Source organism: Haemaphysalis longicornis, unplaced genomic scaffold, assembly GCF_048455015.1.
Source record: "Haemaphysalis longicornis isolate Haplotype H1 unplaced genomic scaffold, Haemaphysalis longicornis Haplotype H1 scaffold_9, whole genome shotgun sequence".
NCBI classification, from domain to species: domain Eukaryota; kingdom Metazoa; phylum Arthropoda; class Arachnida; order Ixodida; family Ixodidae; genus Haemaphysalis; species Haemaphysalis longicornis.
Window position 1 is genome coordinate 77,632,669 of NW_027526460.1, and position 126,984 is coordinate 77,759,652.

A 126,984-nucleotide genomic window follows, 5' to 3' on the forward strand; every position below is an offset into this window, starting at 1 on the left:
GTGGAGGTGGGCGTCTGCCACGAGAGCGGGCGCGGAGAACGAGTAGAGACGATTTTTCCGGGGCGCAAGTAAGTCCGCAGGTTGTCATATAGGTGAGAGTGGCATTGATAGCTTGCTGGAGTGAGTCTTCCTGGTCGCCTACTGATCCACCAATAGTCCAGATGGTGAGGTCGTCTGCGTAGAGTGCGTAGTGAATGTGAGAAAGAGAGTGAAGAGCTGGTGGTAACCCGAGAAGTGCGACGTTGAATAGGAGTGGGGATATTACTGAGCCTTGTGGCGTGCCCTTGGGTGGTGGGTGGAAAGCAGAGCTACGGAGGTCACCGATTCCGATCGTAGCTGTCCGGCCAGTTAAAAATTGACGTACGTAGTTGTAGGTGTGGAGGCCGCAATTGGTGCTTTGTAGGTTCTTTAAGATGGCAGCATGGGAGACATTGTCAAAGGCTCCTTTGACGTCTAGAGCCAGGATGGCTCGTGGGGTGGATGTGCTGAGATGGTCCAGAACCTCTTCTTTGATTTGGAGCAGGACGTCTTGCGTTGAAAGGTGAGCTCGAAAACCAATCATCGTATGCGGGACTAGATTGTTGTCTTCAAGATAGGCTGTAAGGCGAGTATGAATGAGGTGTTCGTAAAGCTTGCCTAGACATGATGTCAGGGAGATCGGGCGGAGATTATTAATGGAGAGCGGTTTGTGAGGTTTCGGGACAAGTGTTATATCCGCATGTCGCCACTGGGCTGGAGCAGTGCCTTGGGTCCATTGCGAGTTGAAAAAGTCGAGTAGTGCTCGGAGAGAGTCGTTGTCGAGGTTACGCAGGGTTTTGTTATTGATGCGGTCGTGGCCGGGAGTGGTGTTGCGGGTGAGCTTGGCCAGGACGTCTTGAAGTTCTTGAATTGTAAAAGGGGCATCTAGGGTGGGATTTGGGGCCCCTGAGTAGTCTGGATGACCTATTGTAGAAGAAGGGGGAGGCCCAAATAGGGTGGTTTTGATATCGGAGAGTAGCTGGTCTTGGGGTCCGGGGTAGTTGTGAAGCAAACGTTTGAGGTGATGTGCCGTAGCAGATTCGGAGGGTTTGTCCCCGAGAAGCGATCGCAGTATGTGCCATGTCTTTGTAGTTCCAAGCGTTCCTTGCAAGCTGTTACAAAAGGTAGCCCAGTTTTGCTGATGTAGCGTGAGGGTGTATTGGGCTGCCTCTTGGGTGATCTCGTTGATCCGGCGGCGGAGTTTCTTGTTATGTTTTTGTTTTTTCCATCGGCGAAGTAGGCCCTTGCGGGCGTCTAATAAGTGGAGAAGATGAGTATCCATGACTGGGTTTTCGGAGGTAAGAGGGAGAGTTTTGCTGTGCCGGGATACGGTTTCTTGAATTTGAGAGACCCATTGATCAAGGTCCGTGATGGTGGTGGGGAGTGGGTTAGGATCTTCGCGAAAGGCTTTCCAGTCAGTAAGGGTAGCTTGTCCAATGCGCGTTTTTGCTTTATGTTGGGGGAGAGTCACTTGGATGATGTGGTGATCGCTTCCGAGGGTTTCGTCGAGGCGTTCCCAGATGAGGTGGGAGATGTTGCGTGAGAAGGTGAGGTCAGGGTTTGTATCACGGGTGACGCTGTTGCCAATTCGAGTGGGAGTGGTCAAGTCATTCCACAGAGATAGTTGGTGGTGATTCGCGGTTGTGAACAAATCCTGGCCTTTCCGTCTGTCCGAAGAGTAACCCCATGAGGTGTGGGGGGCATTGAAGTCCCCCAATAATAGTAAAGGGTGCCTATGAGAATGACAGAGGGCACGTTGGACGAGGTGGTCGAGCGAAGCGAGTGATTCTCGTGGGGGGCTATACACGTTAAGCAGGAATATACTAGGCGTGGTAGGCGAAGTAGGAAGAATTTCTATAAATGTATGGCCAATTTGGGAGTGAATGTCGATAATCTGCGCGGTGAGATGGCGTGCCACCAGGATTGCCGTGCGAGGGGAGGCTGGTGAGACGTGTGTTTCGTAATCCCGTAGGGTGACAGGGGCAGTATCAACTTCTTGGAGGGCAATGACATCTGGTTTTTTGTCCTGACTGAGATGTAAGAGGGAGATACGCTTGCTTTGAAATGAACGACAATTCCATTGCCATATGGTTAAGGGACGTTGTATGGCTTGCGGATTATTATTCATGTTGGAGTGCATCAAGAGTTGCTGCCATTTCCACGTCTCGTTGAGGGTAGGTCTTCTGTTTCTTTGGATATGGTGTATGTTCTCGACTTGAGAGGTCTGAGACTTGTTTCGTAAGGTTCACGAGCGCTGAGTTCATGGCCGTGATTTGTTGTTCGATTGCCTTTGTTCGTGTGATGAGGGCGTCCTCTACTCGGAGGATGAGGTTGGTCGTTGTGGTTTGGGCCTCTGCGATTTTTCGATCGATGAGGACGGTTGTTTCCTCGGGCGATTGGAAGACTGGGAGTGTGTTGATCTTTTCTATTAGTAGCGCATTCTGAGTCTCTATCTGAATTAGGCGTTCCTGCGTTTGATGTTCAAGCTTGTCAACTCGTTCCATTATTTGCAGTGTGTAGCACCTGCAAAGCTTCTTGCAGATGCTTCCCTTGGCGTAGTTCCGAACTGCCCCTCTTGAGTCGCTGATCCCCGACTGACAGCCTGCTTCGGTAATGGCCAGGGCGATAACCACCTCCTGTGCGCGTTCTGCCTCGATGCACTTGACGCTTGCTGCCGTCACAGTGCTTCCGGTGGTTGCCTCTATGGCAACGGCAGCGAAGGCTACATGTTGATATTCCGCCGCATTTACGTAGCGAGCGTGCTTGCCCTTGGCGTGTAAGTCGAAAAGGGTTTTAGCCCTTGCCGCCCTTCTTCCCTTGTTGAAGTCTGGGTTCATGTTCGTCGGTAGTAGATCTACCCTGGTCAGGCGACGTATCTCGTCCGGGACGTTGAGTTTGTCGTCACCTCTGCTGTGGCGTGCATATCCTAGGTCCTCTAGAATCTTTCTTCCGTCTACGTTGTAGATAGACGTTCGAGCTGCGCCGTACGTTGTACCTCCGCTATCTCTATAGCGTATTATGGACGCCTAACTTAAGGAAGAGCGGTGTGCTTGTAGATACAAACAGGCGTAGCGCGGACTTCCAGGCCTCCCTTATGATTGCGTTGATCGTGTTACGCTCGCGCTGTAACCAGTTGTGGTAGGCCGCGACATACGTGATGTGGCTGATCACAAAGGAGTAAACTAGCCTGATCAAACTGTCCTCTTTCATTCCCAGTAAGAACCTGTTCACCTACTTTCATTTAAATCGGGAAACCAGTTTGTGGTTTTTTTAGTAAATCTTTCCCAATACGCCAACTTCTCCGACGATCAAATGATACATACCCAAATTTGTCAGTGTGATACTAGATTTAGGATTTATTTATATCAACATGTATTTATTTCTATCCTTTTTAAATTCCTTTAAGATGAATAGGTCTCTACTTACTATGAACTTGTTAAAAAGCGTACATCGTGCTTTAATTGTTTTGTAGAAATTCGCGGGTTATCCATGGCTTTCTTGCCTTACTGAACTCCTTTACTGTATTCGTCGGGAATGCGTGATCGTAGATTTCTATTTTCTGTTCAGGAAGGAATCGTTCAGTAAATTGCAATCTTGTATTTTTGAAAACTCTCCCCAATAAACCACGTACACCATTTCCTGAAAAATATCAATGTTGTTCGTAATCATCCGATAACTAACATGTGTGTCATCTGAGTTACAAGCGTACGATTTCAGCTTTGCAATAAGACAAAAAGTGGATAGATGGTCACTAATATCACTTGCTGTATATACACCTGACTTCACAACATCTGTATTCATATTCGTTAGACACAAGCCAATAAGTCTCACTCGTGCCTGTAATGACAGTAGGTTCGACAATTAAATTTGAGAAACCGTTAGAAGTCACAATATCAAGGAATTCCTTTCGGAACTGCGACTGCCGATTACCTTTAGCACTAACGCGAGATACGGCCTCAGTGTGCAAAACTCGTGTAATTGGTTTCAACATGCACGAGTTAGCATGCGGTTTTCAGCAATTTCACGACACCAAACAGATCTATGCCTATACATTTCAATAGTAAGAAGCGCACGGGAACTCCTCAAAGTTCAAACACTTCGGTGTGGGTCAAGCCATACACTAAAAAACTCGGCCCAGTTGTGGAGCAGTTTTAGTAGAAATGCGTGGTTCGATTTGTTTAGGGGTATGATCGTATGTTAATGGAAACAAAAATTCAGCCTTAATTTTTGTATTTAAAAAATTCGTTCGAAATCCGAACCTTTAATTTTATTCTCCATGCCATATCGGCCATTTTTAGGATAATATTTTGTTCACGTCGCCGCCGGACGCTGTTTTTTCTTGTACATTTTTTTTTTCCATAAATCGTTTCTTCTTTCAGAAATCTGTGCTTTTGTTCGGTTTTCAGCCTTCAAATGACAATACGCGGTTTCCGAACCCGGTAAAGATTTCTTCTTCGCAGTAATATCTTTATGCTAGGAGAGAGAGAGAAGAAACTTTAATGAGCAAAAATAAATTGTGGGGTGGCTTCCTAGTCCGGAAGTACATGGGCAGTACTGGCTCTGTCCGCTCGGTCAACCAAGATCGTCTGGTAGTCGAGGCTCGAGGTGGACACCATGCTCTCCCACTGCTCACGGGAAGGGTTGGAAATGGGGGGAAGGTCGGGGTTTCGGTCGCACTCCCAGACGATGCGGTGGTAGATTGTGCCTGAATTGCCGTAAAACGCACACTCCGGGAAGTATTGTGTAGGGAATAGATTATTTAGTCGTACTGGCGTTGGGAACGTGTTTGTTTGAATTCGTCTTCATGTGTTTTCCTGCATTTTAGACAAATTGCGTTGGGCCGGGGGAAAGGTCCTCCTACCTAATCTATAACCTTGGGTTATTTCCTGGAAGGGCTCAATCGGCGTTGGACTGCGCTCCTCCTCTGGGGCCCGGTTGGTGAGAGCGCGGGCCAATGCATGGGCTGTGTCGTTGCCCAATAGATCGGAGTGGGCAGCGGTCTAGACGATTCTGACCGTGCGAGAGGGAGGGGCTTTGCTCATGAGGCTCAGTGCTGTTGAAGAAACTGCTCCAGCCGCGTAGCTTCTGCATGCCGCTTGACAATCGGTGATTATCGTAATCGCGGTGGTTTCTGTTATGGCCAAGGCAATCGCCACTTCTTCCGCTTCCTGGATGGAACTGGTCTTGATTGTGAGACTGGTGAGTGGTTGATCCCTTGAGGTGACTACTGCAACCGCTGCTCCTCGGAAACGCTGGTACGGGGCGGCATCAGTGTAAACTGCTGTGAAGTCTTTAGAATACCGCTTGTCGAGGGCCGCTGCTCTGGCTTTTCTCCTCCCGTCATAATGGTCTGGGTGCATATTTTTTGGGAGGTTGACGACGTAGATATTCTTTCTGATCTCTGGTGGAAGCGTCTGCGGTTGCTGTTTCTCCTGAGCCTGCCATTTATATGTAGCCAACAGTAGTCGCCCCGCAGTGAACAAGCCTAATCGCAGTTTGTCGCTTGCGAGGGGGGCATCGATAAGTTCCCCTTTAAAGATAAGTCAGCGTAGGCCCGGCGTCTCGTAGCCAACAAAAGAGATACAAATGGATGGAGTTGCCGAAGAATGCTTCCATCGAAAGCGCTGCTCGCTCGCGCGGAGTTCGGCGACCTTATTGAGCTCAATGAACAATAAAGAAGCGCAAAGTGTTCCCATGTGTTTCCCTGCCACCTGCACCACGCCGCTGTGGCAAGTGATGCAGGTGCATGTCGCAGGTGCATGTCGCCGACGATAAACACACAAGGGGCTTTTCCGCCTGCACGTCGGTGGTGCAGAACCCTTGTCTACAATGATCCTTTGCCTGTAACGTTTTCATGGTTAACGTTAAAAATATAACTTTTTTGGCGCTTCACAGTCGGAACTTTCTTAGAACCACTGATGTCGCAGCCTGTTAGGCTGCTGTACTTGAAGTCAATTAATGTGTCGACGGCCCAAGAAAATTCGAGGAAATTTCAAATGCTGCCGCACCTGCAATAGGTTCACTGCTCGCTGCGCCATCATTGTGTACTGTCGGGAGCGAAGGTTTGGATTCCGCGCCAGCGGCGGCCGAAACGCATTGCAGCTCCACCCGGCGAAAGTGCACTTTTGCACTATTTTTGCACTCTTGCACAAAAAGCGCACTTTTTGCACTCCCTGCCGACGCCCATGCAACCAATGTCTCGGTAGCAGACGCTTCTTAAAATGATGGCGCTGCAATGCATTTCGCCCACCGCTTGCGTGGAACCCAGACTTGCTCCCAACAGTACATGTGCAAATAATTTGAGTGAGTACAGTGTAGGTTCTCTAAAGAAGTGGCGCTGCTTGCATTAGCGGTGCAAGGCTGGAGAAACAGCAGAGCTGGCGGTCCCTCTCCCGCTGTCGGAGATCCTACTGTGGCAGCTCACATGGACTTCCAATGCTGCCGCTGAAAGTTCTCCATGACTGACAGGCCCGGATCGTGTCGTCCGCAGGCTTTCACATCTCTCCCGAAGTGGACCGCGCTAACCCGCGCTAGAACCCGCGGCCAGGTCTAAAGCCAACACCTGAGCTGCGAACCCAAAGGAAATGCTGTGCGCCCGTATTGCGATGTGTTCTGCTAGGTATTAAAACATTTTTCTTTAAATTGCACACTGGCATGCTCGCTCCTAAAAATTCGATGAAATACCGGGGTCTTTTCATAGCTTGGTCGACATATTGCTGCCTCTATAGACCATTGAGCCCTGTTTTGTAGATTGCAGAGAAGCTGTCTTTTTCTGGGACATTTTGCAGCGAACGCTAAGGAAATATATGGATATGACGTCATTCTCAATCAGATTGTTGCCATTCGGCTATCCTGGTGAGCCCCCCTATGACATGTTTGGTTTTAATTGGCTTCGTCTGTGGCGATGTCGCTTTATCTGATAGGCATGCTGAGCAACCCAGATCTATAGTCATATTTCCGAGAAATTGGGGCGTTTGTCCATACTGTGTAATTCTTTCGATCAACCACCTCAGTGGCTACCTCTTTTGAACGCCTGTGTGTGTTTTCCTGAATTTTGATGTATTTGTGCTTTTTCTAACTTTAGTGGATTCTCGTGTTTGCTTGACTATGCAGTGTCCTCGTGCTAGCATGTCTTAGCGCATTCTTCCATGCAATAAAGAAAAACATGCGTTAAAACATGGCTGCGCGGAAAAGGGTTGTCGATCCCTTGGTCACACAATTGCCGCTGGTGCAATCAACCAGAGACTATTGACCATTGTTTTGGGCTGTGCCGTGACGCGGTGTTTTTCTGGGACGTTTTGCAATGGACACTAAAACAGGACAATGACATTACCCCGTCTACCATTCGCTTCTTGCCATTTGAAGATGTTAATCGGGTGCCATATATGACATTTTTGTTCCTCTAGGATTGTTTAGCTTGTGGAAGTGCCGCATCACTAATCGGCATGCGAAACCCCCAAGGCCGACCAAGTGCATTTTTCGGGAGCAGGCAGCGTTAATGCGGAGCGTGTATGCTGCGCAGAGTGATCCACCGGAGTGGCTGCCTCTTTTGGATGCGTGTGTTTGCACGCCTGAGTTTTAAAATGGTGCCGATCTTTGTTAGACTGACGTCCTTACCCTTTGCTGCCTGTTAGTGTTTGTATTGTGTGTGGATTCTTCCGCTTGTCTTGTCTTGTCTTGTCTCAGTTTTTCTCAGATTTCCATGCATTAGAAAAAAGATGAAAGCGCAGTCGGATAGGCGCCAGTTTCGAAACGCGAGCGACCCAGGTTCGATTCCTACCACAGGAAGCGTTTTCTTTTCTTTTTTTTTTTTTCAAATGGGTGCGCATGTTCTTGTTCCCCGCCGCTGCTAACCCCGCTCCCCTCAAGTCTTTGGAGTGGCCCAGTGCTTAGGTTGCCTGTTTCACGGAGTAAAGGTGCTGGGTTCGATTCCCGGGACCACCCTACTAACCACATTTATTTTCTTGAGGCTTTGAGGTTTTTTGGTGTTTCTGTGGTTTCTGCGAGGGTTCCCCCTGTTAAAAAATTGCTCCGGCAGGGCTGCCGGTGAAGGTTAGGCACCCGTGGTACGCCTGTAATGTTCGGAATCGACCCAAGTGGTTCCGCGCACGCTAAGTATTGAGCCGAAGAGAGAGAGGGTGGTAACCAATTTTATTGCGTAAAGCAATGGGGAAGAGCCCTCATTCCAAGACCCCTTGAGCTTTCCCAGCCTCAACAGCCCTCAACACCAGCAGGCGCTGATCATTGAAGTCGAAGCTGGTCAGAGCTCTCTCCCAAAGCTCGTAAAAGTGCGAGGGATCGCGCGAATGTAGTTGGGCGTGGTCGCAGCACCCTATTATATGAAAGAGCGTCCCGGGGTCTTTGCAGAAGCGGCATAGTGGGGAATATGCGGTGAGATGCAAAATACGGCATTTAGTGTTGTGGGAAAAAGGAATTTAAGTCTTCATCCAAATCTATTCAGCGAATCCCATGCGACGCTGAAGCGAAAACAAGCCCGCTTTCTGATCCGACGGAGAAGAGCGGGTCCAGTGTGCGCGCTACGTCCAATCCGTGGGATTGCAGCAGCAGAATGTTTCGGAAAGTCTGTAGACGAACAGATGATGAGCGCACTTCATCTAGAATTTCAGAATTGTCAACAGGCATGGAAACGCTAAAGGCTTCCTTTAATGCTTTTCTGCTAATTAGTCTCCTCTCGCCGGGTACTCGCACCGACTCTCGATCAAGAGGACCAACGAAATGGCTCCTTGTGCAGCATCTTATAAACTGCAAGTTCCGAATGCAGTTTCAGCATTGGAAGTCGGTTATTTTCCCAAGATTTTCTGCGAAAGCCGTATTAGCCACGTTAGGTCTTGGAACCCAAGATTACACAACGGGGCACACGGCCGTCCTTGAGGTCCCTGTGGTGCCCAGAATGGTGCCGACGATCCTAGCTAGGGAAACTTGCCGTCACGATCGCCATCCAGACTTAATTGCAGCCTTGACCAGAGACGTTCAGGAAAAAGTGCATATTTCTATTTTTCTGAAGTGGCAGGTGTAACACTTCACTTATTGAGAGTGTGTAAGGTGAAGCGCTCAGTCGGCGGGGACGACGACGACGACGACGACGTCGCGGACACATGTCCGTGAAGGGATTGTCCTCGTTTCGGCATGGCCGAAAAAGACGAAGTGGCAGGTCACACGAGCCGATGACGGTGAACGCGAGGGCCCTATGAGAGCCGGCCACGACGGTGGGGTGACGAGGCCAGACGGGAACGAGGAAGGACGGCGATTCCAGTGGAGGAGTTCCGAGAGGGCGGTTCGAGGAGAGCGGCGTCCAGGCGCAGATCGAGAGCTCATCGGGTCTCGGGGACCCAAGCTCAAAGGGATCTACCTGACGCCAAGGCCTCCCCTGACCAGCGCCCTATTCCCCAGTGTCCTGGCCCGTGACAGGCACACGCGCTGCGTCGTGCCCCGGTCCTGAACGACCACGGCCTGGAGATCGTCTACCGGCGGCTACCGGATGCCGGCTGCCCGCGGCCTTCCCTGACGTGGCGCTTGGTGGTGACCAGGTTCCGGCCACAACTGCTCCCGCAAGTACCGTTCCTGGAAGAGCAGCGACGGAGCTGCACCGTCAACAGCCCAGCGCGTGAGACTTCCCGACGCGGCCCTCAGCGCAACGCAACGCGACACCCCGACGCCCCGAGTACTACGCCACGTCACGGTGAACTGTTTATGAACTTTTCTGTTGCTCTTTTCTGGTGTTTAGATTTATAGGCTTTTCTGTACATTAGTTAGCGTTTTGGTTTCTTGATGTCGCGTTAGTAGACTAGTTATTCCTTTTGGGTTATTGTTAGCTCTATGGTAGTCTCTCGTCTACGTATTATTGTCTGCATCGTGCTTTGTTCTAAAATACATGTTTTCTTCGTAACCTCACAAAGCGCCCTCGTCTGATTAACTGGCGACTGTAGCTAGTCCCACTCGCCACCGAACACACCCTACTCAAGAACCTGCAGAGGGGGTTTTTCCTTCCCCCCTGACACAGTGTTCACGTAATGATTACAGAAACTTCTTGGAAAGTTATAGGGAAAGCTTTGCTCCAAGGCAACTTGACAAAATTAAGGCCCAAAAAAGCAGGCGGTTGATGTTGCTTGAGCTAGTGCTGCGTAGCCTATGTAGTCAAACTTGTTCAGTTCTCTCCCATGCCAGCTCAGCTAGCGCTCCACAACGCTTAACCTCATTTGATCTCATCAGAGGTACCATCAGAAAAGAATCTACCCGCAGGCATTTGTGCGTGCCCTATCTGCGATGCTTTTCGCGGTTGAGGAGTCATTGGCCCCGTCGTTCGGTTCATCGCCCTGCACCCTGTGGGGCCGCAGATTGGGGCGTACGGCGCTACGAACCGTATGCTAACTTTCTGCTTTCATACGTTGCACAGACAGCCGAACCTCGCATGGCGTCGGGTGCATACGTGATGCATCTTTCCTCATTTGTCTATTTATTCGTTCGAACAGTTTATTCATGTCGTGCTCTAGATAGCGTTTCGCAAACGAAGGCGCACATTGCGGGCCCGAAGCAACCCATGCGTGGACGCGTCATTTACGAAAATAAACGCTACGGCAACATGTAGCCTGTTTGTTTTTTGTTTTTTGTTTTCTCATGTTGTGTTTTTTTTTTATTTGCGTACTAATTGGTAACATCCGCTCAGTAAACCAATATAATGCGAGGCAGACAACCCGTAATTTTATTCAGCCTGGAGTCCCCACCCGCGAGCCTTCATAACAGAGCTCCAGTCGGAAGTGCACCTCGTAACGGAAAGCAGCAATCACGATGACGCTTTTTATCGCCACCTTCCTGGCCTGCCTCTTCCTGTGGGCAGCGATACCCGCTGAGAGTAGCGGACTCACCAAGCCATGGCTGGCGCCTTTCCAGGACATTTCCAAGGTATGACACCGTGTGCTCTGTCGTCGTAAGCCGGCACTGCCCCCGTCGGTCAAGGACCACATAATGCAAAAAGGAAAAGCGAAAACTAGCCGCAGATGTGCTTAGTCCCAGTTCTCCGTTCTCTCACTGTTGGCACCATTGTGATCCCGTCTACGCTGGGTAGGTGATAATAGCTTGCGTGTTTATGGTCCCCGCAAATTCACCGTTACGCTGGTGACCCGACAAAACACTCCGAGGACACTTGACCACTTCTTGTTATATGTCTAAGTGAACTTCACAGAACGCTCCTCCGAGTTGGTACGCTGACGTCGCTGACAACGGGAATTGGTGAATAGGCCACGAGCCTCTGAGGGTATATACCTCTCATCGTCATTGGCCAATCCCACTGAGTGGACGTGTGAGAGTGTTGGTTGGTTATGTTGAAGTCGCAGCCACACTGGAATTCGTGAATCGGCATCGAGCCTTTGACGTTGTTAATGTTGAAGCTGCGAGATTTTTTATTCAGAATGGTCTTCCTCGATTATCAGTCTCTGATTGTCCACGGACTGCCCTAGACGCGTTCCTGCACCCGGTTTTCTCATGTAGTCCTAGGGGCTTCCCTGTCCGAGGGCAGTCCTCGGCCTGCCCGCGGACTGTCCAGGACTGGTTAATCGAGGATGCCCAACAACGGCGCCTCCAGGCAATGTGTGGAAAACTGGAAAGAGGAGAGGCAGGTTGGGCTAAATTGTTGGGGGCTCAATTATCTTTACTGAGGAGGACTCATTGTAAGCCTTCGACTATCTGTTGATAGACTGCACTCGATTGAAAAGCTTGGTTGGCCTCAGCACGCTACATTGAACTTGCGAGGCCACTTTTTAATGCTGATTTCGCTATAGCGAGTAGAGCGTGGTTGTTGAGAGAGTATCTGTCATCGCCATTGGCCAATCCCGTTGAGTGGGTATGCGAGAATTGGAGATGGGTATGTTGAAGCCACAGCCTAATGGGAATCGGTGCAAATCAACTCCCGTGGAGAGTCTGGGTTCCTGAAAATTCCTCGCGCGATTTGGAGGACAGGTGCCTGTGTTTCCTATATCCCCCCCCCCTTTCCAGACGTGAGAGTTTCCCTTAATGCCGACTCTAATGCCGACCATTAAGGGAAACTTTAGCACTGCATCAAATATCCCCCGGCTATTTGGGTAAGTCCGCCTGAGATAACTGGGACATGTTCTCTAGCGCGAGAAAAAGGCGCGAATTAGGAGAAGAATACGGACGGGACATACGCTAGTTCCTTCTCTAAGTTCAGGTTTTTTTTTGTGTGTGTGTGTGCTAGAAAACATGTCCCGGTTATCCGAGTACCAACTTGCCCAACTTTCCGCACTAATGCTCCTGAGATTTTTCTGCTGAGGTGCTTTGAACGTCCTTAAAGGGGCCATGAAGACAAAATACAAGTTTGTTTTAGTCAAAAGATTTCTTGTTCTATAGTGCCCCCAGTGCTTGCCCGGGAGAAAACGATACTTTATTCACAGCGACATTAATCAATTAAGGCTAAAAATTTGATTTTCGCTCCAAAACGTGTGTTTGAGCGACGTTTGCAATGACATCATAAGAACAGGTCTTTCAGTTAAACTTGGTGTGGAGCGGAGACTTGCTCACTTACTGTTAGTCAACCTAGGTGGCGCCACCACACCGCGGCAAGCAGTTTTCTGCCTTTGGTTTGTTTGTGACCGTATTTAAGCCAGGCCTGTTTTAAATGCAGAGCATTTCAGTAACTCACAATGTCACCCGCGTTGACGTCCGTAGGCGTCCGTAGTCGTAGTCCGCACCCCTCCCCCTACACTATATAAAAGAAAATACTATCCGGCGCCAGGTATCGATCCCTCGACCCTGCGGGCGGAACGCAATGTACATGGTGCTCTACCCACTGCGCCACAAAGCCGACACAGAATGGGACGCTACGAACGCGCCTTATATCGCTGACTCATTCAAATTACTGCTGACGAGCGCTCTCTCGTCAGCAGTTGCCACAAGTGCAACAACATTAAACTACTTAACGTCGTGTGCCCCCGGAAATGCTCTGCATTTTATCGTTCCCCTCGCGAGGGGGATGTTTCACTGCGTCGCCATGCAAACAGTTTGCCATTATAGTTTCCGCCCGCTCAGGTCGGTGTCGCCACGGTTCAAACCACGGCAGGGGAGCTGCGCGGGCGTTCGTTGATCGCTGTGCGTTCCGGCGTGGTGGTTTGATTTTTTGTTCGTGGAGAAAATAATCGTTTCGTGAAACATGCTGCTCGCTCGACAAATATGGTCACGTAAGACACCGTCGCTTACGTCAATCTGCCAGTGTCGTCTGCAAGAACCCCAAAGCTCCGCAGTGCTGTTTATCTAAACGAAGCATAGTGCACGCAGTACCGACAGCAGCATACGCATCGGTACTTCTTTGTTTACGTGTGCTTTCGTAACTTTCACTGTTTGTCCCACCATTCTTACTGCTTTAAGACGAATATGCATTGCATTTAAGCGCAAATAGCTCTTTCGGCAAGCTTATAGGCTCTGCCTAATTTGCGTTTGCTTTTTCCGGCCTCCGCCAATCGCAGAGCTGGCTGGTATATGACCTCATAGGTTTTGTTGCGGGAGATGAACTATTGGGTCGCATGTTCATTCCCTTTTTTCGTAATTATGTAGCTCATTTTAGTGAAGTTTACTTTAGAAGTGGTGTCGGCATGATTCGAACGAGGCAATCTTTCGAATGAACCAAACTTGTGTTTTGCCTGCATGGCCCCTCTAAGTTCCGCGCGACTAAACAGCGCAGAAGGAAGCGTTCTGGTCAACCGCTTTCCTTCGCTATGGCCTCTTGCAGTGCGACTGGCTGGGCAGCACCTGGTACGTACTGTACCGCAGCCGCGAAGACAGCCCGTTCGGCAAGGACGCCCGCTGCATCAACGGCGTCCAGGTGACGCCAGTGGTGAACGACGAGATGCGCATTCGGTTCTCGTACACGCCCAAGGGAGAGAAGTACGCAGCGCTTTTCACTTGCTTCGTTTCATCGAATTTCGCGGCAGTTACTACCTCCCCAGTGCCAGAAATGCAACCTTCGCACGCGCAGGAAATTGGCTCTGTGTAAATAGTGCGATTAGGGTTAGGATAAATTATGCGCTCTCTGACGCATGCTCCGCCCCTGCATATATCAGCCTTAAAAATGCTACGGAGATGAAATACAGGTTGGGTTTATTACAAAGCGTGCTTTGTCCCGATTACAATTATACCAAATTTGTCACAAATTATAAACAGCAAAGATGAAACAGTGGGGACTCCTTAACGACTTTCTGGAGAGGTCTCTATGACGTCACAGAATCTTGTTTGTGCGATGGGCGGCCGCCTCCCAAACCCACCGCAAAGAAACGTGATTGGGCGATTGTAGAGACGTTGGCACTTCATGGCTAAACTGAGGGAACAAGCGCCGGCGAAGCAGACATAAACCTTTGTTTAGTCACGTGTTACCGCAGTGACAACGCTCTAAGCAAGCGCAGCTACGACGCCTTCTCCTCAGCGGACCACGTGGCGTGACGTAACACCTGTCTCAATTGCGCTCCGCTGGCGGCACGCCATTCATGGCGGGACTGAGCGACCAAGTGCCGGGGAAGCAGCTATAAACCATCGCCTGGTCACGTGGTACCGCAGCCACGAGGCTCCGAGAGAGCACAGCCGCAATGCCTCTCTGCAGTGGAACACGTGGCGTGAAGTCACACCTGCCATACTTGTGCTCCTGCGCTCCAGCGGCTTAAGGTTATTGCGATGCGATGGACGACCTTGCGAGACATAGTGTAGTAGCTAGAGCTTTCGCTCTAGTAAATGTAATGACAATAGCTAACGAACATAAAGCATGCCTGTTTCCAGCAGCCGTACAACATATCGCACACGGAGATCATCTTGCATTTAGAGTATTTAGCTTTAATGAGTGCGAGAAACGAGCTGTTCACAGCAAGATAACTTACACGAGCGTAGGTTGAGTAACAAATCATTCAGGTGGCTTGCTCAAAAGTTGCAGGTCGCATGGTTCATGCCGCATAACCACACTTTTCGGCCACGTTATTTCCCTAATATGCGAAATCACACAATTTCTCTCTCTTACGTTTCAGATATGCCACGTTCCGCTTCAAATCAAGCACCCCAGGGGGTCCGAAGAACGTTCTCAGGGTCAAAGTGGATGACGAAGGTATGCGCATTCGTGTGCTTTTTCGGAGCTCTGTACTGCACGAGGGTATTTGTAACTCGAATGAATTATTGGTTGGTTGAGTTATTTATTTAGAAATTGGCACTCATATGTTGGGATTCGTTGGAAGTCACTCGGTCCAAGATGGAAAGTTGGCCACTCTGCACGCTTACCATTGGTTGGAGACTCGTGTCTTCGTCAATGCCATCAGCCAGCGTTACCAGTTCCGCTTATTACAGGGAGACTTGGGCTTCTTTTAGATGCAAAGCATCTCTTAGTCGACCCTCCGTCGTTCGTCGGCGTCCGGCGTCCACACCTCTCATCCTCTCCACACCACCTGTGCGCTAGCGCACGCTGATCTTCCTCTCCACACCATCTGTGCGCTACGCGCGCTGCTACTTCTCTCTCCTCTCCACACCAGCTGTCCAATCACGCGCATGCGCGCTGCTCCTCCTCTCCACTCCCTCTGCTCTGCAAATAAACCCGGTCCGCGCTCCGCTCAGTTGCTTTTTCGGTACTGCGCCGTCCGATGACTGGAAATGGACGCCAACGATTCCGCCAGCGAACTGGCTGGCACACCTTCAACTAGCGCCAGCCAGCACACTGTCAGAACCGCGAGCACCTCCGAAGACAAGGCTGCACAGAGGAGAGCTCGCGACGCCGAACGTAAACGGCAGCGTCGAGCAGCGGATTCCTCGCTTCGAGAACGATTCCGCTTTGAAACGCCAGCGGCGAGTAGCTCATCCAGATGGCGTTCGGCAACGTGACAACGCTTCGAAACGCCAGCGTCGAACAGGGGCTTATTTGCTTCTTTCGTGAGAATGTCGTTATTGTAGTGCTCGCGACGTTCACTACGGCGTTTCGCGTCAAAAACTTGAAAAAAATTCCATTTCGCGGGTGCAATTGCTGAAGGCGGTGTCAAGGAAATAGCAGAGTTTTTCCTGTTTTCGCCGGTCGTGCTCTTCAGTAGCGCCGACGTCGAGCACGAGTTCTTTTAGATTAACGTCGCGATTAAGTACGAATACCACGTTGAGCGGCAACATTCACGTACGTTGTTGTCTCAATTTTCGAGACGTCACAGCCGGGACTTTTAACTGACCACAAAGATGTTGCAGCTTTTCAAATGAAACAGAAAATGCACCGTTCAGCTGAAGTGGCAGCTGAGAATTTTCCCGATTAGTCGCACACACGCTCAAGGACTGTGTTTAGGTTGGGTACGAAACGCACCATATACTTTGGCGGATCAGCAAGTAAGGCAATCACGTACTGGCGTGATTACATCGCTGACAAACGCACCTGGAACAGTGTGGAGACTACCTAGAAGACGACAATATAAGTTGAGTAAGGGCTTTCGTTCCTAGATTTAGATATGTTCGCGATACAAAAAATTTAATGTGAATGATTTCTTTCCAGTCTTCTCTCAGGTAGTTAATTTTTCTCTTTTGCAATGTTGTAAAATTCAACCTTTTTTTCATAAGTGTGAGCAATTGTGAAACTCCCGCGTGTCTTTGGCTTCCTCACAAAAGTCACGCTGTGTCTTTTGGGCTTCTTTTGAAACGATCTTTTCTTGTTTACTCGGCGGCATCTAGCCACCCTGCCATCATCTCCGAGAACGGGTCACACATTGGAACGGTCACTTGCGGTAATAGGCTAGCTGGTGGTTATCTCGGGCTTGTGTACCCGAATATGCTGGTTTGTGATCACTGCCGAATTTTTTTAGATGCGAAGCATCTCATGCTCGGGGCTGTGTCCCTCCCTCCCTCGTTGTCGTTGTCCGCCGTCCGCACTCTACTGCGAATGCACGTCTCTTCAGCCGCAACGGGAGGTACGTGGCGCTCTTCCCACTGCGCTACAAACCGAGACGGGAGCATATGGTACGAACGCGCCTTATGTCCTTCTCTCATTCAAACTACGTTAAGAAGCTACTGATACAACGAAGGCACGCGAGGCTGAACGTCAACGGAAACGACGAACTGAAAACTAATGGGAACTTCAGTCGACTACTACTACTCAGGGTTCCCCTACGGGAAGATGACAATTTTATTTGACTTGATGTAAATCATGCAAAGGGGCTGCTAGCAGTTCTCAGCTTCACGTGAATTTGAAAAAGGAAGAAGTCGCAGTAAAGTTTAAAACATAGTTGGCCCATACTGGCAGCGTACAGTGTGGTGAACGCAAATATACCACTCGAAGCAGCAGTAGTTTTTCATTAAAACAAAAAAAAATGCCAAGTGTGAAAACAGGTATCCCCGCTCCATAGACCTTACTGCAGTACATTTTGTGACATTACGAAGCTTGGGAGTTGAACGGGATTAGCGGAGCTTGCTTTCGCATTTTTTTAAACAAACATTGAAGCAGGAAGTTGAACATGAAACTAAAATACTTTCGGTGGTCACATGCTTCCAGAAAGTCAAACCTCAGCTAGCAAACATAATAAAATAGGCTACCTCAGCACAGGCGGCATACTCTGTTTCAGTTTCAAGCCCCGCCCGTAGAAGGCGGTGCTTGATTATTGAAGTTTTAACGGAAATACTGAGCCATAGAGTTCAGATTGGCTTCCAATCATTGCGACGAATGTGAAAGCCAGCAGGTACTCAGGAAGATTTCGGTGACAGGAAAGACTGAAGACAGGGCCCGGCCTTACTGTACACTTTGTGTTGACCTGCTCCTCCGTGTCACAAAATAAAAAAACTCCCACCTCCCCTTGCGGGAACCCCTGTGTAGATGCGACCCATAGGGGGTTCACGGCACGTTTCCATTGAAGACAGCGTAGGACAGCGTAGGACAGCGGAGGAACGGCGCTGGAACGATGGAGTGGAGCGGCGCAGGCACCGCGTTTTATAGCGCGCATAACGGTGAGGGGACGCGCCGGCGCCAGTGCGTCTGCCGCGGCTATGACGCAACACAATCCACTTTAATCCAATCCAATCCAAGCCAATCCAATCCAACCCAATGCCCCTCGCGAGAGAGTGTTCGCTATCGGAGAGGAGAGGGGGTGAGCGGCGGAGAGCGAAGCTGGCGCGGCGAGGAAAATGGGGGAGGGGTGGACGCCGACAACAACGACGACGCCGACGCCGGATGCACGGACAAGGCGGGTGAATGAGATGCCTTCGCATCTAAAAATAGAAGGGAAACGAGAAAGAAATGTCAGTCGCCTTCTTGGTGTTCTAGGCGCTCACAACACAGGGACGAAGAAAGAAAGACAACACGGCACTAGCTAGCAATTATTGGTTGAATGAACGAGTTGGTTCAATGAACAAGTTCGCAGAACCAATAGTTGCTAGCTAGCGCCATGTCGTCTTGCTTTATCCGTCCCTGTGTTGTGAGCGCTTAGAACACCAAGACGAATAGCTGCCAACTGGCCCGATTGCCCGTTCTGCTACAGGAATGCCAGCTTTAGCTATTTCTCCGCGAACGAGGCTTCGTTAGCTTTCCAACTATAAAGCTGAGAGGTACAAATGTTAGCTAAAATAGAAGTACTCATCGTTTATTCTTTAATGCGAATCTTCCAGCAAGGGTAAGAGACTGCTCGTAAAAAAAATGCACAAAATACAAACACTTTAGAAGAGTAAATGGGTGACACTACACTCGTTTCGTCTTCTACAGTGTTCGTGTTTCGCGCAGTTTTTATACCAACTCGCTCACTTTGCTGTTCTAACGGATTCCGCCTCTTCCGTTCATATAGCTTGCATTTTTGTAGCGTGAGTTACACGGGCCGAGGTTGAGCAGTTTCGCGTGGCTCCTGGAGAGTGGTGCTGAGCATGCGCGAGGCGCAGTGACGTCACACGGCGCACAGAACGTTGCACGCTGGGCCGGCGTCTCTCACACTCCCCACGCGCCCAGCGTCTTCGCTGACCTCCATTCCGCACGCGGCGGCCCGGTCCACTTGATGATCATGCGAGGGGTGGCCGGATGTGGAATTGATGGCTCGTGCGTCGCAGCAACACCGGTGTGCGACTGTGGAACCAGCTAAGCTCTGCGGCGATTGGTGACGCTGCGCCGGAGCCGCTCGATAAATACTTATAGTACATGTGTCACATAATGCGTATACCGCGTGTGTGTCATTGAAGCAGCAGTGAGTATGATAATCAAGCTAGACAACCTGGAAAGCTAAGAATAACCAGCTGAACCTTAGCTCACGCTATGTATACAGCCGAGCTAAGGCCACTGCTAATTTTTTTACTATTCACAGTGCCCGATGGCACGTCGAGTGTAGAATGTACGTACCCAACATGATGCCGTGCAGGTTCCAAGGAGGTGCCATTCAAAGTGCTGTACTCGGACTGCGAAAGCTGCCATGTGCTGAAGCATGTGACTCCTGACAACCGTGAGTGATGCTGTAAAGTGAACCTTGATGTATGAGTGTCTTTGCATTTTTTCACAGCCACGCAGTACTGGAGCGGGGGCTGATTCTAAGACCGCATCTATGCCCTCGTGTAGGCAGTTTGTCGTTCAAGCATACAGACGCAGCGAGCTACAGTGGGAAGCCGAAATCTTTTAACACAGAAGTGCTTTATTTGGGGATACGCACAGATTTCACTGACGTCATACCCGTCACGGAAATGACGCCAGTACAACGAAGCAAGCGGCCTGTAAAGGGTGCACCCCTGCACACAGGGTCTTCTTGCGGGGAAGCCACCTTTAGTACCAAAGAGTACGTTATACTTAATGTTGTTCGCTTTCGGTTTTTACATTTTAACACGAAAGTGATTTATTCCGGGATACATCAAGATTTCATTGACGTCATATCCGTCACGGAAATGACGCCAGTACACCTTTGCCCAAGCGACCCGCCAGCAGGACGTCGCTCGCCAAGCACACCCACAAGACAGCCGCTGACCCGCAAATCATGTTCAGCTGCAGATCTCGCTGCACATTTCACTTTCGTTTTACCGATTCGTATGACAGAGGAATCAACCACAGTTTTTATTTAGTGTTTGCTTTTAACTCGGCTCCCTTTGGCACATTTTGCTAATGTGCAGTATTTTTTATTCGCTATCATAAAATACAATACGACGTGTATTATTAATTTAAAGAATAAATTTCAATTACGCACTTTCATTTTGCTTAGAATATAGCACTTGTGCTGAATAATGTGAGCACGTATGGCCCGCCGTCTTCAAGCGTTCTTTCACTTTGGCCGGGTGGATGAATGGAGTTACAGACAGACAGACCGAAATAATCGTGTTTAGGTAGTCCAAGAAAGACTCGACTACACTAAAAAATATGGCCCCCATCCCGCCCTGCGAAAGTGAATGTCCAGCGACGCTGTTGTAAACCACTACAAATGCTGATGGGGGAGGGTAGGAAGTGTTCATCCCAGTCCAGGTGGGCTCTTCGCTTGCGTTCTGCTCCTCTGGCGGCAAATGCTGGGTCCTGCCTAGCCCAACGCATGCGCTCGCCCTCCAATGACATCAACCCCCCTTTCCGAGAGCAGCTGCTAACCAGGAACACAAGGGTAGGGGGTCCCATTGTTCACAGGAGCCTCATCATCATCATGCGGTTTCGATGCTTGTTTTGTGGTTTTGTTATACGAACACTGAGCTCAATGCTGTATGCCTGATTATCCTGATGCACGTGCTCGGCGTCTTGGGCAAGAACTGCTGGGCCCTGACTGGGTTCTTACAGCTCAGCTGTGTATGACTAGGATCCAGCAAGTTGTCCCCGCGAACATAGCGATGTAGACAAGAATTGCACGCGAGCGTAGAGCCACATTGCGGCGCCCAGTCAAATCCCCGCGATCGTAAAACTGTGCACCACACCTTCAGCGTATGGAAAAACTAAAAAAAATGTGGTTGATTTCTCCATCATAGGAATTGGTAAAACGCGAAAGTTCAATGTGCAGCGAAATCTGCAGGTGAGCGTGATTTGCGGGTAGGCGGCTGTCTTGTGGGTGTGCTTGGCGAGCGACGTCCTGCTGGCGGGTTGCTTCGGCAAAGGTGTACTGGCGTCACTTCCGTGACGGATGTGACGTCAGTGAAATCTTGGTGTGTCCCGGCGTAAAACACTTTCGTGTTAGAATATAAAACCCGAAAACGAACAACCCTAAGTATAACGTACTCTTTAGTTATAAAGGTTGCTTCCCCGCAAGAAGACCCTGTGTGCAGGGGTGCACCCTTTGCAGGCCGCTTGTTTCCTTGTACTGGCGTCACTTCAGTGACGGATATGACGTCACTGAAATGTTTGTGTATCCCGGAATAAAACACCTTCGTGTTAAAATAAAAGAAGTTTTATCGCCTCCATAGTTCAATATATCACGGCTTATATTTCCCCTAAAAAAGTCTTCCCAACAATGAATTTGTGTTTAAAGGTGAAGCCGACATTAAGGGTATCGTAAGCTTGGTTCTCCTAAGGTTGCTTTCTCACATTGAGTGTTGCACAGTGAGCACGCCCATCCACGGAGGCAGCATTATCACAGAAGGTGGCTCTAACTCTTTTTTTATTAAAACTATCCGAAAACAATTTATGACAATTAGCCGCTAAGACGCCTCTACGATTACGCCGCGTTTTATTTACTTTTCAAAATTACAGTCCACAGTGGAGTTGTAAATATTGTGCAATTCTCGTCTGCTGCCAGTACGCGGGCTTCTACGGTAGGGACACAAACAGCCCGTATTTGTCCGCTGGAATAAAACTCTAGCTCGTCAAAGTGTCATCTAGGTAATTAACCAGGAAGTGTGCACTATCGCACATTACAAATAAACATGTTTTGCTACGCGCGCAACTTGTACTATACGAACAAGCAAAGCATTGTGTCACTCACGTCGAGGCTCGGCATCACAGCTCTGCTAGTCATCCTCCTCCACAGAGTGGAAAGGCAACTGTATTTTTTGCCTACAACACGAAATTTTCTGACCAGTGATAGGCAAACAGCTTCGCTGTAAAAGCTGAGGAACTACACTCAAAGCGGCCCCATGGCCGTCAAATCAGCTAATGCCATCCTAAGAGCAGGACTTTGAAGGACACAGAGACACACATTTCTGTGCGGACACGAAACTAACTTGTTCGTGTCTGTAAATTCATCCATCTATTATGCCGCAGGGCAAAGTTTCAAATTAAAAAGAAATTATTTCTACTTGAGCAGGCATACTCTACAGGCCTCAGTCCAAAATACCTCAAAATAATTTCGAACATCTATGGCACTTTTACGTCGACAATGCGTTACGTATTGATGCACTCACTCCGGCGTGGAGCGCCTTATATGCTGATCAGGAACAGTATAGCCAGGTTGGTACTAGCACCTAAACAGACAACTGAAGCGAATCTCTCAAAGGTATATTTGTTGTTGGGTAGTGCTCTAGCTCTTGTAATCTATCTGACACTTTATCGAGAATCTAGATCTTAAGTTTAGCTATGCTGAGTGGCAGAAGAGAAAACACAGAGCACCATCTGCAGCCACTGCTCCAACAACCGTGATGGCATCACACTGGTGTATAATCTGTTTTATGTTCTGATACTCTTCAATATTCTGATTTCCACCCATTTCATGGTTAATGTATTAGAGCGTTGTTTGTTCACGCAGTGTGTGCTATCCCAGTCAACATCCGCAAAGCAGCAGAAAGGCTGAGATGACAGATACAGCCTTATCAAGCGCACCTTTCTAATTGGAAAGTAGTGTGTAAATAAGTCAAAGAAATTCAACATATTGCACACAAATCCTAGACTTGAATCTGGTACAATACTTATACAATGTTTAAAACTCACTTCAGTGTACCTTCGAAGTTGCTCAGCCAAGCTTTGGAACAGTAATACTTCATCACCTCTGGCTCCCTATGAATAAGTATCAGTCGATTGATTGATTGATTGATTGTGGGGTTTAACGTGCCGACACTTCACAAGCGATGAGGCGCACTGTAGTGGAGGGCTCCGGGTTAATTTTGACCACCCTGGGGATCTTTAACAGGCCGCCGAAATCTGGAACACGAGCTTTTTTGCATGCTTTTCGCCTCCATCGGAAAAGCGGTCGCCGTGGCCGGTTATCAAACCCGCGTCCTTGTGCATGCTCAGCAGCACAATGCCACAGCCACTGAGCCACCGCGGCGGGTAATAAGTATCAGTCATTTTACGATACGAACGCTTGTATACATGTACCGTGTAAGGCCTGGAGTGGTAGAAGCAACAAGGGTGTGTTCCTATTGTTTCAGAGACCTTTTGCGTGCAATACGTCCCTGCCAAAGCCCTCGACAAGTCGATTCAGCAGTGCCACTTTGTCTACGACGCTGAGTGCGGACAGCTGCCCAAGTACCACATCTCGGACAAAAGCTGCCTCTCCATGAGTGGCTGAAACACCGGGTCATCGGAGAAGATTGTCTGCAAACAAAGGGCCGTACTCTACAGGCCCTGTGTTTTTGTTTTATAACTGCTTTTAGAGAAAACACAATAACAAAGTAACCGTTCTGTTCTTTTCAAAGACTGCCAGGTAACAAAACCAATCATGCAAATTTTAGCGTTTACTTCCAACGATTACGGCAGACCAGAGGACACAGATTACAGACCAATTATTCACTACCCGCCTTCTCAAACTACCCCTATGACGTGACGGTGAGCTCATTGACGGCCACCAACTGAAGCCATCATCAATAAACACTTTGCGATCGTAATAGTGCCTCTGGTTTCATTTGAGCACAACACTGAAATGCTAGCATGGAGTCAACATTCATTTCATTTCATTTTTTATCCAAGTCTTCTGTACAGGATTAATTTTCTGGTCAATCTAAGCATGCAGTGCTTGTAAAGTGACCAGACAGTTGGTGAAACAAGACATTTAAATTACAGTTCATGAAAAGTAACACAATATTACTTGCGTATATATGCTGAACACTTCCCTGTGCACGAAACAAAGAAAACATAAAACGCACACACAAAAGGAGTCTTTTTGCTCCTACATCAAAAGAAATCAAATGTTACAGTAACGCGTATCAAAGGAATACACCAAAAGCCCACTCACTTACAGGAATACAATTTAATGCGAGTTTGAAATCGTACAGACATAAAGGAACATGAATATTATGAAGTTGAACGCAAGCCGGTGAACAAACCCTCACATGTCAAGTACCATTACCTACACAGTGTTTATTAAACCTGCGCACTATTTTCCAATTGCTTTGTTGAGTTTGTCTCATGTTTATCATATATAGTTTATCAGTTTATAGTTTATTGAATACTTCCAGAGCATAATAGTACTGTACTCTTTTGCCATAGTTGGTTTACACTCGTGGTTTTACATACCTCTCGGTTTTTCGCGGTGCCCCCCTCTTTTTACCGCAAATCTAAATTCATTAGTGAAATAGTGATTCTTCAACACTACACATTTAAAGTTCTTTCATTGGCAGTACATACCCAGGGCTTGGTATTTTTCCTTTGTACCGGCGCTATCTAATGCTGTACCATTAGATCTGACTATTTTTCGAATTACTTGATTAATTTGTTTTTGTTTTCCGAGCAAGTGCCGTATAATGCGATCCCATACGAGAGTATAGAGATTCAGCTAGCGCCTTATGCACTGCAAGCTTAACCTTGAACAGAGCTCTACGTCGGAGGTGATACATCATCGCAGCAATTGAGCTTAGCTTGTTACGTATACGTGTTTAAGAAGGCTTTGCCATGTTAGACATTTATCAAAACACATACATAAATACTTTACGGTTGTTTAAAGTGGCAAAGGTGGGCAATGGCAGGGGTTAGTCAGAAGAATGCAAAAAAATTCTCCTACTTCTGTTAAAACTTTATGTGGATTCCTAAAGCAGATAAGCTTTGTTTTCTGCTTATTTACACAAAATACAATTTTCCTGAAACCAATCAAATAATGCCAGAATATCACTTTGTAGGCGCTCAAACGCTGCATCAACATCGGCAACATCTATAATTGCTGTGTCGTCCCCATACTAGAACATTTTTGAATTTAATGATAGAAGGCCGAGGTCTTCAACATAAATGTTGAAAAGCAATGGTCCTACTGCAATGAGGCACTCCATATTTTAGTGGCTTAAAACTACTACACGTCTCTCCTTGCCTAAAACACTGAAATCTGTCAGTGAAGTAGCTTGAAAAAGACCTAAAAATGCTAATTATTGTTTCTGGAACCTGTACGTGCTGTACATGCTAAATACTGTTTCTAGAACCTCCCCAATAATGGAACTGTTGACGTAGTGCAGCAAGAAATGTCGCAAAGTTGACAATACTAGCGACTTTTAAAGCGAAGCTTCGCTGTCCTCACCGATGCTGTTGCACGCCACCACGCCCTGCAGGAAAGCCAACTTTCTCTGACAATGATGATGAATGATCATGGGTGAAGGGAAACAGAAAAACGCTTCCCGTTGCCGGAATCGAGAGACAGAGAAAAGCAATGGGGAGAAGTCCTCATTCCAATACCTCTTGAGCTTTCCCATCCTCAACGCCAGCAGGCGCTGACCATTGAAGTCAGAGCTGGTCAGAGCTCTCTCCCCTAGCTCATGAGAAGAAAGCGAGGGATTGCGCTAATGTAGTGGGGCGCGGGCGCAGCCCCCTACCACATGAAAGAGTGCCCCAGGGGCTTCCGAGTCCCTCCATTATGAAGCCGGCATCTATCCGATTGCTCCATTTCGGCATGGTCGAAGCAGTTTGGAAAACTCGAATGACAACCACAGAATCCGTCACGAGTAGAATGGCGTTGCTCTGCGTTCTGTAAGGACCCACAAGACGTTACGCCTAATTTCCTATTCCGAGGTTTAGGACGTTAGGCCTAATGTCACACCTTGCGATTGAACACCTCAAACAGGCACCAACTCAAAAAACTGCTCACTGAACACCAAGCAAAAAAAAAAAAAAAAAAAGAAAGCTCCTGCGTTTTTTACGTTTTTGCAGCCGCCCCTTTCCATAGGGGCGATTTCCCGTGCAAGCCGGGTGAACTTCCCAAGCGTTGTAGTCCCACACACGGGCCGAGCGCCGGGCCAGGAAATCCAGGAAACGAGTTTGGGTTTGGGGTGCCGTACACCCCAAACCCAAACGTTACTCCTACGGAGTGCACATCCGAGAGATGCTGTGGGTATTCTAGAAAAGTGCTGCGTATATCCAGGGTAGCGCATGCTCGCAGTGTGGGATTGGCCAACCAAAGGATCCATCACGAGAAAGCTTGGCATTCAGCCATCGTTGTCGTTAGAGGGAGAGGTGCATGATTTTTTTCCTTCGTGAAAATGTCATTCAAGGCCGGAGCAGTGTTCAGCAAGTTATTAAAGGCTAGTTCTTTCAGATAAAACAAGGGTTCTCGTCTTCATGAGCCCTGTGGTGTTGAACCGAAAGTTCAATTCTGCCTTTAAGGGGGCACACTCACCTCAGAAACTTTTTTTTTTTTTTGCTTTCCAACGCATCTTCATGAGACTTAATGGGCTTGTTCAGTTTTCTTAGCCGATTTCAAATATCCAATTAGTTTTGATCTGAGATATTTATTTTCTGCAATAACTAAAAATATTTCTTGATTGTTCTTGAGAACCATAGGATCAACAACAATCAACAAATTACCAGCAAGGTATGAATAGATACCAGAAGTTGTGGAGAATGAAATGTGGAAAACAACAATCAACAACAAATTACTAGCAAGGTATGAATAGATACCAGAAGTTGTGGAGAATGAAATGTGGAAAGCAGTTTGTTTTTGTTTTGCAATCATGTACAAGTTTACACCGATTCTATCTTCTAGGTTAGAAGTACTCCTGCAAACCAATTAAACATGACGGTAATTAAACTACCAAAATGCAAATTTGATTCCTTAATTAGATGGTTTAAACATTCAGCTTTATGCTGAAAAAGAAATGATCTTTCTAGCTGCTCTACATGCTGGTATGTGCCTCTCAAGAATTTCCTATCACTGAAATACTGCTCATGGCGAAAAAGGAAAAAGTTATACAGAAACCGTTATTTTTTTCATCAAGTACCTGGTAATGTTCAAATACCAACTTTTCAGACGAAAAACTGTGCAAACTAAGAAAAAACTGAGACCTAAAAAAAATGCTCTTTTGGGCAATTTTTTTATCCCAAAGACCCATGTGCCCCTTAATAAAAGACTGCCACTCTTTTGGGCAATTTTTTGATCCCAAAGACCCATGTGCCAACTTAATGAAAGACTGACACTCTTTTGGGCAATTTTTTTATCCCAAAGCCCCATGTGCTCCTTAATGAAAGACTGACACTCTTTTGGGCAATTTTTTGATACCAAAGACCCATGTGTCCCCTTAATGAAAGACTGACTGAGCTTCCAGCTACCAGTCTCACGTATAGCCATACAAGTCCTATTCGAGGCCGAGTGCTTTGATTGTGTTGGCAGTGCCATTACCTTCACAAGTCATCAGAGCAAGCTTCAATGGGATACAAATAACCAATGAAAATTGTGCTTGCAAAGCAAAAATAATGTTACCAAAGGTGAGAAAGAGGTCAGCTTTGGAACTGGAAGTGCTGGGATGCCACCAAACTACCCAGGAAATTCACGTGGTGCCGATGTATTAGTTCACAAGCTGGTCAGATAGGCTGCTTGGTTGTTTTCTTTTGCAGTAAATAAGTGAAAAAAAAATTAAAGCCATCCCACTCAATGTGAAAGCTGTCGGAAGTGCAAAGCAGCGATTCACCATAATGGGCTGTAGCACCGTTATCCGCTCACTGCTACCACCTAATGTAATTCAAATTTCCCGCCTTCGCAATGCTCGCGCCTCCCCTGCAGAAACTGCACAAGAGGGAGTTTTGTTGTCAGGGTTCGTACAGGCTTCAAAAGGAAAAATTCAAGGGTTTTCAAGGACTTTCAAGGACCACAAAAGACATTTTCAAGGTCCCCATCTAATGTTTTATCTGGGATTATTTATAGCTTTTCCAACACAATGCAAAAGTTTTTTATTGCACAATATCTAAGCACATTATTGCACATTTAGATAGGTGCTAACGGGTTCGTAAATGCTCCCCCAGCTTCACTTTTTTTATTTCATGGCAGGTATTTAGAGGCTTTTCTTTTTTCTTTGTGTTTTGCCGAGACTGTTTGATTTCAAAACTTAGTTAATACTGCATGCATCTCCTGCTTTGTCAGCAAGAGTATCAGCTGAAATTAAATCAAGCAAGTATTGCTTCAAGGCAGGATGAACTATGTACACGTCCAGCATGTTCACGTAAAAGCAAACGTAGATGGAGCGTATGAGGAACAGCAAACATGCAATGAGCAATCGTCCATAGACTAGATGGAAGATGCAAGATAGAGAACAGAAGCTGGCTTTCACTGGATTGTATCGTGATATAGATTGGATTGACAAGTGCCAGCTCCTAATGTTGCCTCGTAATAATGAAAGTCTACCAAACTTGTAATTTCACGCAATACACTGAAACTTGATTGTTACAATGTTTTTTTACATTTGTTAACACCCAAAATCCACGACAAACACTTTAAATTTTTGTAAAAAGACAGGGCCAATGATTCTCTCCGGAAAAATCAAGTGTTTTCAAGGACCATTTAAAAATTCCAGGACTTTCCAGGCCTTGAAATTAACACTTCTAAATTCAAGGGTTTTCAAGGACCTGTGCGGACCCTGGTTGTTTTAGGGGCGAAGCTCTTCTTGCTTGGGCCCTGTCCCGTCCCTCGCTGCTGTATACGGCACGGCACCACGATGACGATTGTGGCAGGATCCCCCTAGGGGTTGGCCAACCAAAGATTGGCCCAACCCAACAAGGAGAAGAGGAAGAAGAGGTTGTCGCTTGTCGCCTGCGAGGGTACACGACACAAGACGCTTTGCAGAAGGCGACGGCCAAGGTGGCTAAAATGTCACACACCAAATTCGCTAACTTACCCATGGAGATTCTTATCGTCCAATACATAACCACCACAAACATCGACGTCGTCGACAGGCTTGTCAACGGAGCGGTGGAAAGCTTGACGTGTAGAGTCTTTAATGATGTGCGGGCGAATGTTTCACGCTTTTACTGATAAGCATTGGAGCTTCACCCCTCTCATCATCATTCACTTCGTGGAGATGGCGGAATTTTTTTGTGCTTGCTTTTCCTTCTGCACGTGCCGGCATTGCACTGCCATTTTTTTTTTCGCTTACAACCCAACGAGCATTCCTAACTAAATGAACGCGGGTGCTGGCGGTTAATTACATATATTTTGCCTCAAATGTAGATGTATGAATAGCACCAGTGGTTCAAGAGTTTCGAACAGTTATGGCTATTTAACCCGCTTGGTTTTCGAAGCCTCTGTGGGGTGCCGCGACGACAGAACGCCGTGTGGCTCTACTTGGTCCCAGCGAGCCTCTAAAGTGCTCTGCACGTAATACTAATTGAGAGAGTGGACAAGCAAAAATAATAAGTGAAACGCCATAAAACATTAAAATTAAACGAAAATGAAATGTGGCTATGTATCAAGGCACTGTCAGGGTATAATAAGTACAAAGCAGAGAGAGGAATTTGGAAAGCTGCAGTTGTTCTGACACTCACTAGTAAATGCAGCTGGTATTCTCTGCAGCAATTGCTCAGACAGCAGTCCAGCCTCTGTGGCTTAGCGGTGGAGTCACTTGCTCCAATAAGATCTTTGGTCGAAAACCAACAAATCGTAACAATTTTCAGTAAGCGCCCCGTGTTTTGCCGTGAAAACACTCTTAAACCAATTCTATGCGTTCTTTTCATACACAACGTTATTCGTACACATCTCATTACGGAATGTCACGTTATATACATTGATTCAAATATACCATATTTACTCGAATCTAGGCAGATACGTTTTTTAAAAAAAGGCGTTTATGAAAGTCAAGGGTCAGCTTAGATTCGAGGATGCGGCCTTCCTGTTATCGCTAGACATTCAATGCCATCTCGCGGCCACAGGCTTGCAGGCTTTATTTTGCTTGTTTGAACGTTGTGAACCCAGCTCTCAGCGTTCAGTGCTTGCTTGCGTTTGTCGCCACGTGACCTCGAGAAGTGCCCGTGTTCGCGGCACAATGGCACCCACCAAGCAGTGACACTACACCGCTGCTCTTAAGAGGAACGTAGTCTTGAAGGCCGAGAGAATTTCAATCCTCCAACAGCGCGACTTCGGCGTCAATGAGAAGAACGTGCTCCAATGGCGGAAGCAGCAGAACGAACTTTTAAACTGCGCCACCAAGCGAATGGCCTTCACAGGACCCAAGAAAGGTCTGACAAAGAGGACAGCGACGAGTGAGCAATGAACACAATATGACAAGCACCGCAAGCATAATAAAGTGCATGTTCTAGTCTCAGTCCGGTACCTTTTTTCATTTGGCTTACATTAGAGGCAAGCTTTTTTTTATTTTCTGACCTTCTGAATTCCGGCCGTCGGGCAAGAATCGCCTCGATTCTAGCCCGACCTAGATTCGAGTAAATACAGCAGCAACTGCAGTGAACAGACCAATTTGTGGCTTCCAGCTGCCTGGGCAGCGTAACACACAAAGATTAGGGAAAAATGAGTTTATTTACAAAAAAGAAGATAAAAAACCATCATGGGAGCATTGGGCTAAAAATGTACTGTTCTCAAAAATTCATCAAAAGAAATTGGATCTGTACAGTCATTGTTTCTTGTGGGGCACATCTCGCGAGGCACTGAGAAAATGCTCATGTGCCGTTGTCTTCAAATAAAACAGCCCTGGTTGACACCTTCACAGGGTTCAGAACGTCTTCGACTTCACAGTCTTGTCCGCGTTTTTCTCGATCCATGGGTGGGCCAGAACTTCGTCCAGGGAGATTCGTTCTGAAGGCTTCTTTCGGAGTAGCTGGTTGAAAAGGTGGGAGAAAAAGTTAACAGCTGCAAAACAAGGCTCGAAGGTGCCGCTTTCTAAGTGAAGTGCGACCATATTTTGACTCAAGAATAAGTTTTGTTCCAATGTTGTAAGAACTGAACATTAAGGGGGGACACTGCTCTTAAAACAGCTTCTTTTAATTCTTAAGTAAACTGAGAAACTTGTCAATCTTGCTGCCTTTTTTTCCTCTGATTTCAAATATGCCATTACTTTCTGAGTCAGTCAATTAGTTACAGAGATAACGTGAGATAATTGGTTATTTTTGGAGGAACAATAGACAAAACAGTATTTGGTCATAAAAGTGTGGTCTTTACATTTTCCAATACTATGAACCCTGGTGAGTGCCATAAGAGAATCGGGTTTTTTACGCACCGCTTGGAACTAATTTCACAGCTCATTAAACCCTGGTGGTACCAGTGACAAGGAACCATTTCAAATGCCCATTTCAAACAGCAAGGTTTAATGAGCTGTTAAATTAGTTCCAAGCCGTTCATCAAAAAACCGATTCTCCTATTGCATTCACGGGGTTTTTAGCATTAAAAAAATACAAGAATTAGTTTTATGACTAAACACTGTTTTGTCTATTGTTCCTCCAAAAATGACTAATTATCTCACATTATCTCGGTAACTGGCATATTTGAAATCAGTGGAAAAAAGGCAGCAAGATTGACGAGTTTCACAGAATTTAGTTAATTAAAAGAGATTGTTTCAAGAGCCTTAGCGTTGACTAGTCATTTTGATTTGCAGCGCATTGTTACCCTTCGAAGTATTAAAAGTTGACAACCAATAGTTGACAACCTTATGTTTGACTGAAGCTTTGCAGAAAAGCCTAACTCGAGTAAGCCTCGCACAAAACTAATGTACGCCAACTCTGGTGGGTGTAGGTTACCTAAAGTGCAACACTAGTGCAATTTGATAAGCCAAAAAGAAGTTTCCTGCCAATACAGCAGCATGAGTGAAGATTACTAGGGGTGGGCGAACACTCGAACATTCGAATACAAATTGAAAACAGTCAAGCCCGACAAGGTCGAACCCGTTTACATCGAATTATCCTTTATATCAAACTATTTCTGGACAGAGTACATTTACAATGAGATTATATAGCAAAAACTATGCTTACATCGAACAAAAATACCAGCAACAACGGATATATCGAACGAGAAATACCGCAGAAGCGCCCCGCCAAGTTGGCTTTCTCTCGGGCGGGAGATGAAGTCCCGCTGGCACACCCCTCAAAGTGGTCTCGCCCGGCTGCTCGTGGGCAGCTCGCAGCTCTTTCCCTCCCTCACCTCGCTCCGTGCGGGGTAAGCAGTCGACACCCCACCTTGCAAAAAATGAGCCCGGTCCACCCGCCATGCTTTTTTTTCCCGTTAGTTGTGTTCGAGTCGTTCGTGCTTTGTGGGCTTTTTCGGATGTGTTGCTGCAGTGGCTAGTGCTAGTGTCACTAAAGAGGCTAGTTCACTAAAGAAGAACTAGCACAAAGCTGCCCAATTTCCCTTTCGCCCTGAAGCTGGCAATTGTTAATCGGAGTCAAACTTGGTGAGAAGTAGGAGGAGGAGGAGGATAGACATCTTTATTGAGGGAAAAGGTTGCGTAGACTCTCCAGGAGGTGAAGTCCTCAGTCCAGGACCCCATATGCCTTGCCAGCCGCTACAGCCCACTCCACCAGCCGAAGCTGGTCGGACAGGCATGAGCTGGACAGGGTGCGCCTCCACAGCTCGGGAGAGTTGTAAGGATTCGGCTTGGGGAAAGGGTGGGAGGGGCATCCACCAACCATGTGGAAAAGAGTGCAGTCTGCTCCACAGAAGGGGCAGCTGGGGGACGTCATTTCTTCGGAGTAGTGGCAGGCTCTTTTTGGGTGGGTAAAGGTGTTTGTTTGCAAGGCACGGTAGTGGTGTGCCTGCTCGATAGATAGGTGTCAGTGGGGTGGGGGAAGGGTGCGTCGGGCCAGGCGTAGATGTTGCGTCATTTCTGTATATGTCAGAAGGGGAGTAAATCTCTCCGAGGCGGTGTCAGCACTCCTCGTGTGGCGTGTCATTTCTCGCGCGAGGTCGTGCACCATCTCGTTCCCATTTACTCCCAGATGGGCTGGAGTCCATATGATGTGGATCTGTCGCTGCGGTGGGTGGCGGAGCAGCATTGCGCGGGCCGCAGCGTGAACGGTTCGGCCTGGAAGTGCCGCCAGGCCTGTTGGCTGTCCGTCACAACAGTAGTAGCCTGGGTAGAGGAGATGTCAAGTGCGATTGCCGCCTCTTCAGCTTCAGCTGGTGAGAGTGTTTTGACAGAGGCAGTAATAGCCTGTCCTCCTTGGGCGGGGCTTATTGCCAAGGCGAACGCTGAATAGGAGGAGTATGCTGCCGCGTCTGTGAAGACCGCGTCAGCATCTCGACTGTAGTGTCGCGAGATGGTCTACGCGCGAGCCTTACGCCGTCCACTGTGGTGTTCAGGGTAAATATTACACAGCAAGGGTTGTACTTTAACGTCCCCGACAGGCATGAGACTCTTGAGAACACTATCGAAGTAGGTTCTGGGCAGATGTCACTTAAGAAACCGCCCGAAATTGCTTCAAGTCTGCCGGCTTGTGCGTGCCAGTGATGACTGAAAATCACGAGAGCTACGAAGCCACCGCAGCTGTTGCCAAAGTGTGGAGCGGGATGTCAGAATTTCCGGGCGCTGTTGCTGGATCAACAGTCGGCGAGTTTGTGAGTGTGGATGATGGTGTCGAGACCACAGGAAAGTTTGAAAGACCACGTTGCCGAGCACAAGTGAAAGCGGCACAACGAGGAAAGCAATAACGATCCTTTGCCCACAACCTCCGAAGTGATTGGTGCACTTGCACTAGTCCGACGCTTCTTCACAAATGTGAAAGGTTGCGGCCTCAGCTGCTCAGACTCTTCACAGTGTGGAGAAGTGCGTACTGTCTCAGGCAGCAAAGTTGTTCAAGCCGAAGATGTTGGACTATTTCGTGCGAAAGTAAGGCAGTTTAATCAATAAAGTGTTTTATAAATGTTATATGCTTTTATGACATCCAATCCCTTAGCATGCTTATATCAAATTATCCCCTATATCGAACTGATAGCTGTTTTTTTGCGAGTTTGGTATAACTGGGTTTGACTGTAGTACCTCCGCAAATAAATCCATTTGCGAAACGAGTATCTACTATTCGATTTTTTACATAGTCGGGTGGATCTTCCTGGCTCTGCAAATGCAAGAGATGTCGGCGCACGCTAACGTTCTGCTGCTACACCGTCTGCCCGGCAAGTTTAATCCAAATCGCGCTTTCGACGAATGAAGCTTGCAGAGGCCATAAATTTTTTCCCGCAGCATGGAGAGATTTGCGATGGCGTCGATAAGATCTTTCCTCCATGCCGTTGACTCTGGCCGCCATTTTGAATTCTGTGACCGGATGTTTACATGTTAGAGCAGCTTCTGGTGAAGCAATCACTGCCCTCTATATGCAAGATGCACAGCTCTCTGACCCCTGCTAAAGTGCCAAACAAACACCCAACAAAGACGAGAAAGAGCCCGTCCTTGTCTTTTTCCTCCGTCGCTGTGTCTGTTTGGTGGCTTAATCAAAAGGGATAGGTTTTGCAGCTGGCCCAACTTTCTACCCTTAGCGTTAAGAGCAGTTACCTTCATGATGACGTCCCTGGCGTCCTTGCTGACGTGTGGGGGGAAGACGACGTTGCATTCCCGGATGCGCCGGTACGTCTCGTTAGTGCCCGAGGACTCAAAGGGGGGCTTGCCGACGAGGAACTCGTAGATGAGGATGCCCAGGGCCCAGTGGTCCACCCGCTCGTCGTACACCGAGCTCTGGATCATCTCGGGCGGAAGGTAGTCCAGCGTCCCGCACATGGTCTCCCGCCTGCACCCAGTCGCACATCATCTTCGGGCTAAGACGAGTACGCAGAGAACGAACCAAGAAGGCGCACAGAGAAGCGCCAGCGTTGAGTCAACCTCGCTGTTCTCAGAAGGAACTCATTTAGGATCCATCTAACAGGAAGGAAGCGAAGTTGCTGTTCCTCACCCAGGTTGAGGTTGCCAGTGACCACCAGAAAGCGGAACGAGCATCTGATAACATTTCCACCAGGGTTTGTACAGGGCTGGTAAATTGAGCACAGATTTGTCAAGGGGTGAAGGCATGGAGAAACGCTCACATATCAAGCCAAAAACAGCTCGATTCGATCGCTCGGTAGGCACAGGCAAAGCCAGACGAACCAACAAGCACTAACATGACATCTGAATGTCACTTCCAAGTCAGCATTTATTGAGACAGCGGAGGGTGCCGCACAGATTCAGTGTCACGCATGCAAGAGATGTTCCAGCTATTGGTGCATCAACCTCAGTAACACTGCAGCTGCAAACAGTGTTGTACAGGCAATATGTGCTCAGCCACTGGCCGGAACAGCATTGCGAATCAATGCACACTGTGCACGGATCAGCGTTCCTTTTTTGTTCTGTCAGCGTCCCCTCATCTCTCAGTTCTAATTTAAACTTTGGTGCTTTAAAGGGACAGACAACCACTTTTTGTCGAGTATATGTTCTCTATCCCAAATGAAAGGGCATCCCTTAAAACACCTTAACACCAAGAGGTTTTGCTGATAACGCCCTGAACTTTCTAAATCGAAATTTTTAGATCTACGAGCCGTACGTCTCCCCCCAAAAATAATCTTGGCAACCATGACATACAGCAGACCGGCAACATACTTTTGCCTGTATGCGAGACAGAGGGCGGTATTTAAAAACTTGTCCCCAGCTAAAAAATTTGAGAATTGCAGGTTTTCTTATTCCTTTTTGTGTTTTTTTTAATCGCTAGTCTATTCGGCCCGATGGCGGCATCTGTCGAGATGGACGATAGGTAGAATGCTGGCTTCATGTTGTGGAGGTCGGCAGTTCGATTCTCCTCAGGCACGTCCTTTCTTTTTTTTTTTTTAAAGCTGCCGTTACATTTTTGAAAGGTGAAAACAAATATTTCGGCAGAAGAAACGCCCCTGACGCAGGCCGAATCGTCAAAGCTCCTTCACGGGACTGTTTACTGGCAGCTGCCGTTGAATACGGGCATGGAGGTTCAGTTAGCCACACTGAGAGCAACCCAGCGGCGGCGGGCGGCGTGTGCTTAAAATTTTGAAAAGAATGTTTAAAAATACATATACAATTTAAACTTATACAAATACTTATATTAAAAGGTTTTCAATAAGTGATTGAACGTTTCAGCAGTTTCAGTAGCTACAAGGTTTGCAGGTCACGTGACCGAGACACATACCGTATTTTCGCGCGTATAACCCGCCCCTGCACACAACCCACACCCCCACTTTCAGCTCGCCGGAAGAGAAAAAAAAAAAAATCCTCGCGTATTGCTCGCACATTTGATACTGGAAAGTGCGGCTTCACGGCACAACACGCACTGCCGTGAAGCTGCACTAAAGGAGAAACCCCGCGTATTATCCGCACCTCTATTTTGCCACAGAAATTTTCGCATTTTCGGTGCGGGTTATACGCGCGACAATACAGTATTGTAGTGTCAAGTTTCTACACTACAAACCGCCATCCTCATACCTGCCAATCTGGGGACTTCGAAAATCGGGAGGTTCACAGCAAGAGGGGGGGGGGGGGGGGCGGGGGGGCATTTTTTTAATGCAGCACGTGCGATGTCTAGTCTATATACAAGATTCATCTTTCGTTTTTAACTAGGTTTAGCACGACAGCATACTTTCAACCCGCCCACATTTCTCTACATAGTAGGTTGCCACGACAGGGTAAAGCTGCAATGCGGTGTCGTTGCTGCCGTCAACTGCAAGCGCGAAAACACGAGGCTTCAGGCTTTCCACCATCGCACCTTGTGCCTCTGTAGCCATTTCACCGACAATGGCCGTTGTCTTCGTTCTGCTGCACCCGTAGCACTTCGCCTCTTCGCACTCGAGAAACATCTTGCGCAGAAGTGGCCCAACCTCCGCACGCACAACACTGTCTTCATTGCTGTTGCTTTGATGCTTAGTGGTCGCCAAAGGCAGCTTTAAGTCTCCTTTGCCGCCGTGGGCCACGCTCACGTCGCATGCGCAAGTCGCGCAAAATCCGAACTGTTCGCTTTTCCTGAACGGCACGAAACACAAGAATTTTGAAGTATAACACTTCAAGAAACATTGTAAATACTTCTTCTTAGGTTTCGACGACGCCATGATGTCAAGAGAGCTGTGAAAAGAAGAATGTTACTACGTTCAGTCCTCAACACATTGTCCCGACCACATGTGAACAAACTTAGGCTTGTACACTCCATGCACACAAACGGCTTGGATCCCCATCCGACTTCGGCTAGCTACCCAGCTCATGATGGCAATCCCAATGCGGCCGTGCTGCATAACGCAGTTTTTTTTTTTTTTTTCGAGATGGGGGTTGGGGCCGTTTATCGGGAGATTTTTGGCTATGCCCGTACAATCGGGAGAATAGGTAAGAAATCGGGAGCCTCCCGGGTAAATCGGGAGAGTTGGCAGGTATGCATCCTACAGATTTCGGAAAGATTGGTGCTAAATTGAAATAATTTCCGCCAATTTGTTTATAAATTGCCCGTGGTTACTCGACTTTATAAAACGCTGGCTTTGATACGAGCTAGAGAACATGTATGCGACAAAAATTGGTGGTCCGTCCCTTTAACATGCTGATGCTACACCTGGGATACGAGGCACGCCATAGTGGAAGGTTCCCGATTAATTTCGACGACCTGGGGCTGTCCAACGTGTGCCAAATCTTGAGGTACAACCATTTTCCCTTTGCTGTCATCAGAAAAGCAGCCCCCACAGCTGGCACCGAAGCCACATCCTTGGACTCAATGGCACAGCGTCTCAGCCACGGAGGCACCACGGCGGGTCATCCCTCAGTTCTAACCATGCACAACGAACCACCAGCAGGCCGCCTACCTGGACGACGGGGCGTGCACGGACCAGCCAAAGTCGGCAATCTTAATCTCCCCGTGGTATCCCAGGAGCAAGTTCTCGGGCTTGATATCTCGGTGGATGACCTTCTGCGCGTGGCAGAACTTGAGGGCGTGGCACAGTTGGTAGATGTACTGCACAAGGGAAGGACTTCAATGTACATGCGTGTCCAGTTAGGCTTCTCTGCAATGGAAATGGAACACAGCATCTTTGCTGACAGAACGACGCCCATACTCGATATGCGGCCTAAGAAAACATTCCGACCCCTGGCTATAAAACATGGCAGATGTCTGCGCATTCAAAACAATGCTGCTTGTAGAAACTATTTGAACTGACACTCATGAATGTACAGGTTCCACGATCTCACCATGTAAGTGCTTCAATACAGTCATCCCTTTGAAAAAAACATTGTTAGAGTTCACCAGTTTCTTGAGCACATTTCGTCTAAAGGCATGAATATACAATTTATGTAACAAACAAGTGCGCACGCTTTCGAGGGAGCTCGCTACAGACGACTTCGCTCGCATATAAAACCCAGGAAAAAGTAGTTAAGACGTGTCACAACTTATGGCGATGACAGTGCAAATATTTCTCTGTCTTTGCAGTATCTTTGCAGTAACTTCTTCACTATGCTATTTTTTTCCTCGCATAAAACCTCACTAGCTAGACACAAGGGCAGCTATCTTCTACACAGCTACAGCCTCGAATGGCCCAGGAAAGACATCAGAAGGGAACAGGGGTGGAAGCAGGGTCTAGCTTTTTGGAGCAGGCACGGGAGCAGCAAAAATCTTATTTTGGAGCAGCTTTGGAGCAGCAAAAATCCCATTTTGGAGCAGGTTTGGAGCAATTTAGGGGCTACTTCGGAGCACTTTTGGAGCACACTGACGGCCTTAAATAGTGCGGCTGAGCGCACTTTTAAGAACAACTAATCCAAAAACTGCATGAAAAATAGAATTGGCCAGAATTATTTAGAAGGAGCGCAATAAATTAAATAGGAGCTGGCACCTTGATATTACCCTTTACTCAGGACTGAAACCTGCTTTTTGCCAATTCCTTTAAATGTAGCGAATTTTTGGCCTTTATTTGCATAATAATCAACACTATGTTACTAACAGTGGCTGCTTTTTTAATTTTTTGGGAAAGTAGTTTCGAGCTAAAACAATCGCGTGCAGTGCGCCGCCCCGCTGCCGCCGTCACCGCAACCGTGAAATCAGGCGTCATGAATGTGCCCTACCCGAGCGGCGCTCGCCGAGAGAGAGAGAGAAAATGACTTTATTGAGAAATAAATATCCTGCGGAGGTGGGTTCAAGTGCGACGCAGCGCACCCCCACCCCGACTATACTGTCGTCCTCGCGACGATGCCTCGGCCCGGGCTTCTGCGCGGGCGGCGCCACAAAGGTCTCCGTTCCCCTCGCCTGCGCCTCTGCCGGCTGAGAGCCGCCTCGAGCCGCTGGATTGTCTTTCGCTGTGTTTCGTACTCGTGAGAGTTCATATCCCAACACAAAGACGGGCACCGTACAATATGATGCCGTATTCGCAGCAAGCTGCCGCCGCCGCTGCCGCGTCGACCGAGAAGGCAGGCATCATAGGCAGGCAAAGGTAGGCAGCGAACGAAGATGGCGATTTCACGACGCCTCATTCCGTAATAGACGCGAAGGCGAAAGCGGGCACGGCATCCAATCAAGACGCCCGCTTTCGCGGTCGAGTCGGGCCTCGTCGGCGCGCGAACGAGTACGGCGGCTGTGTGGCGCGCTGCACGCAACTGTTTTAAAGGAAAGTGATAGCGGCCGCCGCAACACTCTAAAGGAGCGTGCGCATGCGCTCAGTATCGCAGAAAAGCCCTTCGCGCGGAAGCTCGCGTCGTTGCGGTTCTCGGTTCGTGCAGGTTCCGAAAAATTAGACTTCAATCACCACAGTAACTGCGTATTCGCGCAAAAATAGTAATTATAAAAAAACTACTGATGCGAAGAATGTGCGACGGGGTCGTTCGTCTTACTTCGAGCAGCTGCAAACTCCAGAGGCCATGCCTCAAGTTACATCACTAGATAACTGTTCAAAGTACTTTTACTCATGCTGGTGAAAGCCTTCCGGGAAAGCCGCGGCGATAACAACGTTGCGATACACTCCACGAGGAAACCACGAGTGCACCGAACTGCCGTGGCTATGGATGCGGCGTGGATGCGGCTGCGTCTATTGCGTAGCCAGCGCTGTGTTGCCCGGACGACGACAAGACTTGGCTAAATTTGGCGTTTTATGCTCTCAATGGACAATAATTGTGCAAATTGCCGTTTCTGCGCAGCTTGGCGCAGCAGGGCAAATTGGCGCACAATGGCGCAATTGGCACAGCAGTTCCACCCCTGAGGGAAGGAATGAATAAGAGCCCCCACCGTGGCAGCGCGCTGGTCCGTGAAGTACTTGGCACTGGTGAGCTTCCGGTACAGCTCCCCCTGGGGTGCATACTCCAGGATGAGGTAGACTCGTGTGTCGTCGTGGAACCAGTTGTACAGGCACAGGATGTTCGGGTGCCTGCAGGAACGTTGGCGACAAGGGGCATTACCGTCAAACACTGCCCACCACTCCACAGCAGGGAGCACTCTGTTGTCCACCGACAGACATCAGCACGAAGCAATGCCAACTGCAATAACGGGCAGCTTGTGGGAGTTGAAACTGTGGCTATGCGAGAATTTTTTTTTTGGCCTGCACTGTTTTGCAAAGTGTTAAAGCGAAGATTTTTACGTTTCAGTGATGGCGACTGACCCATCACCAAAACGCACAGCAGGAAAGCCAACTTTACACAATGGGCTTCACAAAACAATGGTGGTGATGATAAGCGAAGGAACATCAAGCACCTCAAGAAAACGCTTCCCGAGGTTGGAACCGAACCTGGATCCCTTGTGCAGGGGTGAGACAGCTGAATCAGATTTGGGAGCAGTTTTTGGAGCAGCGAAATCTCGATTTTGGAGCAGAAGAACCTTGATTTGGAGCAGAAGAACAACATTTATTGTGTCACCCTAGGAGCCTAAAAAGTCAAATTTTTGGCAACTCACATTCACTTTTTCATCTGTTTTGAACGTACATAACACTGAAACAGCCTTTCAATAAAGTTTTTTCTACCAGAGTATCACAAGGTACGAGCTGCACTACATAGATAGCAGGGAGCGCCGTTGAGAATATCAAATTGAAAAACTAAGCAATTGTAAGACATTTTTATTATTATGTGAATGTCGAAATTATTATTTTTGTAATCCCAGACTGGGCTTTACACACAAGTGTAGAGCCACGGCAAAAGGTGTGCAAAGCGAGGTTAGCAACCTCCCTCTTGTCATTAAATTTCATGTCAGATGGAAGCTGTAATGGCAAGACCGCCCAACCTAATCAGCCTCCTCAAGAACAATTCAGATGTACGCGGTGCTCTCCATGAAGAAACTCGGCAGAAAAGGTTGTTTTGCTCACCTGGCTGTTTACATTACAAACTTTAAGGGAGAAGAAAAAAACATCGTGTGAAAAGTATAGATACCCAAGAAAGTTTGAACTAACACGTGACCATCGCACTACTCCCCAGTTTGGACAACTAGGCAGCAATTTGAAAATGCAATTAACACATTCAGGGCAAGTTTTTTTTCCCTCGGCTCTTCAGGTTGACCTAAACTACATTACCAGTGACGACGATCCCGTGGGTAAGAATAGAAAGCATTCCAAATGATGCATACGTTTAGAGTTCCGGGAATGATTGTGAGAGTTGGTTGATTAGTGATTTACAGTCATAGTTGGTAATGTGGGACTATGGTGGATCAAAACAAATTGTTGTAAATAAATTGTAAATTGTTGTAAATATGTAAATGAACGAATGGCAGCCTACCATTGTCCCTGAAGAAGAAAGTGTACGACAGCTGCATCTTACCGATACTCACCTACGGGGCAGAAATTTGCAGGCTCACTAAGAGGGTTCAACTTAAATTGAGGACGGCTCAGCACGCAATGGAACGAAGATGATAGGCGTAACACTAAGGGACAAGAAGAGAGCAGAGTGGGTCAGGGAACAAACGCGTGTTAAGGACGTATTAGTAGAAATTAAGAAATGGGCGTTGGGAGGACATGTAATGCGAATGCAAGATAACCGTTGGCCATTAAGGGTAGCAGAGTGGATCCCTAGAGAAGGCAAGCGTTGCAGGGGGTGGCAGAAAGTTAGATGGGCAGATGAGATCAAGAAGTTTGCAGGGATAAATTGGTCACAGTTAGCGCAGGACCGGGGTAATTGGAGATTAATGGGAGAGGCCTTTGCCCTACAGTGGGCCTAGATAGGCTGGTGGTGGTGATGATGATGATGATGAAAAACTTCTGAGAAAGACCGTACAGGACAGAGTGGTGTCCCACCTGAGATGCGACTGGATCTCCACCTCCCTCCTCAGCTGGTGTTCCACATTGTTCTTCTGGAGCTGAGACTTGAACATCACCTGCGGTGGAAATATCGCCGTCTAGTATGGCCCACCCCGCAGAACTCCTTCCAGACACAAGCCATTCAAGCGAAGTTATACCTAGACAGGATATTCGACACGCTCAGGCAGGACACAATATCTTCAATCTCGTAACTCAGCGATGAGTTGCAAGCTGCAATTAATACAGGCATGCTGCTTCCATGAAAGAAAAAACATGGAAGTTCCCTCACTGGGGTTGGATGAAAGCGAGGGAGAATTTAATTTATGTTAAGTAATCGGCATAATTGAGAAAGGCATGTAAAATATACACAGCTTGCTTTATTTATTTGGTCGGGTCTATTATCCCGGCAACCGTGAGAATTGCCGTCAGAAATTTCTCACGGCAGTCGCCTCTCATTGGCTAAGAACGCCACCCGGAGATTCTACAGGATAAATATTCCCTAAAAAGCCATGTTTCCAGCTGCCCCTGTAGCGCTGTGGTATAGTACTGGGTTTTAATCGAGAAGGTTCAGGTTCGAGTCTGACATTATTGCAGTGCAATGCGATGTTTTTTTATTTCCGGTTATCGTGATTTTGTTAATACTTCTTTTTTACTCTGGTTTTTACAATATCAAAAGGTCGACGTACAGGACGTCTAAGATGGGTTGAATTACGTTTAATATAGGTTGGGTTCGGTGTCGTTGGGCTGGGTGAGATTAGGTCTGCTGCAGGTTGGCTGGATTTGGGTAGCTTATGACGCGTTCGGTAAGGCACGTTTTGTTAGGTTACGTTGGGACGTAATAATATTCAGCAAATTTTAAGCCAGCCAGCTTTTTGGAAACTGCCATGAGATTAGACACAGCCTATTTATTTATCCAAATTCTGAGCACATGAGCCATGTAACTCACACCCTAGCACTTCTTGGGTTACCCCCAACTGAAACAAATTGTTCAACACTGAATGGGTCATAAAGAACTTCTTAGAACCATACCACTTGGTGTAAAGCCACTCGGCACCTTCAGACCTTACCTTGAGGGCAACAAGGTACTGAGTTGTCTTTTCTCGGGCCAGGTAGACATTCCCGAACTTGCCCTTGCCAAGCGGTCGGCCAATCTCGAAGTCATCCAGGCACCAAGTCTTCACATTTGGTATCGCCCTGCAATGAAAGCGGAAGAGTGCGATTGGAAACGTCCTGCCATAACCTCTCCGAATTTAAATCCAAGGGTACTAAACGAAAGGCAATTTGCAGACCTCTGCCTTTTCAGAAAAAAAAAAAAAAAAGCACCCATAATAAGGACCAAGGAGGGGACAAAACGAAGTTTATAAAACGTACTTCACCACTGTTCCAGGGGCAGAAGAAAATATTTGCACCAGACATCCACAAATTGTTGTAAAAAGGCTCTACTCTGCAGGTTGAATCTCGTATCTGTAAATTACAATGTGAGCCACGACAGCTGCCTTTGGTGCTGTCCGCATGGCTGTCTGCAGAGTCATGGTCAGAAGTCGGGAAAGCGGTTAAACCCCCGTGGAATCTATGGCCAGGGGGCAGAGGAGATTTTGTGAACTCTTTAGAATGAATGGGAAAGTTAAATGCCAACCCCCCCCCCCCCTCTTTTAGGCGCATCACTGCTTTCGGCCCGACACCGCGGACCGGCCCGACCGGTTTTTTTAAACAGCGGGCCAGTTGCCGGTCCATACTTGAAACCGGCCGTCATTGGCCGGTTTTTTGGCGTGTGTGCCATGATTATGCCCGTTTTGGCGTTTTATAAGCGTCAATTCAACAGCTAAGACGACAAACATGTGTCGACAAGCTGCGCAAAGACACGCGAGCAGAGAAAATACCCGGGCGAGTGCGCTGTCTGAGATCGGTCGCGGAATAAATGGTCCCAACTTCAAACTAGGAAGAAATGGTCCCACCACCATTGCTCGCATGCATGAGCGCCTGTATGAGTGAAGGAAGGGGGTCAATGTATTTATATTTATATGTTTGTATTTGTGCACAATGTATTTTGCATCTGTTGATATATAATATATTTGCTGAGGCTAAATTTACTTGAGTGAAATGCGGTATACAAATTTTTTGCCGCACATGTACGTCCTCGCGTGCTTCCTTTACTCGCCTTTTTTTGTTGTTGTTATTCCGAATACCAGGCAAACCAGTGGCAGACATTTCAATCAAAATCAGCGTGTACTAGGCAGCCCTCGGCCGGTGTTTGAAGCGAATACAATAACGGGCTGCCATAATTTTCTCATGTAGTGGCTCTAAGTGTACTCGCTTCGGTAACAATTCTTTGCTTGAGATGGAGCTCATTGCCCTCTTTAGAAGAAATTTGTCGTGGTGCTGACTGTCCCGACAGCCTGGCTTGACCAGCAGCTCAGCCGATGCTCGCGATCAGATGTCCGCATGTCTCGAGGCTGTGCCTGTCACCAACCTCGCTTACTAGCGGCGTTTCGCGACAGGTGCGGCTTCCTGGAACACTGCCGTACTCACAAACTATCTTTTTAAACGGGAAGGTTGCGTTAAGCATGGCCGTGCGTGAAATAGTTGCAGTGACTGAGAAAACTTCCGAGGGGGAGCGGGGGGCAGAGAACTCACTACGCACGCACCCGTAAAGTGCTTGCTCACAAGAAACTAATGGCGCTTCTTTCTGAGGAATGTCTGTACGTATTCTGTAAATCATGGATGGAGCCGCATGTTTCCCACATGTCTTCTTTTTTTTTTTCCCTGTGTTTACGAGTAGCACAGTTATTGGTTGTAGAGTGACAAAGCAGACAATTGAAATAACGACATTTCGATAAACCAAAAAGTCGAAAACAGAAAAAATGAAAACATTACAAAAATCCAATAACGGAAGAGAGAGAAGTAATAAATAAGAATATGCGTCTTCAACGTATAAAAACGGTTAGACAAAAATAAAAAAAGGCCGAAAAAAAAAAAAAACGGTGGAAATACGAATAAAAAAATTCCCCAACTGGGCCAATCGTGTAATGCCCTGCACTAGCACAAAAAAGCATGGTTGGCAGAAATACCGCGTTTAATCGTTACAATAGCGTGAATTGAGATAATCGGTTTAACGGAATCTGAAGAACAAAGAAAACAAATTAAAAACTGAAATTATAAACTGCACTCAAGCAAGATGCAACAAATTTGAACAGAGAACCCAGGCGAGTTTTATGGAATCATTTTGCCTGAAGAGGTGCCTGGGACCATTTGTTCCGGGACCACAAGTTCCGGGACCATTTGTTCCTACTTTCGAGTTGGGACCATTTGTTCCGGGACCATAAGTTCCGAAACCATTTGTTCCTACACCCGTCTGAGATGGAGGGAGACCTAAGGGAGGATCAAAACAACGAAATGCTGCCGCCGCGGTCAGCAATTGCGCTTACTTTGCACATACAGAGCAATAACCAAGCTCTCAATTACTTTCAGCACAAACGTTATGTTGATTTCTCTCTAAGGAAACGCTAGAATAAATGACACTGCATGTGAAAAACATGGCGTCTTTTTTTCAACACAAATTAAACACGCCCCACCTCCACCGAAGGGCCGGTTTTTTTTTTCGGGAAAAGGTGGCAACCCTACGGCCAGGGCCCCGTTTTGGGGGCCCACAATCGTGTTTCAGACTCTCAATCAGGAGTAAAAGTCCGAAGAAACGAAGTCGACAGAGCTGCAGGGAGCCTCGTATTCGCGGAGCATACTTACATCACGAAATTGAGTTTTCTTTGTCCTAGCTGGCGAAGTGCCGGTCACCCCACGCCGTCAGTGGAAGCGGGCACCGGAACGAGCAAGGCGTAGCCACCTGCGACAGTTCTTGAGCCCACGGGACAGCGCCAAGGCTTACCGTCGCTAAGCACAACGCAAAAACCGGCGACCACTGTCAGAGAACCGCGAATCACTTGGAAATGCCCGCACCAACGGATTCGAATTTGCTGCGCCGGTTACCGACCGCCACATTTCAGCCGAGCACCAGGGGTCGCCGCGATTGTAACTGCTAAGTTGGCTTTGTTGGCATTTGAAATATTAAAATTCTTTAAATTTAAGAATATTGTTTGTGAACAACCAAAAACTAAAACAAACAATAAATGTTTTGTATACATGTAACAATAGGTTTCGATTTCGATTCAAAATTTTGTAGCAGCGTGTGTTTGTAGCAGCAGTTAGGCCATTGCCTAACAAAGGAGAATTTTTAAAAGATTTGTATTAACAAACCGCTGGCTTTTTGAGTGCGAACAAGCAGCCGTTCCTCGAAAGTACCTTTTCAAAAAGATTGCTGCACCAAGCAGGCCTGTAGGCCCTACATGCATTTCCTCCATGCCTACATGCCACACACACCCTCACACGTCCACGCCTATGCCAACATATGTCCGTAAAATTATACTTTGAAAACTAGATGTGTTTTTATGGCTGGAATAAAGGGTGTAGCAGGATATTGACTAAACGAATGCGTAGAGTGAATGTGTTTAGCGTAGGTGGTGGGCGCAGGTGGAGAAGCGGCTTCATTAGGGCGACTCCCGCCCTACTAAACGGATCTTCATCAACTCTGCAGCCAATCGCACCCAAAGCATGACTTACCAGCGAATGACGCATAATTTGATTGTAAGAATTATTGCGTAACTGCTCGTTTCAGGCCTGCTTCACTGCACCGCACAGTACTGAATATATGTAGTGCGGCGATTTTAGTGGAGGCCAAGAGGTATCTATTTTGATTATGGCATTACGTATGCGGGTAAATATTTGCATCCGCCCCTCGCCCCTGTAACAAAGTGTAAGCCACTATCTCCAGCGTCATTAAGGTAGCGTCTATGTGCGCAACTCCACGACACCAGGAGTCGGACCGCGACAAGTCTGTAACGCACATACAGATAAGCGAGCGAGGCATGTAGGTTATTATTCGCAAGAGGGTGCATAGTGGGCTTTGGTTTAGTTAATGGTTCACTAGAAAAGTCGCTTTGCCACAATTCCGGTACGCAACATGGTCATAAAGACCGATAGGAATCAATACTAAACTATAAAAGCTTCCCCCTAAAACAAGACTTCGCAGACAAGGCAGGCTCTCAACTATGCCAAAATACTTTAGCAACACTCGAAACCTTTTGAAAAATCTGTGGTGACCTGCAGTAACGCGATGTCTAGAAACACTGCCCATGAAAATGTATGGGACGAGAGTCTATATGCACGCCTATGCCCATGCCCAAGTTCAAAAGTTCGAATACCATTTTAACACCACCTTAGCCACGAGACATGTACCGTAGGGGCCTAATTTCGACCACTCTAGTATCATGTTAGCCCGGGCATTTTTGTGTATTGGTTCCTCCAAAAATGAAGCCACCATGACTGAAAATCAAGCCAGCAACTTTATGTTCAGCAGCGCAATGCCTCAACCCTCTGCTACATGTTGCAAGAAATGTCAAACTGGTATTGTTAGATGCCCTATCCAACAAACCAGCTCATGAAAGTAAAGAGTCTTTTTGGCGAAACAGTTAATGCCCCTCTTGTACGTGCCTTTATCTAGTCAGGCAGCCAAGTCCCAGCATTCAAACCCACAGCCCACTCAAGACACAAGGAAAGCCTTAAAGAACCCCCCCCCCCCCCCCCTGCCATGATCTTGCTATTTTGACAACGCAAGCAAGCTTCTACCATCACGAAAAAAAAAAGTCAGACGAGTTTAATCATTGTTTATTGCAAAAACAGATCTTCAACCACAGTCATCCAACTGCAATTCACAAAAAAAGGTGTCGCAGGTTTCATTGGTCACAACACGTCTGTACGGCTCGCATGCACTGCACACTCAAAAAGCAAAAGGAACTTGCAAGCGATCAATAAAAACGCCAAACACTTGTTAAAAAACAAAACAAACTTGAGATGCAGCTAACATGCTTATCGCAAACCAAGTACCATGAAAAGAAAAATAAATGCAGATCTTTAGGTTTAAAGGAGCCATGAAGAGAAAATGCAAGTTGGTTTTATTCGAAAGATTTCGTGTTTTATAATGCCCCCAGCGCTTGTCCGGATACAAACGGTGCTTTATTCACTGAGAAATTAAACAATTTAGGTTAAAATTTTGATTTTCCCGCTCAATCGTGCGTTTTCGTGGTCCCAAGTGACATCACGGGAACCGACCGCTCTGCAGCCTAGAGTACCTTCATTCACGCATCCGCCGTACAGGGTAGAGACACGTAACGCTGGCGCCGCCATGTTCGGTTGCTCGCTCGCCGCCGAAGCAAGTCATTGTGTCAAAACCGCGCTAAAATTATCGCCGCAACGCGGTTTACTGAAGAAGTTTGAATCATATTGTTTGTTTCGCGTTGCTAGGTCTCGTGGGAAACGAAAAGAATAACGCGTTGAGCCCGTTGGCCCAATTGCGGCGGCACGGGACCGTTCAAAGGTTGTCTCCACCCTGTACAGCGGTGCTGGTTTGTTCCCGCGTTTCTTTACGTTCCGTAACCTAGATGGCGCCACCATACCGTGGCAAGCGTTTGGTTTGTTTTTGCCCGCATTTAAACCTGGCTTGTTTTTGTTCTGGGAGAAAATATTCGTTCCCTGAAACAGGGCTCGCTCGACAAATGGGGTCACGTAAGACACCGTTGCTTGCGTCAATCGGCCAGTGTCGTCTGAGACAACCCCAAGCCCCGTAGTGCTGTGCAGCTAAACCAAAGCATGCTGTGCGCAGTACGAACAGCAGAACGCATCAGTACTTCTATGTTTACATGTGCTTTCGTAACTTCCACTGTTTGTCCCATCATTCTTATTGCTTTGTAAAGAATGTGCCCTAAATTTAAGCGCAAATCGCTCGTTCGTCTAGTTTGTAAGCTCTACCTAATTTGCGTCTGCTTCTGCCAGCCTCCGCCAATCGCAGAGCTTAGCCCATGTGACATCACAGGTTCTGTTGCGGGAAATGAGCTGGTGGGTCGCATGACCATTCCCGTTTTTCCTAATTATGTAGCTTATTTGAGCGAAGTTTACGTTAAAAGTGGTGTCAGTATGATTCTAACGAGACAATCTTTTGAATGAACCAAACTTGTGTTTTCTCTTCATGGCTCCTTTAACGGTTAAGTCATAACAAAGAGTTCGCATGGCATACAAGTCAAATGAATGAACAGTTCAACGTCAGTATCCGAGATGTATAGTTGCACTTGGGAGGTGTGGAATGAGGTGGAAAAGCTGAAAGATGAGCGGAGGTTGCAAAAAGAAGAAAAAAGACGTGAAAGGATGCATCATTAGAGAAGAAAACCCCCACTTGCACCTCCAACAGGCCAGATCAGTTGCGTCTGCAGGGCTGAAGACTAATACTATGCAGAGCACCAGATATACAAATGCACTACTTAGGCCTGGAGGTTTTAAAGGAATGCGTTGCTTCATGTACAACATGGTGCCACGATGCGAGATGAGATTTGAGGTATGATTGATTGCTGCACCTGCATTCTTTATTTCCGAAAGAATACGAAGGGCCAGCACTACCAAATTTGGTTCGTGAATCGACAGAAACGTGAAATCATTTTTTTTTAATTTGGTGATATGTAGCACAAAAAAAAAAAAAACGTGGGTACGGAAAGTATGCACATGGACACTCGTTAACTTCCAACTGATTTGTTATTCACACAACGGCAAATATATATGCATTTGCCTTTGCAGGAACAATACAAACAGAAAAAAAAAATACTAACAGATAAAGAGCGAAGACATCCAAAACGTGCCGAATTTTAATTTTTTTTGACAATCACATCGGCCTATAGCGCATGGCCCCACATTGCAAGAAATGCAGTTCCCAGTTAGCACATGTCCGTGTGTATAGTTTTCGTCCTCGTGTGTTTCTTCTGTGCTGAATATCACCACAATGACTAACCAACTAGCCCAGTCAACTTTTAAACTTGTTAATTCTCTGCCTCCTTAACACGCTGGCCTGATTAAAGGCAGATGAGATGAAGGCACTATAACTGCAACCAGATGTACCATCACTGATTCAGACAGCACATCACAAGACACACTCATTTAAAAAAGAGACCAGTGTGATGCCTGTGAAGATCGGGAACAAAAAAAGGCGAATAGAACACTTCAAAGACAGAACACCAACACTGCTGGAATGAAGATGTGAATAAGGGCACCCAAAGGGTGCTAGTACCTTGTACTTCATGATGGCAGCGAAGTGGTAGAGTTGGTTCCTTCGAACGGGTGAACACGAATACAGTAAATGGCGCTTTATTTTTGTGTGTGTGTGGGGTTTGGGCCTCGACAGCAATGAATGGCCATGTGCTTGCCTCATCGCAAGCACTACAATATCGCAATTCCATGCAACGGGAAAAAAAAAAACGGTGACTTAATGCACCTATCCTGAGCACACTTAAGAAATATGACCACGCAAGCCAATTAACACTTATGAGCAATGCATAGGTTACTAACAAGAGAATGTTTAAACTGTTGCAACAATAGTTTAAAACAACAAGACCGCAGCATTTTTTTTTACAAAGCTTTCCGTATTCTGCACACATAAACAGCAGATAAGTCCGTGAAAGATGTATGCAAACATTTCCTCTAACTCGAGTAACAGTTTGAGAAAACACATAGTTTCAACACAACTTCTTCGTGGAACAAGATACAAAATGGAAGCGTTTCCATCCCCCTCCAAATACCAGGTTGAGAATTCGTTGAACCGCTTAAAATAGTGCACCAACAACTCATGCCACAGACAAGGCTGTACAAAAGCCATCTGTTAAACGTTCAGTACGACGTTGCCTGGCTATTCCACGTCTATGGTAAACAAGCCCCGAAAATGGAAAATCCTATGCTGGGCTGTCATCGAACCAATGTGGCTAGAGTTCCGTAATTTAGAAAGTCAGCCACCATACTTGGCGCAGCAAAGTCTAGGGTTAGGATGTCACCCTATATATACTAAAGAAAGCATCTCCCACCAATACTTCGAAAACCAGAGGACACAACAGTGACGCCCCCCAACTTCTTGAGCACATTTTCCTTGTAGAGAAGGTAGCAGATGTACTTTTTAACTAACACATTTCGCAAGCACTACTCAGCCAAATAAACCTCCCCATTGACAGTCCAGCACAGACCTGTTCAGATCTTGTATCTTCAATGCCATCAAAGGTGCTCTAGACAAAGCTGTTCAAATAATGCAGACTCGAACTCGCACCTCCACACCCACTTTTCACCGGGACCACACCAACACAGCTTGGCACTCCATCGAACTGAGGCCCGACCAAAAGTCACCCTCCACACCTGATCTTGCAAACAGACATACACACATCTCTCTCCCGCATAAGTTGTACCTCGGGAAGTTTTTCTTTTGCGTCTTCGCCAGCTCCACAACACCGACGTAAAATATTTGCTACCAGGCCCCTTATAGTATAAACGCACAATTGCACGTGAGGTTGGACACCAAGACCCAGTGCCGAAAGTACCAGGCTCCAAAATATTCAACGGCTCTGTACAAGCATTTCACAACAAGGCACATTTCCAACCGAACCTTCGCGCGACACAACAGACACATCACTTTTGATCAAACGTCCCGGAAACTTGATGGTGTCGTACGCAACAAACGCCACCTGCTGTACACAACATGAAATGCACAACGGAGACTCGAAACGATCAACGGGGCTACATGATGCAATGCAGCCCCCCTTTTCAAGTGCAGACACACACACGCACACACACACACACGCACACATACTTTAAAAACCCTACATTACAGTTGTCACCCTCGACAACTCAAGCAACCTTTGAATGTCAAGTTTAGAGCCAACAGAATCGCCGAGCACTCAAACACGTTTACCACAGTAACAGATTTCACAACTTACACACCTACAGTGTAAAAAAGTGCACCTTGCCAGTGCAATATGAAGACTTCAGTTGGTCAGCTACAACAACGGCCCACCGCGCAGAATCGCACGCATTTAATTAACACAAGCAGTTCACTTAACCTGCCGCCAACCAGAGTGAAGTCAGCCAAAGCTCTGATCCAACAAGCACCCAACAACGAACTTTACACGCGAATGACGACTTTAAAGTGGGACACTGGTCTTGAGTACTGAAAATTTGGCAAAAAAAATTCATTTTCTCTAATAATTTTATTTGAAGTCTACAGGCCCCAAAGAAATCCCCTGCAAAATATTACAGCTGTACCATAAGTATTTACTAAGCTGGCACCCTTTGAAGTTGCCTAAATGACCATTTTTGCCTGTTTCCAAACTTCAAGCCCTGTTTTCTCAGGACCAACAGTTTTTCTGATCGGGTACAATATCTCGGGATGTACTGGCCAGATTTGTATCATTTTGGCTGGGCTCAAACGCTTATTAACTGAACAGTGCGATAAAACCCCAAAAATATCGAATTTTTTTTTGCTAGCACAAGATATTATGCACTTCATTTTACAAAAACGAAAGGCAATTGATGACCTCACGTTTAATAAGTTTACAGCAATTGCACAAACAATGCTAAAATTACTGCTGTGGTATAGTTGCACTGCCTGGTACTTCTAGAGCACAAAGGAGTAAAAAATATTTCAGTATTTCATAGATAGATTATGAATAAAGTGACTGAAAAGGAAGGGCAAAATATGTCGCACAACTCCGAACTTACAATGGATAGACAGAAACTGACTGCATATTTGTACTCACGATGTTAAAATACACTTAATGTGTACATCTCAAGCACATAGGTGAAAAAATAACAAAAATGTCCCCAAGACCAGTGTCCCCCCTTAATTAGATCTCAGACGCTCTCAATACACTTTCCCTCACAACATCTCAAGCCATGGTGTCTCAAAAACTAGCACATTTTTTTCAGTCCTTCACAGCACTTCAAAAAAAAAGTTCCAACTGTCTTCGCCGGCTGGTGACAACAACAAGAGTGGTTGCCCTTCTCGCAACACTCTGCCCGTGGCAAACTAAGCGATACAAAAACTCGCAAAACAAAAATAGAAACACCACAACTTCACCTCGTCGTTAAGTGAGGAATACTTTGCCAAGAAAAGCAGGTAGAACGAGAAACACAACCGTAGAAGAACAACCGAAAGAAGGGACGTCAATACGAAACGTTCCTCGCCTGACTAAATGCAGAAACAATGAGACTCGGTAGTATACTATAAACGTGGCTAAAACAAGGCGGAGGTATACGGAAGAAACTGATAGCTGCACTGTCTATCAGCCTAAAAATAATAAAAATGCTCGTCACGCAGCCAGTGTTCTGTCCAGCCCATAGGAACGCCCAGATGGGACAAAGTAACGTTTCTACATCCCAAAAGATTCTCAATGTACACATAGCAAACACTAGCAACAACAGGCAATGATGCCACACCTTAGGAAAGCCAACACAGTGAGTGCACATAAGGAACTCGCAGACAAGCTTCCACTGAAGTGAAAGAAATCAATAAAACCAAGTCACATTTTGATTAACTGCATAAGCATCCTCTCCATTGAATTCAAAAAGCCCTTCCCTTTCACGAACAATGAAAAGACAACTCCACATGTCTTCAGAAATGGGAGCTGCACTCTTACGTAAAAACACAAATTGTGTAGGCTTCCAGTTATAGAAATAGAGAGAGGGGGAGAGAGAGAGAGAGAGAGAGGCACCTCAGTTCACAGAATGTGCCACAATGCAGAAAGCGATGCTTATAACCTGCGGGATATCTCGTGGGCACGGCATTTGGGCGCAAACCGCACGGCACGAACTTCTTTAGAGGACGCAGACCTGGGATGCCGCAAGCACAGACCGCCCGTATACAAGTCCAGCCTTTGTGTTGTCCGAGTGCTTTCTCAGCAGCTTTTTAGTTTCAGTCCGCGACAGAAGATGCAGAGTAAACGTTATTGCTAACGACCTAATTCAGCTGGAGAAAAAAAAAGCACAATGACTCGGGCTATCCCTTTGGCCTTCGCAACAGCCATGCACAACATTACGCATTACGCAAGGTCCGAAAATCTGCTGACCAGTGTTTTCACAAGGCAAGTGCAGTACCACCTCACACGTCTGTAACGCTGCATTTCAGCAACAGAGGCTCCTCTGCGCATCATTTAAGCTCCCCCTTACCCCTATAGCAATCTTGCCCTGTGCAAAGAACTTGCAAGCTGACGACTGTGCGAAGAGGCCTGGAGAAGCCTCCACCACAAATGGAATTCTAAACAAAGCATTCCGACTAAATGAAGCCAGAAGCACTAGGCTTTCCCTCCACAATGTCCGTCATCACGTTCAACTGCTTACTACATAAGGCACACCTTAAAGGGACCCTGCAACACTCTTTGAGCAGTGCAAGCAAACCTGCGCGACATTTAGATTACACTGCCAGGAATACCCGAGCCAAATATTACACGTGCACGTGAAGCGGTGCGCACGCAAATCGCTGTGAAAGACGCAGAAAAACCAACCCCGCTCTCTTCAATTTGCCTCATTATGCCCCCCTGGCATGGCCTAAACGACGCCATTGCGGTCAGTGCTGGTCCCCCATCTAACATAAAATAAATGCTTTCGCACCAGGTCACACCAGGAGCCCTTCAAAAAGAGAACACAGCGGCAGAGAAAGCCACAGCCAGAGTTTGCACTTTCCTACTGAGCAGAGCCCACCCTGCGAGCAGCACTCACATATAAAAAGAACAGCTACTGCACTCTTATGCGCATTGCAGCCAAGAGGCCCCACAAATGTTCGGAGAGAAACGCACACAAAGGCTGACTTGTTTGGGCGACCGTTGCAGCGCATTTTAGGAAAACGCGAAATCGAATTCCACAAGCCCGAAATTCCCCTCCAATGAGGCCCCGCTCGAGGAAAGGGGTGAGAGCGGGACCGCACACTCTATCTCAAAACATTCCAACACTGTTGCACTGCACTGGTGCAGGTGCGGTGCAGTGGCAGTGCCGCACCCCCGTGCTCAGAGTGAGAGCAGGTCGTCCTCTCGGTCGAGCAGTCCCGCCTCACGGCTGCAAGCTCCCGAGGCCACGAACCGTCGCAGCTCTTCCTCCTCCTGGGGCTTGAAGCCGCTGGAGAAGAGGGGTGGGCTGGCACCGAGCCTCCCAAAGGCAGCCTCCATCTCCTGCCACGGGGAGGAAAGGGTGAGCGGGGGAGAGGGAGGGGGAGAGGGAGCGAGCTCACGACAGGACGGGCAGCACATGCGGCTACAAGTGCCGCGCAATGCACATATATTAGCAAGGAAAGGAAAGCAGAGGGAGCACAAGAGGGCGAAAAAGGAGAAGAGGAAGAAAAGAGGAGGAAGAAGACAAAAATTGAAGCTGTTCCACTCAATGTGAAAGCTGTCAGAAGTGTAGAGCAGTGATTCGCCAAATGGGCTGTGGCACCGTTATCCGCTCACTGCTACCACCCAACACAATTCAAATTTCCCGCCTCTGCAGCGCTCGCGCGCCAACAAGCCTGACAAGGACTCAACCTAGTCCACATGATGCCGCCTAGGAAGCCACGACAGGCAACCTAGAGGTTCCCTGAACAGAGGGGACCTATACCGGCAAAAGATATATAGTACTAAAGCTTTCATTCATTCATTCATTCCCCTGCCTGAAACTGCGCCAGCGGGAGTTCTGCTCTTTTCGTGCTTGCTTCTCCTCCTGCATGCGCGGGCGTTGCACTGCCACTTTTTTTCGCTTACTATCATAAAAAACAATCCAACGAGTGTTCTCAACTAAAGGAAAGCAGGGGGCTGCTGGTTAACTGCGTACATTGTGCCTCAAATGTACCTGCAGTTTTCTTTGTGCTAAACAACGGGCAGATGTACGACAAGCGCCAGTGGTTCACGAGTTTCTAATGCTTATGACTATATAAACCACTTGGCTTTCGAAGCCGCTGGGTTGAGCCGCGACGACAGAATGCAGTGTGGAGATCTACTTGGGTCCAGCGAGCGAGCTACGACGACAAGGCAAGCCCCTAAAGAGCTCTAAACTTAAATTCGGCCACCTTAGCAATTGAGATGTGAAGACTAAGGAAACGGTAGAGCTCGCACTCTCCGCTAGCTTTAACTTGGCTTTTTTTTTTTAAAGAGAAGGACGGCTAAAAAGCGAAGTTTTCTTCATGCAAACTGAGCCTAATCGAAGTCCACAGTCCAACCTCCCAAGGTCCAGAATCCAAACAGCCACAGTCCAAAGACAAGGTCCACTTCAACTCAGCCAAAGTCCACAGGCAACGATAGCGGAATCGAATGGACACCGGTCTCATAACGCAAGGGGCCCAGCTTCGATTCCGACCACGGGAAGTGACTTTTTCTTGAGGCGTGCACTCCCCACACCTGCTCCTCGGCTCCTTTCCTCCTCGCCACTTCCACTCACACTTGCTGCCCTAGATTTTTCCTCCTCTCCACTCTGCTGCACCCAGTTTTGAGCAATTCCACACCCAAATGGAACTCAAGCTTAAAGGGGCACTGACACAAAATTTTGAAGGCGAGATAACTTCGGAGATAGATTGGTGGGAACACATATACATCATCTGCAAAATATCAGCGGCGAATACAGCCTAGAACATATTTAAAATCAAATTTGAAGTGTGCGAAACGCAACCGAGCAGCCAGCAGAGGACCACGCGCAATTGTAAATAAACAACATCCAAACACGTCACGAGTTTGTGTTTGCCGCTTCCCCACTACCGGCGTTTTTTGCCGGCTCGCCCGGCTCGCCGCTCCAATCGGAGGGCCGGAGGGCGGAGCTTCTGCTCTCGAGAACGAACGACCCGATCGTTGGCGGCGGAGGCCCCGTGATTTCGTCAGCTAATCGGGCAGCTGGCCGCAACCAAAGTTCTACAGCGATTCCAGGCACTCTGTTTCTATTACTGTTTATTACCATTGGATGCGAAAACGCGCCGGAGGCACGAAAAGCTCACTGAGCTAGCCGCACGGTCGCTGTGCAGGCGGCGGCCCAGGCCGGCGCAGGTAGCTCGAGTGATAGCTTGTTACCGCTGCACGAAATTGTCCCCAAGTCCCGACCATGGTGGCTTACATGAGAAAGGAGTTAACGATGCGATGGCGGGTTGCATTAAAAATTGTCATCTGCACCGCTTACGAGAGCGGCACTCGAATATCCGCCGCAGTGCTGAGCCGAACACATCTGTAGGCGGACCTGTAGGCAGACCGGCCGGCTGCTCCCAGCGCGCGTCTTGCCACCCACCGTCTCGAGCGTCGCGCGTCGTTCTTTAGCCGCGGTAGCATTTGCACTCGCAGCGCCTGCGTCACATCCACGGTCACTTTTTAATTAAGCGGCTCACGAGATCAGTACGTGGGGGCATTCGCAGAAACTGCCGTCGATGCGGATTCGACAGTGCTACGGCGGCTCTGCTCTGTGATATCCCTCCGACGGTCACGTGGTCAGCTTTGTTCACACAAAATCCACAAAATTCATCGTTTCGCGGCACTCGCTGAAACCGAAACTGCGACTGGCCCCATTGAAAATGCCTCTAATTAAACAACCGTCGCACGCTGAAGCAAATGAGGTTTCTACAGGTTATAAGTAGGTCACTAGCTACTTATCGCAACAAAAAAAACAAGATGCAAAATTTTTGTGTCAGTGCCCCTTTAAACACTTCCGCTGTTAAAGGAACTTGGTATGAATTGCATATCATTGTACACTGGAGCCAGAGCATGACCAACAGTCAAAACAAAAACACAAACAGCGAGGAGGAGGAGGATGAGGGAGAGAAAGAGAAAAGCACTTTGCAGAAGAGAGAAGTACAGGAGACAATGAGAAGCACAGCGCCTCAGGTGCCAGTTTGTTCCTTTCAAATTCCAACATACACAGCAGCAAAGGAATGTCCCATTGTTAATCCTGTCCAGGGGAAAGGGCACTTTGAGTCCCAGGGAGTTTTTCACAGTATGGTTGCATCAATTGGAATTATGTTCACTGGTATCCAATGAGGTCACTTGTACCCCACCAGGCAGCTTCCTAGACCTGGGCACAAAATGAGGAGACCCGCCGCGGTGGCTCAGTGGCTAAGGCGTTGCGCTGCTGAGCACGAGGTCGCGGGTTCGATTCCCGGCCGCGGCGGCCGCTTTTCTGATGGAGGCGAAAAGCAAAAACGCCCGTGTGTACGAGATTTCGGCGCACGTTAAAGATCCCCAGGTGGTCAAAATTAATCCGGAGCCCTCCACTATGGCGCGCCTCATCGCCTGCGTTGCGTCGGCGCGTTAAAAACCTACAATCAAATCAAAACAAAATGAGGAGCGGAAAAGCAACCAACACCCACTGGGACTGAAATGAATGCCTCGGAAAAAAGGCTCTGTTAAAAAGCTGCCTGGTCTTAAAACAACAACTTTTAATTTTCATGTAAACTCTGTGAAACTTGTCAGTCTGGATGTTTTTTCCCACTGATTTCAAATATGCCACTATTTTTTCAGTTAGTCAATTAGTTCCCCAGATAATTAGGGATAATTAGCCATTTTGGGTCAAACAATAGACAAAACAGCGTTGGCTATAAAACTGTAATTTTTCACATTTTCCAATACTATGAACCCTAGTGAATGCAATAATCTAAGCAGTTTTTTTATGCATCGCTTGGAACTAATTTTATATCTAATTAAACTTTGCTGTTTGAAATGAGCATTCGAAGTGGTTCCTTGCCACACCAAACCAAATGCAGCACCAAACCGGATTACCCCCGTCGCCAGTGAAATAAATGCCAAAGGTAAGCTATCAAGGCTCTGTGCAACCATGACTAGACAAGCGGCCGCCTCGATTCCAGCAGAAGATCACAGACAACCCTTGGTAAATGTCGCCATAGCCAACCACTGGCACTCAACGCACCGTTTCCGAGGACAGGTCGATGAGGGGAGTGACCCTCCCCTCCTCCTTCCTATCAGGCTCCTTGTTCCCATTGGCCTCAGCCGGCTTCTGCCCGTGGTCGGCCTCCTGCACAAAGTGAAAATCGCATCACCACCCACGAACGAAACCGCCCCTTGAGCGCTGAAGACCCTACTTGGACGCAAATGCTCGCAAAAGTCACCACAAAGCATTTTTCAGCTCAGTCACCGTGCCTTGCTAGACAGCAAATATAACTCCAAAACAAAAAGACAAAACACAAGAGTTGCCCAACAGTGCGACTTGAGAAGTTAAAAATCTGCTTTGCTCGAGTTTCATGACCACCTTAGTAACTACTACACTAGGCAGTACGTGCTCTAACAAACTCGCTGCCAAAAGTTCCAACCTCGCATTGTGTAGAGAAAAATAGCACAGACCAAAGTTAACGAGAACAAAGTAAAGCACAGTAAAAGAAACTTTTGGAGGTCTTACACACTGAAGCTACCTTCTGGGTTATGAGGAGTGCAATAGTAGAATGCTCTGGAATAACTTCGGCCCCCTGGGGATCTTAAATGCTTGCCGAAATCCCCATATCCAGGCCCTGTTGTTTTTTTCCCCGATCAAAAAAAAAAACAGCTGCCATGGCCAGGATTGAATCCACGTCTTCGGGATACCGTTATTTCCCACACTAAACTAAAGCCTTGTGGCTAGCAAGAAAACGTATAGCAAAATAAAGACAAAGAATAGAACTAAGGAAATAGTCAATTGTGAGCACCACGTTGCGAGAAGTCGCCACCTGCGCTGTGTAAGAAACCTGGTTGGACAATGCAAATGGTTCCACGTAACGACCACACCCAACCTGGCAAAGTCTCAGATGCTTCAACCTAACGTTGATGCGTTGAGCCACACCAAGTGATGACAAATAATCGCACGACCACTGCGATCATCACAGGAATGTGAGCCTTCACTGCAGTGGCCACCGTAGAAAAGAAACAGACCGAGTAACACAAAGCAATGCAGACATGAATGATAGTGTCACGCAATTTGGAGCGAGCATCAGACCGAGATGAATGCACACGCTACCAATCACAGCTGCTTGGAATCGATATGGTGGAATAGTTTTACCTGTGCTCCTGGGCTGCCTGTGACTTGCCGCGAACCTTGCCAGGCCTGGTAGGCAACCTGTGAGCAACACAAAAGACGAAGAGCGTCAGTCTGAGAACAATATAGGAGTCAGAAGCGTAGCAAGAGGGTGTATTTTGGTGTCAAAACACCCCCTGAAATTTTCGGAGTGCTGCATTCCCTCCCTTCTTTGAGGGTTTTTTTTTTCCCTTCCACGCTATATACACACCACACTGATAAACTACAATGTAAAACCAAAAACAAAACGTGTTGCTTTCTTGACAAAAATGGTCCTTCACTCGTATTTTTAGTGGATATTACAATGAACAAAGCAACTAGCCCTTCGGCTTTAACAAAGCAGGAAAATGGCAAGATATTGTCTTAGTGCAGGCTCTCATTCCTTTAAATTTTTTTACCAATGGCATATAGTAACACAAAATAATATTCCTGGCTGTTCAACTGATAGGAGTAGTGAAGTCTGTGGATTTGAGGAGGATGAGGTCGTTGCCCCTGACACAAGTGAAGCGAACCTCTGACAGCGTAGCAGCTGGATCCAATAATCAGTTCAGCAGATGTGCCATGTCGTACACAAATGTGGCTTCTCAGCTGCAATTTTTCTCCCAAAGGATGACGCGCTTTTTTTCCCTCTTACACAACAGTGAAAGTAAAGTTTGATACCCACCGGCCCGTCTCTTATCTGAATAAACACAACGTAACTGTGATGTGCTTTTTTCTTTACGAAGAATGGATAGTGACATTACATAGTCAATGGTGCGGGAAATACAAGGAATATATTTTTCTTTTTATTTTCTCGCGGCACACCATCTGGATGTAGGCAATACGTGCGAATATATGGTACATGGCGACACTTACCAACACAAAGCACCATGCCCTATCCAACAGTTTGCTTGCACTGTGCACACAACCACAAAATTACTAACACAACTCTGTTCAACTGCCGGTCTTTTTTATTAGCCCTGTACAGAGCAGCTCTGGGCAGTTTCTGGGCAGCCCAAAACCGCTCTCACAACAGAAATTCTATGGGGAAACAAAATATGGACCTGCTCTAAAGCAGTCCCGAGCAGTCTAAAATGACACATTAAAGGGGCCCTGTTGCAACTGCAACCCCGTCGCTGAAGGAAAAGAACTGTATTTACATCAGATTACACTCAGAACAAATCCACTGGTCACCACAGTACCTCACCATTGTCTTTCACCCCCATCTGCAGCCTTTTCTCTTCTCTAGGGAATAGCTTCAACACTAGGGAATAGTTCTAGGGATACTTCTAGGGAATAGTTTAAATAATTTCCTTTTCTAGGGAATAAAGTTTCAACACGCCTCCAACAGTTCACCTTTCTGTGCCGATGTGCCATCCAATTTCTTGCTCACAGAGAACAAACTAGCCAACATGGCATGGTTGGTAAGGCACCAGCATTGCAACTAAAATGACCAAGGTTCAACACCGGCCCCAGCAGTTTTTTTCTTTTTTTTTAATCTACACCTGAGCTTCGTGCACAGCTAGCCGGCTCAGACGAGTCCTGCCAATAATCACTGACCCACCTGGAAGGCCTGCGAGATGGTGAGCGCGGCGGCCTGCGCCACCCGTCGCTTGGCGCACAGGAAGGCGTGGCACTCCATCACCTCGTTGCTGTGAGTCCCTATGAAGGCCACCACCCGGTCGAAGCTTGCGTCCGCTGAGCAGAACGAGATCCTGTGCACGGAACAAGCGCAAACATGTTTGCAACCGGCCACCCAGCACTGAGGGCATGCCTAGTTTGCACGTTCCATTGTCTAAGGTGCGAGACAAATGTGCGGCTGTGCCATAACATGCGTTGCACTTAGAGAGAGAGAGAGAGAGCACTGAGGCATGCAAGACATTTCCATGTTAAACAGTAAACAGTACCGAGAAAGTTACAGCCCTTGATTGATTGCTTTTAGCCACGAAAGATTGCATTAAGCCTTAAACATGTGCATCACTTCATCCATCAATGCCCAATTTTCTTTACAAGCACAATGTCTTCACTGTCACAGATGCCTCGCAGTTCGCAATCATCTCTTTGCATCTGCAGTTGTGTCATCAACGAAAGTCCGCTGCATGTAGGTGATTTGGCTGCACTGACGACATAATATCGCGCAAAATGTTTTCTTGCACCAAATTTGCAATCAAGGACAAGGTCTTGAACAATTTCAAATTTCCCGCTCGTGCCTCCGGCGTGCACCGGGAATGCAGTGTCTGTAGCAATGTGCTTTGTGCAGGCGTCACGTCCAACACATCGCACACAGAGAACAATTAGCCGGAATGGCATAGTTAGGAAGGCATCAGCTTCGCAACAGAAAGGAACTTAGATCCTGTTGATTTTTTTTACATTCACTGAGAATACAAACTGCGGCAAAAACCCAGTCAACAAGCTAGTAATGCTTCTACACTAAAGTTTGCGATAAGGTAATGCGAAAAACAATATTGGAACTGAAACTGAAGTGCTTTTAAGGAACGTACTAAATGGCAAGGCACTCGCGGGAGTGTGAAAGCCGTTGAGCCGGTGAATCCAAAAATTTAAAAAGGGTTAAATAAAAACTTAGCCAGTTTTAATTCTTGTACATCATTTTGAGAATGCCGGTTCTTAAATGTAGAGGTGCGATGGTCTCCACTAGGCAACGACTGAAGATGAATCCAACAGGGACTTCAAAAGGCCAGCATGCCATGAGAAACAGGCCACTCAGAAATTGGCAATTAAAACTTGGCACTTCGGCTGGCTGGGAGCCCGATTGGTCTTTCTTTTCTCCTCACACCCTCATGTCGAGCGTTCCCAATCCGACAAGGAGTGGCGGTGCCAACACATGAATTAGCCCTCGGGACGCCGTTTCAAAAGTGGCACTGCCGCTCTCAATGGGCCTGCGCATCAAGATCGTGCACGTGGCGAACAACAGCCCTCCAAATGCCTCTGAATGCTTGTTGCATATTCAGAGACCTTTTCGTTGCTTGCTGCTAGGTTTTGTAGGTTTTGTAGTTGAGCTCTTAAAACAGCTTCCTTTAACTGTTAAGTAAACTCTGTGAAACTTGCCAGTCTTGTTGCTTTTCCCCCCACTGATTTCAAATATGCCATTATTTTTTTTAGTTGGTCAATAGGTTCCCAAGATTATTAGAATTAGCCATTTTTGGGGAAACAATAGACAAGACAGCGTTAGCCATAGGGCTCTAATCTTTACATTTTCCAATACCATGAACCCTGGTGAGTGCAAGAAGAGAATCGGTTTTTTGATGCACCGCTTGGAACTAATTTTACAGCTCATTAAACCTTTGTGGCACCAGTGGCAAGGAACCATTTAGAATGCCTGTTTCAGACACCAAGGTCTAATGATCTTTACTGTAAAGTTAGTGCCAAGCAGTGCATCCAAAAACCACTTCTTTTGCACTCACCAGGGTTTGCAGCACTGGAAAATGTAAAGATTACAGTTCTCTGACTAGCACTGTTTCTTCTATTGCTCCTCCAAAAATGGCTAACTATCTCTCATAATCGTGGGAACTAATGACCAACTGGAAAAATAGAGGCATGTATGAAATCAGTGGGGAAAAAAAAGCAGCAAGACTGACACGTTTCATAGAGTTTACTTAAAAATTAAAAGGTTAGAAGCAGTGTCCCTAGATGAATAACTGCTCAAAGGTGCCACGGGGGCAAGCCCTCTTTAGAGAAGAGAAAAGAAGCCCGCTGCCACACCAGGTACCTGTAGATGGAGACGTCGTGCAGCAGCTCCCCCGTGGCCATTTCCCTGGTAGAGATGCCCTTGGGGGATACCGTGATGGCCACCTTGGGGAGCTTCTTGCCGCTCGCCTTGGCCTGCACAGGGGGCAAGGGGGAGGGGAGGGTCACCCAATCCGACAAAGACCTTCTTCTTCTCGTGAGGTTTGCCGATTTCATCACTTTCCTTTGACTCTTAGAAGCAACTAGAAAAGTTCTGGCTTCTTTTATACCCCTGTCATACGGACACTCAACGGGATTGGGTCGATCCGGATCGAGCTCAATCCGGATTGGGCGCTGCTACACGGCAGTTTCAATCGCGCTCGAGCCCGATCCTGCTGAAACTGAATCCCGGTTCCCCAAGCGCGGATGAGGTTTCCAAGCCACGATCGGACGAGAGCGGTGATACTTTCGTCCCCACTGAGTAATGGCATAGAAGGTGACAATTTCAACTAACACCACAGATTGTATCAAATAACTTGACTTGATTAAATGTGCAACGACATTTATGTAATATCGCACACCTATGACCGCTCAGAGCTACCTTTCGCCGGCCACGAAGCGCATTTTTGGCGGCATCTGGCGTACGCGAGTGCAACTGTTGCAACTTCTCAATCGGGACTGAAACGTGGCGTGTAGTAGCGGCGATGCGTACAGCGCGCTCGAAAAGTCAATTGCTCTTCATTTCGATCCGGAGTGAAAGAACCCGTGTGACAGGGCACGTAAAGAGGGGGACACTGGTCTCAAGGACCGAAAATTTGGCAAAAAAAATCAATTTTCTGTATTATTTTATTTGCAGTCTGCAGGTCCGCAGAAATGTACCTAGAAAGTATTACAGCCGTACCATAAGTATTTACGAAGCTGTAGCCCTCCGAGGTTGCATAAATGGCCATATTCACCTACGTTTCCAAACTTCAAGCCTTGCTTCCTCGGCACCAATTTTTTTTTCCCATTCAGTCAACTGTTGGGCACAATATTTTGAGATTTACGGGTCCGAATTGTATCATTTTGGCTGGATTCAAAAGCTTATGAACTGAACAGCGCAATAAAACTACAAAAATATAGCATTTCTTTTCACTAGCACAAGATATTATGCGCTTCATTTTACAAAAAAAAGGCAATTGATAACCTGACATTTAATAAGTTTACATCAATCGCAGAAACAATGCTAAAATTACTGCCGTGGTTTAGTTGCACTCCCTGGTACTTCTAGAGCACAAAGAAATAAAAAAATATTTAAGCGTTTCTAGGTAGACTACGAATAAAATGACTGAAACGAAAGGGCATAACATGCTGCCCAACTCTGAACTTGCAACAGAGAGACAAAAACTGTCCGCATATTTGTGCTCAGGATGTTAAAATACACTTACTGCGTAAATCTCAAGCACATAGGTTAAAAATTACATAAATAACCTCAAGACGAGTGTCCCCCCTTAATTAAACACCTGGTTATCAGGCACCAAAGTTAAGAAAGGTAGAAAAAGTTTACGCCACCATACATCAAACAAAAAGCTGCCGACTCATCTGAGGTGCTTCATACTTAAAGAGGCCATGAAAACGAAATACAATTTTGGTTGGCACAAAGACTACTTTGGGTCAACAACCATGTAGCCGATTTCAATGTGAACCTTGAACAGTTAATTTAGATACGTATTAAGGAAACTGATGAAACAGCAACAATTGTTTGCACGACTGCCAGCCACCAACCAAACTCATCGCCCACAAAACGTAAGCGTGCGAGTGTGTTCGCTAATTCCATTTGGTTGCATTACTCAGCTAGTTTTTAAGTGTTTCTTTTATTACATCAATGTTGATGTCGTGTAGAGCCAAACGCGAGACTTTTTCACCATTTTTCCTTTTTGTGTGCAAAAACACCTTTTGGGACTGGGATGGAGTTGAGCAAGTTATCAAAGGCTGCTTCTTTCCAATAAAACCAGGTTGTGTTTGTCTTTATGGTCATCTTTAACAGTCAGCTGAGAACAATACGGATATTTTACATCAATGGTGTTCCGTAGATATTAGAAATTGCTGCCAACCAATCTGACGCTTCTCACATTTAGGAAAACAAAAAGAACAGCTTCCCACACCCCCTGCTCATGATGGCATTTAAAAAAAAAAAAAAAAGGCTACGCAGACACAGCAGATTTGCAGAATGGCGGAACGTGCTGGTTGATTGTGGTTGGTCATAGTTTCACAGCGGCAGTAACTTTTTTTCTGCCTAGTGTGTGCATTTCTCCTTTCTCAAGACCGCTGGTAAACAATGTCATCCCTGTAGCAACGGCAATGGGGATGTTCTTTGTTCAAGACTGTCATAGAATTTCACGTGGAAGTTGTCCTTCTGTGGACATCTATGCCTCAAGGAGTGTTTCTACTGGAGAAATTAACATTTTGAAAACCTCTCTTTTTGGGGAAAAAAAAAAAACACCACATTTGGTTCTTCTTCTCACATGCCCGGAATGCCGTCATGAGTGGTGTCTTTCCACACGTTCATGATTATATGCAAGGCACCACGATTCACAAAAGGCAATGTTAGTCGTTAATAATTTCAGCTCGAACATAGTGAATGCAAATAAGCCAGACTTGTGCCTCGTGAGTGCCGAGGCCTTCCTTCAGCTCAAGGTAACATTTATTTGAACACGGCTTCTTTCGCTGCCATCTGGGTGGAAATTAACACCGCTCTAACCTACCCTTGTCCACCAACTCTGATCCCAGTCAAGAAAGAAATACCGTCGAATATTCGTGGGCCATTCTCAGCGCCCACACAAACCAAAGCATATCTTCAACAACTTCCACATCACAAGTTGGAGGGAGATAGAGAGGGAAGGTCTCAAAGCAAATTTACGATGCCCTCCAGCTTAATTAAGAACAATTAACTTTAAACATCCAACCTGGCCGCTCATAGGTCACTGAACAAAAATTTGGTGCACTGATGTTTTTTTTTTGTTTTGTTTATCTAGAAAACCTTCAAACCTGTGAAGCCCGTACTACATGGAGCGATTTCGCCTGCGAATTCGCCGATGCGGCGCCGCTCGTGCGGCAAAACCACTTTTTTTCGTTGCTGCGGCAAAGTGCCAAACATTTGAAGCGGTAGAGCAAACGCCGCTTGTGCGGTGTGTGCGGCGTAGAGGGGCCGGACCTGCGGCCAATAGGAGCATAGCTAGGCGGCACCACTTGCACGCTTGGAAGCCAGATGGCGTTGCTTGTATGAGCGCGACGAGTGCGACAAAAATGCGGGCACACCAAAACGTTTGTCTTCTCTGCTGTGTGTGCGTATATTGATAAAGAATTGGCGATTCTTATATAAAACCGCAAATAAACTTATATTTACCGCAAACCAGGCAGAAACAACTTGCCAAGAAAGTAAAATTAAACCGCCGTTGTTAAAATCACAACAACCTTCGCTGGTGGCAAACTTAATTCAGTCTGCAAACAAGGCGCATCTGAAATGCGAAAATCGCGGCGTTCACAGGCCCCATGTAGACGACAATTCCAGGCATTGCGAACTTCGCAAGTGCGAATGTTCGTTCCAGCCGATTCGCAGGCGAAATTCGCTCCATGTAGAACGGGCTTCAGTCAGTCAGATTTGTATTGGGGGTGGATACTGGTTTCTGAACCTGCATTCACTACTTATAAACCTCTGCTCATGATAGCACACATGGAATTCACTTGGAAATACGGGAGACAATTTAGAATTGAGTGCTGTCTTTGAACACTAACAGCTTTAATTTCCATGGCAAAATAGGAAAACGTCCAGTTTTCGCGGCACTGTTGCATTAGCCGATTTGCACGTTTCAAATCTCGCAAGAGGCACACGGGTAAAGTAACCATGGAAGGAGCAGTCCTTGGGGCAAAAAAGCCTGCTGCAGAAAATGAAGGAGGAAGTTTAGGGAAAGCAGGAACAGCTGTGCAGCGCTCGTGTAGAGTGCAACAGCTCGAGAGAGAGCTGCTCTATCTCGCTATGTACTCACGCGGCAAGAGCATTTTAGAAGGTGAAACTCCTGTCCGCGCTGCTGCTTGCCAGAGTTCTTCGATATATACCAGCGGCGAAACTCCGCCTCAGAATCCAGACACTGCGTGCACCCCTGCTTCGTAGCAAATGGAGAGCAAACGCATTGGCCAGGCATCTAGGGGGGCCAAAACTGAACTTTGCTAAACATTTGCCTTGAAAGGGGCCATGAAGACAAAACACAAGTTTGGCTCATTCGAAAGATTGCCTCGTTAAAATCATACTGACACCACTTCTAACGCTCGCTTTGCTAAAATAAGCTACATAATTAGGAAAAAAGGGAATGGCCATGCGACCCACTCGCTCATTTCCTGCAACAGACCCCGTGATGTCATATATGCCCAGCTCTGCAATTGGCTGAGGCCGGCAAAAGCAAACTCAAACTAGGCAGGGCTTATAAGCTAGCCGAACAAGCTATTTGCACTTAGATGTAACGCATATTCATCTTACCACAGTAAGAATTGTGGGGTAAACAATGAAATTAACGAAAATACACATAAACATAGAAGTGCCGAGGCGCACTGCTGTTGGTACTGGGCGCACTATGCTTGTTTTAGCTGCACAGCAGCCCGCCGCTTTGGAGCTGTCTTACACGACACCAGAGTCCTTCAATGCTTCTCTGGTCATGGAACTCCCGGCCAAGTTTCGTTCGGGGACAAAGGCTACCACAAGTGGCGCCACCGCAGATCGGAGGGCATCGAGCGGCCGCTGCTGCTCTGTAGCCAGACCGGCAGGCAGGAACGCAGTAGCAGCATGCCCGTTCACACCAAATTTTTTCGCCACTCACAAAATGACAAGTCCATGTGAGCGGCCCACGACACGTAAAGCGACAGCGCAGTGCTGATAAGGCGGCAAGCGTCTGTTTTATCTTACTCCCTGGGCCGTTCCTTGCCAAACATGCTCTGACCACGCCCTCGGCTGCCCTCCGATCAACACCAGCGCCGTGGCGTGGCAGCGTACGAAGCTCTCCCATAGCGTGATGGCGAAGTTTCATGACCAGAAAGGCATTGAAGGACTGTGACGACACTGACTGATTGGCGTAAGCGACGTTGTCATACGTGACCCTGTTTGTCGAGCATACTGCATGTTTCACGAAACGATTACTTTCCACAATAACAAGAACAAGCCAGGAATAAATACGGTCAAAACCAAAGCAACGGCGGACAACAGTCCGTGGCTAAGTACAGTAGCGCCAAGTGGGAAAACTTGCGTTAAGCAAGGCTGCAGAGCCTAATGGCACACTGGGAATTCATTTGAATACCCGCCCTTGTGACTTCATGGCAGACATCCCCAAAACACATGATTTCGCGGGAGAAAAAACACGATTTTGCGGGACAAAATTTTAACCTGAATTGATTGAATTCTCAGTTAATAAAACATTGCTGCTTGCGGCCTGAAAAGTGCTTGGGGCACTATACAACACAAAAATTTTCAGGGGAAAAAAAAAAAAAATCTTGTACTTTGTCTGCATGGCCCCTTTAATAACGCAACTTATTCAGTGATACAACGAGTACCAAATGTTCTGTAACATTCCTATGGCATTTCCTCGATCGCTAGCGGCAACAGATCCAAGCAGCTCAGCACTGCTACAGCTTTCCGCTGACAGATGGCAGGCTAGTTCGTTGTTGCTTCTATTTGCCCCTGAAGCTAGCGCCAATTACAGATTAGCTTTTATGTATTTACGGAGAATTCCGTATCTTTATATATTTAATAGCCCTGCGCGCATGCGGGCTATCAGATGACGGCACAAAAAGGCCATTGCCAAGAAAGATGTACGAAGGTCGACACAGTCGTAGGGTATTGATTGAGGTTCCACGCTCGAACTAGTGGGGGGTTCCGACATTCACGTGGTCCCCATTTTGCTAGCTTTCCTGAATGAACAACGTCACATAACACACCCGCGCGACGGTAATGCATCGCATATGCAATGCGTTCGTTCTGTACGACGACAGAAATGTTTTTGCGTGGAGGCTGAACCACTTCTCACATAGCACCACCGCCAATAGTAGCGCAGTCTTAGCGGAAAGTCGGACGAAATGGGCATGGTCTCTCCACCTGTAACCCCACTACCTCCCATGGTGATACAATAGAAATCAATTGTTCTCAGGCCGCACAATGCCATCAGCCTACTTCTGCTCTGAGCACGTGTAATGCTGTGCTGTTTGGTCACTGGGAAAAGCAGAGTTTTTACTACTGAAGCACTCTAGGTCTAGCTCTACATGAGTACTGTAAAATCCCCAATCTAAGGCACACCCAAAACCAGCCGCAAATCTTGTGACAGCAGGAGAAGCGGCTAGCTTTAAGGGATTTATCGAGATGTTACTGCTCATTTTATGCCCAACAGCTGTAGTACCTCACCCCTTAAAGGGACAAGCAAGCAATTATTGTGGAGTGCATGTCGTGTAGCTCGCATGAAAGTCACTGCTTTATTTGCTGGGCTAACCGCAAGGAATTTCTAAATAAGCAGGCGGAAATAATTTTAGTTTTGCGCTAAACTTTCCGAAGTCTGAAAGGTGGCGACCCGTAGCGTCTAAATGTCACCCTATGCTACATTTCCAAACAACTCCATTGAATTGAACGTGCGATTCAAAAATAGCATGAAGGAATAGGAAAGGCTGCACATTATTGCTGTTTTGGCCGGGGACAAGTTTTTGAATACCTCTTTTAGTTATCACGGGCAGTCAAAATTGTGTTGCCGCACGGTTCACCGTCATGGTCGCCAGCACTCCTCCTCTTGGCGGGTAGATCTAAAACTTCCGATTTCACGAGTTCTATGGCGCTATCAACAAAGCCGTTTCGGGTTGAGGTGTTTTAGGTGGCGCCTTTTCATTTTGGAGAAAGAAAATACACTAGACAAAAATCGGTCGTCTGTCCCGTTAAGAATTCCCTTCCCCATCATGAACTCTCCCAGGCACTGTTGGTTCTATGACGGACCCCACAGTGCATTGTGAACACTGCTCCATTTCTGGTTCATGTGAAGGTTTACAAGAGGTAGACCCTGGTCTTTCTGCCTTGTGTCTTTTGCAAGAAACATGCATTTAAGGAGCACTGTTTCCTTTTCATCAGCCTCCTTGCCCTTTCAGTGATGATGGCAGTTTGGCAGTCAGGACAGACTGGAACGTCTGTGCGGAAACACGAAACCAAATACGGGTGAGCTACTTTGCATAAACTGTGCCTGAACAATCCCCAAACTGACATAAACTTCGAAATGGGTTAACGGCGATGTTTAAAGCACTGGGGTAGCACAAAACCACCTCGCAAACCGGTTCAACCATTCCTTGAACACGTGGTGAAACAGCTATGAAGGGCGCTGAGCAAGTTTCCCATTTTCCAAGCATTGTATGTGAACGAACACTTTACGCTCTGATTAAACTCTGAAATATGGGTGGCGAAACGACACCAACAGAGCAGCTAAGTAACAAGTCTAAAGACAGAGGCCCACATTGCTGCCACAATCCAGGCCAAAAAGGTGGCCAGTGAACTCGTCCCACAATACCCAGGGGCAAGCACAGCTTGGCAATTGCTCAGCCAGGCTTTCCGCTGCCTGGATCGAGCTATGCCAAGCCTGGCTCTGGTCCCCCCTCCGCCTGCCCCCCCGTACCATGGCGATGATGGTCTTGATGGCGTCGGCGGTGGCCTTGTCCCCGCTGGGCTCCTCCACCAGGGTGCTGCCCAGGTACTTGGCGTAGAAGGTGATGCCCTCCACCACGGGCTGCTGGATGCCCGTCCACTCCTCCGACAGCTCTGCACCCACCACCACAGTGGTCACTCAACTGGCTTCTCACAAGGTGCACTGTGGCAGAGCAAACCACTCACAGCCTTGCTTTTCAGCACCTTACGAAGGTGTTCAGGCAGCAGAGATGACTGAGGCCGACCAAGGGCAACTGAGGTGTTCCTATCGATGATTGATTGATTATGGGTTAAACGTGCCGACGCCTATTAAGTGATGACGCATGCTGTAGTGGAGGGCTACGGATTAATTTTGACCACCCGGGGATCTTTAACAAGCGCCAAAATCTTGTACACACGGGCGTTTTCGCTTTTCGCCTCCATCAGAAAAGCTTCCCCCGCGTCCCAGAATCGCACCTGCGTTCTTGGGCCCAGCAGCACAACGCATCAGCCACTGAGCCACCGCAGCAGGTGAGGTGTTCCAACGACTCTACAAGGTCGAAGCTCAGACAGTGCGACTGACTGGACAACTTAATTTTTTTTTTTACAAATGGAAAGGTGCTTTGTAAAATGGCTTTTCTCAAAAGCCTCCTTTTGCATAACAAGCAGACATCAGCTGTGACAATTCGAGGGGCAGCATTTTGCAGACCACAGTGCTTAAAACCCGATGTACAAAGTGGCTGGCATCAACAATACCCATGGAACAGATCACCATCGAAACTGAGAAGAGTGAAATAGCATAAAATCACTGCAAACCAGCTTGCACTTGGAAACACACTGCAAAGCAGGCCCAAAGGGACTTCAAGGGACCGGAAAAATTAGTTCCGTTTAACAGGAGTTCCATTTACTGAGAGAGATGTGCAAAGATGAAAATTTATGTGCGTACACACTCTCAATGGCATTTCATGGAACTCTAAGCACTAGAAGGTGAATGTAGCTGATAGTTTTTTTTAGAAAGCAAGAAAACTACAAGAAGCGTAGGCACAGCATTCACAAAGTTGATTTGGCAACAATGAGTCGCTGTGCAGTACAGAATGCATCAATTATTTTTTGTTTGAGTCCTTGCAACTGCATCTTCACAGAGGCTAGAGGCCTCAACTTCGCGAGTGCTTACAAGCCACCGAATTTAGATGACGGCAACGTGGTAATGAAGCGCAAGTAGCACCACGATGGCACGAACGAGGTGGCAGGAGCTGAGCCCTGTAACCTCGGCGTCTTGAATCGAGACCGAACGACTGGAACAAGAACTGCAATGTTGCATTCATTGCGCTAACACGGCTAACCACTTACGAGACGAGGCTTGCGAGGCTAAAAAAACCACGGAGGAGGACGAAAAAAAAGAAAAACGAAACAGCCGGAACCGCAAAAACTGATTTTCATGCCAATGGGTATCACAAGAAGTTCCAATTATGGTTCCGTTTACATGGTGACGCAGAAATTTTAGTTCCAATTACCGAGACTTTTTTTACGTTATCTGAATACGAAACCAACCAACTTACAGGCTACTGCTCCGTTTAAGCGATTTCCATTTATCGAGATTCTGCTGTACCTCTCTTTCAGTAAACTGCTGACTGCTCCCATGCCTCCGGTTTATGCCAATAATCACCGTACCTCTGTGGCCGTCCATTTACACCTGTATTTACTAAAGGAACGCAAGTATTATGATTGCAATAAAAATGTCGCAAAACTGAAAAAGTTGCCGTAAAAAATTTGTTCCTTGAGAAATTTGCTATGTACTGGTCTAATATTACCTGTTTTGCTTTTGTGCCATAGCCGTAACTTTCTTCTGAATAGCCCGGCATGTGTAAAAGTTCTTCTGCGGATTCCTTTTAAGCAGACTAGCAAAAGAGATAGCAAAAATGATTTTTTTTTTTCATGCTTTACAGAAAATTCAGGCTAGAAGATGTTAAGTACCCTTTATCCAAAGTACAAGGGTGAGCTTTTAAAATTATTCCAGATGTCTTTTTGGAGACAGGGGTGCCCTGTTTGCTTAAACTTTACCCTTTTTTTTTGCAAAGGTCAGATTTTGTGAATGCTAAATTCTGCAAGTTCCACAAAAAGAGGAAAGGCTAACCGTGCCGTACGTTTTCTTTGAAGACCGTCCCTCACACCAATATTTTATCGAGTCTACGCCCTAAATGCTTAGCTGCTGATGCGAGGTGTGCGATACAAGCTAGGATACCAATGCATTTGGGGATAAATTTTTTGAGAGGCACATTGCAAACTCCAATCCAGATATTCAGGACAGCTATAGTGGTGCAGTCTTGCTTATAACCCTCCCTTTATTTTGCTGACACACATGAGCCCTAAAGCCAGTTACTAAACAGCTAGGTCACATTTACATGCTTTCCTGCATATAAACCCCACCAGAACAAACAACTGGTGAAAATGTTGTGGGCGCGGTGCACATGGCTTCTCTGGAAACCTAACGTAAGGATGTAACTCGGCACGCCTCTTAGTGACGGCAAAGGCTCCAGTCGCTGTCTCAGACCACCAACCCTAAGCACTTGTGACAGCCTCCCCACTCGTGCTGTCACTGCATCAAATGTGCCCCAGTCAAACTCTAATGATGTGTAGAAAATTTTTGGCACACGCTATCCAGTAAGGCCTCTTTGCTCCAGCTGAGAGACTGCAAATTCTGATATTCTCAACTGCATTAATGGGAGACCGACCAAACAGTCTCCACTTGTTCAACAATTAAGTTTGACAAAAGTGTGGTGTTTTCTCCAGAGTGCCCCGGAACATGGCACTCCAGGAACACAGAGTGCCATGTTCCTGGAGTGCCTGGAATAAATGCCAGAAACCCTTGCTACAATTTCCAATGTAACAATGAGGCAACTGGTCTGTTTTATTTGCCACTCCAAAGTAGTTTGGAGAAGTCCAGGGGTAGTCCAGACCTGCTCTTGTTACAGGAATTCTATAAGAAAAATGCAAAGCTGCTTCGCAGCAGTTGTGGGCAGTCAAAAAATGACAAGTCGAAGGGACCTAACGTGTTGCTGGCAGGTAGCAACAACAAGTGCTCGGCACCACAGCTCGACTACAGAGACATAATTCGCGGAAGATGCCTCTCTGACATTGACAGCGACATGTGAGGCGGTTGGATGAGCCCAAAGGGTTTTGCGCAAGGTAGTAATTCAACGAGGTCAGTCGAACATTGACGCAGACAAGCTAGTTAGCCAATGACCAGCCAACTTTTAGATGGCAGCGCTATTGTGGGGAACGTGGAAAAGTGATATTTCGCGCTGGATACCAATCATCTTCAAAGAACGCCGCATACTCGTGTCATGCTGTCAAAACACGTGATTAATTTGCCAAATTTTTAGGATTCTCTGGAGGCCCTCGTAAGCAGCGAAAGCATCAACAGCAACGCAACAGCTCTGTCAGTTAGAGAGACTTTTTTTTTACTTTTTTTCAGACATTTACACGGTTTCGACACAATTGCGACAAGCCATGCCCGAACTCCGCCGCAGCTGGAGTTAATATTTCCGCGTCCGCATAACTGGGAACTTAGAGCATCCCCAGAGTTGCGCAGTTTCTGCCGCCAGCGCGTGCACTGTCCCAATCGTGGCTGCCAACTTCGTAATGCCCTGGCCCGCCTTTTAACCCTCCCACTCTCTCCTTCGAAGGTGTTCGCGACGGCATTGCGCGAACGTCCTTCGTGGTGCGGCCTCGACGAGTCGAAGCGTCCACCAAAACCCTTTCTCTCGCGCCCGTACATTGAATAACCCGCTTTGAGTCTCAGCGCATTGCCCAAGCTGATTGAATGAAGTTTAGTTTCTTGTCGTTGCTCCTTCGACCTCGGGCTCCCCTGCCGCGTCGCGTCCATCAGCGACCAAGTTGACAACGCGACACTGTGAACGCACAAAGACATGTTACTCTTCACAAACGCCAGCGACAACGTCTGCCACATGCTATTCTTCGCAACCGCGTCTTAGCAGCAAACAAAGTTGAGGAGCGTAAGAGATTCACAAACAGCCAGAAGCCGCATGTGTCGTCGTTGCAGGTGCAGCGGCGTGACGCACTGACGCAACTCCGCGAGCGCCTTCGCCGTGCCTGGCACGGAAATACGAGATGCGAGTACAACTTTTGCACTGTTCTGGGGTAGCGCTTGCGCGGTGACAATAGTGCATGATTCACAACGCATGCGTGACTGCGCAGAGCGCTCCGAGAATGCATCACCAGAAAAAAAAGGGGCGAAATTGCAGCCATGAATAAATAATTGAGGTGCAACGTCGCGCGTTTGGATCGCGGTACAACAAACACCTGCCGAGTGTCTCATGTCGCGGTATAAACACGTCGATCGGGAGTTTATAGCGACGCAACTACTCGCCTCCCGCACTAAACCGCTGGTTCGCCCACGCGTGGTACACGAGTGGCGAAAAACGACGTCTCCGCGCGAGACGACAACCTAATTACAGTCGGCGGACCCGCCCATCAAGTCGCTCGAGCCGCACCACGCGCTGCTTTGAAAGAAGTGAAACACAATGCGACACGCGCACACGCTTTTGTTGAGAAGAGGCGCATTTCTCTTTCCGGCTTGCCAACAGAGGAGGTTGGAAGCACGCGCTTTCTCCGCTTCCAAGTAAATAAACGCCAAAAATAGTAATCCCCGCGCGGACTACCACTTACTTTTATGCCGAAGTCGACCGAGCAGGCCCATCGGCGAAGACCACACGGATTTCCAGATCGAAGTCATGTCGCCGCTGCTGGTCGCTACAAAGTGGTTCTGAGTTCGTGCTAAGCACGTTAGACAGGCGTCAACGACGACTGGCGACGATGCCTGGCCGTAATGATGTCGTGCGCCAAATCTCTTGCTTGTTTTCGCTCGAGGTAGTGCGGGTTTTTCTCTCGTTGCTCCCAGTTGCTTCGGTCCGCGGGCGCCGACTAGTTTTAGCCACCACCGGGAAAGAACACTGATTCGTGGAAGTTTGACGGCGCGACTCTCGTTTCAAGCTGTCTGCTCGTAACTCGCTCCGAGCAAACTTTACGCCAGTCATGTAACAGAAGAAGAGAGCGGGAATCGAAACGAATTAAAAACAAGAAACAGAAAACTTTTTTTTTGTTTTCTTTTTGCTTTATTTGATTGCTCGCCTCAGTTTCGAATTAAGCGAGAATGAATGTTCAAAACTTCGTTTGCATACAATTTTGTGCATTTATAAGTTAAATTCTTACGACAAAGTGTGACAAACTAGCATTCTCATAATTGTTTGTCCTTCAAATAAAAAATGGGTACCTCTGCATCCACGACATGCCCGCATCGCGTCAGTGCGAACTCCATCGACATCAATCGCAGACGCGACGGGAAACAGAAACAAGTTCTGTCGCGGCTGGGAAGAAAGTTAAAAAAGTCGGACAGTTGTCTCGCTTCGCTGAAAGCTCGCCACATATTTGCGACGTGTCTTTCAGGTAAGAGGACATATATAAGAGGTCACTTTGTGGCGCTTATGTTCGACGGGTTTTGACGCAAGCGGGCGTGGCGCCCCTCGGATCGGGTGATTTTGGAGAGCGGGTCTGATTTTGCGTTTGAAAGCCTACAAAAGAAAAATGAGTGCACTGATAAAAAGAGTCACATGTGCGGAGGCTGATTCACGTAAAATTTCGTTATTGGTTTCCTGGTTACGAACCAGTGGGTGGTAGAGCTCTGTGGATATTTGTACAAGCTTTTGTCGCACCTCGATCGTCAAGTGGGGGTATCTCGAAAACAAAGTTGTGATTTAGCAGAACGGCGTAACATTTATTCATATTTGCGAGCAGGATCCGACAGCAAATGGAAATTACTGCATGCAAAACTTGTATGTCAACAGATTTTGTTGGTTACCCGCATGGCATAAATTACTTAACAATTGTTCCATTTTATGTGAGTGGCAAGTGATGGTACGTAATAAACCAAAAAAAAATTTGTAGACGCGGTAATTGTTTCCACAGGGAAGGACGCAACCGTCAACGTACGACCAGGGCGCTGTAACGGCGCGCAAAAAAGAAAAAAATAAATAGAAGTGCACATTTTAAAGTTTGCAGATAAATGAAAATATAACTCTATCTGTGCCGTCACACAGGATGTCACGGAAAAAAACTTTACGGCCAACAATATAACGCCTCGTTCAAAATTCGTTTTGATAAATTGCTTCTCGATGATAAGACGTTCACCTACCATGCCGAAACAGATTCTATAGTCGAAGTGAAATCATAGCAATTGCCACGCACTATCCTACATGCGCCCTCCCCTCCTCCTCAACCCTATCGACAATACTAAGTTCACAAACTTACGACAGTATGGCTGTCCTGTTGGCAAACGTTCGCAGCTATCTGCGAACGTTTGCGAAAAAAAGAAGCCATCGAGTCTCTCCTAGAGGATAACAACACCAGCATTGCCATACTAACTGAGTCATGGCTGACTCCTGACATACAGGACCAAGAGCTGCTCCAAAGTAATTCGGCATACACAATTCACAGGCTCGACAGGGTGGGGCTCAGGGGAGGAGGCGTGGCCATCGTCATCAAAAAGAACATTCCGCCATATCTGTTGCCCTCCACGTGCAATCAGGAAATTTTCTGTGCAGTTGTTCCACTCCCTGCCAGCACAAACATAATCATCGCCTGCTATCGCGCTCCAGATAGCGACAACTCGTTCACTTCCAAACTACAGTCGTTGCTTCTTCACTTGACATCTCACTTCCCACGGGACAATCTGATAGTAACCGGCGATTTCAACTTTCCCAATATCAACTGGAATAACTTAACTGCGCACTCCCGACTTTCTAAAGGTTTTCTCGACGTGATTCTTACATTCAATTTCAACACATCAACCCGAGGCAACAATATTCTAGATCTCGTTCTTGTTTCCAATCCCGAACTAACCAGGCCCCCAACATGCCTACCTGGTCTGAGTGACCACTGTGTAGTATCATTTAATCTCTCCATTCCCATCCCAGCTGCCCAACCGTCCCTCAAATACATACGCGACTACAACAAAGCTGACTATACTGAAATCAACTCCGAGCTCGAATCCTTCCTCCAGCTGGATGCCTCTCTAAGGACAGTAGACGAAAACTGGATGCTCTTCAAGAATAAGCTCCTATTGTTGGTCAACGCACACGTGCCCCTTGTCAAAATTCGTGGTGACGCTAACAACCCGTAGTTTACCAACTCCCTCAAGAAGCGGCTACAGAAAAAAAAAAAAAAAAGCCTCTTTCGAGCAGCCAAACAATCGCAACTACCTTCAAAATGGGAAAAATATCTCGAGTGTCAATGTGAATACATTAATCAGTTAAACCAAGCGATGAAGACGTTTACCACCATGACCTACAAAAAATTCTCGAAACCAACCCCCCAAAATTTTGGAAAATCCTACAACCAAAAAGCAACTCTACCCATAACATTTCCCTCTCCTACCCAGATGGCTCGCATGGTCCACTTAAGCAGTGCGCCGACTTCATGAAGCAGTATTTTTCTTCCGTTTTTACCCGCCAACATGACCTCGATAGTTCCGCCCCTTCCTGCTATAATTTCTCTCAAATGCCTCCCGTCACCGTTACTCTTGAAGGCATAATGAAGTTAATCGATAGTTTAAAGGTGTCAAGTGCTCCAGGATGCGATAACCTAACTAACAAGATAATCAAAGCCACCAAAATAACCTCTAGCAAGATTTTGCACATAATCTTTTCCCAATCCATAGCTACCAGTGCACTTACGAACGACTGGACACTTAACAGGATAGTTCCAGTTTACAAATCAGGCTACCACTCCGATCCTTGCAATTTCCGCCCTATTTCTCTAACATGCATCGCGTGTAAATTACTAGAACACATAATATATTCCCGAATTGCGCGTCACCTCGACAGCAACAAATTCTTCTTTCCCAAACAACACTGATTCCGGCCCGGGCTTTCATGTGAAACCCAACTTTTTGAGTTCACTACTGACCTTCACCTTAACCTTGACTCTTCAGTTCAAACTGACGTCATTTACCTGGACTTTTCTAAAGCTTTCGATCGCGTTCCCCAGCGATGCAGAACTACTACTTCAACATGACCTTAATGAAATAGAAAGGTGGTGCTCAAAAAATTTAATGAAGCTAAACATTTATAAGTGCAAACTCATGCAAATAACACGAAAACGTTCCAGTATAACCAATGCATATACGTTAAGCTCCTTCACCTTCTCTTCAACAGAATCATACCGTTATCTGGGAGTTCTCATCACAAAAACTTATCATGGTCCGAACTTATCGAAAACCTTGCTGCTGATGCATCCAAATCCCTCGGTTTCATCAGAAGATCTCTTGCTTCATGTCCTTCATTGACCAGGCAACTCGCCTACAAAACGTTCATCAGGAGCAAACTAGAATATGCGTCATCCATCTGGAACCCTCACCAAGCGTACTTAATCAACTCCCTCGAAACTGTGCAGAACCGCGCCGCTCGCTTTATCACTTCCAAATGTAGCCCTCACCATAGCATCAGCAACAGCAAAGCATCCCTTGGAATCCCCGCACTGATACTCTGCCGCAAGATCGCTCAACTTTGTCTCTTCCATTTGCTTTTCTTTATTTCCCCAGACCTTCACACCACACTCCTGATCCCCCCAACCCGTTTGTCGCGACGCCTTTTTAACTCCCACAGCCTTAAGCGCTTACATGGCACCACTAATTTCTTTAACAAATCTTTCTTACCAGCTGCAATTGAGGCTTGGAATGCCCTACTTGATGCAATTGTAAATGAGCGCGATTCACAGAAATTCCGGCAGAAATTAACCAATTTTTTCCGCACTTAATCAGACTTATTCTCTTTTCTTCTTTGTGCTATCGCTTATAGAACCAACACTATGTATCTGATTCACTGCAATGCTTTTTTTCAAACTTTCTTTGTATAGCAATTACCGCTTAACAAGTGGAAATATGCCCTTAGTATGTTTTTGTCAATACCACCTAAAATGTAAAAATGTGCCTTTTGTGCTTCCATGTGTCAATCGTGTGTCTTATAACCATGTTTTATGTACTTCCTTGCTGATCTTGTCCCCCCCCTGATGATAAAGTAACTGCAAGGTGCAAGCGCCACTGAGAGAATACCCCTGTCACACGTCAGATCTAATGACATTTAGAGCAAATGTCGTTCGCTCTAAATGTCATTAATCCGGCGCTACACGAGAATGCCAAATGACATTTGAGGCTAACCGAGGTTTAGGAGCTCATTCAGCAGCCAAATGAGGAGCTTCGACAGCAGTGACACGTTACTAGAGAAGAAAGTGCAGTAACAAACCAAAGAAACTGTTCCTAAAACTGTTAGCAAACATATTTTCCCCTTAATGTTGTTTTTCAAATAAAGAAAGCGAACAAGTACCAACAAAAAGAAAATCTCGCCCCAAAAACGCTGGCGACTGTAATACAGATGTTTTTGCGGACTTATCTCGGCTTGTGATGCCTACTGATGTCACCTAAACCGGTGAATTTTTTTTTAGAAAATCATTTGTTATGTTTTAAGAAAAATATTACGTAGTATAAATACATTCTGATGCACTTGAAACAATTTTGTGGTTTTGCGAGCTCGCTAACCACAATCACTACCAAATGGACGCAGCCAATGACATTTGTTTCGCCATGTAGACCTGCACGGCCAAACCGAATGTCATTAACAGCTAATGACATTAAATTTGCTGTGTGACAGGGGTATAAGAGAGTGACAGAAACCATCTGTAGTTATGTGTAGTTATAGCTGCAAAATTAGTTCCAAACGGTGCATCAAAAGACTGATTCTCTTGTTTCTTTCACCAGGGTCCATAGTATTGGAAAATATAAACATTACAGTTCTGTGACCACCACTGTTTTGCCTATTGTTCCTCCAAAAATGACTAATTATTTCTAATTACCTTGAGAGCTGATTGACTGACTCAAAAAATAATGCCATATTTGAAATTAGTGGGGAAAAATCAGCAAGCCTGGCAAGCTTCACAGAGTTTACTTGGAAATTGAAAGGAACAATTTTGCGAGTCCCCCATTAAGTTCTTCCAAAATAAACAAAGTTGTTTTTTGTCTTAATGGCCCCTTTAACCGCAGGGACCTGACGAGAAGCCCGGAAATGTTGTCGTCCTCGCTGTCGTCCATGTCGGCAATGCCGTGGTGGTACTGCATCCCTGTCCTGCCGGTCTTGCTCATCATGGTACTAGTGCTCGCCCGGTCCTGGCGCCGGTACCAGGCACGGCAGCGGTGCCTGCGGCACCGGCACTTCGTCATCACGGGCGGCTCGAGCGGTATCGGCCGTGCCCTGGCCCTTGAGGTGGCGCGGCGGGGCGCCAACGTGACCCTAATCGCCCGCAACGCTGACCGGCTGGAAGAGGTGAAGTTGGAGGTACTGGAGGCGGCCAGCTCACCGGAGCAGGCCGTGCACACGCTGTCGGCGGACTTGGCGGACTGTGGTCACGGAGTGAACGATGGCAATGGAGGGGAGGCCCATCTGGTGCAGGGTGTGGCGGAGGCGGAGCAGGTGTGCGGACCTGTGGACTACCTGGTGAACTGCGCCGGGTCGGCCGTGAGCCAGCACTTCGACGAAACGCCCCTGAGCGACTTTCGTCGGATGATGGAGGCGAGAGATGCTTTAGTTTGGCTACACCCAATTGCGAATGTGCTATGAAAGTTTGCGTAAACTTCTTCATTCCTGAATTCCCGGCGCAACATTCAAGAAAAGACAAGCAGGCGCAAACATTTACGAAGACAGCAGAAACAGCGCAATGGACGAGACAAGGAAGGGCAACAGGACAGCGCCTCGTCCTGTTGTCCTTCCTTGTCCTGTCCGCTTCGCTGTTTCTGCTGTCTTTGAAAGTGTACCAACCAGCTCGAATTTCTGTTTTGTTGGAGCCAACATTTAGTATGACAGATATGATGGCAACAGAACAAGGAAAAGGTTTTCCACGTTTTCTTTTTCCTTCTATACACCTTATGCAAAAGTGCCGCCATCTACCGGAAGAAAAACGAAACGAGCACGCGACGCCATGTTGGGGAATGGTGGTCGCGGGATTGCATGATACGCAGCGTGCGAGGGGCTTTCTCGGCTTGGTGATCCTTTTATATTCAGATTTAAGCACAGCAAAATGAGCGACGAGTGATCTGTGGACCTTTCTCTGTTGCCCACATTTGCGGGCGACTTCGTAAATACGCATTATGCATCGAAAAAACAGTCAGGGAGGCACCGGTGGGGAAGCTGTTAAAGGCTGTCGCATTTCTTCTCCCTTTTTTTTTTTTTTTGGCTTTGAGAACGCAAACATTGAAAGTTCATCCGTGTTGGTTCGGATCCTGGGGGTTTCTCAGGAGGTCATTCCTGAAACGCTTCGAAACTTGCGGGCTGTCCTGAGGTGAAGCGATATAGCTATACGCTAAGGATTCTCTGGGACGCAGAGAAAACCTGCAAAAGAAGAAAAAAAAACACTTAACGAAATAAATCGCATACCTGGCATTTTTTAACAGCGGAGCTGTTGTAGCTGGCCGTAATGTGTAGCGCGTAACGTGTGTGGCATGTAACGCGTTAAACATTGCCAATAAATTACCAATAAATTGCCAATGAATAATTAAATTACCAATAAATTGCCGAGCGCTGATGAGCGCGTGCTTCGCGGCGACCGCCGAGCGTCCCCAGCACATGGAAAGGCTTTAGAAAAAAAAAATGCGAAAACCTTAAATAGCGAGAAAATTCCGAGCGCTCGTGAGCGCGTGCCTCATGGCGACCGCTGAGCGTCCTTTGCTCGCGCCGTGGACAACAAAACTGTGTACACACTACCGCTTAGAAAATTACGTGCAAAAAATTTCATCTTGGAAAAATAGGCTACGGTCGAACAGCAGGCGACGAGGGGTAAATGACCGATACATGGAATTACTACGTACGTTACTTGCGCTACTCATGGCGCTACGTGAAGGTTGCAACTCTCGCGGATCCCTTATTTCCTCTAACGTTTGGCAAACAAAAGAGTGCGTAGTACTTCCATAAAAGCTTACCGAACATCCAGAATAGGAAAACGCGGGCGCGCAAAGCACAAACGGTACACTCAAAACTCTACCCTCACGATGAAGTACGAGCTGACCGATGCAGTGCGCCTTAACTACAAGGAGGCAGAAGTGCTCCGCGGCAAATACGGGGCTAGAAAATAGCTCACTTTGGGACCTTTTTACCCTGCACATATTATTCGTTTCGTGACTATGCAAGCGATCTAGCTATAATATTACTGCACGAAGGGAAGTCGATCACCCGCAAGCGACTTCACGCAGAGCTCGAGTCATGCTTTCGTTGATAAATTAAAAAAAAGATGTGTAGGCTATTTCTGTGGTCGTCCTCGTATCATCTTAGTGCACAGCAAGTAACACGGCTGTATTTGGGGATATTGGACAACGATAAATGCCAACGTGCGCGTCACTAACCCCAGGCTATCATGTACACAGCGGTATCCGTAGATCCGGGAATCCCCCAACATTGCGAAAGCGCATGCGGTTCCCTCAAGAGGGCGCCAGTTTTTGCATAAGGTCTATTGCTGCCACCATATCTGCTGCACCGAATGCCAACACCTGTGTGTCTCGTCATACCCATCGTCCTTGTTTGCTGCGTCGTAAATTCAAGAATACTCAAAACCGACTTGCGTAAGCGCCAACGTTGTAGAAGTTAGGCGTGCTCAAGACAGGATTTCCTTTTTCTTTAAATTTAAAAGAAAATGCTGTTCTGCAGTTTTGAACCCGCAGTGTTGCTTGCCTCATCACAGCAGTGGCTTTTGGGGGTGGGGGAGCGTGGAGTGTCTGACAAAGGCAGTCTCATGCTTGGCAGTCCTTCTTCAGCAGTGTACAAAGAAGAAAAACAAGTTGACACCTGTCATGTGCCATGCTTCCAGACAATGTGCCTGCTGAATTTTTTTGTGCCACCTACCGTATTTATTTGAATATAAGGCGAGGTTTTTTTCCGTAATCCGTAGTCTCAAAGTTATACCCCGCCTTATCTTTGAAGCTCAGTATATGTGTGTGTGCGTGCATGCGTGTGTTTTTTTTTACTCTCCTAGCTGCCCCCTCACCTTCTAATTGTGACTGCCTTATAATCGAATAAATATGGTACAACCGTGTCCTGCGAGGTGTTTTCATTGGAGTGGTTGGTTGGTGAAGGAAAGTTCACTGTCGTTGTCCGTTGTCGAAACCTGAGTAGAACCTGTGTGGGGGATAATCATACTCTGCACTGTAGCAGTTGTAGTCAGGCAGCAAAGCACTGTCTGCAACACTATACCTGCCTGCTGTGGTGATTAAGGCCGGGTTCAGTCTGTTGTCATAACTGTCATAATATCTCTAAATAATGATGTCATTTGACGTCTAAGCCAACCAAATTGCATAAAACGGTGTTTTTTTTTTTTTGAGTCCATAGCACACGATATGGCTGTTACATCGGTAGTCTGAACATGGCATGAGGCATTGGACTACTGGGCGCTTGGGTATGGGTTCCATTGCCGGCCATAAGCAGCAAAGACACAGGAACGCCTATGTGACGATGTTTCAATGCACATTTAAGATTCCCGTGTGGGTCAAAGTTGATCTGTCGCTGTCCATTATGCATGAGACCTTGTAAGCTGGATGGAGGTTGGACATGAGAAATTCCGATTTGAATTTTTTCCTTTCCGTGGTTTTTATTATCCCCCTAACCTGGCACTTCAATTTTAAGCGAGGGGGATTAAAAAATGACTGTTTTTATTCCCCAAGCTGAAAACAATGGTATGTAGCTTGTTCAAACAGTAACCGAGCCTCTTCAAAAGGGTGGTGAAAACAAAATACAACTTTGGTTAAAAAGTAGCAGCTCAACTCCACCTCAACCCCAAGGGGTGTCTTCTTTTTCAAACGATAAAGTGGTGTTGAGCTGTTACTGCGTATTCTGGCTAAGAGTGCTAAAAGGTTCGTTATTACTACCTGTCGCATGTTGTCTCAGCAATTTCTGAGCATATCAGTCTCCAACACACACCCTTTATTAAGGGGGGCGTGGCAAGTAAACTGACTTTTTTATTTATGGGCCAAATTGAATCAAAGTAGGAGCGTTACTGCATTCTAAGTACAAAAAACTGAAATCAGTTCAAGAATACCTTCTGTACTTTTTAAGTTAAAAGATTAATTACTTGAAACTTGCATTTAGTATAATTAACTAATTAGGCAAGAATTCAACAATATTTTTACGTCAGTGTGATCAGAAATGTCTATTCTGTGCAAGGAAGATATTAGATTGTTGCATTATATTTTTTAGGCATAAAAAAACAAGAAAAGTTTCACCTTCTTTTCGAAATCAGAAACACTTTCATGTCACAAAGAAAGTGTCTTTTTGGATACCTAAGGGAGATAAAGCAATAATCTAACAGCTTCCTTGCATAGAATAGACCTTCCTGGTCACAGTGACATAAAAATTTTGTTGAGTTCTTGCCTAACTAGTTAATTAATCTTGGGGAAACTTTGTGAAGGTTAGGAGTGTGGTAACTCAAAAAGTATAGCAGATATTTTTAAACTGCTTTAAATTTTGTTATTAGGTTAGCTAACTACATAAATTATCCTGACTGGACTAAATTTGGCGCATAAATAACAAAAACAGTTTTACTTGCCACGTCCCCCCTTAAACTGCATGCAGGTACGAGATACACACTTCTTTCTTGAGTGCCATCAGTGGTATTCAGTGTTTAATTAATCCGTCTCCAGTCTTGAATACTTTTCTCGCTGCGCTCCGTTTGGTGGCCACCGAGTGCCAAGTGGGTCTTCCCGCTTTCCCACGATGCAGGTGAACTACCTGAGTGCAGTGCACGCCACGCGGGCGGTGCTGCCGGGCATGAAGCAGCGTGGCTCGGGCAGCGTGACATTCGTGTCGTCGATCGCGGGTGTTGCGGGCGTGTACGGCTACTCCGCCTACTGCCCTTCCAAGTTTGCCCTCGTCGGACTGGCCCAGTCGCTCCGGATGGAGGTGAGACGCTTCCGTGTCCTACCCACCGCAGTGGCTGAGCTGTTGTGCTGCTGCGCCCAAGGATGCGGGTTCGATTCCCGGTTAGGTGGCTGCTTTTCTAATACCTCTGCTACACCTGTGTCCGAATGTCATTCGAACTGAATGGCATTTGACTCAGATGAGGGGCTCAGAATGCCATTCAGAATCAGCCATGCTTCACTACAATTTCGATGGCATTTGAAAGCTTTAACTATCGCTTGCTGTGCTGCGTGGCGCTGCTGCTGTCGAGTTCTGTTTTTACACAATAATGCAACAATAAAATTTAGCGGCAGTCTTTGACGTTCGGAAAGCCACATTTCCGGACTTTGTTATTGTAACCAAGCCAGCGTCATTTTGACTTGTGTCGAAGGAAATCGCGCTGTTTGCGTGTTCTGATTCATATTTTCGTGTTCGCAATTCATTTTCCGCGTATTGTACGTATACAACGTACATCCGTTTGACAGAGTGGCTCCCAATAGACCGCAAACGCACTAGGAGTCGACCGCGAAGTCGTTGGCGAGATCAGCTACAAAAATTTTTGGGGAAAACGTGGACTCAGCTGGCACTCGATAGGCATGGCTGGAAATCTTTGGGAGAGGCTTTCGTCCTGCAGTGGACACAAACAGGCTCATGATGATGATGACAATGTAGGTATATAATGTATCATATACCCATTTATATATGTAGGTAAATGTATGCCTACATATAAAGTATGTATATAATGTATTGTATACCCATAAAAGAAGTGTCATATGCCCTTTGAAAGTAGATGTGGGCCCGCCAGGCACGGTTACGATGGACGAACCTGTCTTTCAAACTGTGTTTGAGACTCTATACGGCCATTGATCAAACTATAATTTTTTTTAAAAATGCTTAGGAGGTATCAGAAATTATACAGGGGGCATTTCTTGGCGGTCAAAAGGCCCTGGTGCGAGTAAAAAAAAAACCAAAAGATGGTGATATGATACGTTGGGCATTACAGGGTTAATGGTATCGCACATCAATGCCAGGGTGTTGCGGACAGATGTGGTGCAGAAGTTCACCCTGCACTGCTAATCGACCAGTGTTTAAACTTTATTGTGCGAGCGTTGACTGGACGGCATGTCAGCGTGTTATCGTGGCAGAGAGCAGCAAAAAATGGTCAAGATGGGAACACTGTGCAAGAAGCATGCATGCATGGAGTGGCCGTGTTGCTGTCAGGTTTAAGTGCAGAGCCGTGCCTTGTCGTCGTAGCTGGCTCGCTGGACCCAAGTAGAGCCACACGGCGTTTCGTCATAGCGGCTGTCATCGCGGCGTAACCCAGAGGCTTCAAAATTATATAGTCATAACCGCTCGAACCTCGTGAATCACTGGTACTTGTCATACATCTCTCCGTTGTTTAGCGCAAAGAAAACTGTAGGTACATTTGAGGCAAAAAATACGTAAATAACCGGCAGCGCCAGCGTTTCTTTAGTTAAGGAACTAGCCAGCGTTAGTTTAGTTGGGTTGGTTATTACGATAGTAGGGGAAAAAAAGTGGCCATGCAATGCCGGCACGTGCGGGAGGAAAAGCAAGCACAAAAAGAACAGAACTCCTGCTGGTGCAATTTCAGGCAGGGGGCGCGCGAGCACTGCGGAGGCGGGAAATTTGAAATGCATTCGGTGGTAGCAGTGAGCGGATAATGGCGCCACAGCCCATTATGGGGAATCACTGCTCTGCACTGCTGACAACTTCCACATTGAGTCGAACGGCTTTAATTTCTTGTGCATGGGCTTGCTCTTGGGTATATGAGGTGGTTCATCCTGCACAGCAGTGGTACAACGGAGGCTTGCAAGGCACCACTTCCTACTGTTGTTACTTTTCTCAAGCTAGTTTCCGTGAAATATCACAATGAGTGAAATGCAGATTATCCATGTAGTTTCCGCAGTGGTGCTTCACGCAACCTGTGAAATGAACCGTGCACTGTGAAAGGCCTAAAACACCTGTCTGCGCCTTTGGTTACCATATTTTGCTGCATAATGAAGTGGCTTGTTACTCTACATCGGGGTTTACCCAACTGGTATTTCCAACCAGTAAGCCCAAGCAAGGTTGTAGAAACAGGATCGTCAAGCTGGAATAGTTGTCTCGGAAACAGCGACACACTGTTGTGAAACTAACTTGCATCATCCTGCGTGCCTCAAAACTGGCTGTATTGCAAAATGAACACACTTAGAACAGAGGGTTTGGCCTGATATAGTGTTGCAAATACCATTGGAGCAATTATTTTATCGCTGAGCGGCAATGTTATCCATGTTTCTCCATTTAATTCTGGGATTAATTCACACCACCTTAAGTTTAGCTTCGGTGAGAAATCTCCGGGTTAGGCCAGGACTGATTTGTGTTTTGCTGCACTATTTGATTCAAATTCAAGCGTTTTATGCGCTGAAGGTACACGTGGGGCGGAATTCTCGTGTTTGTCCGTCCGTTTTATTGTGACGTACTTCCAGTTGTAGGCGGGCTTTGGGTTGACTTTTGCGCAGCTGTTCTTGTAAACGCATTTTAAACGACTAAGCCTATTTTAAACTATCCTTTATGTGTTTATTGTTGCACCAGCGAACCACCAACAAGGCGACGAAAAATCGTCTGCTCCAAATCGTCTGCTCCGAGAATCCGCGGCTCATAGCTCCACCGTGCTTGCATGGCGTCACATTCGGGCGTTCGCTTTTAGCCAATCAGGGCTTGCTCGAAACGGACAAAACACGAGAATTCCACCCCCGGGCTGTGAGGCGTGTCGTAGCAAATGCGTGCCCATTTCATTCGCTTGCCCGGCTTTTGAATTTCACTATTTTCGGTGGATGTGAACGCCGCTCCAGATCGGCCAACAGAATTCGCCGGTGTAATCGCCGCAACGGCGTTGCGCAGGTGACGCACCGGGGCATCCATGTGATGGTGGCCTTCCCGCCGGACACGGACACCCCCGGCTTTGCGGTGGAAGAGGTCACCAAGCCTACAGAGACCAAGCTGATTGGGGCCACGGCTGGCCTCTTCTCGGCCGACGTGGTGGCCGCCGCACTGCTGCAAGACCTGCTCGAGGGCAACACGACCTCCACCCTGGGACTGGATGGCCACGTGGTGCTGACCCTGTGCGCAGGCATGATGCCGCCCAGCTCCCTACTGGGGCTGATGGTGCAGGCAGCATCGATGGGCGTGCTTCGGCTTGTGGGGTGCCTCTACCTGTGGCACTTCTACCGCATCGTGGCTCGCTGTGCAGCACAGCGCGAAGGCAGCAAGAAAGAGAGCTAGGACCAACGGAGGAAAGATCACAGCACCACGGGTCGAGTCTCTACATCGAGTATACTAACGGACTGTTAGGTAATCAACGCACACAGTTTCAGAAGAAGAGTTAGGATGGGCATCCCTCTCTCATTATGGGGGGAAGGTAATAGCACATGCGTCACTACTGTTTGAGTCTTCGCCAAGAAGGAGAGCTAGGACCAATGGAGGAAAGATCACAGCGCTACTGATCGAGTCTCTACATCGAGTATACAAACGGACTGTTAGGTAATCAACGCACACTGTCTCACAAGAAAAGCTAGGACGGGCATCCCTCTCTCATTGTGAGGAAATTAATAGCACAAGCGGTACTACTGTTTGAGTCTCAGCCAAGAAGAAGACCTGGGACCAATGGAAGAAAGATCGTAGCACTACGGGTTGAGTCTCCGCATCGGGGACGGACTGCTGGGTAATCGACGCACACTGTCTAGGAGTCCCTCCTTCCCAAAATGGGGTAAGATAATAGCACATGCTGCGCTACTGTCTGAATCGACCAACGGAGGAAAGGTCGTGGCACTGCGGGTTGAGTCGCAGCATCAGATAAGGACAGCATTGGGTACAGAATGCTAGGTGATTGACGCACACTTTTTCAACTGCATATAGGTATGGGGTGGTTTGGGTTGGGATGTACGCTGGTCAAACTCGTGGCGATCCGTGAAGGGGAGTGTTGTTTGGGCGCTGTAACTTAGGCTGTTTTAGATGGGAAGAGTGTGGAAGGCCGAGTTTCGGTGGTGACGTATTTGCCCTGCATTGCGACATTGTGTATGTGGACAGTTCTGAAGATGACAACTTCATTTCTTCGGTTATAAATGCTTAGCTTACTGGTTGGTTTGGGTGGGAAAGCTTTGAGGATAGACGAGTGAATGATGTTGTGCCATTATTCTGTTCATAATTTTGAACCCTCTGGGAGGCGTAATCCTAATCCCGACTGCTTTAGCTGAAGGGAGCAATAATGGGCAAAACGTTCGCATTATCTGTCGAACTAGTTGTCAAGGCGATGTGAGCAAAGTTTGGTATGAGCGTCTTGTTTTGGAGTTCAGATCTCTACAAATTCAGACCAAAGTGGTGACTTCGAGCTATTCTATCTATTTTTCGTTCTTTTTTTTTTCCTTGTAGGTATCTGTTGAATGTTTGCGCAGTGCAGCCAACAATGGCAGCCATTTTGTACCGGACAAAACTTGATCAGCTTGTCTATTCTTTTTTTTACTCTTTATGTACAAATAGTGCAGGCATTGTAGCTTATAAAAAAAGCCTGCCTCCTGTCTTTGTCGTACCTGGGTTCGCACTTTCGTATCTTGCTGTGCGCTCAATTTTGAAGAAAGAGACTAGGATGTTAGGGTGTATTTGCCAATGGTGACCTCAGCAGTGGGAAGACCAAGGCACTAAGACAAATACTAGTCATGTCTGGCTGTTCCACTTGTAATGCGTGTGCATTAAGTCATTACTTCTGACTTAGCGACTATTTGACGACCGATGCGTGGCCATGGCTTCGGCACTTATTCTGTATGAAGCGTTTTATGGGGGACTTGTATTGCTTGCCATAGTGATAATATTTTGAGAGTTGTGATGCGACTCTATTAAAGATACACAAAAGTGTTAAAACAATTGCCTTATGTTGGTAGATCAATTGATTTGATTGACTGTGGAGTTTAAAGGAGCACTGTCACGAAAATTTTATGGCCTGGCGAACCTGAAACAGCACTTCAAATACTCAGCGCGCGATGGTTAATTACATTGAACGGCCTGAAAATGGTTTGTTTCAACTTCCCGCGCTTTCATCCCGAACGGTGCATATGACAGACTCCCTGCCTGACCTCACCGCTTTGTGCGGACGTCACCGGCGCCCGCTTGAGAGGGTGTTGCGCCCACTCGCCGCTCGTGGGGCCGCGCGCATGAAGTGACGTCACGAGATTTTCACGAGCGCTGCCGCGTCACTTCTTTTGGCTCTCCCTGGATGATGTCACGCTGATGTCCATTTGCTGAGTGCCGCTCTGCGCACTGCTCCATCGGCGCGATAAATGAGATCCAATTGAACTATGTTCTTCGCGTCGCAGGCCGCTCATATTTCACCCAGGGTATTCTGTTGAGTGAAGGAAGCGAACTGTGCAATAATATTAACGCCGAAAATTGGTGTCAGTGCTCCTTTCTTCTTTTTAGCGATCAGATTGATTCGGAAAAGCAGCGACAAGCACTTGCTACTGTGGTCTGCGCCGGTTAATGCTCCGACGCTACACAGGCGATGAGGCGCGCCGTAGTGGAGGGCTCCGGATTAATTTTGACCACCTGGGGATCTTTAACGTACGCCAAAATCTTGAATACACGGGCGTTTACGCTTTTCCCCGCTATTATGTTGGTAGATTAGGGTGTTGTATGAATATACCACTCACAGCAGCAGCAGCAGTTGGTCATTAAAGCGGAAAATTCCAGAAGAGTCAAGACAGGCATCGCCGCCCCATACTATTTTTCGCACTACATTTTGTGATATTGCGAAACTCGAAGGTAGAGAGGGGCTTGCCGCAGGCATTTTTCTGAAGCAAAACACCGAGGCAGGACCTGTAATTGTGAAGTAAACGCATGCGGGAGGTTTTGCTATTTGAGTGCTTTTTAACATGTGCAAGCCTCAGCCTGCAAATGCAAAATGGAATGTCACAGCCTGGCCGGTGGGCTTTGTTTCAGTTTTGATTTCGTCAAAATGCTTTGCTCTGCAGACAAGCACAGTCAAAAGGCGCTTGCTCGTATGTGAGTGAATTTGAGTGCCTACCATACCTACTTACCGCTAGCACATGTACATGCAACTGGCTTGAAACGAGATGGTTGTCAATTTCGTGGGTTCAGGGGGGACAGGGCTCTTAAAACAATTTCTTTTGATTTGTGAGTAAACTCTGTGAAACTTGTCAGTCTTGCTGCTTTTTTCCAACTGATTTCAAATATGCCGCTTTTTTTTAGTAAGTCAATTAGTTGCCAAGATAATTAGAGATAGCCATTTTTGGAGGAACAATAGACAAAACAGTGTTGGTCATAAAACTAGTCTTTATATTTCCCAATAGTATGAACCCTGGTGAATGCAATGATTTTTTTTTTTTTTTTTTATGCATCGCTTGGAACTAATTTTACGGCTCATTCAACCTTGGTGGCACCAGTGGCAAGGATTTGTTTCGAATGCCCATTTCAAACACCAAAGTTTAATGAGCTGTAAAATTAGTTCCAAGGAGTTCCTTTTTTCTCCTTTGCGCATTAAATTGCATTAACCTAATTTATGTAATCCTTGAAATGTTTAGTGGGCGCGACAAGCTGCACTCGTCAAGTTTGAGCCAGGTGATTTAATATTTCCCTGTTTCTCAAGTAAGCACAGGCGTAAAGCCCTTGCTTGTTTCCAACTCTAAAAAGAAAAAAACGTGAGGAGGCATCTTTCATTGCAGTATCAATTGCCTTGGTTAAGCACTGGTTTTTCACAGTTTGATGCTATTTGAGGTTTGTTAGCTTTGATGTTGAACGATTGTTTGGTTACCACTGACCTTGTCTTCGTTCAGGCACAATTTTAGTTCAAATAAATAAATAAGTAAATGCAGTCGCAAATTAAATGTCATGCTAGTGTGTTGTCACAGCTGATGCCTCTAATCACGAAATGGGGGTCATTTAAAAAAATAGTTTTTTCAGACTTCAGACAGTTTTGCAAAATGCTTTAAGTTGAAAGAACTTTGGGAACCTGGTAAAAATAGCTCAATGTTTTAACCTGGTAGAAATAACTCAATAAAAATAGACGGTGTTTGCTACTGCTTTTCAGTGTCAATTAAGAGATATTTCGTCTATGCAAACTGCACAAAAGAAAAAATTGGGCAAAATTTGTGGGTAAAATATGGCATTCGAAAATGTGAAGTTGTTGGCTTGCAGCATAAAGTACTTGGTGTGAGAGTCTTCCTTGGCAAATTTGCAGCCACTTTCTCAGTTTTTAATGGAGAGTTATGTGAATATCATTTGCGTCTGCACAAGAAAATCTTTCAAGCTGCAAAGTTAGTATTACGTACAATTTTTCTATGCGTGCTTTATGTGTTTGTGTTGCTTGCAATCGTTTAAGTGTCATTCTAAATCTGCAGCCCTGTTGCGAAGATAAATTTGTAATTTCGAAATATTTGAGAACCTCAAGGCATAAATGATAACAGCGTGCTTTGAATATGATATAACATTATTGATCCCATACTGTTCTAGGTTTCGAATATTCCCTCACCACTAGTTAAAGGCGCCTTTGAGAGCATTGTAACAGAGTCGTGAGAGGGCATTTCGGGCGGTATTTCTTTGCGGAGTCGTCTGTCAGCCGAGTGATGTCTTCGTTGGCGATGTAAAACATGTTAGCACAGTGCTGTGAATTTGCAGAAGGAGATAGTCCAATGCCTGGTAGATAAACAAATACAATCACTGAATCGATCAAATAAAAAAACTTAATTTAAGTTGATCTGTTTTAGTTGACCAATAATTTCAACCTCTAATACTTAGCTCTCTTAAAGTTTGTAGCAGCTTTGTAACCCTCTTTTTCTTTCAGTTCTAATTTTTTTTGTTAGGTTATCTGAAGTATTTGGGGTACAGACTTGTCCTTTTTACGTCTAATTACCCAAGTGGCGTTGCTGTTACTCATGAAGATCCTAAGATACACACAGCTACAGACAACATATAGTTGGTTCACCTGCGAGTGCTCATAAATTTGTTTTTGAAGCTGCGTTCGAGTTGCGTTCTGTGTGTGTGTTCTGGAATGTGGAAACGTGAAGGCCGTCTGTGTCACAAGTAGTTCAGGGAAAATTGTGCATCAGTGTGAGCTGGCATAGTTAGAATTGATTCAACGCGAAGCTCTGCGCTAAGCAAACGGAGATGGAGAAAGAAGCACACGAACAAGCACTTCCATCAACTGGTTTATAATACATAATAAAACAATAAATCCAGTTAAAAGTGCTTGTCCACCTTCCTCTGCCGTCTTTTGTTTAGCACAGAGTTTCACAAGGGGGGGAGGAATACGGTTCTAGGTGCGTCCAAACCCACCTTTTCTGTGTTGCACAAGGCAGCTAGTCCTTGCACTTGCGTGGATGCGTACCATGTGCCAAGTTGTGCGCATTAAAGGACACCCTTACAACAGCCTCGTCAACCTGCTTCCCTCTGTATTCTGCATGCTTGAGCAATTTCTGCAAAAAAGTAATCGCCCCCGAATTTTTTTTCATCAAGGCAGCAAACACAGAACGGCCAGTGTACAACACTGACGACTGACCCACTTGCAGCTCTATGTATTGAGCATCATGTCTAATGGAAGCAACCACTCAGTGAAAATTCGTTGTGGTGTAGATGCAAAGGCCTGAATTCTTCTTATGAGACGCATCATCAAGCAGTGCTATAGGTGCTCTTCAGCTCTTGATTGGTGCACTGTATTGAGTCATATCAGTTATGTTAAAAAAACATTGCTATCAAAACTCGAAACGATCCTTTCAATCAACATTAATGAAAGGAGGAACTCTGAGTACAGTGTTCTAGAAACAGTGTACCCAGAGGTAAGTGTGGACAGCTTAAGGTCATTAAAGCAATTTCCGTTCTCTTTTATTTTCCTTTCTTTTAATTCATAACTCTGACACCGAGGGGGGGATGTGGCCCTGACACAAATGTATGTGATAAGTATCCCCCCTGAAAAAACGCTGCCTCCGCAGGGCATGAAATAGCGAGCTACTCTGATAAGCAGCTCAAGGGAAGGAACAAAACTATGAAAGCAAGGAGCAGGTTATGTGCCATGAACATGCAAGCGTTCCAGTGCCTTTAGAACCTTTTGCGTTGTCGGTGGCTTCCACTGCACGTGTACTTTGAGGGAAAGCCAGAAATATCCTACTAGGCATGCTGCAGAAATGGAGGTTGTCGGGTTACTTTATACTATACTGGGCTGTTAAGAATGCTCAGAACATTATCTCCTAAGAACTCTCCTAAGAACCGCGGTTCAGCGGCTACTCGCTCGATCAGAGAATCGTGCTGAGCATGACTCTGGACGAGTCGTGTCGGCTCGTTCCGGTAGAGTTATTAGATGCGTGCCGACCCAGCTGGGTCTTGTGTGCAACTTTCGCGTCATCTATTATCGTTGCCGAAAAGCGGACCCATCTCACTTCGAAAAAACTGAACAAGGTGTTGTTCACAAACCACAATATTAAAATTAGTTTCTTGAATCGTGTTTTCCAGAATCATTTTTTCTGGCGTCACAGCTCACTAGTAGAAATCATATTTGTGAGGTTATAAAGTTGACAAAAATTGCATTTTTTTTTCTTTATATATCCACTGAGAGTCATCTTGGAATACCACTGACACACAAAAACTAATGTAATTACCACTGACACACAAAAACTTTTGTAATTATGGTGAGGCCAATTCTTTTCAGTACAAATACACCGGATGTTGTTACAAAATAAATGCCTCAATAACAATTAAGTAATAATTTAGATTATGCATGCTTAACACAGGTTACAGACCTAAATGAACCGCTGAACCGTTCAAATGAACCGGTTCGCTTCAGTGAACTGAGCCGTTCTGAGCAGTAACTCTATGGTTCTGAGCCGCTCAGTGAAGTAACTTTATGAGTGAAGTGAGCCCTTTTGCCCATCTCTAAACTTTGAGCCAGTCATGTAACGCAAGAAGAGAGCGGGAATCGAAACGAATAAAAAACAAGGTACAGACAACTTTTCTGTTCTCTCTTTGCTACCTGACGTTCAGGAACGGTGGACGAGCACTACTGCGCATGCGCCAACTAGACATCAAAAAACAAAGAAAGCGACTTTTTTTTTTTGCCGGATGTGACGTCATGGTTTAAGAAAAATGGCAGCTGTTGCGCGGTCATCTGGCTGCGCTCTTCTCGTCGTGATTTTGCCTGGCGTTGCAGCGGTGCATAGGTGTTTGGCTTACGATTGTGATGAAGGCGCTCTCGAAGAACTTCTGAAGAGCACTTACGGTGGTGTGGAGCGTGTGATCGGGACGCTGAGTGTGTGCGACTGCCTAATTTTCGCGTAGAACGTTGCGACGGTGACCACGGGCGCTCTGCATCAGTTCTGCCGCCTCGATTTACGACAGTGATGAGTGTGTTCCCGTCGAACTTCTGCACTGTGTTTTATTAGAGTGCTGTGTTGAGGCCGCTGGGCGTTTCGCCGCCTACGTGCCGTGGCGAGAGGCAGCAACGCCGGTCAGACGAGGGCACTGGGATGGCGCATGACCACTCCCATCGTAACCAAGCTAGCCACTGCAAACGTAGACCACTTCTACGTAGACCACAGGGGTATGTTTTTGTCCCAGTACAACGGAGTTAACCTGTGCAAAGGTATAATTGTGTGTTCGGAGTCGTGAGGCAGGCAGGTAATGTTCGCCTTTGCGAAGGTGTAGTAACTACCATAATCTGTCTGCTAATCATTTTATTGGTCTGAAACCTTAAGCCAGCTGATAATAGGGCATGCAGCCCGGTGGGAGGTGGGGCTGCACACAGGACAAAGGTTTTTTTTTTGTTGTTGTTACCAGCTGTAGGAACCAAGCCTTAATAATACACATCCAGGCTTCAAGTAGTGAATGAGAAAATATTAACTAGTTGCACTTAGCCCTGGTGCCAAGCATTTTTTTTTTCGTGGGCCCTCTCAAGCTACCGTTTTTAAAATTATCCCTTGTATGGCACGTTCAAGCTGGTATAATGCCATGCATTCAACAGATCTGCTGGACAGTTCACTCAATATGTCCTTGATGTGTGCTGTCACATGCCGAAGAACAATATTGTACTTCAGTTGGTACTTTTAGGAACAGATCTTATGATGTGCAATGCTTTCAAGTTCATTTCTTCTGTGTTTAGCGTGACTGAGGACTTGTCTGCAGCAATCTTACCGCAAATAAGTTATTGCTTGTCGAACAGCACAAAAGTACCACTACAACGTAAAACTGAAATTAGTCAGGGATGAGGTTTTGCTTGTCAGTTTTCTCTCTCCAGAAGTGTGGCAATGGCAGCTGAGCAGTGGCGTTGCTCGGTAAACTTGCACCCGGGGCCCAGAAAATTTGTCTCCCCCTCACATATACAAAACAATTATTAATAATAAAACTAGTGTTATTGTTATTATTGATAATATTAATGTCTTCTATTGTTACCATATGAAGGCTGGTTCACACTTGGGACTGGAGTTACCAAAAGCGATTTCTGTCACTCTTGTCACTTGGCATTGCCCTCATCGCGCGACAAGAGCGATTGGTCTCGACAAATTTTGTGTCTTTCATTTGGATACCAATGTAAACAAAACTTTTTACAGCTACTGAATGCATGGGCTTCGAAACGTCAATGCAAGCATGCATAATATGCGACATGCGATGCGAAATGAAGCCACAGGATACTTGATCTGTAGTAATTTATAATGAACTGGCAATATATTAGAAAAGTAAGCAGCAAGATAAGAAGCCGTGTGTTATTTAGGCAATAATAGCTACACGAGCTTGGTTTAGAGAACCCCAGACGACGACTCTGGTGCAGATCTTGATACACAACACCGACCTTTTCAGTGAATTAGGCATCGATAAAAATCCTAACAGTAAGGAGCATCATGGTGTGTCACTCGTGAGCATTGAAAACACCATTAGCAGCCGAGAAAGGAGTGGCCAAGAGCTACTTGCGGCAGCACAGGGTGTAATGCACCAAACCAAAGTAGGGTAGGGTAAAAGTGAAGGCTGATATGCGGCAGTGTGAGAGTACCACATCTACAGTCGATACCAAGCGAATGGATGCCTGCAAGAGCAATGGAGGTGTGACAGAGTCTCGGGCCTTGTCAGAAAACGACACTATAAGGTGGTCGCCACGGGCTTTCGGAAAGCTTTGCAGCCCGCTGTGCCGACTAAATCATGCAGACGTCCCGCGGGCCTGGAGGAGGGTGGCCAGCAATGATAGAGGGCTGTTTAAAGGCAACACATGCAAGACAAATAGTCGCTTCATTCGCATCAATTTTCCTGTGTCTAGGAACACACCTTGAACAAATTATGCTTGAAGGACCACAGGCGGAGCCTGCTGAAAGAAGGCTGGGGGAGAAATAGAAGTTGTCCCAGCTAATAAACTACAGCCGGACTTAAAAAAAAGCTATTTTCAAGTATTGTGCAGGAAAAGTGGTATAAAATGTGAAAGAAACGGCCGCCCCATAGATTCAGAAAAACCGCCTGCGCCTGCCCGTTTGTCACTAAAGGCAGCCTCTGTGGCAGCATGCAACTGCTGGAAATTTCTCTAAGTGAGAATTTCAGTACGTTTGAAATAGATACGTTGTCGGGTCTCCTTATTTCTATGGTTATGTGATTACTGAGAATGGAAGCAGATAGAAAGGGAACATTTAGCGTTGAAAGAGACGACTGGCCGTACACGAGTCGTCTAAGCGGCTAGTGCACGGCTAGTCGTGTGGATGTTTGTCTGCGACAGTGTTGTCGTTTCTTTTCGTACATTGTAAAAAGATTCCACCACACATTTGCCAACAAGTTAATCGACATTGGCGTCTTGGGAAAACGAACACAGTATAAAGTATAAAATGTGAGGTTCGTGCTTACCAGTGAAGCAGCCACCAGCCAATGGAGGAAATCTGAATCGAAGAAGGTTACGAAGCGATAAAGAAAGAACCCTTGAGTAAAATATCAGATTCGTACGGGCCCGAGTGTATCAGCGCCACACGCTGGCTCACAACCGTTCGGTCACGCCTATCCCGATGTGTTGGCGACAACGATTTCATTGACGTCATCGTACAGTCAACTAGTCCAAGACATATCCTAGATGAAACAACCTTTTCCCAGTAGCTGAGGAAATAATATCGCCCTCTCCAACCAAAAGTAATAACCAAGAACAAGACGTTTGGGACCCATCTCGATTCCCTCTTCCTTCAGGGGTGACTGGGGTCGCGTTGTAGCGCCGGTCACTCACAAAGCGCCTCGCTGTGGAGCGCGGTGCCCGCATGTACATAAGTGGGAGGGTTCGGAGGGAAGGATTTATGTTCTTTGCATCTTTTCCTCCAGTTGGTCACGCTTCTGGAGCGTTTCACCGAAGTCTCTTTTGTGGTCTGATGTTTTGCAGCCGGACGTCGTCGTTGTGCTGCCGGAGTCGTTCCAGTAGATTTATCCTGCCCAATGCATAGGGGCACTCAGCTCAAAAATCTTGCATACGACACCGGGCGTCCTGTCCTTCACCGCACAGTCTTCAACATTTTTTTTCTAGTAATGTACACAAAGCACTCAGCAGAATGCTTTCACTAACACAGAAACTGCTCCTCACTCCCACCTCAATTATCGTGGGGTCTCCCGACCATATTTCGGGACGGGAGCACTCAGCGGATCGAGTGCCTAATGATAGAAAGTGGGTGACGTACCTGGTGTTTATCTTTTTGTTATGCACTTAATTTCGTTGTCCTGTCCTTTTTTTTTCTCACCCTCCACCTTGAAAGATGAACCTACCAGAGCAAAATATTTAGGTCATCCGCTTCAAATATTTCTTCACTTAAAACTCCTTGGGACAGCCACACGAAAGCCATGATAAAATGGAAAGATGAACACACGGCTATCCGCTTTATTTATGTTCGCAACGCAGATACTCATTTATATTGCTCTTAACTTACAGGGGAATGAAATAAAAAAACGTAGATTGACCTGATTAAAAGTTAGGTAAATAAAATAAATGCCTACATAACTGTTCTATTTCTTGCATAATTTGTTCGACAAGCTACTCGTCCGTTGTTCTATTAGTTTAATTACACGGGGCCGCATGGGATACGCCCCTTCCATATAATGCCATCTTCGTACAATTGCCATGTGCTGGCTGTGTCGCTTGGCACGATGAAGGAAAGTCAACGACATAAAAAATATGAGCTATCAACACCCGATATCAGATCCTTCGCAATTGCTTAAATCGCGAATTGGTTGGTTAGTGCAAGCACTGAAGGAATCGGGTGCAACCAAGGGGAAATCGCGACAACCCATTTGTCTCGCCTAATGTTGGACACCCGAGCTCCCACCTCCTCTTGAAAGCCCCCACCTCCTGACCTCCTCTTCCACTTGCGCCCCTCCTCCCAACACAGGCTTAATTTGTACAGTTAGCTCCCCTGCACCAACCTTCATTGCATGTTTCACACTTACTTTCATTTCGTTTTAATTATCAGTCCCCGCTTCCTCAAGATTCAGTCTTCCCCATATTTATTTTTTCAGGTCATCTTCACCTTGGTTTTTTTCTGAAAATATGACAACCGGACCAGGGTACACGGTCTCCCATGCGTCACTGCGAAGACTACAGAAAATGCTAAACATTCACCATGACCCGTACACAACATCTCATGTGCGTAAAAAAAGCCACATAAATAACCGCCGAGGACACATGACCAAAGTCTCGTAGGCTTGGATGCCTCCCCCTTCACTGCTCCCCCCTACTGATCTTGTCCGCCGCCCCAACAGTGGTCCTGGACGTAATGAAGGGGCTTTGTTAGGCCCCTGTCGTCCCATTGAAAAGCAAGCTCGCTCGCTACACCCCTCCGAGCGTCACAGTCATATACCGACGCACCCCCTCTCTAGGAATCGTTCCTTGTTCGCCTCCGCTCACCCTGCAGCCAATTAACTCCTCAAGCCGCACCCATCCTCGACTACCGCGACATTCCTGGATGCCAAAATTCTCCTCGCTTTCTTGCATTGTACCAGGAAACAAATTTGAATAGACTGGTGGGGACGTAAATTGAACAGGCCAAAGCTGTGGTCTCGTTACAGTTGTCTTCCAGTTTTTGACGTCAGCATTACACATTGTAAGGGCCCAAGTGGCAACCCCCCCCCCTTTATCGAGGGGCTGGTACCCGGGGCCCAGGGGGACCCCCGGCCCCCCCTTAGCGACGCCACTGCAGCTGAGTGTTTTTTGTCACTACAAATGACAACTTACCTTTTGTATATATATTTAAAGGTGTGTGATTACCAACTTGGCATCTGTGAATTGAATACAAGTTAAACTTGGCTGTGAATTCAATAAAATATTTTTGATTAGGAATAGTAACAGCTGGCTGCGAATTGAATATTTTCAAACCACACTATCTTTGTTTTGGTGTTTCTAGAGTGTATAAAACATAACTACACCAAAAAAGACAGCTTAGGCAGTCACAACTAGACACATCTCTGTTCAAGCACTTGCGCTTGACATACAAAAAATTTAATGTAGCAGAGAAAATAAAACATAGACATGCAAACCAGTGCAACAAGAATTCTGCATACATTGCCATAAAGAAATATGGGTTCCTCAAAATACTGTGAACACAGTAAGCATATTAGGTATATTTAATATGATAGGCAGCAGTCCCCCCACTCTCCTCAATGATTGAAAGGAGGCTGGGCTTGCTAGTTGCCGGTGGGACCTCACCAACAAACCAGCAATAACGTTTTATTTCTCACTTCTGCTATTATATTTATAGGAAACCTATTTTAGATTATAAGTTTTGCTTTCATAGTGCTGCACTTGACCTAACATACACCACAGTTAGCAAACACTTGCTTGGTGCAAGGCTTCTGCATTAGGCTTTTGGCACGGCTTCAGTGTCATGCAGAAAAACCAACCCGCAAGGTCTTATCATGTAGTGAAGCTTGAAAGTTTGCACGTCTTCAGATAGAGCAAACATTCGTTCCTCTACTATTTGTAAATTTCAAATATTTGAAACAGAGCTGCAAATCGAATATCAAAAAGTACTCACACAGTATTCTAAGTTGCGAATGTTCACACACCTTCAAATATACTGCCTGGTCACTTCAGTGTAAGTGTACAATAAGTTTATACAAATAATTTCATGAATGAAAGTTAAAAATGCCATAAGGTGTTCATTATGCAAGTGTAATGCATTTATTTGAAATCACTGATAAGCATTGGGTGCAGTTGATTGGATGGTTAACCTCTCTGTCTTCCCTGTACTATCTCCTACATCCCCTCAAGCTCAACGGGCATGGCTTCATTTCTCCTACTTCCTTCTTTAGACACTGCTATGCTTTCCTTTCTTTTTCCACCGGATTCGACCTCCCTCGAAGCATACGCCATTGCCCTTGCAATAGAGCACGCTACTCTTAATGTTCCTACCACCACGCCAGTATATATCTTCTCCGACTGTCAGTCCGCCCTTCGTAATTTCGCTAACCACGAGACCCACCCACACACCACTGATTTCGTCACTCCGAGACTTGAATCGAATCCTCGGCCACGCTTCACACTGGTTTGGGTTCCTGGCATGTGCGGAAACGCCTTAGTAGATGCGCTCACCCGAGTACCTTTCCCGGGTTCGCCCATGTCCTGGCCAACCTTGTACCACCCGCCGACGGTTCGAACTCAACACCGCGCTTCCCGCCATTACCAATTACACGCCCAACGCCTATCACGCACCCTGTACCCACCCCCCAGTTCCCGTCTAACTCATGAGGCTGCGTGCCTCATTCGACAGGCTCAAACCTCTTCACTCCCCTCCCATCACATTCTTCACCGCATCTATCGGTGCCCTGGCCATCCTTCCTGCCCCACGTGTCCTTCCTACCCATCCATCCCTCATTCTAATCGGGACTTCACCCCACCATCTCTTACCCAATCCCTCACTTTCATCACTTCCTGGGAGCTCTGGCTGTCTCCCCCGCCGACAGTGAACATCCAGGCTGCCCAGGAAGCTCTCTACAAACACGTGCACCGGATCCGCACAGGCATTCAGGAGTTCTGTGTGGATCCGGTGAATTGAACTTTCAAATTAGGACCAGGCATTCAGGAGTACTACGTGGATCCGGTATATTGAGCTTTCAAATTAGGACCTGGACTTAGAAACAAGTGTTTGTTCCCTCTCCCTCTCTCTCCTTCCTTCCTTTACAGGGTGGGCATTCGTAGGGGCCTGTGTTGGGTAATATGTTGTGTTGTAGTATGTGTGGGTTTGTAGACATCTGTACAACGGCTTTGGACTTAGAGGTTGGTGAGGGAATCTGGCAGGTCTTTTCTGCTTTCTACGAACCCGTGGCTAGTAAATTTGAGGGCAGCAGTGCGTGCCGGCTCATTCCTTGTAGAAAGGCGTGATGTCCAGATGAAATAGATGATCACTAGCTTTTGTATGCGTCGTAGTGTATTTGAGGTGTGATGCATCCTTCTTGATAAAGGGACATGCTTACTGGGAATCACGGTGGAATCTGTCATGGCTGTGCTTGCATCTGTTTTTTGCAAAGCTGTGGAAGTGGTAGTGGTGAGTGTGGCGGGCATCAAGGGTTTCTTATGAGTGATTAACGGCAGACGTCCCAGGGTTTTGTGCTTAAATATGCATCAAAACAGTGAACTGAATAAAGGTGGCTACGCAAGCTAGTTGACACTTCATCGTGGAAATTTTGGTCAAATGTCAGGCATGATTCAAGGAAAGGCTAGAGACAGGAATAAGCTTCATCAACGAAGCTTCATTTCCCTCTGAGAGTGATTACAAAGTAAACAAAACCCTCATATGACACTGGTTTAACACCACATGTAAAAAGCAATCACAGCTGCTGCACACTCCACACTAATTATTCAGTATTCTATAGTGCATCTGTCTCCCACATTTATCACATAGGGCTCAAAGATTTCTCGTTCCTGTTTTGTGCCATACAACTTCAGCACTCTCGTATCAAATTCTGGCATGCAGCCACTTGGCGTGCATTGAGTCTTGGAGTGGAGCACCAAATCGGTTTCTGTTCCAGTCGTCAGCAATGCGGCATGGTCCCACCACCGCCTGTTGGGGCCTTGTCTGCCCTATCTACCATTAAGATACATTGAAATAGGAACAACAAAGCACGTGACTTTTAGTGCATGCTGTGCATCATGGTAACGGGCTGTGTAGCCACAGGAGGAACAAAGTTACAAGAATTCGTGTCCAACAGTGTTATGGAAATTGCATTTGAGAATGTTAATTTGGCCCACTGCCGCATGTCGTGCGGGGTTTCGCTACGGTTATCAAACTTTGTCATTGTGTAGGATCAAGCAGAACACGACGAAGGCTGATAGCAGAAGCACAAACGGGCACCAAATATGGTGGTGGGCGAAATAAATATTTTCACAGACCGAACAGTGCCCTCTCGAACTGGTCGAAGTTGGTCGAACTGGAAGTACATAATACCTTAGATAAACTGCACGAAGCTTACCATCACTCCCAAACCTCCCGCCTCAACCACCTACCAGACGAGACACCCTTGAACTCCTCGTATATCCAGCGCCCCAAGAACAGCTACAAAGTGTGCCCCTCCACATCCGTCAACACATTTGTACAGCTCCCATACCGCGATATACGCATCAATACGCTCGTCAGGAAAGCAACCGTCTGGAGATCAACGAAGCTAACGTGGATAATTACAAACTTTTCATTTCTGCGCGCCAAGAGTCCTCTGCAATGATTTAACAAGAATATGCAGCAGGACCATGACCTCCTGAATATAATGTCCCGGAGAGATTACAAGACACGGGATTCGACGAACCAAAGCGACGCGCAGGAATCACCTTTGTAGGTCGCAATAGTCTTGTCTTGTTATTTCTTAGTCAACGACCGTGTGGTGAGCGACAAGAGTTTCGTGCGAACGATCGTTCGTGGCTGGCCGGTCGCAATAGTCTTGTCTTGATATTTCTTAGTCAATGACCGTGTGGTGAGCGACAAGAGTTTCGTGCGAACGATCGTTCGCGGCTGGCCATGATAGCACCGCCGTTTGAAGGCATACGCGCACTCGCACGTCGGAGACGAAACGACCAGCGGCCTCAACACGGTGCTCTAATGAAATGCAGCGCAGAAGCTTGTCGCGAGCGCACTCATCACTCTCGCAAATCGAGGCGGCACAACCAGCACAACTGATGCAGGACGCCTGTGTTCACCGTCGTAACGCACTACGCGCAAATAAGGCGGCCGCACACACTCAGTGTCTCAATCACACGCTGCACGCCACCGTGAGTGCTCTCCAGAAGTTCTTCGAGAGCGCCCTTATCACAATCTCAAGCCGAACACCTATGCACCGCAGCAACAGCAGACAAAAATTACGGCGAGAAGATCGCAGCAAAATTTTTTTAAAATTATGACGTCACGTCCGGCAAAAAAAAAAGTCGCTTTCTTTGTTTTTTTATGTCTAGTTGGCGCATGCGCAGTAGGGCTCGTCCACCGTTCCTGAACGTCAGGTCTCTTTGCTCTATTCGTTTGCTCGCCTCAGTTTCGAATGAAACTAAAATGAATGTTCAAAACTTTGCTTGCAGAAAATTTTGTTCCATTATAAGTAAAATTCTTACGACACTCATAAATGTTTGTCCTTCAAATGAAAAAAAAAAACGTCTGCATCTACGACGTGTCCGCATCGCCAACGCCTCCTTAATTAAAGGCATTGGCATCGCGTAAGTGCGATCTCCATCGACATCAATTGCAGACGCGGCTGGAAACGAAAACAAGTTCGGTTCCGGCTGGGAAGAAAGTTAAAAAAAGTCGGAACAGTTGTTTTGCTTCGCTGAAAGCTCGCCACATATGTGTCTTTCAGGTAAGAGGACATATATAAGATGTCACTTTGTAGCGCTTATATTCGACGGGTTTTGACGCAAGCGGGCGTGGCACCCCTCGGATCGGGCGATTTTGGAGAGCGGGTCTGATTTTGCGTTTGAAAGCCTACGAAATGAAAATGAGTGCGCTGATAAAAAGAGTCACGTGTGTGGAGGCTGGTTCACGTAAAATTTCGTTATTATTTTCCTGGTTACGAACCAGTGGGTGGTAGAGCTCTGTGGATATTTGTACAAGCTTTTGTCGCACCTAGCTCGATCGTCAAGTGGGGGTATCTCGAAAACAAAGTTGTGATTTAGCAGAACGGCGGAACATTTATTCATATTTGCGAGCAGGATCCGACAGCAAATGGGAATGACTGCATGCAAAACATGTAACAAACAAAAAAAAATTCTAGGAGCTATCATTTTTTCCGCTGGGAAGGATCCGCAACCATCAACGCACGACCAAGACGCGCTGTAACAGCTGGTAAAAAAAAAAAATGGAAGAGAACAATTTAAAGCTTGCATATAGATAATATGACCCTGCGCGTCACACAGGAGTGCAAAGTAACTGCAAGGTGCGGGAGACGGATCTACAGACGTCAAAGGGAGAGGGTGTGAGAGATTGGCAAAAATTATTTATAGTTATCTTTCTGCCTCGTCTTCTGGCTTGGATGCCAAGCCATGTGCCATTCGTGGCATATGAGTGTTGTGGATGTGAGTGTTGTGGATGTTGTGGATTTGAGCAGCAGGCTCATTAGAGATGCTGTGCACACCAGGCCGTGCAGCATACGTTACTATGAACCTTGATACCCTATCTCCGCCGTACAGCGTCGCAAAGCCTGCCACTGCACCTTCGAGCATGGCACCTGTGATGTCATCAACTAGAGGCATAACCAGGACAAAGGAATCGGAGGCAACGAGCTTATGAGGAGATAGTTCACAAGTGCCACCCTCCCTAATTTTGATAACAAATAATAGTTGCGGTCTGTCAGAAAAACACGTGCAGCGTTACTGATGACAGACCAACATGAATCAGTTATCCCTGTTGTGCCACTGATAAGGGGAAATGTTTAGCAACAAAAATTGTTTAACAAAAGCAATTGCTCAGCCCCGCGCTGCCTTGTTGCGAAGACTAATCCGCACTGTTCTCAGAAATGGATCGTAGGTGATGCTTGATGCACTGCTAGCCTGCGGGAAAGCATACGTGGACCCGGTGACATGTTGCGGTAATGACTGCCGCTGTCAACATGAGCTCTCGATACGAACTAGCGAAAATCACAGGCTTTGTGTCAGCCTTGACTTGGGCTCGCTGCATGTTTTGGATGTGTTACGCGAAGGAATGGTCACAACGTTTTTGTTCGTGTGCAATAAGCAGACTTGCAGGTAAAGAGATGCTAAAATATCCGTATTCAAGTTAGTTCAGTCTGTTTTTATGGTTCATATTTGGCTTGCAGTCCCAAATTTGATGTTTGCAAATGTCTAGATAATGTACACTTGGCGGCAAAATAAGCCGGGGCATGCGAACGCGTGGCAGAATGCATCGCTGCGCCATCTGACGTTGCTCTTTGTAAGTCAAGACACCCATGTGCATGTGCGCGTCCAACCCCCGCATATTACCCCGTCTGTTCCTTCACATCAAGTGCCAAAGCTGATAGCACTGAGCGCTAGGGGTCACTTTTTATGCTCAACACATTTCGCTGGCACACGTTTCGGCAGTAAACGGCTAGGGTGAAGCGTGCTTGCTCTATCTGCCTGGCTCTGGCAAAGGAGGCACTGCAAATAGATTTTGATAGCTTAGTTTTTGGGGTGACAGCGTTTGTTTGACTGACTAAAAAGGAAATTTTGGTCTGTGTCAATCTATTTAATGCGTAATGCGGCTTATCATTTATTTTTGTACTTTTGTTGTCAAACCCACGACTGCTACATCTCTGCTCGCGTTTTTCCAGTCAATACCTGGTTTAGTACGGGCCCAAGGTGACTTCTCATCACACTATTCGAATAAACTATTTCTCTCCTAACGTCCTCCCCGGTTTGATGTGCTCGTTTTTAGTTACCAAACATCTGCATGTTTTAGGCAAACAATACGAAGACGCGGTGGAATGTATGTGGCACAAGTTCGTCACCGAGATGGGCAATATATATGTTATATCTCGGATCGGGGAAAAGCAAGCAACGCACACTTCACCCCCGCCATTCACCTCCAAAGCGTGTGCGAGCGAGGCATGCTAGCAAAGAAAGTGACACCTATTGCCATACGCTCAATGTGATGAGCTTTGACGCTTGAAGGGATGGAAAATACAGGATGGCGAGCATACTTGGACACACACGCGCACATGGATGCCACACACTCGCGTGCCCCGGCTTATTTTGCAGCTGGGTGTACATGTGGTGTTCCTGTCAGCGACAAAGAGATAATATACATGTGAAGCGCCAGCCTGTAGGTTTCTTCAATCTTGCTTCTCATCTTTTGTGCGCTAATTGTTAGCAATGAATATTCACCAACTCACAGTCCTCTTGAAGTATATGCTGTCCCATTGAGACGAACACTTCGCTTCGAAGAGAACAGACACGATGCAAAAATTATTCGCTCAGGTTAGCTTTCCGATAACTGCAACCCGTTTGCCTGCTCTTCAACTTATCTTAGTATGAGTCGCCCAGGAAGGCCAGGCTGTTCGATGCATCCAGTGTTGAACCCTCAAAGGGGCCATACAGACAAAATACAAGTGTGGTTCATTTAAAAGCCTGCTTTGTCCCGTAATAATGGCATTACTTTTATTGCAAACTTCATACAAATAATGGAGATATTGAAGAAGCATCCCAGGTGAAATAATATTTTTTCTAGCTAGAAATAGGCATAATTTCTAGCCGGAAATTCATATTCTAGCTCATTTCTAGCTGGATAGAGATTTTGTTCCGGCTGGCGGCTATTACTTCCAGCTGACATTTGTCAGTCCAGCTGGAAGAAAAAAAAAAATCTCCAAGCTGGAAATAATCATCTCTAGCTAGACTAGGAATTTTTATAGCTAAAAGCTGTCTATTCCAGCCAGAATCGATAAATCTAGTCAGAAATGAAGCTGGAAATTATGATTTCTCGCTAGAAGTCCTCTTTACATCTTCACGAGGGATGTGAAGCAGTGGCAACTCCCAAGCCACTGTACGGCAACTTTTCTACGACGTCACAGAATCTTGTTTGGGCGACTGGCGGCCGTCGACCTAAACCACCGCCAAAACTAATGAGTAGGCAATTGCAGTGGGGCTTTCTAGTTCCATTTGATCACATCATTTGAATGCTAACGTGCAGTTAACGGCGCTGATAAAAATGTTTTCAGTCCTGGTTCGTATTAAGTCACTCCTGCCCATATTACGTCGGAGCAGTGTGAAATTTGAAAGTATTTCAGTGCTTCATGCGTTGTTTTTTTTTTTTTTTTTTTTTTGCGGTTAAAATGTCTTTTGTGGCCTGGATGAAGCTGAGTAAGTTAGGGGGGGGGGGCTGTTAAAACTATTTCTGTTAATTTCTAAGGCAGAATAAACTCTGTGAAACTTGCCAGGCTTGCTGCTACTTTCCCGCTGATTTCAAATATGCCATTATTTTTCAGTCATTAGTTCCCAAGGTAATTAGAGATAATTCGTCATTTTTGGAGGAACAATAGACAAAGCAGTGCTAGTCACAGAACTGCAACGTTTATATTTTCCAATACTATGAACCCTGGTGAGTGCAATACCAGAATCAGTTTTTCGATGCACCGCTTGGAACTAATTGTACAGCTCATTAAAATTTGGTGTTTGAAATGGGCATTTAAAATGGTTCCTTGCCACTGGTGCCACCAAAGTGTAATGAGCTGTAAAATTAGTTCCAAGCGGCGCATCAAAAAACTGATTCTCTTATTGCATTCACCAGGGTTCATAGTATTGGAAAATATAAACACTACAGTTCTGTGACTAGCACTGCTTTGTCTATTGTTCCTCCAAAAATGACTAATTATCTCTAATTATCTTGGGAACTATTGACTGAAAAATAATGGCATATTTGAAATCAGCGGGAAAGAAGCAGCAAGCCCGCAAGTTTCACAGAGTTGACTCGAAAATTAAAAGGAACAATTTTACGAGTCCCCCATTAAGTTCTTTCAAAATAAACAAAGTTTTATTTGGTCTTAACATCTTCAGTCCCAAGAATGTGCAAATACAAAAATCTTTTGTAACACTTTTATTCGATTCATTATCCATAGAAATAAATGCAAAAAAATTACAATAGCAAAAAAGCAAACAAAAGTAATAGAATTTGGTACCCATTTGGGTACTCTGGGTTTCAGTGCGTGTGGAATGCAAGGACCAATATTTTCAAAATTCTACAATGCTACAACACACTTTTATTTGGTTCATTATCCATAGAAATAAGTGAAAAAAAAATTACAATAGCAAAAAAGCAAACGAAAGTTATGAAATTTGATGGTACCCATTTGGGTACTCTGGGTCTTACCCTGCAGATGCATTCGAGCGCTCGCGTTGGTGGAAGCCATTTTTGCCGCCTCGCTCTTCAGAGATGCCTGGACACATCGCGCCACCTGGAGGGGCTTAGTGAAAGCAAGGCCTGCTTTTTGCGGGGAGACAACTTTTGACGCACTAATTTCGAATGGGGGAAAGCTATTGCCTTTATGGTTGTGGTACCCATTTGGGTACGCCAGGACCGAGGAGGTTAATGGCCCCTTTAACCGCAGGGACCTGACGAGAAGCCCGGAAATGTTGTCGTCGTCGCTGTCGTTTTTGTCGGAAACACCGCGGTGGTACTACGTCGCTGTCCTGCCGGTCTTGCCCATCACGGTACTGGTGCTCGCCCGTTCCTGGCACCGCTACCAAGCACAGCAGCGGTGCCTACGGCACCGGCACTTCGTCATCACGGGCGGCTCGAGCGGTATCGGCCGTGCCCTGGCCCTTGAAGTGGCGCGGCGGGGCGCCAATGTGACCCTAATCGCCCGCAACGCTGACCGGCTGGAAGAGGTGAAGTTGGAGGTGCTGGAGGCGGCCAGCTCGCCGGAGCAGGCCGTGCACACGCTGTCGGTGGACTTGACGGACTGTGGTCACGGAGTGAACGATGGCAATGGAGGGGAGGCCCATCTGGTGCAGGGTGTGGCGGAGGCGGAGCAGGTGTGCGGACCTGTGGACTACCTGGTGAACTGCGCCGGGTCGGCCTTGAGCCAACACTTTGACGAAACGCCCCTGAGCGACTTCCGTCGGATGATAGAGGCGAGAGATGCTTTTGTGTGGCTTCGCCCAATTAATAATGCGCTATGAAAGTTTGTGAAAACTTCTTCATTCTTGAATTCTCGGTGCAACAAACAAGAAAAGACACACAGGCGCTAACATTTACGGAGACAGCAGAAACGGTGAAACGGACGGGACAAGGGAGGACAACAGGACAGTGCATCGTCCTGTTGTCCTTCCTTGTCCCATCTGTTTTGCTGTTTCTGCTGTCTTTGAAAATGTACCAACCAGCCCGAATTTCTGTTTTGTTGGAGCCAACATTTGCCGTGATATCTGCTGCACCAAATGCCAGCGCCTGTGTGTCTCATCTTACTGTTCGTCCTTGTTTGTTGCGCTGTGAATTCAGGAATACTTCAAACGGACTTGCGCAAGCGTCACGTTGTAGCAGTTTGCCGCACTTAAAGGAGCCATGAAGAGAAAACACAAGTTTGGTTCATTCGAAAGACTGTCTCGTTAGAATCATACTGACACCACTTTTAACGTAAACGTCGCTCAAATAGGGCATATAACTAGGTAAAAAAGGCAATGGCCATGCGACCCACTAGCTCATTTCCTGCAACAGAACCTATGATGTCCTATGTACCCAGCCCTGCGATTGGCTGAGGCCTGCAAAAGCAAACATAAATTAGGCTGGGCTTACAAGTTTGTCGAACGAGCTGTTTGGGGTTAAATGTAATGCATATTCATTTTAGAGCAGTAAGAATGGGGTAAACAATGAAAGTTGCAAAAATACGTGTAAGCATAGAAGTACCAATGCGCACTGATGTTGCTACTGCACACACTATGCTTGTTTTAGCTGGACAGCAGGCCGCCACTGTGGAGTTTTCTTAGACGACACTGGCCGATTGGTGTAAGTGATGTCTTACGTGACCCTGTTTGTCGAGGATACTCCATGTTTCACGAAATGATTACATTCTACGGTATCAAAAACAAGCCAGATGCCAATACGATTAAAAACAAAGCAACGGCGGACAATGGCCTGTGGTTGAGTATGGTAGCGCCATCTGGGAGGACTGATGGCAAGCAAGGCTGCAGACCCAAATGACACAGTGGAAGTTCGTTTGAATACGCACACTTACGACTTCACGGCAGACGTCACAGAAACACGCGATTTAGCGGGAGAATCAAAATATTTACCTAGACTGATTAATTTCTCAGTTACTACAGTATCGTTTGCTGCCGGGCAAGTGCTGAGGGCACTACAAAACACGAAATCTTTCGAATAACGCAAACTCGTATTTTGTCTGCATGACCCCTTTGAGACAGAATTTTCTTTTTTCTTGAAATTGAAGAAAAGAAAAAAGATTCTGTCCGTGCAGTTTTAAACCCACAATGTTTGCTTGCTTTATCACAGCTGACTTTTGGTTGGGGGAAGAGAATGACAAAGGCAGTCTCACACTTGGCAGGCCTTTTTTCAGCAATATACAATGGAGAAAAACAAGTTGTCAAGTTGCTGAAGAAAAGTTCGCTGTCCTTGCCTGTTTTCAAAACCTGAGTAGAGCCTGTGTGGTGGTATTCATACTCCGCGCTGTAGCGGTTGCAGTCAGGCAGCAGAGCTCGTGTCTCCAACACTGTACCTGCCTGCTGTGGTGACTAAGGCATTGCACTACTGAGTGCGGGGGCACAGGTTCCATTGCCAGCCATGAGCAGCACAGAAACAGGAACGCCTATGTGACAATGTTTCAATTGTTTTCAATGACAATGACAATGACAATGTTTCAATGACAATGTGACAATTGAAGATTCCCATGTGTGGTCAAGGTTAATCTGCCCCCGTCCATTATGCATGGGACCTTGAAGGCTGGACGGAGGTTGGGCATGTGAAATTCCAATTTGAACTTTTGCCTTCCCACAATTTTTTTATCCCCTTTGCCTGGGGGATAACAAAATCGAGTGTTTTTATTCCCCAGGCTGAAAAGAATGGTATGCAGCTTGTTCGAACAGCAACTGAGCCTCTTCATAAGGGCAATGAAAACAAAATACAACTTTGGTTAAAAAGAAGTAGCTCAACTCCACCTCAGCCCCAAGGGGTGTTGTCGTCTTTCTCAAATGATAAAGTGGTGTTGAGCTGGTACTGCGTATTCTGGCTAAAGGCTCGTTCACATTGGCGACGAAAGTGAGCGAGAGCGACGGGAATTCTGTCGCTTTGTCGCACGACGATCGTTTTTGGCCAATGGTCGGGACCAATTTCTGTCGCCGCGCGACAAAGCGACAGAATTCTCGTCGCTTTCGTCGCAGTGTGAACGGGCCTTAAGAGTGCCAAAAGGTTCGTTAATGCTACTTGCCTCGTGTTGTTTCACCAATTTCTGAGCATATCAGTCTCCGACACACACCTTTTAAGGGGGGCGTGGCAAGTAAAACGACTTTTGTATTAATGGGCCAAATTGAATCAAAGTAAACTCTGTGAAACTTTCCAGGCTTGCTGCTTTTTTCCCCCACTGATTCGTTGCTGTAACCAACCATTCTAACAGCGAAATTGAAATCTGTACTATTTAACTTAGAAGACTAATTACTTGAAACTTGCATTTAGTGTATATGTCATACCATTTCGGGCAATTTTTTCGTTATCTACATGTGAGATACTTGACTGCTTTGTGTCCCTTTTTGCTCTAGAAAGACCAGGGAGTGCAACTATACCATAGAAGCAGTTTTAGCATTATTTCTACAAGCACTGTAAACTTATTAAATGTCAGGTCACCAATTACCAATATTTTCGTAAAACGAACTGCATAAAAATTGTGCTAACAAAAATAAATTTATATTGTTGTGGTTGTATTGCACTGTTCAGTTCATAAGCTTTCGAATTCAGCAAAAATGATACAAATCTAACCAGTACATCTCACGACATTGAACCCCACAGTTGACCTCGTGGGGGAAAAAATTGGTTCTGAAAAACGGGGCACAAAGTTTGGAAATGAATCGAAAAATAGTCATTTAGGTGACTTCAAAGGGTGACAGTTTTGTAAATGCTTATGGTACAGCTATAATATTTTGCAGGTACATTTTTTGGGACCTGTAGACTGCAGATAAAAGTAATACAAAAAATTGATTTTTTTGACAAATTTTCGGTCCTCAAGACCAGTGTCCCCCCTTAATTAATCCGTCTCCTGTCATGAATCCAACGTTTTTCTCTGCGCTCCGTTTGGTGGCCACCGGGTGCCAAGCGGGGCTTCCCGCTTTCCCACGATGCAGGTGAACTACCTGAGTGCGGTGCACGCCACGCGGGCGGTGCTGCCGGGCATGAAGCAGCGTGGCTCAGGCAGCGTGACGTTCGTGTCGTCGATCACGGGTTTTGTGGGCCTCTACGGCTACTCCGCCTACTGCCCCTCCAAGTTTGCCCTCGTCGGACTGGCCCAGTCGCTCCGGATGGAGGTTAGACGCTTCCGTGTCCTACCCACCACAGTGGCTGAGCTGTTGTGCTGCTGCGCCCGAGGATGCGTGTTCGATTCCCGGCCACACTGGCTGCATTTCTAATACCTCTGCTACACTTGCGTCCGAATGTCATTTGATTTGACTCAGATGAGGGGCTTCGAATGCCATTCAGAATCAGCCGTGCTCCACTACAATTTCGATGCATTTGAAAACTTTAACAGTCTCTCGCCGTGCTGAATGGCGCTGGTGCTGCCGAGTTCTGTTTTTGCACAATAATGCAACAATCAAATTTAGCGGCAGCTTTTGGCAGTAAAATGATATCAAGTTATAAGTAGTGTGAGATTTGACACGGTTCTTGCTTAATTGTGAATCGCAATCGAGGTTTTTGTGCTGTTTTTTGCTGTCTGGCCACACTGGTTTGTCGCTTGCTCGCGCTGGTGCTGAGAGTGTGGAATCATTACATCTTGATATCACGATTTAAGTGAACGAGAAGTAAACAAAGTCCTACAATTAAGAATATTTTGTTTGTTTTAAGTATGCCAGTAATGTATTTGTTTATGCCGACTTAGAACGCTGTGCACGAGAGTGCAACAAATGGCATTCGAGCACTCCCAATGTCTCTCTGGGTGCTCATTTGGCTCGAATGTCATTTGAGCCGAATGGCATTTCAAAACCCAGTGGAGCAGCACGGCTTCGTGTTTGAGTAAATGACATTTGGTCCAAATGACATTCGGAAGCTAGTGTAGCAGCGGTATAATGAAGGCAAAAGGCGAAAACGTCCCTGTGTAGAGGTGTCAGCGCGCGTTAAAGATCCCTGGGTGGTTCGAAATTAATCTTAATCCGGAGCCCTCCACTACGGCACACCTCATAATTGATGTACAGCTCCGGCATGCTAAACACAACTAATTTAAATTTGAATATTTGAATTCCCTACCCCGACTGGGTGAAGAGAAAACGATGTTTAAACACAAGAATTCCACCCCTGGGCTGTGAGGCGTGCCGTAGCGAACGCATGCCCATTTCATTCGTTTGCCCGGCTTTTGAATTTCACTATTTTCGGTGGATGTGAACGCCACTTCAGATCGGCCAACAGAATTCGCCGGTGTAATTGCCGCAACGGCGTTGTGCAGGTGACGCACCGTGGCATCCATGTGATGGTGGCCTTCCCGCCGGACACGGACACCCCCGGCTTTGCAGCGGAAGAGGTCACCAAGCCTACAGAGACCAAGCTGATTGGGGCCACGGCGGGCCTCTTCTCGGCCGACGTGGTGGCAGCCGCACTGCTGCAAGACCTGCTCGAGGGCAACACGACCTCCACCCTGGGACTGGATGGCCACATGGTGGTGACCCTGTGCGTGGGCATGATGCCGCCCAGCTCCATACTCGGGCTGATGGTGCAGGTGGCATCGATGGGCGTGCTTCGGCTTGTGGGGTGCCTCTACCTGTGGCACTTCTACCGCATCGTGGCCCGCTGCGCAGCACAGCGCAAAGGCAGCAAGAAGGAGAGCTCTGCCCAACGGAGGAAAGATAACAGCACCACGGGTCGAGTCTCTACATCGAGTATACTAACGGACTGTTAGGTAATCAATGCACACTGTTTCAGAAGAAGAGTACGGACAAGCATCTCTCCCATATTGCGGGGAGGAGGTAATGGCGCATGCGGCACTACAGTTTGAGTCTCGAAGACCTGGGACCGATGGAAGAAAGGTCATAGAATTACAGGTTGAGTCTCCGCATCAGGGATGGACTGCCGGGTAATCGACGCACACTATCTAGAAGTTCCTCCCTCCCAAAAAGGGGGAAAGGTAACAGCACATGCAGCGCTGTTGTCTGAATTGACCAACGGAGGAAAGATCGTAGCACTGCGGGCTGAGTTGCAGCATTAGGTACGGACTGTTGGGTAATCGATGCACACTGTGTCAATCGCGGACGAGTTTTACTTTTCCCCACAAGGGGGGAAAGATGGTAGCACGTGCGATTCTACTGTTTGAGTCACGGCATCAGGTACAGAACGCTAGGTAACTGACGCATAGTTTTCAACTGCGCAGTGGTTCGGGGTGTTTTGTGTTGATGAAACTCGTGAAGGCTGATCAAACTCGTGGGGATCTGCAAAGGGGGGTGTCGTTCTTTGCTTTTGGCGTGGAGGGAGACATGCTGTTTTAGATGGGAAGAGTGTGGTAGGCCAAGTTTTGGTGATGACGCATTTACCCTGCATTGCGACATTGTGTATGTGGACAGTTCTGAAGATGACAACTTCATGTGTTCAGTTATAAACGCTTGCTTGTTGGTTTTGGTAGCAAAGGTTTGTGGAAAGACGAGTGAGCGATGAGCTACCATGATTCTGTTCAGAATTTTGAATCCTCTAGGAGGCGTAATCCTAATCCCAACTGCTTTCGCTGAAGGGAGCAATAATGGGCAAAACGTTCGCATTATCTGTCGAACTAGTTGTCAAGGTGATGTGAGCAAAGTTTGGTGTGAGCGTCTTGTTTTGGAGTTCAGCTGTCTACACATTCAGACCAAAGTGGTGATCTCGAGGTATTCTATCTTTCATTTTTTTTCCCCTTAGGTATTGAATGTTTGCGCAGGCCAGGCAAAAATGGCAGCCATTTTGTACCAGACAAAACTTGATCAGCTTGTCTGTTCATTTTTTTACCCTTTCTGTACAAATAGTGCGGGCATTGTAGCTTATAAAAAGCCTGCCTCCTGTCTTTATCGTACCTGGGTTCGCACTTCCGTATCTTGCTGTGTGCACAATTTTGAAGAAAGGCACTAGGAGGTTAGGGTGTATTTGCCAATGGTGACCTCAGCAGTGGGAAGACCAAGGCACTGAGACAAATACTAGTCATGTCCGGCTGCTCCACTTCTAATGCCTGTGCATTAAGTCATTACTTCTGACTTAGCGACTATTTGACGACTGATGCGTGGCCATGGCTTCGGCACTTATTCTGTATGAAGCGTTTTATGGGGGACTTGTATTGCTTGCCAGAGTGATAATATTTTGAGAGCTGTGACGCAACTCTATTAAAGATACACAAAAGTGTTAAAACAATTGCCTTATGTTGGTAGATCAATTGATTTGATTGACTGTGGAGTTTAGCGCGCCGACGCTACACAGGCGATGAGGCGCACCATAGTAGAGGGCTCCGGATTAATTTTGAGCACCTGGGTATCTTTAATGTGCGCCAAAATCTTGAATACACGGGTGTTTACACTTTTCGCCTCTATTACGTTGGTAGATTAGGCTGTTGTGTGAATATACCACTCAAAGCAGCAGCAGCAGTTGGTCATTAATGCGGAAAATTCCAAAAGAGTCAAAACAGGTATCACCGCCACACAAAATTTCTCGCACTACATTTTGTGCCATCGCGAAACTTGAAGGGTGAAGCACGGAACTGGAGGGGCTTGCCTCGGCCATTTTTCGGAAACAAACACCGAGGCAGAACCTGTAATTGTAAAGTAAACGTATGCGGGAACGTTTGCTATTTAGGTGCTTTCCAACACGTGCAAGCCTCCACTAGCACACACAAAATCGAATGCCACACAGCCCGGGCGGTGGGATTTGTTTCAGTCTATTTCGTCGAAATGCTTTGCCCTGCAGACAATCAAAGTCAAAAGATGCTTGTGTATGAATGAACATGAGTGCCTACCATACCTACCGTACTTACCTACCACTAACACATATACATGCAGCTGGCTTGAAACGAGATGGCCGTCAATTTCGTGGGTTAGTTGCACATGTATTTTCTCTACTTGTTGCCGGGCTACACCACTGCTAAAGCTTTGCAATAGGAGGCATGCAGGGGCAAGGCTTAATGGGGTCAAAACCAAAACGGCGTCAGAGAACAACTCCTTTCTGATTGGCTTCCAATGTTTGCGACGAAAGTGCAGGTTAATGAGAACGGCCACTCAAAGAAGTTGCGATGATCGAGTAAAAGTTAAAGTGCACTGCCTTTGTCATAAAAATGGGAGTGAAACAGGAGAGAGATACGCCAGCTTTGATTACTTATTTCTCAGCAAACGAGGCATTGTTGGTCGTTGAACTAAAGCAGAGCAAGGTACAAAGCGTGTGGTCCTTCAGTGGAAACAAGGAGTTATAACTTGAGTGTGAATGAGTTTTGCCTTTGCACACAAATGGCTGTTGTGGCCGTGACGGAGCTGTTCTTTATGGCCAGGCATTTGTGTGTGGTGGGCTTGCTAGCATGCTTACTGCAGAGGCATACGGTATCCTGCTACCCTTGAACCACATTCTCCAAAACAAAATTAAGAGCTCAGTTATATACACAGACTCGCTGAGTGTTGTTACAAAGCTTTCATCTCTGAAGGCTAGTAAAAACCCAACTTTTGATGCTGTTCTAAGAGCTCTGTACTCGGCTTATAGTCTCAAGCTTGCTGTCACAGTGTGCTGGGTTCCGGGCCACTGTGGCATTGCTGGAAATGAAGCCGCTGACCAAAGTGCTGCAGCTGCTGCCCTTTGTGAAAGCATAGATATTATGCTGGTTCCACATCAAGACCTCAAACCTTATGTGAGGAGGAAGCTGCGAGAGCACTGGCAACAACAGTGGGATAAAGAAATATGCAATAAATTACGTCATTACACCTAAAATTGAAAAACCTCCTTCTGAGAACCATGCTAGATCAAGAGAAGGGGCCTTATGCAGACTTAGAATCGGCCACACACACATCGCACATTCATACCTGTTGACTGACACAAACAAGCTACGGTGTCATCGATGTGGAGGGCAGCTATCTGTCCTTCATGTGCTTGTTGAATGCAAGGTGTGCAACATTGAAAGGAAGCGTCACTTTAATGAAGTTTGCACATATAATATTCCCTTGCACCCTTCATTATTTCTTGCAGACCATCCCATGTTCTCTTACAAAAAAGTTTTTAGCTACCTTGCAGACGTAGATTTTTTAAAACACATATCTTATTGCCCATAACCTCACCTGTGCTCATGACGTGTTGCAAAACAGTGGCGGGACCTGAGGCTTTACACCTTAGGTGCCTGCACTCACTGTGTTTTAATGTGACCCTATATAGGCACCCTTTCTCTTAGTATACTCATTATGTTTTAACATGGCCCTATACACCATTTCTCTTAGAAAATGTTTAATCTTGTGCCTTTATAATAAATCTTTCTCATCTCATTCATGATTGTCATGGCGCTCTTTGCCTTTGTCGGCCTTGCGGCATTAAACCTGAAATCATCTTTGCTAGCATGCCATTCCAGATCAGTGCACAGTCTTCTTTCAGACATACTCTGTTTTAGTTTGTGTGCTCGTGCCTTGTAGAGTTGGACGAGTTGTTTTAAGTCCATCTTGTGTGTTTTGTTTGTACACAGGGCCGAAAAGACTCCCTGTTCCCCTTGGAGATGTTTGTGTGCTGCATTCTTTTTTTTTTCTGACTGCAAGAGTGGGTTGGTGTAAGCTTTATACAACTTGCCTTAGATTCAACACTTATGGTACCAATTCTTTTCGGCTGCACAAAAGTTTGTCGTTTCGTACTGCAAAAGTGATAGCTTGACTTGAACCGAGTACAGCAACAGAGCCAGCCATGTAATGTCAACAATTTCACTGTACAAGGAGTTTTTTTTTTCTTTTCTCTCTCTCTCTCTCTCCCTCTCTCTTTCACTGCATTAAATTGTATTAAACTAATTTATGTAACCTTTGGAATGTTTAGTGGGCGTGACTACTAGCTGCACTCGTCAAGTTTGAGTTAGGTAATATAATATTTCCCTCTTTCTCTAATAAGCACAGACGTAAAGCCCTTGCTTGTTTCTAATTCTAAAAAGAAAAAAAACCTGAGGCATCTTTCATTGCCGTATCAATTACCTTGGTTAAGTTGCGCTGGTTTTCCGCAAAGCTTGATGCTATCTGAGGTTTGTCAGCTTTGATGTTGAGCAATTGTTTGGTTATCATTGACTTTGTTTTTGTTTAGTCACACAATTTTAGTTCAGATGCACAATCGCAAGTTAAATGTCATGCTATTGTCTTGTCACAGCTGATGCCTCTAATCACGCTATGGGGGTCATTAAAAAAATAGTTTTTTCAGACAGTTCTGCAAAATGCTCTATGTTGAATGAAATTTGTGAACCTGGTAAAAATAGCTCAATGTTTTAAGCTGGTAGAAATAGTTAAATAAAAATAGCTAGTCTTACGTACAATTTTTTTATGCAGGCTTTACGTGTTTATGTTGGTCGCAAGCGTTTTGGGTGCCGTTCTAAATCTACAGCCCTAGTGCGAAGAAAAACTAGTAATTTCGAAATATTTGAGAACCTCAAGACATTAAACGATAAAAGCATGCTCTGAATATGATGTCACACGCTTGATTCCATATTGTTTTAGGTTTGAACTGCTAGTTAAAGGTGCCTCAAGAGCATTGAAACCAAGGCGTGAGAGGGCATTTGGGGCGGCATTTCTTTACAGAGTCGTCTGTCAGTAGAGTGACGTCTTCATTGAAGGTGTAAAACACGTCAGCACAGTGGTGTGAACTTGCAGAAGGAGTTAGTCCAATGCCTGATAGATAACCAAATACAATCACTGAATCAATCAAATACCAAATACAATCACTGAATCAATCAAATAAAAAACATATCGATCTGTTTTATTTGGCCAATAATTTCAATCGCTAATACTTAGCTCTCTTGAAGTTCAAAGCACGTGTGTAACGGTCTTGTTTTCAGTTCTAATGTTTTTTTTTTTTTTTTTTTTTTTGTTAGGTTATCTGAAATATTTGGGATACAGACTTGTTTTTTTACGTCTAATTACCCAAGCGGCGTTGCTGTTAGCTACTCATAAAAATTTCACCAGATACACACAGCTACAGACAAGTAGTTGGTTCACCTACGAGTGCTCCTAAACTTGTTTTCGAAGCTGCATTCGAGTTGCGTTCTGTGTATGTGTGTTCTGGAATGCGAAAACATGAAAGGCGTCTGTGTCACAAGTAGTTTGGGGAAAAGTGTGCATCAGTGTGAGCTGGCATAGTTAGCATTGATTCAACGCGAAGCTCTGCACTAAGCAAACGGAGATGGAGAAACAAGCACAAGAACAAGCACTTCTAGCAACTGGTTTATAATGAAACAATAAAACCAGTTAGAAGTGCTTGTCCACCTTCCTCTGCCGTCTTTTGTTTGTCACCAAGTTTCACAAGGGGGAGAGATATGGTTCTAGGTGCTGCCAAACCCACCTATTCTGTGTTGCGCAAGGCAGCTAGTCCTTGCACTTGCGTGAATGCGTACCATGTGCCAAGTTGTGTGCATTAAAGGACACTCTTACAACAGCCTCGTCGACCTGCTTCCCTCTGTATACTGCATGCTTGAGCAATTTCTTCAAGAAAGCAATCGCCCCCGAATTTCTTTTTCATCAAGGCAGCAAACACAGAACGGCCAGTGTACAACACTGACGGCTGACCCACTTGAGCATCATGTATTGAGCATCATGTCTAATGGAAGCAACCACTCAGTGAAAATTCGTTGTGGTGTAGATGCAAGGGCCTGAATTCTAATTATGAGACACATCATAAAGCAACGTTACAGGACCTGTTGAGCTCTTGATGGATACACTGTGTTGAGTCATATCGGGTATGTTAAAAAACATTGCTATGAAAACGATCCTTTCAATCATACAACATTAATGAAAGCAGGAACCCAGAGTACAGTGTTCTAGAAACAGTGTACCCAGAGGTAAGCGTGGACAATTTAAGACATTGAAGCCATTTCCATTCTTTTTTTTTCTCCTTCCTTTTAATTCAAAACTGCGACACTAAGATGGGGATGCAGCCCTGACACAAGTGTATTTGATAGATAAGTCCCCCTGAAAAAAAGGCTGCTTGTGCAGGGCATGAAATAGCGAGCTACTCTGATAAACAGCTCAAGGGAAGGAACAAAACTATGAAGGCAAGAAACAGGTTATGTGCCATGAACATGCAAGCGTTCCAGTGCCTTTAGAACCTTTTGCGTTGTCGGTGGCCTCCACTGCAAGTGACTTTGAGGGAAAGCCTGAAATATCCTACAAGGCATGCTGCAGAAATGGAGGTTGTCGGGTTACTTTATACTATACTGGTCTGTTAATGCTCAGAACTACCCGCCGCGGTGGCTCAGTGGCTAAGGCGTTGCGCTGCTGAGCACAAGGTCGCGGGCTCGATTCCCGGCCGCGGCTGCCGCTTTTCTGATGGAGGCGAGAAGCTAAAATGTCCGTGTGTACGAGATTTCGACGCACATTAAAGATCGCCAGGTGGTCAAAATAAATCTGGAGCTCTCCACTACAGCGCCTCATCGCCTGCTTTGCATCGGCGCGTTAAACCCTACAATCAATCAATCAGTGCTCAGAACGCTATCTACTCAAGCAGTCTAAAGAAGGACGCTTGTACAGACAAACCAGAAACACAGCACTAGGTGGCGGCAGTCGTCCAGGCTAGTAGCAATTTTGCCTCAAGCACCACGTTGCAAGGGGGCATTCATGCTGAAACCTGTGGAGTTGAAATTACAAAAACATTTCTTTCCTAAGTTAGGGATGGGCGAATATTCGGTATTGTCGAATATTCGATCAAATAGCTCTCTATTCGTTATCCGCTTCGATCCGAATGCAGATATTCGATATTTTCGAATTATTCGATGCTCCCGAATAGGCAGCTAAAAGCCAAGCTTTTCGGTCAAGCTTTCCGAGAGTTACCCCAGGCTTGGCTCAAGACCCACCAACGCGGACATTTCTATTAGACAGATTTAGTTGGGCGTTCCGGGCGTTAGCGTATTGCTGGGCGTAAAGCGGAGCGTACGCTCGTCGTGACGCGCCCATGGATAGTTTTAGTACAGCGTTTTTCGTAGCGTGCGCTATAGCTTGTGGCGCCACCTGTTGAACCCAACGCGAAGTACCCAAATTTAGCCTTGCGGCGACACCTGTTGATCCCAACGCGAAGTACCCAAATTTAACTTTTTTACGTGGCTAACCAAGGCAAACTGTAGCTGGACGGCGTTTCTTTTTTTTTTTTTTTTTTCAATGCGTTAACGCTGGTTTCGATTGTAAAAATCTTGCAAGTACGATAAAAAATACCCTCTTACCTTGATTCAGTATTAGGGAAAAATATGATACACCCGTCGCGATTGTTTTGCTCAACCGCGCGACGCCGAAGTTTTGAAGCAACACGCAGTGCTCGGGATACTCACTTTATTCAGCTCTGAAATATGGCAGGACCATGCGACAAATACAACTGAGCATGGCATGCGACGCTAATGCGACGCGCAAAGTGAAACATCGGGTAGGCTGGCACGGCGGTTTAGTGATACGCAGTGCCTATTCTGTGGACCAGTCCACAGGATAGTGTTCAGCTTTATTCTGTGGACCAGTCCACAGGATAGTGTTCAGCTTTATTCTGTGGACCAGACCACAGAATAATGTTCAGCTTTATCCTGTGGACCATTTGAGGCGGCGCTTGGCGGTGCTGTTCGGCGCGGTCGTGTCGTGCAACATTTTTTTTTTTTTTTAGATACTTATTTCAGTTTCGTAACTGCGCCTTCCAGGGCGGGCGCTCCGGTCGCGTGTTGCGCGGTGTCGGCTGGTGTCGGCGGCAGCGTTGACGGTGTGCGCCGGTCCGCTGAGCTCTACGTTGCGGTGTGTAGTGCATGCGTGTCTGCTCTACAAGTTTCTTCTTTTCGCGTGCGAGAACCTTGCTTCTTCAGCGCGCGGTTGTGCGGCCAACTTAACTTAGCGTTTTCTGCGTGGTTTGTCCACAGGTTTGTGATCAGCTGGTTTACAAAAAACCTAGGCTATGAACCTAGTAACACATATTTTTGATGCCGATTTTGAACGTACTGTACTATGCTTTTTTTTTATTTATTGCATATAGAACAAACAGGCACGTGAATGACTACGACGCTGGTTTAAAACACATCAGTGTCGGTTTAAAACCCGCTCACCGAACTTTGGTGGTCAAAAACTATCATACACATCGAAAGAAGACAATTCTTCTAAAATTGGTAACCACGTAAGCTCCGGGCACTGCATATTAATTACGCGTTACGAAGCCAGGGTTCGCACAGGTCCTTGAAAACCTTGAAAACCCTTGAATTTAGAAGTGTCAATTTCAAGGCCTGGAAAGTCCTGGAATTTTTAAAGGGTCCTTAAAAACCCTTGATTTTTCTGGAGAGAACCAATGGCCCTATCTTTTCACAAGAGTTTATAGTGTTTGTCGTGGATTTTAGGTGTTAAAAATGTAAAGAAACATTGTAACAATCAAGTTTCAGTGTATTGCATGAAATTACGAGTTTGGTGGATTGTCATTATTACGAGTCAACATTGTGAACAGCATTCCTCAATAGAATCCATGTCATGATACAATCCAGTGAAGGCCAGCTTCTCTTCTCTATCTTGCATGTTCTATTTAGTCTGTGGACGGCCGCTCATTGCATGTTTGCTGTGCCTCATACGCTCCATCTGCGTTTGCTTTTACGTGCAAATGGTGGACGTGTACATAGTTATTCCTGCCTTGCAGCAACACTTGCTGATTTAATTTCAGCTCATATTCTTGCTGACAAAGCAGAAGATGCAGGCAACATTATGAAGTTTTGAAATCAAACAGCCTCAGCAAAACACCAAGAAAAAAGAAAGACCTCTAAATGCCAGCTGTCAAATAAAAAATAAAACTGGGGGAGCATTCACGAACCCGTTAGCGCCTATCTAAATGTGCACTAATGTGCTTGGGTATTGGGCAATAACGAAATTTCGCACTGTGTTGAAAAAGTTGTAAATAATCGCAGATAAAACATTAGACGGCGGCCTTGAAAATGTGTTTTCTGGTCCTTGAAAACCCTTGAATTTTTGCTTTTGAAGCTCGTACGAACCCTGCGCTTCGCTCTAGCGCGAGGCGTAAACGATGTGTCCGGGTGTTGTAGCACCGTGACATGAGAGGACGATTACGACGACGGGAGATGCCAGCCCCAGCCCCTAAGCGGCTCGGCCCCTAAAAAGAAGTAGGTGCCGACAGAAGTAACTGGAGCATGGGAGCTGTGGCCGAACCGCATAGGAGCATCGTGTAGTTGCACCGGCGGTAAACGAAAGGGGCAGAACACGCATGCGCGCCTGCCGACGGTGATAGCATTAAGAATTTTTCGGTTTTTCTGCTTGGTTTTATTAAAAGCTTTTTAGCAAGAGATTTCCTCCTCGTTCATTTTGTAAAAGACATAAGCATGTGCCCCATGCACAATGCATGTGCTCAGCCATCTCACAAGCGTCAGCTGCTTAAGTGGGCTGGGAAATTATATAAACTGTTCCTGTAATTAAAGATTCCTGTTATTATTATCCGCTCGTACAGCCGGCTGTGAGGTAGGTCGGGGCGCCAAGACAGCACATGAAAGAAAACAGCGTGTTTACGGAGTCACGAAACGTTCTCGTCCGCGGTCGTACAACCGAATGCACTGAAGAGGCAAAGTTCTCGCACAAGGGTAAAGACAAACGCAAGCGAAAAGAAGAAACTTGTAGAGCAGACACGCAACTACACACCGCAACTTAGAGCTCAGCGGACCGGCGCACGCCGTCAACGCAGCCGCCTAAAGTCCCTCCAACTCGCGACCAGAGCGCCCACCCGGGAAGGCACAGTCGGCGCAGTTACGAAACTGAAATAAGTATCTAAAAAAAAAAAAAAATGTTGCACGACACGACCGCGCCGAACAGCACCGCCAAGCGCCGCCTGAAATGGTCCACAGGATAAAGCTGAACATTATTCTGTGGTCTGGTCCACAGAATAAAGCTGAACACTATCCTGTGGACTGGTCCACAGAATAAAGCTGAACACTATCCTGTGGACTGGTCCACAGAATAGGCACTGCGTTAGTGATACACTTCACCCGGGTGTAGCAACTCAATAAGATACACGATGCGTTCCTATTACTCACTTCCTCTTATTCGTGGAGTCCAACTACAAATCGTTCACGTTTCACACGGTAGCGCAACGTCCTCGGCTCGCACCCGAGGGCGCGACGACGGCGCAGGCGAAAATTCTTGAATTCCCGAAAGGGAGGCCGCCGATCTGCACCAACACTGCGCGCATTCCACCGCCGCGACACGCACACAAACACCGCCGCCCGCTTCGGGAGCCATCCAGGTTGTCCTTGG

The 126,984-nt window shown here is 46.5% G+C and overlaps 4 protein-coding genes across 6 annotated transcripts; 2 read left to right on the plus strand and 2 right to left on the minus strand.

Moving 5' to 3' along the window:
* Positions 1–30,538: 30,538 nt before the first annotated feature.
* LOC144151522 (aurora kinase A-B-like) lies at positions 30,539–46,172 on the minus strand. The gene is made up of 7 exons (XM_077682604.1): positions 45,927–46,172; positions 43,253–43,379; positions 42,183–42,262; positions 40,196–40,334; positions 37,794–37,942; positions 34,516–34,747; positions 30,539–30,855 (listed from the first exon to the last, which is right to left on the minus strand). Coding segments are annotated over exons 1-7 (834 nt in total). The 5' UTR covers positions 45,929–46,172; the 3' UTR covers positions 30,539–30,750.
* Positions 46,173–47,884: 1,712 nt separating this feature from the next.
* LOC144153720 (low density lipoprotein receptor adapter protein 1-B-like) lies at positions 47,885–76,538 on the minus strand. Of its 3 annotated transcripts, none has more exons than XM_077685409.1 (7): positions 76,111–76,536; positions 71,414–71,556; positions 63,793–63,905; positions 61,630–61,780; positions 60,072–60,128; positions 58,953–59,057; positions 47,885–55,252 (listed from the first exon to the last, which is right to left on the minus strand). In XM_077685409.1, exons 1-7 carry the CDS (start codon positions 76,175–76,177, stop codon positions 55,091–55,093), a joined length of 798 nt encoding a protein of 265 aa, XP_077541535.1. In that variant the 5' UTR covers positions 76,178–76,536; the 3' UTR covers positions 47,885–55,090. The 3 variants fall into 3 exon arrangements, with proteins under 3 accessions (XP_077541535.1, XP_077541536.1, XP_077541537.1); XM_077685410.1 differs by having other exon boundaries at positions 55,225–55,334; positions 76,111–76,538; XM_077685411.1 differs by lacking the exon at positions 47,885–55,252 and adding an exon at positions 58,008–58,100 and having other exon boundaries at positions 76,111–76,537.
* A 176-nt stretch (positions 76,539–76,714) lies between these two features.
* Positions 76,715–93,960, plus strand: LOC144153718 (3-dehydrosphinganine reductase-like). The gene is made up of 4 exons (XM_077685407.1): positions 76,715–76,887; positions 81,533–82,058; positions 86,247–86,426; positions 89,325–93,960. Exons 1-4 carry the CDS (start codon positions 76,730–76,732, stop codon positions 89,703–89,705), a joined length of 1,245 nt encoding a protein of 414 aa, XP_077541533.1. The 5' UTR covers positions 76,715–76,729; the 3' UTR covers positions 89,706–93,960.
* A 12,137-nt stretch (positions 93,961–106,097) lies between these two features.
* Positions 106,098–121,559, plus strand: LOC144153719 (3-dehydrosphinganine reductase-like). The gene is made up of 4 exons (XM_077685408.1): positions 106,098–106,247; positions 110,964–111,489; positions 114,700–114,879; positions 116,010–121,559. The coding sequence occupies exons 2-4, from the start codon at positions 110,986–110,988 to the stop codon at positions 116,457–116,459; spliced, it is 1,134 nt and encodes a 377-aa protein (XP_077541534.1). The 5' UTR covers positions 106,098–106,247; positions 110,964–110,985; the 3' UTR covers positions 116,460–121,559.
* The last annotated feature ends 5,425 nt before the right edge of the window (positions 121,560–126,984 follow it).

What these genes read in the sequence shown, in the direction of transcription:
- LOC144153720 (XM_077685409.1), bottom strand. Translation starts at nt 76,177, where the DNA reads ATGACTTCGATCTGGAAATCCGTGTGGTCTTCGCCGATGGGCCTGCTC. An exon ending in CGGTCGACTTCGGCATAAAA is followed by an intron (nt 71,557 to 76,110) that starts GTAAGTGGTAGT and finishes TGGTGGGTGCAG; the next exon opens with AGCTGTCGGAGGAGTGGACG. An exon ending in TCGACCTGTCCTCGGAAACG is followed by an intron (nt 55,253 to 58,952) that starts GTGCGTTGAGTG and finishes TCCCCGTGGCAG; the next exon opens with GAGATGGAGGCTGCCTTTGG.
- LOC144153719 (XM_077685408.1), top strand. Translation starts at nt 110,986, where the DNA reads ATGTTGTCGTCGTCGCTGTCGTTTTTGTCGGAAACACCGCGGTGGTAC. An exon ending in ACTTCCGTCGGATGATAGAG is followed by an intron (nt 111,490 to 114,699) that starts GCGAGAGATGCT and finishes CCCACGATGCAG; the next exon opens with GTGAACTACCTGAGTGCGGT. An exon ending in CCCAGTCGCTCCGGATGGAG is followed by an intron (nt 114,880 to 116,009) that starts GTTAGACGCTTC and finishes GGCGTTGTGCAG; the next exon opens with GTGACGCACCGTGGCATCCA.
- LOC144151522 (XM_077682604.1), bottom strand. An exon ending in AGTACCTTGTTGCCCTCAAG is followed by an intron (nt 42,263 to 43,252) that starts GTAAGGTCTGAA and finishes TTTCCACCGCAG; the next exon opens with GTGATGTTCAAGTCTCAGCT. An exon ending in GTGCACGCCCCGTCGTCCAG is followed by an intron (nt 34,748 to 37,793) that starts GTAGGCGGCCTG and finishes GACTGGGTGCAG; the next exon opens with GCGGGAGACCATGTGCGGGA.
- LOC144153718 (XM_077685407.1), top strand. Translation starts at nt 76,730, where the DNA reads ATGCCCGCATCGCGTCAGTGCGAACTCCATCGACATCAATCGCAGACG. An exon ending in ATTTGCGACGTGTCTTTCAG is followed by an intron (nt 76,888 to 81,532) that starts GTAAGAGGACAT and finishes CTTTAACCGCAG; the next exon opens with GGACCTGACGAGAAGCCCGG. An exon ending in CCCAGTCGCTCCGGATGGAG is followed by an intron (nt 86,427 to 89,324) that starts GTGAGACGCTTC and finishes GGCGTTGCGCAG; the next exon opens with GTGACGCACCGGGGCATCCA.